Here is a 144179-nt window from a genome sequence, read left to right as displayed (position 1 = left end):
TCTGAAGTTGGTGAAAGTGCACCAGGTGAGAGAGAGAGAAGGAGGGTAGTGTGGACGTGAACCAGGGCAGTAATTACTGCGGAGGCTGTAAGTCAATCTAACATAGGTCGAATTAAGATAGTTGGGTAGACATGCCTCAGAGCTGCCCAGTTCTCTGCTGCTCCACGTGTGACCTTCCCTGCAAATTAATGAATCTAATTAGCATAAAACCATGAGCATCCATCTATAGACAAAAGCCCCTGCCCCAAGCAGTGGCAGGAGTAGGAGATGGTGCTGCATCTAACCTGGCAGCTGTGGTTAGAGTAAGTGGAAGAATGAGCTAAAATTCCCCAGGATATGTATGGGACTCTCCAGCAGCTGGAACCAGATGGCCAGCGCTTGAGAAAAATATACAGTGTTGGCAACTAAGCACCACATCACTTGCATAGAAGCCAGATTCCATCCCATGAGGGGCATTTACCTGTCTGGAACAGTTGGATTTGTCTAGGCACCTCCTGGCTTTCCTTTTCCTCTTTCCGTTTCTTTTTTGTGCTCTGGTCAGTCCAGAACTCTATGTCATGTCATCTGTCTCTCAGACATCTAGTTCATCGCTGTTGCCGTCTTGCTAAAAATACAAATAGTGCAAGACGCACAAGGATCCTGCAAGGAACATGTCTGATTAAGGACATATCCTCTGTATTAATCCTTGCATTGTGAATTCTCTGTGCATGAGTTTTCCATCCAGTATTATCCAGGCATTTTTGCCACCATTATTGCAGAGTCAAATAATAGATGTTAAGGCCAGAGAGGACTACCATGATCATCTTGTCTGACCTGCACAACACCTGCATAACACAAGCCATAGAACACCTGACCTGCATAACACCTGACCTGTACAATACGAGTCATAGAATTTCACCCCCTGCTTTCTGCATTAAGCCCATAACCCAGACTAAGCAGCTGGGGTTGCTTCAGCCTAGAAACACCTTGCCCCCCAAATGTCCGAGCAGCATAGAGATGCTTAGTTCCTTTGGCTTGGTTTTATGTTTTTTTTAATCCCCTCCTGCCATGCGCTTTGAGCTGCAAACTCAGCTGATGGGAGGAGTCCACTTTCATGACTCATCTTCACACTTAGGAGACCAGAACAATAAAAGTCCTTTTGTTGATGGTTTCTCAACCCAGCTGTAGGGTGTTTCCAGTTGTAAGATGATCCAATGAGAGCCCGTCTGGTATCCATTGGTCTCCTCTGTTGGAAGGGGCATCACAATTTCTGTAGAAGAGCAGCTCTTCACACTAATTGCTGTCTCTCTCCTGTATGGCAATTCATACAGTCATAGTCTCACAATAAAACCACTCAAATATTACATTACAATACAGAACACAGATATTACAAGTAAGATTAATGCACGCAGCAACTCAGAGCCATTCAATAGAGTCCAAACACTGCACATTTCTTATAATTCTAATGCCGATTTTATTAATATTAATCCACAAACAAGCCAGACAGATTCCAGCTATGGGTTTGTCAGTGTTCAGCTGAGATATTGGGACTTTGGCATGAGCTGGTGCCTGGTCTGCCAGCATCACATCCTGATTGACTTTTTAGAAAGTCCCCAATCTTGATTCATAGACTTCGGATGCTGGAGAATTTCCTGCAGATTAAGTTAATTATTTCTTGTCCTACCTTCTGTGGACACGGAGAACAATTAACCACAGTCCTCTTTATAACAGCCCTTAACATATTGGAAGACTTATCAGGTCCATCTCAGTCTTATTTCCTCAAGACTATACATGCCCAGTTTTTTTAACCTTGCCTCATAGGTCAGGTTTTCTAATTGCTCTCCTCTGGACTCTCTCCAATTTGTCCACATCTTTCCTAAAGTGTGGTGCACAGAAATGGACACAGTACTTCAGCTGAGACCTCACCAGTGATGAGTAGAGTGGGACAATTACTTCCTGTGTCTTATATGCAACACTCCTGTTATGACACCCCTGAATATTAGCCTATTTTCCAACTCCACATAGTTGACCCATATTGAAGTTCTGATCCACTATCGCCTTCATCTTTTTCAGCAGTACTAGCCAGTTAAACCTCATTTTGTATTTGTGCATGTGATGGGGTGGACTAGGCCCAGGGACCCCCTGCTGGAGTCCTCAGGGTCCTGCCACACCCTGTCCCAGAAAGGAGCAGAAGAGAAGTCCTCGAAGTGGCCTAGAGCAATTGAAGGGAAGCAGCCAATGAGAGAGGCTGCAGGGAGCAGCCAATCAGGGCCCAGCAGGGCCATATAAAAGGAGCTGGAAGGGGGTTGTTCTGTTTTGCATAGAGACAGTGTGTGTGTCTAGCCTGGAGGGCTGCGTCCTGAAAAACCGCCTGAGAAACCACTGACAGGGCAACTATAAACTGAAAGACTGCAGACACATCTGACCAGAAGGGGGCACTTGTGAGAGGTGGGTGCCATGCTGTTACAGTGTATTTGATTTTTCCTTCCAAAGTATAATATTTTGTACTTTATTGAATTTCATCTTGTGAATTTCAGACCAATTTTCTAATTTGTTAAGGTTGTTTTGAATTCTAATCCTGTCCTCCAAAGTGCTTGCAACTCCTCCTAGCTTGGTGTCATCCACAAATTTTATAAGCATACTCTCCACTCCATTATCCAAGTCATTAATAAAAATATTGAATAGTACTGGACCCAGGATGGATGCCTAAAGGACCCCATTAGAGAGAGCTCCAATTTTGACAGTGAACTATTGATAACTAGACTTGAGTATGGTCTTTCAACCAATTATGCACCCCCTTATAGTAATTTCAGTTAGACCACATTTCCCTGGTTTGCTTATGAGACTGTCATGAGGGACACGCCTTACTAAGATATAGCTATATCATGTCTACAGCTTCCCCCCATCCACTAGGCCAGTAACGCTGTCAAAGAAGAAAATAAGTTTGGTTTGGCATTATTTGTTCTTGACAGATCCATGTTGGCTATTACTTATTACCCTATTATCCTCAGGTGCTAACAAATTGATTGATTCATAATTTGTTGCCGTAGCTTTCCAGGTATTGAAGTTAGGCTGACTGGTCCATAATTCCGTGTTTCCTCTTTGTTCCCATTTAAAGACAGGTATTATGTTTGCCCTTCTCTAGTCCTATGGAACCTCACCAGTCCTCCATGAGTTCTCAAAGATAATTGCTAATGATTTCAAGATGGCTTCAGCTAGTTTCTTAAGTACCATAGGGTGAATTTCATCAGGCCCTGCGAGCGTGAATCCATGTAAATTATCTAAATATTCTTTAATGTATTCTTTCCCTGTTCTGGCTTGTGTTCTCTCCCCCTTGTTATATGAATTGTGCTAAGCATCTGGTTACTATTAACCTGTTTAGTGAAGTCTGGGGCAGCCTTCTTGATGTCACCTCTTATTAGTGCCCCTTCCCTGCTAAGTAGTGGACCTACACTTTCCTTAATCTTTCACTTGCTTCTAATATATTTACAGAACTGCTTCTACTGTGCCTTTTATGTCCCTTGCCAGGTGTAACTCAGTATGTGCTGATTTTGTCCCTACATGCCTGTGTTATTTTGTTTACCACACCCATTGGTAAATCTTGTGTCTATGACTGTAGCAGGAAGGTCCGATGACAAGCTGGCCTAGTGGCCAGGTTATGGCCTTATGGTTTTTGCCAGACTAGTCAGGCTAGAAGGGGCCCTGGCTCCGGCCTCAATCATCCCTGCATGCTTCAATTGCTCCCCCAGAGGTTCTGTCACTACAGAGAAGCTGGGGGTGGGGGAGACAAGTTTGGGGAACATAGGCCCACCAACTCCAGTGGAACCTGACCCTGGGCTGCTTGGGGTTTATCAAAGCATCAGGTGCCGTTATAGAGCCACCCCAAACTACGTTTTCCCCTGGGTCACTTCGTCCCAGTTCTGTAACTCTTGTTGCACAGTCTCCACATTTTTCTGGGTAATGGTCACAGGCATGCTGGCACTTTCTGGATGGGTTCAGTTTCTATATGATAGAACACTAGGTATGTCTGGCCTGGTGGCGCTGAAAACAAGAGGGGAAAGTGCTGATGAGTTTGTCTAACTGCTGCCCCTGTTTGGGTTGTTAGCCTTCCCCGACTGATATGGTCCCCAATTGGGGAACCATCGGGGGCTGAGTTTGGGCTCAGGAGGGAACACAGACATCTCTCCCGTTCTTTCCATGCCTTCAGGCAGGTGATGATATATTTGGGTGGCTTTCCTAGTGGTTCTGGAACAATTTGTATCATGGGGGTGCTGAGAGCCATTGAACAAAACTAAACCCTGTATATGATGGAAACCACGTCAAGCCAGGGGGTGATGCCTCACCCCCAGTACCCCTAGTTCCAGCTCCCCTGGTCTTTCCTCTTCCTGGGCTGGTGAACTTTGTAATCTACTATTTCAAAGGGCCTGTGCCACTGGGCCAACAGCTTGGATTCGGAGATAGGTGGAGCCCTGCAAATCTGCGGATAGCCACTTTACATCCGTGGCTATCCCGCATCCATGGATGCGGTTGTATTGTTCACCATGTTTGCAGATCGCTGATTGCTTGCGGATATGAGATTCCTGCATCTACTTCAAAGAGACACACAGCTTCCCTCCCGCAAAGAGAGAGAAGTGTGACACAGACCAACACACATAGCAAAGTCCACCTCCTCCCCATAGAGACTAAATATTCCCTCCCCCCACACGCGCACACACATTGTATACAGAGAAAGAAGAGGAGAGAGATCAACACAGGCAGCAAAATCCCTCATGCTCCGATCACTGCAGTTCAAGCAGCCAAGCAATTTAAGAAACCTCTCCCGCCTCCATTATTGCCATAACAGGTCAGTTGGAGAGGGAGGCAGTGGTTTCTGCAAAGTCAGCTGCTTCCCTGCCTTCGAGATCCTACTTCCAGAGAAGGTAGCAGTACAAACAGCGAACGTCGCATAATGAGAGGTATCTTGACACAGCTCTGCAACTGGGAACATACAACCTAGAAACCCATTTAGTGGAGCAACTGCACCACGTCAGCCTAAGGGAAATGAAATGCCCTGGAGAGGGATCTCCATATAGCCCTGCAGTGCTATTTGTACTGAAAGCGTGCTGGAGCTCAGTCCTGGCAAAAATTAAGCCCTGTCTGAGCGGCTGGAAAGCCCCTTCACCCCCCTCCTGCGCCCCAATCCTACGCCCACGTGGGGAAACTAAGCTGGAGTCACAGAGCACCTGTTGCTACTCACTCCTCTTCCCCCCACAGCCTTCCTAGCAGGATGCCCTGCACTGTAGCCCTGCAATAGTACTCCCCTTGCCTGCTTCCACAGGGAGAACAGACTCACTGTCCCTTGCACTATGCGGACAATTTAGAGTATCATCGGCTTCAGTTACCTCTTTATCAGCAGCTCACACTGGGCGATGCAGATAATCCCCTAACATAGGCTGGGGGGCTCTGTGATCAATTAAAAAACCCACACAGCCTGCCAGAGAAACTATGGGAGGACAGCCATATTGGGTCAGACCAAAGGTCCATCTAGCCCAGTATCCTGTCTACCAACAGTGGCCACTGCCAGGTGCCCCAGAGGGAATGAATAGAACAGGTAATCATCAAGTAATCCATCTCCTGTCACTCATTCCCGGCTTCCAGCAAACAGAGGCTAGCGACACCATGGGCATTAGTACTCAAGGCATTTTTTCCCTCAACATCAGCGGTAACACATTGCACCACATGCAGCACACAGCTTTACTGATTGAGACCTCAGAGGGGCTTTAACTCAATGGAATATTGCAAACCACAGCAGGAAGCGTTGAGCAGGGAGACTGATAGTTACAGGACAAGGAGGCGAAGGCTCCCTTCTCAGCCCCTGACATCCCAGCTGTTGGGAAAAGACTGCAAACCCTGAGTGATAAGGGCAGAAATCTGGATGGAAGCACACTGCTAGTTTCTTCAACACACAAATTGCTACAGAGGAAAACCAACCCAAAGCCAAAGGGCTGGTGCAAAAAACCTGGGATTGCTGAGCGCTAAGTGTGGTGACTTTATAAGTCACAAGCAAACCAGGCAGCAGACTTTTATTTTATTTTATAGTTCAGTTTGTGACTTTTCAGCATTGACTTGAGACATTTATTTTATTATTTTGTATGTAAAAGGCTGTTTGTTCTGATGCCTGTTGTATAATAAGATAATAATAGTGTGTGCGTTTATTAAGCCATATAGCTTTCTTATACTGTACACACATGCACACAGATAGACGCTCCTCCTGAGAGGCACAATGAGGTAGCGTGCTGGTGCGGCCCGGATGCTGATACAGATAAGAGATGGAGTGCGGATTACAGGTTGGATAGAAGTTGATTCTTGCGGATGCAGATTGGCTGCAAATCCAAATTTTTGTATCCCCACAGCGCTCTAGAGAGAGGTAGCAGGAGAAGTTCTCGATTCCCCCCGTTCGAATTCTCAGACACAGGTGTAACACCGACAGACCCCCGCTTGTCGGCGGGCAGGATCGAACCTGGGACCTCTGGAGCTTAGTTCATGAGCGTCTACTGCATGAGCTAAAAGCCAACTGCCGGTTAGCTAAAGCTGTAGAGCAGACTCCTTAATCTCTCTGTCTAAGTGGTCTCGGTGTCACTAGATGGGACAGAACACGACACCCAGGAGGTGTGCTGGTTACATAGGCACCCTTGTTCTAGTTCAGGGGTCGGCAACCTTTCAGAAGTGTTGTGCCAAGTCTTCATTTAATCACTCTAATTTAAGGTTTCACGTGCCAGTAATACATTTTAACGTTTTTAGAAGGTCTCTTTCTATAAGTCTATAATATATAACTAACCTATTGTTGTATGTAAAGTAAATAAGGTTTTTAAAATGTTTAAGAAGCTTCATTTAAAATTAAATTAAAATGCAGAGCCCCCCGGACCGGTGGCCAGGACCAGGCAGTGTGAGTGCCACTGAAAATCAGCTTGTGTGCCGCCTTCGGCACACATGCCATAGGTTGTCTACCTCTGTTCTAGTTCTTCTGTCGTGTTGTGCCTTCAAGTTCTCCTTTGCAGACTCGCCCAGGGATTTTAGCTTCTCTCTGAATTGTAATACGTACTGATTTGAGTTGTAGACTCCATTGCAGTGAGTGTGAAAATAGATGGAGCTCATAATGATCTAGTTCTAGTAGCCAATAGCTGCAAATGGTTATCCATGTTTACCATTTTCTAGCATAGTACATTTGTACCACTAGGTGTCCCCTCCTGCCTATAGGACATGGATCAAACATGGGCATCAGCTTGATTAAAACATACATAAAGATGATGAATGGCCCACCTTTCCCCCCCCCCCCTTTAATTACGAAGGCACTGAAGTATCACATTGTCCAATGATCAACTTGGAAGTTATGGAATTTGCATTCTGCTCATGTACAGTTGTGGAAAAAGGGAGCAAGAGGTGAAATAATACAATGGCAAAGTTGTGGGAAAACAGCAGAGAGAGAGTCGACGGGGGGGGGGGGAGGAAAAAAGAGAGAGAGATTATGGGAAAACAGGTGCTCAGATCGGGGGGAGAGAGATTCTAATGAAAACATAAACACAGGTGGCCAGATTTGGGGGTCTGGCTTGGGTGTGTATAGCACAGAACACGAGAAGGAGGAAAGGCCCACCTTTGCCACCTTTACATTCCCTCACTCCAATTCTGCGGCTGGTTTAGCCCTCAGTGCAATTTAGAGTGACCTCAGGGCTGTTCAAAGTTGCACCCAGGTGCAACAGCCCCCAAGGGGCCAGTCCAGTAGCTGGGATGTCCCAGAATGCACTTCAGCCACACTCCTCATATTCTCTACACAACTAAATGGTCTCAGAACCACGCAGGGATTTTCTTGACAGTTGTCCATGCCACCTTTTTGGCAGCCCCTAGCAGACAGAGGGGAGTCCAGGCTCTGTCCCCAAATAGATACAACACAGAAGACATTCAAGTCCTGTCTTTATTAGAGACATTTGCACCAGTGAGAGCAATGGCTTATTTATCATGATCGCTGCTTACTACTGGCATTTCAGTAGTGCCCAGAGCTCCTGAGTGAGACTGTGGGGCTCCTTTCTGCACGGTGCATGCTGAACAGAGGAAGCTATCGCACAAGCCAATGGCTGGAAGTTGAAGCTAGACCAGTTCAGACTGGAAGTAGGATGTAAATGTTTAACCATTTCCCAAGGGTTGTGGTGGATTCTCCGTCACTGACCATTTTTAAATCCAGGCGGGATGTTTTTCTAACAGAGCTGCTCTGGGAAATTAATCTGGGGACGTTCTATGGCCTGTGTTATCCAGGCGGTCAGACTAGATCACGGAGGCCACTTCTGGCCTTGGTATCTATGAATCTGTGACCCTCCACTCCCAAGTGCTCACTGGTTGTTTTGTGCAAACACCTCCACTCCGCTCCCCCATGGTCTCCAGCCCTCTCCCTGCCTTTGTCTTTCCAGCTAGCTAATCCCCTCCTAACATAACCACACCGAAAGAAGTTATATAGCCAGACAAGAGCAAAAAATACAATAAAATTTGCACAACTCACGAGGCCATTTGCTGCTAACGCTGGTCTCTCTGCTTCCCCCACTTTACGTCTGTCTTGTCTGTATAGATTGTAAGTAATTCGGGCCAGGGTCTGTCTCTTATTCTATGTTCGTGCAGTGCCTGGCACAATGGAGTCCTGACCTCAGGTGGCCCCTCGTGCCCTGGAACCACATAACTCTCGCTACAGACTCGGGTTCAGCTGAAGCTGCGTTGGGCTTTATTCCGAGAGCACTACATAGCAGCTAGCGGTAAGGAGCCAGGCAGCCGTTGCATTGAGCAGATACTGACTGGTACTTGCCAAGTTCTTATATAGTCGGCGTGGGCAGCCTCTGTTGGGCAACAACCAATAGGGGGAAACTGTACTCATTCACTTACAGGCTGCACGAATTCCTTGTACCTAGGCACCACTGTAATAAACGTGATGAATCATAATTGTGCTACAACTGGACATATTCCTAGTGAGAAACAGTCTTTGCCCCAAAGAGCTGAGAATCTGAATAGACAAGACAGACCAAGGGCAGGAGAAGGGAAGTACTATTACCCCATTTCACAGACTGGGAACCTGAGGCACAGAAAGATTAGGTGCAGACGTTCAGGTTCAGGCTGGAGTCTGGGTTCTAGGACCCTGCAAGGTGGGAGGGGCCCAGAGCTCAGGCTGCAGCCCACGCCCAAATATCTACACCCCAATTAAACAGCCTCTTAGCCTGAGGCCTGTGATTCCGAGTCGGCTGGCATGAGCAGGTGTCTAATGGCAGTGTAGACCAACCCTAAGTGGCTTGCCTGAGGTCACACACAAAGTCCATGGCAGAGCCAGGAACTGGTGGTTTCACCACTGCATGAGCCCCACCGTGCCTCCCCTTTGCAATCACATGACCCACCTTCCATTTGCAGCCCCATAGAAAAATGACACTGTGTGGAAGAGGAGTATTGCAAAACATTTAATTTTAGCTGTTTGCGTTGGATGTTGCAATTGAAAGCAAAGAGGAGCCAGCACCATGTGGACAGCCAGCTCTCTGTGGACCACCAATAGGTGCTGCTCAGCTCACAAACCACAGCTTGGGAGACACCATGTTAAACATGGGAATAGTGTCCCAAATGGAGTAGTGGAAGTGCCATTACTTGAGTGTTTTGAAACGTGACTAGACAAAGCACTGGAACCTGCATACTTAGGACAATCATCCACTGGCAATTGCATACTTTTTTGTACACCCAACTATGACCTTTGCATGTGAAATTTGTGTCTGCACGTGTCATTGAGCAATTAGATGTGTAATCAGGTCGTTTGCACACACCATTACTGTAACTGCAGCAATGGCACATGCAAATTAGGGCATATTGCCCACTATTTTTCTGAAAATTTTCGCTTAAATATTCAGTGATTTTTTTTTTTCTCCATCCCTCTTGATCCATCATTTAACTAGGAATATTTATGAAACTGTAATTGACAGGCTCACTCTGCTCACATTTGCTTTCAGGAATATATGTTCACATTGTTAGTTTGTAAAAGCAGCAAAGAGTCCGACGAAGTGGCTATTCACCCACGAAAGCTCATGCTCCAATACGTCTGTTAGTCTATAAGGTGCCACAGGACTCTTTGCTGCTTTTACAGATCCAGACTAACACGGCTACCCCTCTGATACTTGACATTGTTAGTTTGGCCTTTTGTAAGCCTTGCATTGTTCCTTTTCCTATTTACATGTGAGTCTGGGTTAAAAAAAAAAATTCCCTGTGTGAACCTCAAATTCCTCTGTGTGAAAGCAATCGTGCCATTTAGTGATGTGTGTGTTAGATAAAAAATCAATTTAGTGTAATAGACTTTAGAGGAGTTCATAGCCATGGTGCCATATTGCGGCAGGTGTCACTGTTATACATAGTCTTCTAAGTTCTTTTTCTTAGCATGTGAGCAAGTGTTCAGCCTTAGGAAGACACACTGTTTTATTATGCAAGTTCTGGGTAGAGGGAGCTGTACGAGCAGGAGAGTTTGCTTTCTGCCCTGGTCTCTGATTAGAATCACTTTTTGAGGGAGAGTTGCTCCAAGGGAACAAAGCATTGGTGTTAGGCTGGGATTCCTAAAAGAACAGCAAAAACAACTAGGGGTACGTCTACACTACCCGCCGGATTGGCAGGTAGTGATCGATCTATTGGGGATCGATTTATCGCATCTAGTGTAGACGCGATAAATCGATCCCCGATCGCTCCGCCACGGCGAGAGGCAGAAGCGGAGTCGACGGGAGAGCGGCGGCCGTCAATCCCGCGCCGCGAGGACGCGAAGTAAGTGATTTTAAGTCGTAGCTGAAGTTGCGTATCTTAGATCAATTCCCCCCACCACCACCACCAGTGTAGACCAGGCCTAGGAGTCCTTGTGGCACCTTAAACTAACAAGGACTCCTCGTTGTTTTTGCTGATACAGACTGACACGGCTACCGCACTGAAACCTAAAAGAACAGGTTGCCCTACATTCTTTTGTGACCACCTGTTCCAGGACTGATATGCATGTGTGTGTGTGTATATATAAACCAAATTACATGTAGAGAATAACCAGACTCTGTGTCACTGATTTCTCCTCACCTGGGAAGGCCCTGGATATCTGCTACTGATTGGCAGAGGGGCATCACTGGTGTCAGAATGGGATGCTGGTGTTAGAGGAAGGAGCAACAGTATTACGGTAGTCTTCCATCAGAGATTATGACAGAATGCCAATTTACCCCTTACATTTTATTATGTCATCTGCTGCAGCACTTGTCATAAATGAGCAATCCAAAGGTTAGTGTTTCTGTGCACTGTTAAGCAGCACAAGATTTAATAGTTGAATGCTGTGTTCTGCCTCAGAGATAGCTGCATTTCAGTGGAGGATGATGTGATGTTGTCTCTCTCACCTAACTTGTACTGCAGTTGTCAGGGTAAGTTAGTTTGTAGTGTACATCGGTATGCAGAGATGAAGGGTGCTCTGCAAATGCAAATCATTATAATTATTATTAAACTATTGGTGTACTTTTGGGGCATCTAGGTATGTTCAGTGTTTTATTGAGAGTCCAGGAAGACTCAGGTCATTTCAGAATTCCAGACAGAGTTTACAGAGCTGGCAATTAGACCAAAAAAAAAAAAAAAAAAAAAACTTCTTGGAACTTGTGAACCAACCAGATTTTTCCCCCCTCAAGCCAGTAAGAGGCAATAAACATCAAAGGCCACAGTGCCAATATTGCAAAGCCACAAAATCAGAGCAGAACCACCCTTCAAATAGCCAATATGCAAGAGCAAATGAATGCCTAATAGCAATTCCAGTGCAAAGACCTGAAATCCATTACTGAGCAAAAATCAGACTTTTTACTTGTGCTAAAATAATTGGAAACAGCCCACATGACTGTTCCACTTATCAAAAGAGGCTGGAGCCATGAAAACATACTGATTAATTTTTTGATGCTGTAAACCTTGCCAACTTCCTGGATGTATTTCTGAGTGCCAGAGTTGCCTGCTTATTTTACTGGTAGTGCCAGTTGTTTAGATCTTGTCTGTGCACGTCAACATAGCATTTGCTTAAACAGGTCCTATTGCATTTTACATCTGAATAAACAGGGTTATGAGACAGCTTCAATTGACAGCAGAGTGTGGCATAGCCTGACCTTTCATTTTCTGCTACAGAAACTCAGCTTTTTATTTTTTTTAAAGTAATTCTCTAGTCTTAATGCCAAGAAAACCCTCAAAACATTAACCCAGTGCTACTGATGCAGTGATGTCTGATTTAAGGGCTCGGCTACCTGGGGACACTCAAGAAAGTTAATCCAAATTACCGAAAGGTATAAATTTTAAAGTGGAATAGTTAAACTGCATTAAGCCCCTGTGTGGACACTCATTCAGAATTAAAGTGCATTAAATGAAACCAAATGAAGGCTTTAATACAGTGTAACAAACCCACTTTTAATTCACACCTTTAGATAGTTTGGATTAATTTTCCTGAGTGTCCATGTGAAGACGAGCCCTGAGTTTGCAGACAGCTATCAGTAAATGTATAAAGAATCAGTGAGAGCTGAGAACTACCCCTTTTCATCTCAGGAAGGTTAACTCAGATGCCCGCTGCTGATGATTGAACTGTCAACACTGTTAACGATTTCTCTGCTGATCAAAGCGAGTGCCAAAAAAGAGGGGAAGAAGGATCATTGAAAGATCTTCAGCATCTAGTGTGAATGGTGTCTCATTTTGATGTCTCAAGTGGGTGGAATCTGGTTTGTGGATGGAGCTTGGAAGACTACTGCTACTTTTTTTCCTCACAATTGTGTAAAGTAATTCCAAGAACGCACACTTCTCCAGCAGGTGGTTCTAAAGTTGATTTCAGATATGCCCAAGAAAGGAGGACTTGGAGTCTGTCTACTCTGCAATTAAAAATGCACAGCTGGCCTGTACCAGCTGACTTCAGGCTCGGGCTGGACCCAGACTCTAGGACCCTGTGAGTTGGGAGGGTCCCAGAGCCCGTGATACAGCCCAAGACGGAACATCTTCACTGCAATTAAACAACCCCTTAGCCTGAGCCCCGCAAGCCCGAGTCAGCTGGCAAGAGCCAGCCATGGGTGTCTAATTGCAGTGTAGACAGACCCTCTGTGGCTCAAATTCATCCCTGGTGTAGCTCTGTCTAAGGTCTTACCCATATGCAAGTGTTACTCTAACAGTATTAAACATGAACAGGTGTAAACATGAAATAGGAGACAAAATAGGAACAACATAACTATTGTATTGTTGCTGGAGATGGCCATATTGAAATCCACAAAGTTCCAACTGGAAATAAGATGTAAATGATTAACAGTGAGTGTCACCAACCATTGGAGCAGGCTTCCAAGGGATGTGGGAAATGTTCCATTACGTGGATTCTTTAATCAGGACTGAATGTCTTGCTGCAAGAAATGCTCTTGCTCAATCACAAATTTTTGGGCTCAGTGATGGAATCTCTGATGGAAATTCTATGGCCTGTGCCGTGTAAGAGGCCAGATCACAGGCTTCTGAATCTCTGAAAGTATTTGTTGCAGACAACTTATTTGTTCTTTTTGTCCATTCATGAATTGCCCATAAACATGGGTTTTGCTAACGTTTGCTATCCAACATTGCTCAGCAAGTGGTTTTTTGACCAATCACAAACTCTTAGCAGCAAGTGTGGCTCTGTAGAATAAGAGGATTTTCCCACTGAAAAACATCATCCAAACCATCATTGGGAACTGCTGTAGAGAGCTGCATAAAGGAAGCCATTTGCATGACAAGTTTTCTTGGTCCTACAGAACCGAGGCACTACGCTACATATTCTTGAGTGGCATCTGCTGGCACTCTAACTCTTGACAACTGTACAGACACAGAGCACTCTCATAACAAATGTGCCCATTTTGTGACCCATATTCACGTGCAAGAATAAAGCTTTCCAAGCAAAGGAAACAATGGAGCGGAGGCCTCTGTGCACGGCAAACAGTGACAGGAGACAATTAGCACCGGTGGAAAGTATCCTGGTCTGCTTCTTTATGGCTACGGAAAAGGGAGGAAAGGAGAACTCATGGGTGCTAGAGCTGCTGGGCAGGGAAAATCAAATTTTATAACTTCGATTGGGGGGGGAGGAAACAAACTTTTCCTGCAAATGAGTGTGACAACTGTTTCCTGTTTTTCTAGCACGTCTAGTATGTGGTACCCAGCCGCTGGCAATGTCTGACATCCTCACTAACTGGAGCTAGAGGAGCACAGCACCAGCTAGTGTGCTCTTTTCAATGCTGCTTCTGTAGTGGCACTTGTCTGGAGTCATGGCTTGCTCATCCACTACCCAGGTCACGTGACAGGATATCGTGCTGATTCCCCCAAGTAGCAGTAATAAAATCCCTAGCTCTTATCTAGTGCTTCGCATCCGCAGACCTCAAAGCACTTTACAAAGGTTGTTACCCACACATTCCAGGGCACCCACCTTTACCCAGTTTCTAGGGCTCAAGGCGTAACCCATACCAAATTCCTAGGGCTCAGGGTGCAATCTGGTTCATTTAAGTACCCATCCTTACCCTTCCATGGGCTCAGGGTGTACTCTTCTACAGGTTGGCAGGATCTTTTTACCAGTGAAAGAGCCTTACACAGTAATATCCTTATCCTCTATTTATTAATAATTACCAAGCAAAATACACACACTGAGCATACAATGCTATGCTCGTCAATCCTGATCACACAGGCGAACTTTCCCTGTTCGCCAGAGGTCGGTCTTGTCTGGGTTCTGGTTGCTGCATGTCACGGTCATTGAGAGACTTCTCAGCAGTTCTGATTTTAGGCTGTGTCTTGGGGGTTGAGTTCTTCTTCCTTCAGGTCTTTCCTCCTTCTTCTTCTTTCTTTTTCCCCCATTGGGGCTCCTTTTTGGACCCCAGTTTAGATAGTGAAATTTGAGTCCTGCTTAGCTATATCTTAACCAATCATTTTACTAAAATATTACAAAATAATTCTTTGACCAATCCTAATATATTGCAAATAATTCTTTAACCAAACATAACCCTCCACCTTAGTTGATTTGCATAACTAACAATCAAAGAACCAGAGACCATACAGATAATCAATAGAGACAATAAGGAAGCCTCTCCATTATGGATTTTTTGGGGGAACAGACAGGAGAATGGAGGCGGGCAGGAGGCAGTCTGGAAACAATGGAAAGGCGATTGCTTTTTCACTACTTTGAATGCCATTTGCTATGCAGATCTGCCTCATATACAAACTCACAAATGAGGGCAGAATCACAGCCCCTGCGTATTTCTTATGGGGTTTGTTTACAAACACTGCGAAGCCGCCAGGGGTTAGGGATGTGATCTGATCATCTGAGCGCATGACAAGGAGCCAGAAAGCCCTAGTTTCTGAGCCTGGCTTTCACACTGGTGCCCCCTGTGCCACTGGGCAAGGAACTTAACCTTCCTGACTCAGTTCCCCATCTATAAAATGGGAATAAAATAATAATCTACCTGGCAGAAGGATTGAGAGGATTATTTAGTTCATGGCCCTGATTCTCCTCTCTCCAATTTGACACCAATGGCTGTCAAGGGACCTACTCCTGGGATAACTGAGAAGGGAGTCAAGCCCCATTTTCTGCATAGCACTGTGAAGATGAACTATTAGGTATGGTCATCACAACAGAACCCATTTGTTATTCGTGGTCCTGTCCAGCATTAGTATTATTGGCTGAGTGTGAAGATATTGGATTCCCCTCTGTTTAGGTATTACTTGCTGTTAGCAAACTCAACAGTCAGTCCAGATGGTCAGCTATTACTTGCTAATAGTTTATTCACTGTATTTTCCACCCACCAGCTGTTGACTCATGCTTCTGCAAATAGAATTTCAGCCATTCCCCCAGTTCTTTGTGCCATTTATTTATGATGATATGCACACGCATAATGTTATTAACCCAAAGGAAAAAGAAACAGGGAAAGGGATAAGGACAGTAGATAGAGAAGAATGGGTAATGGGAAGCAAAGAAAATGGAAAAGAAGTAAAGAGAGAGAGGAAATTTATGGAAGAGTTCTATAGAATAAAACAATAAGTTTTCTATAGGTTTATTAACCACCCTATAGAATTGAATAGAGGATTTTATCCCTGATCTATGATGATTTAAAAAAATGTATAAAAAGGATCTCATTCTCTATTGTGCTGGTTTTAAATGCAAATTCTAGAGGCACCTATACAATTCCTATTGAAACCCTCTTGGTTTCATCCCTATTAAGGTTGGGATTGTCAAAGGAGCCAAAGAGAATTACGTACCCATTCCAAATGGTTTTCTTTGGGATTTAGGCACCTCCCTCCATTAGAGCCCTCTGAAAAGCCCAGCCTAAATCCTCAAGGACTCAAGCATAAGGACGGAGACAGAGGAATAGTGATCATACCAAAGCTGGGCTCTCCGTGTTCCTGCAATGAAGATTCTAACCCCACCAGTGTTACAGATGTAGCTACTTGCATTGGGTATCTTGAAACCATGGACTACTAGGGTAGAGAGCAATTTGCTTCCCTCTGCCCGGTTCTTTAGGCCAGGTAGCAAGACAGCTCCTTGCTGTTTGACTTTCCATAGGTTATGTCAATCAGTCCACAATGTTAGAGACCGAATGGCATCAAAATCATCAAACATTCAGGGAACAGTCCCAGGGGATTTACATCATTCATCCCATAAGCAGTTAGGGAAAGGACCGTCACTCCAGAGCACCTGCTCCCCTGGGGAGAGAGAAATGTCAATTGGATAAGACAATGCTCCAACCTGGAAAAACATTAATTCTACAGGTCACATGATTTCTTGCTTTATTAACCAGATATTTACATAGCCAAGTTCTTGGATGTCTTCTGCAGATTCTTCAGTGTCACAAAAGTCTGCAAAGGAGCCCGGTGACTCAAGCTTTAGGTATGTTGAATGGCCGTTTACTTTCTCACAAAAATCCCTGCAATGATCTTTCCATCTTGGGTTTTTCCACAGCACCATAATAAAGCCAGCACATGGGGTTCATTCTTACTTTTCTTTATAAAAAGTCAGTGTTGGGCAAAACTCTAGGAATTTGTACTTTCCACCACAAGGGGGCAGAGTCTCATCAAACTGGTAACCAGCTATGGGGAGAGCTTTAAAATCCCCAGGGTAAAAAAAAAAGATCATTTATCCCACTTCTGAAACAAAAAGGAAAATGTTTGTTTGTTTTACCGTTAGCAGCTGGAATGACTATGGTGGTGGGAGCTATGGAGTTTTTCTGGGTTCATGACGGCTTTGCAGGAGGGGAGTGACAGCCATTTGCTAGGAAGGCTTTCACCCCTTTGTAACTCTTTACACACAATAATAATTACAGTGAAACCCCGCTATAACACGATGATTGGGGTCCAAAAAATTTGATCGCGATAAATGCGGGGTCGCGGTATAGCGAGGTTTACCATTTCAAGCCGGTCAGTTTCAAGCCGGTCAATTTCTCTTGGGCAGAAAACGACTTGCGTTTGCGAACTGCCCATAACAGTAACTGAAAGGGTGCAGCTCCAGCAGCGGGGGCTCTCAGCCATGCAGCGAGAGAGGGAAACACTTGGGGAGAGCAGGGGAGATGTGCAAGGGGCAGAGGAAGAGCGAGGAGCAGCTGGGGAGGAGAATGGCTCTTCTCACCAAAAGGAGAACCGGGGGAAGGGGGGGAGAGGCAGTGGGGAAGGCACATTCCATTTTTTTTTTCTTCTTCGGCGGCGCTCCAGCCTCTTTTTTTTTTTTATTTTTGCTTGGGGCGGCCGGAGCCACCTTATGATCGCGTTATATCCGAATTTGCGTTATTGCGAGGTGCGTTATAATGGGGTTTCCCTATACTAATAACAGGGCAGGAGGGAACCAGCATGGAACGGTTGTGACAGAGAGGTTGCAAACACTGGAGCTATTAGCTTGTAAAGGACAGCTGAATTGTGACTGATATAGTGAAAACTGAGCCGTGTTTCCTTTCATACTGACCCATTCTGTAAGAATAAGAAGTCATTTAGTGAAATTAATGGTCAGTAAATATAAAACAAGGAAAAGAAATACTACTACATGCAGCATATGAATCAGGCCCTGGAATCCACTGCTGCTGGATTGGTTTAACAAGCCATATGGTAATGTGGATAGTCATTATTAATGTTATTTTTAATATTTGTCTTATGCAGTCAGTACAGATGGCAGCATGATCCAGTGAATAAAGCCCAGGACTGGGAGTCAGGCCACCTGCGTTGTAGTCACCAGGTAAAGTGCTTATAACCAGGTTTTCAGAGGTGCTGACCTCAGCTGGTATCGTAGGTCCTCAAGAGCACCTCTGAAAGTTGGGCCACCAATTTCCTCCACTGGGAAAAGAGAAATAGTGGTACAGCCCTTTGTGTTCTATGCAAGTGCCAGGAAAAAAAACATTATTTCATCTCACACAGGAAGAAATGGTTCTTGCTTACAATCTAAGGGCCCGATCCAAAGGTCGCTGAAGTCAATGAGAGGCTTTCCATTGATTTCAATGGCCTTTGGCTCCGACACTAAATTAGACACAGGTAACACAGTCCAAACTAGCATGAAACATAGGTTGGACATTACATTCCAAGTGGTGCGGGACCTTTATATAAAGGTGAATCCAGGCTGGAAAAGTTGATCTGGATCCAATTCTGAACACCCCAAAGTCTGGGGGTGGGGGTGCATACCAGATCTGGTGTAGGCCTATCTCTGCTCTCTAGTCACTTTGTTTTACCTCAGGGATGGACAGATAGTTGGATACACCTCACCACCAGTGACTCCACAAACTTCCATTGCTTTGTAGAATAAACTCAATGAACCACATTCAGGTTGTGAATATTTGGACTCCTCCCCATTTTCATGTGTCTGCACTTTTGGGTTCTGGCTGAGACCAGCAGTGAAAATGCTGAAATACGAAATCTCCAGATCAGTTTTGCAGGTTGTGGTTGGATCAGATAGTTGCATATTGTTCAGGTAAGTGTCTGAACCCATAGGAATTTCCCAGCTGAATGTGGGCTCCCAGCCTCTTGAAAGTTGCCCATCACTTTTTTTTTCTTTTGTCTTGGTTTTGTTTTTTTCAAATTTGTTGCCTTCTCTTTCTTGTCAGTGTGACCTACTAGTGAGTATCGGTTACAATTACTGGTCACTCAATTACAGACCTCAAAGTCACAATACTCCAACAAAAAAACTTCAAAAACAGACTCCAATGAGAAACTGCAGAATTTGAATTAATTTGCAAACTGGACACCATTAAATTAGGCTTGAATAAAGACTGGGAGTGGAAGGGTCATTACACAAAGTAAAACCTATTTCCCCATGCTAATTTTTTCCCCCTACTGTTACTCACACCTTCTTGTCAACTGTTGGAAATGGACCATCCTGATTATCACTACAAAAGTTGTTTTTTCTCCTGCTGATAATATCCCACCTTAATTGATTACTCTTGTTACAGTTGGTATGGCAACACCCATTTTTTCATGTTGTGTGTGTGTGTGTGTGTATGTATATATATATATATGCTGTATTTTCCACTGCATGCATCCGATGAAGTGGGTTTTAGCCCATGAAAGCTTATGCTCAAATAAATTTGTTAGTCTACAAGGTGCCACAAGTATTCCTCATTCTTTTTGCTGATACAGACTAACAGGGCTACCACTCTGAAGTCCTCCTCTGTGCCTGATCCACATAGGATGTGAATGTGATATAGCACCAGCTGTGGTGTTTTGGTTCTTCAGCTCAAACCTCCATAGCTCAGCCTTCTAGTTCTTGAGGTTCCTGGTTCGATTCCCCTATGTGCTGGCCAACATGGTGGTCATCACATTAGCACATTCAAAGTTATTAGCCTTTTGTTCAATACCATCTGTGTCTAGAAGAAAAGGAGAGGGACAAAAGCCAATGTACAGTACGTATAAGGGCAGATGGCCAAAACTATTGGCATTGGCACCTGAAACCTTTCACTATTAGGGTCCAAACTCAGCCTGGGCTCTGAGACTCGGTGCTGCAGGTTTTTTATTGCAGTGGAGATGTACCGTTATAGGCCATCTCCACAGGGTGACCAAAGGTTGAATGGGTCCTAGAGAGTGAACTATAGACACCCTCTAGTCCTAGGTGCCTTCTCCAGGTTGACAGTGAAGGATAGTGTGGGGGAAGTGAATACTGCCACAGAGCATGCTGACCCTATTCAGTGGCTAATCAGAGATCCATGCTGGTCTCAATCTGGCCCGTTTCACAGATCACTTTGAAAAACAATAACAATGTGTCTAGGATGGAAAGCAAAGCTCCTTTGCTGTGGGGATGGTTTGCATGACCCCTCTGATGGGCGACTGGCAGAGCTGTAATATAGGCCTCAGTATTGCACAACTGCATCCAATGAGGGTAAAATCAAGCAAGAGAGGTCAAGGAGGGTGTTGGGATTAAAAGCACCTTTGCTTATTCATTGTCTCTTGATAATGAGACACTTGAGGGAAAGTGTGTCTTTTTCTGTGTATGTTGAGCACAATGGAGCCCTGTTCTTGGCTAGCAGCCAACGCAGTATAAATAATAGCCAACATTATCTGGTACAGAGAAATGAATTTAAAAACCTGAGCTGGGCAGGGCAATCAGTAGAGATGGGCTAGCAGAGTCATGCTCAGTTCTGCAGGGGCTGCCCGTAGTATGTGATTCGTGTGTGAGTCGCTTGTTACCTTTGCTACGGGAAATGTGGCCTGAATACACTGATGAGTTCTCTGTATTACTTATTCAGGGTTCTGTACGATGGCTAGCTTGTCTCTGAGGGTCTCTGAAGCTTGTTATGCTGCATATGGACGAATATGTTAAAGGAGCATCAGATGAAAAAGCCAAATTGGCTGAAAGCTTCACGGATGGGGACAATCAAAGGAAACCTGTGAGGTGGCTGCAGTTCCGCTTGGCAGAGGGAATTTCCATTACGGGATGTTTTGGCGCCTCTAGGTCAGAGGAAGGCCAAGTTACTAGATATTGGACATTTTTTGGCTCGGAATCCAAAATAAATACCAGGTTTTCTTCCAGCAAACATCCAGGGCCAGACACACCCTGTATGGTCCAGGCTGGGCATTGCTGAAACAAGGCAGAATCCCTTTCCCCAAAGTCAAAGAATGGCTGGGGAGCTGCTCCATAGACTCCCTTCCAGTCTCATGGTGGGCATTGGTGGCCGACGCCTCTGCCCAACCCTACGTAGAAGGAGAACCTGAAGATTTGTGCGGTGGGATTTGTGGCCCTGCCCTGGCCCCTCCCACAGCTCACCCATTCCCATTGCCCGCTCCCCACTGTGTGCGGCCATGCAGTGAGCTTTTGGAGAACTAGATTACCAGCTGCACCAGGGGTGCCCATCCCCACCCCTGGGTGGCCTGCGAAAATCCCCCACCTTCTTCCACAGCTGATTTTGCGCCAGGGGGACCTCTGCACAGATGGAGTCTAGATTTGCTCCTCATTCTGTGTGTGTGTGTGTGTGTGTGTGTGTGTGTGTGTGTGTGTGTGTGTGTGTGTGTGTGTGTGTGTAAAAAACCCTTCCATCGCCATAGGAAACGTTTTCGCTATGGTGCTACAGCAGCATGACTGTGCCTTTGTAGCGCCCGTAGCGTAGAGGTGGCCTAGCTGTATCTTCATTTTATGTAAGAGCTACCCCATGTTGGAGCCTACCCCTCCCCCCATCTCCGCCCTATCATTTTTTACTGCAAGATCTCTGAGGCAGGGGCCTGTCTGATGGATTTAGCTGCGTGGCCCCCATGCGCAGTGGCAGTTTCGTATGACTAATACAGACACGATTGTGCAGCTCATGCCAGTGAGCCCTCGCACCTAGTCCCTTGGAGTTTGCTCGTTTGAATAAGAGCTTGTACTTAGAACTGGACGCATGGGTTTTTTTTGGTGGCCAATCTAAAAAATCCAAAAAAACATTGTTTCAGGTCAACCCAAAGTGACCATTTTTTCCTCCCCAAAATGAAAAATGAACACAAATTTGGTTCTGGGTTGAACAAAAGTTTCATTCAATTCAAAACAGTCTGATTAATTTTGCTTTCAAGTGTCTCTAGGGGGTGTTTTCCTGGCATAGCCATGTCAGGGGTGTGCTTTTTTCACACTGGTAGCCAATGTATCTATGTCGGCACAACTTTGTGGTATAGACCTGACCTTAAAATGACACCGCATATGCCAATGGTACAGAGTGGCACCTGGCCACATAGGAATAAACTTTTTTCTACAGAACAATGCAAATCAGATGCTTATTAAAATACAAATACTTCCTTTTAATAATAAAAGACAACTTCATTGGGTTTTAATGAGTGCTACAATCTCCATGACTGATCCTGTAGCTCATTCCAACCAAGCTAATTCCAGACATGTATCTACAATGAAGATTTGTTTCCAATACAAGGAAATCAGTTTGGTTACATAACAAAAATGACATATTTTCTAAACACAGAGGGAAGCAAAAGAAATATACAGTAATGAAAGCAACCAAGCAGAGGGTTTAAGAGGATTAGTTGTCCGTTAACTGGTAGATCAGCAGCTGTATGCAAAACTGAATTAAAAATAACCGCATGAGCTTCTTGTTTGCCAAAATGGTGTTTGCATCTTCATGGTATCTGCGATACGATAATGTCTGGAATCTGATATCTGCTTAAAAATGTGAGGTGCTTGCAAACCAGAGCAAATTTCCTCCTTGGCAACTCATTACATAAGAACCTAAGAAAGGCCATCCTGGGTCAGACCAAAGGTCCATCTAGCCCAGTAGCCCATCTTCTGACAGTGGCCAATGACAGGTGCTTCAGCAGGAATGAACAGAACAGGTAATCATCAAGTGATCCATCCCCTGTCACCCGTTCCCAGCTTCTGGTAAACAGAGCCTAGGGACTCCATCCTGGCTAACTAAATAAGGCCGGATTAAAAAAAAAATTGGCAAAATTATTTTTAAGAGAAAATGGGATTTTTGACAAAACAACAGTAGCAAATGTCTCCAACAACCCGTGATGGGACCCTAGATGGGGAGGGCTCTGAGTTACTGCAGAAAATTCTTTCCCAGGTGTCTGGCTACTGGGCCTTGCCCACATGCTCAGGATCTAACTGATCACCCTATTTGGGGTTGGGGAAGGAATTTTCTGCCAGGTCAGATTGGCAGAGACCCTGGGGGTTTTTCACCTTCCTCTGGAGCGTGGGGCATGGGTCACTTGCAGGTTTAAACTAGTGTAAATGGTGGATTCTCAGTAACTTGAAGTCTTTAAATCGTGATTTGAGGACGTCAGTAACTCACCCAGAGGTTACGGGTCTATTACAGGAGTGGGTGGGTAAGGTTCTGTGGCCTGCGGTGTGCAGGAGGTCAGACTAGATGATCATGATGGTCCCTTCTGGCCTTAAAGTCTATGATTCTGCTTTCCTCAACATTTTTTGATTTTGTGTGTGTTGGAAAATGGAAAATTTTCCAGCCAACATTTTTCGGGTTTCAGCCAAAAATGTTCAGTTTTTTGAGTTTTTGGATTTTTGGAAATAGTTGAAATTTTCTGTTGAACACTTGTTTTCATTGAAATTTTCCACAGTCAAAACCCCATTTTTCTGAGCAGCTGTATTCTTGAATACTGACAAAAACTGCTGTCCACTTGAAATAGTTTCCTATTCTGTTCAAGTTTCGCAGTGTAAGAACGTTCAGAGTTCTGCCCACTTCAGAATGGCTGGCACTGTATTTAATTATGATTAGGGCCCCATGTCTGTCACAGAGGTCGAGGAAGTCATGGATTCCAGGACTTTCCATGACCTCTGACTTCTGCAGCGGCCGGTGTGGTTGAGCCCAGGGTCGCCCAAGCAGCTGATCTTGGGCCAGCTGCTCAGGGGGCCCCGGGGACAGCCACACCAGCTGCTGCTGGGGCAGCCCCTGGCAGCAATCCTGGGGCGGCTGGAGCAGCCGTTGTCCGCTAGCCCTGGCAGCGGTCTCCAGGCGGATGGCTGGCCAGGGCAGCCATGGTCCGTGGCCCTCAGCAGCGGTCCCTGGGCGGCCGGCCGGAGCAGCCACAGTACATGTCCCCTGGCAGCTGGTGCTGCTGGCCCCGGGTGCCCCCAGCCCCTGGCGCCTCCCCCCTACCCCAGCAGCGCTCCCCAGATATCCCCACCAGCAGCACCATGTTAAGAAAACAACAGGAACACTTCAAGGAGAGCAAGGGAGACTTTGCCTGGCTTGCTTTGGTTCCAATACAGCCTGGTGTCAAGTATCAGGGAGTAGCCGTGTTAGTCTGTATCCACAAAAACAATGAGGAGTCCAGTGGCACCTTAAAGACTAACTGATTTATTTAGGCATAAGCTTTCGGGGTAAAAACCCACTTCTTTTATACCCACGAAAGCTTATGCCCAAATAACTCTGTTAGTCTTTAAGGTGCCACCGGACTCCTCATTGTTTCAATACAGCCTGATCTCTACTCACTGCTGCAGACAGCGTCTGATCATGCTGCTCATTGTCACCCCCGCCACACACACACATTTCAGATTGCAGCAGTGGAGCCGGTCAAAATGTTTTCACTGAAAGGTGGTCCCGTTGGAATATGTGGTTTTGTCAAAACGGAGATTTTCTATGGGATTTCAGCAGCAACAACAACATTCGATGTGGAAGAATCACAACAAAAACTCCCCTTTCGAATCAACGTCTCAAAAAGGAAACAGAATTTGTTGTTTCAAAATGGCAAATTGTTTTCTTTAGATGGATGAATGGTTTCTGAACAGGATGACATGATGGGAGCTGCAGGGTCCCACGACCTGCTGCCCATGGTGGCTAGGAGCTGCCCGCGGCAGCCAGGGCACTGCTAGGTCCCCTCATGGTGGCTGGGAGCTGCGGGGATCGGCGGGACCCTACAGCTCCCAGCTGCGGCGGGCTGAAGTCACGGAGGTCTTTGGAAGTCACAGCTTCCGTGACTTCCATGACCTCAGTGACAAAATCGTAGCCTTAGTTATACTGAATCCCAGAGCAGTTCCCTTTTTCTTTCCCAACAATCATTTCTCTGCTAACTCCCTTTTGTTGCCTTAGAAGAGTGCAGATGCTTTAGGAAACTAAATGCAGATGCTGAGTGCCCAGACATACATGGACAGGACTGAGAAGTGCACCAGGGTCACTCATCGGAATGCCATCTCAGCTCCACCTGACATCAAATCCTAGCCCACTGAAGTCAAAGGGAGTTTTGCCATTAACTTCAATGGGCTTGGATTTCACCCCAATGTTGTAGGCCTGGTAGAAAATTTTTCACACAAGAAACTTTCTAGTTGGAAAATGTGGTTTTGTCACAATTGGTTTCTCATGCTGGCGGGAGTGGTCACAGCCGTGAGTGCCAACTTCAGGGAAGACTGTCAAAAAGGCAGGGCAGCGACCCGAAATGGATTGTATGGTCTGTAATTAGATTTCATCAAACCAGTAACAAGTGAGAACTCTTCCAGCACTATAACAGTTTTTCCATGGAGTCACAGACAGTCCCCTTGGGCACTCCGGTCTACCTTGCCACCCAGGCAAGCTGGGTTTAGTGAAAGCTGGTTGCTATACACCAAAGATCACAAAAAACTCAGGTTGCTTCCAGTCCCAAGAGACAGTCACTTACCTCAGGTCAATTGGTACCTCAGATCTCACATCAAAGACAACACTTGAAGCCAATTCTATAGTAAATTAATAAAATTAACTAGGAAAAAGAAACGAGAGAGTTATTTACAGGTTAAAGCAGGCAAACATATATATACAAATGAGTTACAGCCTATGGCTCCAAAAGGTGACAGAGTTGTAGCAATCTGTCAGCACTGAATGTCTCTTAGGGCTAACCCAGGTTGACTCGGGGATTTCTGTTTCCTAGCTCCAGTCCTGTGACAGTCCAAAGAGCAAAGAGATGAAATGTCAGCTATTTTTATTTCCTTCTTCCAGAATTCAAGTTGATGGGGATAAGCTTTCTTGCATGCAGCACCTTCACGGGCATGAGAGGGCCATTAACCAAGGCTTTGTATCATTATGTTCCACAAAGGCCCATTTAGTTTTAATAGTCCTTCTTGATGGGTGGTGGACCATCCCTCCTGGACCATCCCTCCTGACTGGTTGACAGGTTCCGAGCAAGCAGTTTTACAGTTATAAAGCAAACGTAAATATCACTTTATAGCATGGGATACAACCATTACAAGTGAAATTGACACATGCAGCAATTCACAAGCATTCTATAGAGTCATAAACACTGAACACATTCATATAAGTCTAATACCTTTCCTGAACAATGCTAACATACAGGTGAGCTGGCCTGGATTCCAGCTATGAATTTGTCAGTGCTCAGCTGACACCTACAGCCTTGGCAAGGGCTGGCACTTGGTCTGCCAGCATCATACAGTTTTCTGCAGGAAAACTGTTGATTTCAAATGGAAAATTAAAAATGATTTTTTTCATTTTGAAACAAAACACATTTATTTGATTCTTCTCAACTTACAAGAGTGTTTTGATTCAGTTTTTGGAAACCAAAAAACGTCTGTTTTTCCTTTTTTTCAGCTTTTTGGATTTGGTTAGGGTCCCCCGCCCCATACTTTTTTCTCCTTTTTAAAAAACTCTTGCCCCAATTTTTACACTGGGGAAAGTGGGGAGAAAGGTTTAAAAAAATGAAAGTAGGAAAAACCCTATTTACACACCCGTTCTTACTGTTTTACAGCTTCTTCCCATTGGAAAACATTTTTAAAAGTATGAAAAGTGTGGTTTTCATTTTTTTTAATCCTTTCTCCTCTTTTTTCCAGTGTAAACAGCCCAGCACGTGTACTGGATCAGGCCCTGCAGGCAAATTGAGCAGAGAATCTCCTACCTTCCCCCAGTTTGTGCATTGCTCTAGGGCTTTGGCATCCGGACGCCTGGCATGGGGCTGCTGTGTGCAAGCTCAGAGGCAGGAATATAGGCACCTAGGGAACTTTTACTGCAAAAATTTAAGGGCCAAGCAAGTTTAGGCACCTGCAGGGCCAGCTGAGGATGGGGGCTGTGAATCCCAGAGGGGCTTGATTCTGGGATTTAGGCCTCCAAAGTGGCAGTCAGGTGCCTGAGTCCTTTTGTGAATCTAGCCCTTGGGGTTGGTGATAATGCAAAGGACCCGTTCCTGTCAGGTGCTGAGCTCCGTAAGTGCCCAGCAAAGTCAGTGGGAATTGTTGATGCTGGGAATACCAGTGGCTGAGTCCCAGACACAGCTTAATCAAACGGCCAAGTACCAAGTGCCGTTAACAGGGATTAAGCAAGTTGTTGTAGCTGTGTCAGTCCCGGGATATTATGAGAGACAAGGTGGGTGAGGTAACTTCTGTTGGTGAGAGAGACAAGCTTTCGAGCTTACACAGAGCTCTTCTTCAGGTCTGGGGAACATATGCAGGCCACGTCTACACTATAAGCTTACATCCGTATAACTATGTCACTCAGGGGGTGTGAAAAATCCATACCCTTGAGCGATGCAGTTACACCAACCTAAGCCCTGGGGTAGACAGTACTATGTCAATGGGAGGGTGTCTTACCTCAACACAGCTACCGCTGCTCTCAGAGGGGTATTAACTACGCTGATGAGAGAAGCTCTCCCACCGGCATAGTAGTGTCTTCACTGACGGCTTCTCTCCACTTACCGGGGGATCGACGCACAGCGATCGATCCACCGGGGGTTGATTTAGTGGGTCTAGTGAAGACCCACTAAATCGACCGCTGATCGCGCTCCCGTCGACTCCGGTACTCCACCGGAACGAGAAGCATACGTCGACTCCAGCTACGTTATTCATGTAGCTGGAGTTGCATAACTTAGGTCGACTTAACCCTGTAGCGTAGACTTGCCCTGAAGCGCTACAGCAGCTCAGCTGCAGCCTTGTAAGAGTAGATCTGCCCTCAGGTTGTCACAGCTAAATACAAGGTGGGATAGATTGCTTAGCATAAGTAGTTAACTCATTTCAAGGGACCACTCAAGGTAAAGTGACCTGTTAACACCCCTCCAGTCCGGGGAGAGAGTGGGAGGCAGCTGAGGGAATTGTTGGAGATTGTTGAGTGTCTGGAATCTCAAGGGGGGGAGGGGCACAAATTCTTTTAATTATGTAGAGATCAAGGTGATAAATTCCTTCCAGTAAGTGCCTCGGGTGAAAGTGCTGGCATGTAAGCAGCCTGTGAAAGATTACTTCCCTCTCTCAACAGGAAACGAGTGAGGCTTTGCCAAGTTGGCTAGGGTTTCTGCAAACCAAACAACTCCGTTCTGCATTCCTAACTTCCCCTCTCCATCTGACTCTGCACCTCTGCCCCCAGCACCATTATCCAAGACAAGAGCAACCCTACAATAACAAAACAGCATGCACTCATGATGAAGAAGTGGGAAGGGGTGGGAAAATTCGGTGAAGAGCCTGTCTCAGTCAAAGGTGAGTAATGCAAATAATGGTTTCATAAAGAAATATACCTCAGCAGTTCCCCTATCAGGAAGGGCAGTTGGGTAAATAACATGTAGAGGAAATAGACACATTTCAGGAGCAGTGGGAGAAAGGTGGAAACGCCGTTTGCTCTGAGCTGGATCTCGATTGACTCGTGCGTGTACGAAGGGCACAAGGAATCTCAGCCTCTCACACCTCCCTCCTCCCAGACTCTCCACCAAGCACTCCAAGGGTAATGTCTGTGCTGCTGTCTGACACCCACGGCTGGCACAGGGCTCAGGCTCCGGGGCTGTTTAACTGTGGTGTAGATGTGCGGAGTCAGGCTGCAGCCTGAGCTCCGGGACTCTCTCACCTCACAGGGTCCTTAGCCCGAGCCCTGTGACCTTGAGTCAGCGGGCACAGGCCAGCCATGGGGGTCTACTAATGGCAGTGTAAACATACTCTGATAGGCACAGTCTGGCCCCCTAGAAGAAGGTGGCTTGGGTGAAGCTAAATCTAGATCAGTTCCATTTGAAGGTGACTCATGGCGCCTCTGGGCAGTGCCAGGTATCTAACAGAAAGCTAGAGCTGTGCTGTCCCAGTGCAGACCTCCTCTCTGCCGGGGGGATGCAGGCTCTGATGGGTGTTCATACCAGTCACTGGGCTCAAAGGAGAATGGCCACTCTCTTAACTCCACCCACTCCCACCCTGAGCATAAGTGAAGTCAGTGGACCTGATTCTGCTTTCACTTGCACTAGTGTGTAAACGAGGAGTGAGTCCATTGACTCCCATGGAATTACACTGGTGTGAAATTGGTGCCAATGAGAGAAGAATCAAGCCTCATGTTTCGAGAGGCCCGAAACCTCTTTTCAGGTAGATCCAGCAATGTTTTTAGCACTCATTCCCCATGTCAACTGATCCTGTTCCGCACAATTCCCCGAGCTGATAGCAGTGATTTTCATTTCATTGTACATAGCACCTTATTGATGATTTTTTTTTTTCATTTTTGTGCTGATTATGAAGCAAGAAAGCCCGGTCTTGCACTAGTAAAATTGCCAGGTGTTCTGGTTCAATAATAACTGACCTAATGACCCAGCCCATAAACTATATTTTCAGGCTACACTAATGTGATATGATATCAGGATTGTCAAGTCGTGCGTTCCCGTTTTTCTTGGAGGGCTTTGTGGATGTGCAGTCGGAACTTTCCATCTCTAGCTGTACTATAAATGGATTTTCTATAACCCTGCCAGATTGCCAGTCATCTGTCGAGTCTTCCAGGGCAGGCAAGATCAGGATTTCTATTGTAACAAACGAGCAAGAAAGATAACCTTCGAAAGCACACACATACTGTAATCCTGCAATGTGTCGTGTGCCTGAGGAGTGCTGCACCTGCACAGAGCCTCAGCTGGTCTAAGCAGACATAGCTCAATTAGAATCCATGGCGCTATGATCATTTACATCAATTGAGGATCTGCTCTACTGACTTCAACGCCGATGGCCCTGATCCTGCAAACCCTTATCCATGTGCTTAACTGTACTCCCATGAGCAGTCCCACAGATTTCCATGGAATTACTCCTGTGCATAAAGTTAAGCACTTGTGTATGTGTTTGCAGGATTAGGCCTGATCTTCTCCTTTTCTAGCATTTTGCATACAGCATAATAAAGAAGAAAAGAATACCAGCCCGATCTGTTTTTTCCTCTGTCGGTCACCTCTAACTTTACCCTCTAACCCAGTCCAGTCTTGCCAACTAAACGGCAGGTTGACTTTTCGTTTTTGCTTCTCTTTGCCCTTCCTGGCAGTGGCTGGGGCCAAAAGTGTCAGAATACCATGTGAGAGGTGGTTGTTGTGCTATTTCCTGCCCAGTGAGATCTGCAAGATACTACCGTTCTCAGGAAGGAGCCTCTGCTTGAGTGCCCCTTCCATTACCAGCTGCCAAACCTTCTCCCTCCCTTGTGTCCAATCTCTCCTCAACATCAAGGAGACAGGTGGTTAAGTGGATGGAGGCGTTGACTTATCCTCCACAGGCAAAGGATCTATTCTCAGTTCTCAAGGAGGCTCGTTGTGATACCTTGAGCAACTTAGGTCACCGCTCCGTGCCTCAGTTTCCCCATCTCCCCAGGGTCCTGCCCCATTTTCCCTCATGTCCTAACTAGGGGTGCCAATTTTGGTTGGACATATTCCTGGAGGTTTCATCACATGATGTGATCTTCAATTCAAGATTAATCTTTAACTCCTGGAGATTCCAGGACAATCCTGGAGGTTTGGCAACCCTAACCCTAACACACACACACACACACACACATATCCATCCCCACCGCAGGTTGCAAAACCTGGCTCTGCCCCTTAGCGTAATGCTTGTATATCATTCTCTACATCTGCTCTCACACTTTGGAAATTCTCCCCCAGCCTCCTGTGGCACCTTTATGTCCCCGGTATGCCACCAGAGTTGTATTTTGGGGGGAAGGTGGAAGGAGAGAAGCTGTCCCACAGCATCACACAGCACCGGTGCTATGTAGGTAGCTATTGACAGAGTTCCCCTAAAAAGTTGTTGATACAATATATGGAGCATGATCTTCTAGAAGGTAGGAAATCGCATATTAAGTTAGTTAATCATTAGAAAAGTTTTCAGGGGAGGAAAGCAGGGCAGGACCCTTTCCCCAGGCAGCTCAAAGAAGTGCCCGTCCTCCTCAAATGGTGGGCAGCAAGGATGTGGCATCCTCCCAGCACTGCAGCTCTTGGATAGCAGAAATGCTGCAAGAAGACTAGCTCTTGTGTTTACTTTTTTGGCTCCCACACACAAAACCAACATGAAGTGCATTAGCACAGATACTGAGATATCTGGGATGATTCAGGTTTAGCCAAATAGCAAGATATTTGGACCTTTGCCATTCCTGCGGTGTCCAGCTGCTTAGCCCTAGCATTAAACTTCATTTTTGAAACTTGGAGTGTTGCTGGATGCTGTTTAACAGCTGTGTGGCAGCCCAGATGTGGCTGCATTTTAGTGATTAAGGTACTCCAGTAAATATTTGCAAAGTGTTTTGGCATCCTTTGCCAAGGGCAACATTTTCAAACGTGCTTAAATCACTGAAAGCCAATGGGATTTAGAATCCTAACGGCTAGATCCAAAAAAGGGATTTAGGTCCCATATTGCCACTTTAGTTGCCTAAGTCCAAAATTTAGATGCTCAAAAAGGCCCTCAACTGCTGCGTAATCCTGTAGGTGCCCACGTTTCCACAGGTAAAGTCCCCTAAATTTCTGCCTGTGGGCATGCACAAAGGTACCTAGGTCCTGCTAACACTGAACTAGTTGGCATGTAACTCACCTTAGCCCCAGCACAATTCCCAAACCAGGTGCTCCTCCTCCTACCTCATATTCATTAGAGCAGGGACTAGATGTGGGGTTGCCCAGATGAGTGCCTTAACCACAAGCCTATAGAATCACTCTAATACTCTCTCTGCCCCAATGAATATTTGAGTATTTCATACACAATTCATAGATTCATAGATTTCAAGGCCAGAAGGGACCATTGTGATCATCTAGTCTGATCTCCTGTATAACACAGGCCACAGAACTGCCCCAGAATAATTCCCAGAGCAGATCTTCAAAACATCCAATCTTGATCTAAAAGTTGTGAGTGATGGAGAATCCACCGCAACCCTTGGTAAATTGTTCCAATGGTTAATTATTCTCACTGTTAAAAATTTACACCTTATTTCCTGTCTGAATTTGTCTAGCTTCACCTTCCAGGCACTGCATGGGGTGTTAGACCTTTCTCTTCTAGATTGAAGAGCCCATTATTAAATATTTGTTCCCCATGTAGATACTTATCAACTGTAACCAAGTCACCCCCTAACCTTCTCTTTGTTAAGCTAAATAGATTTAGTTCCTTGAGTCTGTCACTATAAGGCATGTTTTCTAATCATTCTCATGGCTCTTCTCTGAACCCGCTGCAATTTATCAATGTCTTTCTTTAATTTTGGGCACCAGAACTGGACATAGTATTCCAGCAATGGTCACACCAGTGCCAAATATAAAGGTAAAATAACCTCCCTACTTGAGATTTCCTGTTATGCATCCAAGGATCACATTAGCTCTTTTGGCCACAGCGTCAAACTGGGAGCTCATGTTCAGCTGATTGTCCACCATGTCTCCCAAATCTTTTTCAGAGTCACTGCTTCCCAAGATAGAGTTCCCCGTCCTGTATGTATGAACTACATTCTTTATTCCTAGATGTATACATTTAGCCATATTAAAATGTATATTGTTTGCTTGTGTCAAGTTTAGCAAGCAATACAGATCACTTTGAAACTGTGACATTTCCTCTTCATTATGTATCAGCACCCCACACTTTTTGTGTCATCTGCAAACTTTATCAGTGGTGATTTTGTTGGCAAGAATACTCTGGGAGACCGTATCAAAAGCTTTGCTAAAGTCAAAGAATAACACGTCCACTGCTTTCCCCCATCCACAGAGCCAGTTATCTCATCATAGAAGGCAATTAGGTTAGTCAGGCGTGACTTGCTCTTGGTGAATCCATGCTGACTGTTCCTGCTCACTTTCCTCTCCTCGAAGTACTTCAAAATTGCTTCCTTGAGGACCTGCTCCATGATGTTTCCAGGGACTGAGGTGAGGCTGACTGGCCTGTAATTCCCCGGATCCTCCTTCTTCCCTTTTTTAAAGATGGGCACTACATTAGCCTTTTTCCAGTCATCCGGGACCTACCCCAATCACCATGAGTTTTCAAAAATAATGGCCAATGGCTCTGCAATCACATCAGTCAACTCCTTTAACACCCTCGGATGCAGTGCATCCGGCCCCATGGACTTGTGCTCGTCCAGCTTTTCTAAATAGTCCTGAACCACTTCTTTCTCCACAGAGGGCTGGTCACCTCCTCCCCATGCTGTGCTGCCCAGTGCAGCAGTCTGGGAGCTGACCTTGTTCGTGAAGACAGAGGCAAAAAAAGCATTGAGTACATTAGCTTTTTCCACATCCTCTGTCACTAGGTTGCCTCCCCCATTCAGTAAGGGGCCCACACTTTCCCTGACCTTCTTCTTGTTGCTAACATACCTGTAGAAACCCTTCTTGTTACTCTTAACATCCCTTGCTAGCTGCAACTCCAATTGTGATTTGGCCTTCCTGCTTTCACTCCTGCATGCCTGAGCAATATTTTTCTACTCCTTCCTGGTCATTTGTCCAAGCTTCCACTTCTTCTAAGCAGCTTTTTTGCGTTTAAGGTCAGCAAGGATTTCACTGTTAAGCCAGGCTGGTCGCCTGCCATATTTACTATTCTTTCGACACATCGGGATGGTTTGTTCCTGCAATCTCAATAAGGATTCTTTAAAATACAGCCAGCTCTCCCTCACCCTCTCTCTCCTCCACTGGGATCTGGCATCCAAATCCTCTGCTTACCAAGTTTAGTTCAGTTGAGGGTGACCCCCTCAATCCGGACAGGCTAAGTTCAGTCCTGCTGCCCTTTACTCAGACAATAAGGGTAACAACATTTCATTACCCCTCACAGGCGCTGGCTTCCAACTTGCCCCGGGGGTGCTCAACACCTGCTCAGCCCCAGGACCTCTCCCCACTCCACCCCTCCCCCCAAACCCCCATTCCTGCCCCACCTCTTCCTGCCCCTGCTCCACCTCCTCCCCCAAGTGCACCCCATCCCCGTTCCTCTAGGGGACCATATTTCCCAAAGGATAACGGGACTCCGCGTGGGGCTGGCTTGAGCCGTTCATACGGGCCCCCTGCAGGGCTGGTCTGAGCCACTTGCCTGAGCCCTGCCTGCCCCCGTGAGCCCTGCCCCCTCCCCTGCACGGGGCTGGCATCACCACTCGCCTGCCTGCACATTCCTCCACACCACACACCACTTTTTTGGCAAAAGTGGGGATTTGTCCCGTTTGCTCTTGCCGACTGCCAAAAAAGTCCGGATGGCCGGGATAGGGCTTAAAAAAGGGACTGTCATAAAGGGACTGTCATGCCCAAAGCAGCACATATGGTCACCCTACGCTCCTCCCCCTTCCTTCCAGCGCCTCCTGCACGCGGCAGAGCAACTGATCCATGGTGTATGGGAGGTGCTGGGAAGGAGGGGGTGGAGTTGATCGGTGGGGCTGCCGGCGGGTGGGAGGAGCTGGGGGGGGGAAGAAGGGGAGCTTGACGGTGGGTGCTAAGCACCCGCTAATTTTTTTCCATGGGTGTTCCAGCCCCGGAGCACCCACAGAGTCAGTGCCTATGTTACCCCCACATTTACATTTAAAAATTTTATTAAAGCTAATGTTGACATTATATAATACACAGATTAAGGAGAGAGCAGTAGCGTAGCTAGGGAGGGAGCGGGGCAGCGGCCGCTCCCCCACCGAGCACAAGTGGCGCCTTTTTCATTTTACTCACCCGGGAGCAAAAAAAAAAAAAAAAAAGAAGGCGCCACCCACTGTGGCGTTTTTAGTGACGGGGCGGCGCTCCGGGTCTGTCTTCGGCGGCACCTCGGCGGCGGGACCTTCACTCGCTTCGGCGGTACTGAAGCTTCGTCCTCACTGGGAAAGAGTGTCTGTACACCTGGGTATAGTGCTTAAATTATCCAAAAGTACAAGGGTTGGTTTAAAATACTATATATATATATAGTACATAATCAGCAATAACCCAAATAAGATTAAAAATTTAATGATACAATTTAGAGATTAGCATCCAAATATTCGGGTACATCAGGAAAAAGTTCATAGAATCCTTCGCATGACATGAAGTCCTTCTGGATGGAGCTGATGGCTCCTCTATTCACCAACCAGTCTGTGATCCTAGCCACAGGGCAGCTGGCATACAGTTTGTACATTGTGGAACGGAGAGAGATGGGTTTCCAGTTGCTGGGGTCGTACCCCCTCACCCTTCTTGTAAACAAGCACCATCATAGACTTCTTCCAGGAGCTGGGAGTACGGTGGAACTGTTTGCATTTGTTGAAATTAACACCAGGCAACCCGGGTCTTGTTTTTTCAGGAAGTTATATTGAATGCCATCTTTTCCTGGGGCTGTGTTTTTTGTCTTTGTAAGTCTGGTCATTACTTCCTGTGATGTAAAGTCTTGTTCCAGGTCCCCTGCGTAGTCAACCTGGGGTAGAGGATGAAGGCACCCTGGACACTGCTCGTCGTGCTGAGCTACACGGTCAAACACACCCTTGAAGTACGAGAATAGTCTCTCAGATGGGATTGCGCAGTAAGATGAGGGCCCGTCAAGGATCTCTCTCATAGCCTTGGGGCGGTTTGAGCAGTACAGCTTCTGGATCCTGGATGCTGCTGCTGGATCATAGCAATGACTGATGTTCCTTATCCTGGCTTCTCTGATGCTGTTTTTGTTATGGCTCGATGCAGGAGTTCTGTGAGCAGTCAGTGTGTTCTCCTGAGTTCCCTTCCTCCCAGATACAATTTCTGCAGATAGGTCCTTAGTGGGTCTGTCTACAAGGAGATCAAAGTCATTGAAGGAGGCTGTCCTTGCCAACTCCTCCATCCAAGAGGCTTGCCATGGTGTGGTGGCCCTCACCATCGGCTGCTGTGCTTCCGGCCGCTCAATCTCCACAGGCTCAGGCTCTAAAATTGCTGAAAATTGGCCTGTTGCCTCTTTTCCTCCTGGTGTTGAGAACTAAAGTGATTTGTAATCCAATACCAGCTAAAATGGATCACTTTGGCAACACAGCTGTGTTTGCTGGATACCTCAGCAGAGCAGGTGTGTTCATGTAAGTCTTTCTCCTTCCCCCTCCTCCCCCCCCAATCCCCCGCTCATCACTAGATGTCAGGGGAGAGCTCATTCAAAAAACCTCCTTATTGTCCTTGACTCTTCTGGTCATAAATCGTGGCCCTTTGCTTCACTTATCAAATTTCTACAACGCTGAGCTGCTAATTTATATTCATCACTATCAATTTCCCCTTTCTTCCATTTGATATATTTTATGTTTTTATTTTTTTAGAGCTGCCTTATATAATAGTGACAATAATATAATTGAATTTAATATCCCTGTGGCAGAAAAAACACCACAGCGGCCCAACACTGTAGCATTTAATTTCGGAAAGGGGAACTATACAAAAATGAGGAGGTTAGTTAAACAGAAATTAAAGGGTACAGTGCCAAAAGTGAAATCCCTGCAAGCTGCATGGAAATTTTTACAGACACCATAATAGAGGCTCAACTTAAATGTATACCCCAAATTAAAAAAACATAGTAAGAGAACCAAAAAAGAGCCACCATGGCTAAACAACAAAGTAAAAGAAGCAGTGAGAGGCAAAAAGGCATCCTTTAAAAAGTGGAAGTTAAATCCTAGTGAGGAAAATAGAAAGGAGCATAAACACTGGCAAGTGATGGGTAAAAATACAATTAGGAAGGCCAAAAAAGAATTTGAGGAACAGTTAACCAAAGACTCAAAAAGTAATAGCAATTTTTTTTTAAGTACATCAGAAGCAGGAAGCCTGCTAAACAACCAGTGGGGCCACTGGGTGATCGAGGTGCTAAAGGAGCACTCAAGGACGATAAGGCCATTGCGGAGAAACTAAATGAATTCTTTGCATTGGTCTTCACGGTTGAGGATGTGAGGGAGATTCCCAAACCTGAGCCATTCTTTTTAGGTGACAGATCTGAGGAACTGTCCCAGATTGCGGTATCATTAGAGGAGGTTTTGGAACAAATTGATAAATTAACCAGCAATAAGTTACCAAGACCAGACGGTATTCATCCAAGAGTTCTGAAGGAACTCAAATGTGAAATTGCAGAACTACTAACTGTAGTCTGTAACCTATCATTTAAATCAGGTTCTGTACCAGATGACTGGAGGATAGCTAATGTGACGCCAACTTTTAAAAAGGGCTCCAGAGGTGATCCCGGTAATTACAGGCCTGTAAGCCTGACTTCAGTACCGAGCAAACTGGTTGAAACTATAATAAAGAACAATATTGTCAGACATATATATATGAACATAATTTGTTGAGGAAGAGTCAACATGGTTTTAGTAAAGGAAAATCATGCCTCACCAATCTACTAGAATTCTTTGAGTGGGGTCAACAGGCATGTGGACCAAGGGGATCCAGTGGACATAGTGTACTTAGATTTTCAGGAAGCCTTTGACAAGGTCCCTCACCAAAGGCTCTTATGCAAAGTAAGCTGCCACGGGATAAGAGGGAAGGTGCTCTCATGGATTTGTAACTGGTTAAAAGATAGGAAACAAAGGGTAGGTATAAATGGTCAGTTTTCAGAATGGTGAGAGGTAAATAGTGGTATCCCCCAGGGGTCTGTTCTGGGACCAGTCCTATTCAACATATTCACAAATGATCTGGAAAAAGGGGTAAACAGTGCGGTGGCAAAATTTGCAGATACAAAATTACTAAAGATCATTAAGACCCAGGCAGACTGCGAAGAGCTACAAAAGGATCTCTCAAAACTGGGTGAAATTTAATGTTGATAAATGCAAAGTAATGCACATTGGAAAGCATAATCCCAACTATACATATAAAATGATGGGGTCTAAATTAGCAGTTACCACTCAAGGATGAGATCTTGGAGTCATTGTGGATGTTTCTCTGAAAACATCCACTCAATGTGCAGTGGCAGTTAAAAAAGCGAACAGAATGCTGGGAAGAAAGGGATAGATAATAGGACAGAAAATATCATGTTGCCTCTATATAAATCCATGGTATGCCCACATTTTGAATACTGCATGCAGATGTGGTTGCCCCATCTCAAAAAAGATATATTGGAATTGGAAAAGGTTCAGAAAAGGGCAACAAAAATGATTAGGGGTATGGAATGGCTTCCGTATGAGGGGAGATTAATAAGGCTGGGACTTTTCAGGTTGGAAAAGATACGGCTAAGGGGAGATATGATTGAGGTCTATAAAATCATGACTCGTTTAGAGAAAGTAGATAAGAAAATGTTATTTACTACTTCTCATAACACAAGAACTAGGGGTCACCAAATGAAATTAATAGGCAGAAGGCTTAAAACAAATAAAAGGAAGTATTTCTTCACACAACACACAGTCAACCTGTGGAACTCCTTGCCAGAGGATGTTGTGAAGGCCAAGCCAATAACAGGGTTCAAAAAAGAAGTAGATAAATTCGTGGAGGATAGGTCCATCAATGGCTATTAGCCAGGATGGGCAGGAATGGTGTCCTTAGCCTCTGTTTGCCAGAAGCTGGGAATGAGTGACAGGGGATGGATCACTTGATGATTACCTGTTCTATTCATTCCCTCTGGGGCACCTGGCACTGGCTACTGTCAGAAGACAGGATACTGGGCTAGATGGACCTTTGGTCTGACCCAGTAGGGCCATTCTTATGTTCTTATGTTCTTATGCTTTCACTTCCCCTCTAAACCAGGTCATTTATTTTTAAGCCAGTACAGCCTTCTTCCTTGAATGTGGCTTTTGGAGAATCTAGTAAAGTGTTCTTACATGATTCCCAATTATCATTCACATTTTTCTGATTATATTCTTCCTCCCAGCTGATTTGGCTTATAATTGTTTTCAGCTTTGTGCAATTGGCCCTATTAAAGCACCATGTGTATCTATAGAGCTGGTCTGGACTTTATTCTGTTTGCAAATTATAAATGTGATCAAGTTATGATCACTTGTACCTAAGCTACCATTATTTTGTAGTTCTGTGATCGGTTCCTCTTGATCTGTTAAGAGAGTAGAACAGCTTCAACAGGAAAGTTTGAGAGCTTCTCTCACCTCCCCAGTCCAGAATAGTTTACAGCCTGGTGGTTAGGGCACTCATTTAGGAAGCAGGAGAGCTTGGTTCAAGTCCCTAGTGCATATCAGATAGAGTAGGGATTTGAGCCCAGGTCTCCCGCATCGTGGGTGAGTGTTCAACCACTGGGATTTTGGATATAAGCAGGTCACCACTAGTGGCTAAAGAGCTGACCTGACTTAGGCGCTTGCCTCCAGGCAGGGGTTACCAGCTGTGCAACCTGGGTGGAGGGAGGCATCTGCCCCTGACTGATAGCTGGGCACCTATCTCAGTAGAGGGTGGGAATTACGCGACTCGCCCTCTCCTGCTCACAGGTGTCTATCTCTGCCCTGGCATTCTAGGGGGTGGCCACCCCAGGAGCTGGGCATTCCACGAGGCAGCAGGGTGCTCGAACATTTGGTGTTGCAACACTGAGTCTAAGTCTCCTTTGGGGATCGAGCCCCTCCCCCCCAAAAAGAGTCCGGGTCACATCTGACAATGGGACTTCATCTCCTAAGCCAGTCGCCTTTTCTATTTCAGCCCCACAAACTATCAAAAAATGAAGCAACAGGTGAAATAGTGTTTGCCTTGTGTTGAAATTAAACTCTCCATCACTTCCATGGGGAACTCCCCCCCCCCCCCCCCCCCGGCCTCACTTTTCCTCAAGCACAGGAAATCCCATGGAAAAGGTTTTCACTTTTACATTTCCCTGGGCTTCCTCCCTCTCTCCTGGCTAAATGCCAGCTTAGTGTTTCAGACCAGCAGCAGCAGAAGGCAACACACTTCTGCCCTCTAGACACCGTGAGAACTGAGACAGTGGGGAAAATCGGCCCTGCCTATATGGCAGAGAGCCAGTCAGTCCCGTGTGGTATTTACTGGAGTTCCAGTAAATGTGAATGATGGGATAGATCCTCATTGGCCACAGAAAGGGGAAGTTGGGATCTTTGTTGGATGTTAGTTTGGTTTGTTCACTTAAATCCAAAGTCGCTTTCTCGCTCTGTGTGTGTCTCTGAAAATTGCTCTCAGGCTGTTCTACTATTTTTCCCAAAGGGTGAAAAACAGGTGTGTCTTCCTGATGTCACTGAGCTATAGAGGATTCTATGGGAAAACAAAGGACAGAGATTGAGACTGAAGCTCACACTTGGCCAGGAAGCGCCCTACCCATTGCAGGAGAAAGACTGCTCAGGGGAGCCTGGCACTTGCTTTCCTTCAGGTAAGGACTACGCATGTTGACTGTAACAACAGCCATTCCCCCTCATACTGTGAAATCATTTGGTCAGGAAAGTTTTCAGGGCCTGACTCTAAGCTCATGGGGCAAACCTAGAATAACTCAGTCAGAGTCCATGGACCCTGTGCAGATTTACATTAGCGTAACTGCCATAAGAAATGTTTCATTTTAAGGTGATAAGATGACAGCTTCCAGCATGATATTTTCAGCTTGTGGAAGTGGGAACTACACTATGTAACCTTCTGCTACATCCTTTTGGGTAGGTTTTAACTGCGACTATGACTAAGCTAGATAAAATTCAGTGCATCAGAGATGGAGGTGATAGGAGGTGCTGTATTAAGGAGGCACTGGTTTTATGTAGGAAACAAAATTAAACATGTTGCCTACAGTTACTTATCAACCTCTGAGAAACTGCAAGAACTATAAAAAGAACTTGATTGGTCAGCCTGGTGATGACAAAATAATGTTCCCCCTGCTAAATCTCTCCTCTGGCTCGGGTTTGCAGTGTAGATAAATGTGACATATTCCATTCAGATTATGCCATAATCATTTATTTTAAACGTGATCTCTTGCAGTCTGGCTCTGTCACTTTCACATTAGACCAAGCAGGGTTTTAAAGGAGAAGGACCTGGGATACGAAGTGCAGCACAGGAGACCTTAGCATGAGACTTTCTTTGGGTTTCACAGTTATCTTTATTTTCCATCACTTTTTCTACCCTCCCTGGGTTTTTAGTAACTCATTTATCTGCCGTTAATTTGTATCCTGGCAAAGCAGCCGTTACCTCTGTGTTGGCTTGTCATCAGTGTCAAGTTGTGAGTCAGTGGGAAAGCACAGATGCTTTCAGGGTAGATCACCTTCCTTTGACATGCACCTTGTGCAAGGATCTGATGATCCTGACTCCAACACTGTAGTCTCATGTAAGCATTGATTCAGCAAAGACTAAACCCTCCAAGCGCGATTACATTTATGCGGCAGCATTATCTAGTGATTAGCCCAGGGGACTGGGAGTCAAAAGACATGGATTTTATTCCTGGCTCTGCTACTGGGCTGTTATGTGACCCTGGGCATGTCGCATCACCTCTGTGCCTCAGTTTCCCCATCAGTGAGAGAATAATGTTCAGGTATGTTTGTAAAGAGCGTTTCAATTTTGGGAAGAAAGGTGCTATATAACTGCAAAATATTATTATGAATTCTGTTTTTATCATTGTTTTATCCGGTGAAACAAGTCTGTAACTATGGGAAAGCAATGGGTCAGAACTATAAAGGAGATCAGTATTAATTTGTGGAAGGCTAGAGTTTCTTTTTCTCACTAGTTACCTGTTGCTATTATACCCTAGAAGGTTCATTTTTCAATCCACAGATTTCCTGCTTACCAAGAAACTTTTTCAACATTTTGTTCACTTTCATTATCTTGCAATGTTTTGTACCAAGCCCTTGAATGAAAAGTAACATGAAGAAATTAGGGCCAACTCATTGGCTGGTGCAAATCAATGAAGCTCCATTGAAGTGGATGGAGCAAAGCTGATTTAGCAGAGGACCTGGTCCTAGGAGTACAACTTACTGTGAATCTGGCACTTGTTGTTATCAAACTTCCCCAGATCTTATCCCCTGAGCTTGGCTCCTTTGATTTTGATAACAAATAAAAACCCCTTCTTGAAATGGCTGAGCTGTAACTAAATATGTTTACTCTGGTCCCCTTACATTTGCTTATTGTTTTATCTTGTTATTTAAACATCCCTCCTCCTAGCTGAAACGAGCAGTTTTCTAATGTCTGAACTAGAGGCGTGGGAAATTCCTCAAACAAGGCAGAGCTTCCTCTGATTGTTAAAAGCCTGAAGCTTTACTAGAGTCTCTGCACTCTTTAACCCATTCACCTAGAGCGAGAAAAGCGGCCCCAGCATTGCGGCCTGTGGCTGACATCTCTGGCGTGCTGTGAGTAAGGTGGGATTGTAGTGAGGGAACATGGATGTGAATCATTTCAGTCAAAGCCACACCAGCATCTGGAACTATATTTCTCTTTGCAATGCAAAATTAAAATGATCGAAGGTAGTTCCTTGGCCTTAGGAGACCTCAGCACTTAGATTTAAGACCATAAGGGCCCATTATGATCATCTAGAGTGACCTTCTGTACAGCACAGGCAATAGAACCTCACCCGGTTATCTCTGCATCGAGCCCATCACTTCTGTTTGAGCTACAGCTGGCCTGCCAACGTCTAACAAATTCCTCCTCGAAGCCTTCCCCCGGCCCATCACAGCCACCATCTTACCAGCCGGAGGGATAGATCCCAGAGTCGTGCTGGGCTGCTGTTGAATAAGGAGAAGTGGTTTCTTCCACTCCCAGGCTCAGCTTGTTGCTTCTCTGTTTCACTTTAGCATATTAATGAATGTTCTTGTTAGGTGGAGCTCAAACGTCACCTGGAGCTGGCAGTTCTCAGCATTCTCCAGCTCAGTTCTGTGGCACGGAAGCTGTAGCGCATTGAGTTCCTGTCAGTCAGGTGCTTATATGGCCCCTGCAGCATCACAGTATGTGAGCGTCCAAAGGTTGAGGGATTATCCTCCCGGCACACCCTGTGAGGTGGGGATGTACCAGTGCTCCCATTATGGATGGGGAAGTGAGGGACACCGAGAGAGTAGGTTGCCTGGCCATGGTCCCACAGGGAGGCTGTGGTGAAGCTGAGAATTGAAGATAAGTGCCTTGAGACCCCACCTAGGACTTCACCACAAGACCCTGTGTCTTCCCTTCTGCTAACCTAGCTCTCCGCAGAGGTGACTAATGCCAGCTCTGACACAACAGCTCTGCGCTTTCATGTCCCACCGGGCAGTAACTGGAACTGTCGGGTGGGGGAAGAACCTCAGGAAGATGCCTGCTCTTTTTGCGAACACCTTTGTGCTAAATCATGTCCCAATCACAGCACTAGAGGGATGCACTCTCCGGGGCCCTGGGGAAGTGAAGGGGAAGCAGGTCTTGCTATACTTTTCAAAAAGTGCGGTCCCCACCACTGCATCCTTGCAGCTGCCAGCTGATGTGCAGGAAAGAACAAGGGCCCCTGAGCTAGTACACCCCTCTGAGCTGGTAACCACTGCCAGAAGCACCAACTAGCTCCACATCCCTGCGTGCTGCACCCAAATTGGCAACGTACAACATGGTGGATGCAGATGGGGAGGACCTCCTGTCCTCCCTTCTGTCACTAGTGCAGCTGCACCAGACCAGTCAGTGGATGGGCTTGTGATGAAAGCCCTGAGCTGTGACTCAGGAGAGCCAAGTTCCATTTTTGCCTCTGCCACAGAACTCCTGGGTGCCCTTGGGCACGTCACTTCCCCTTTCTTTGGCTCAGCTCTCTCTCTGTGAAACCACACTAAACTTTCCTCCCTGCCACACATAGCTGTTGGTGGGAAGATGAATGAATTCCTGTTTGGGAGGTGCTCTGTTCCTTTGCTGGGGAGGGTTGTATAAGTACCTTCTCCACAGAACCTCTGGCTAGCTGGATGGTTTTGCTTAATTTTTCTAGTTGCAGATGTTGTTGCCAGACCTGTCAATCAGCTTATAAGAGGGTTATGGAAGGCGGTAGGGGTGCAAGGCAAGTCCCAGGAACAGATCTTACTTCCCAATCTGCCCCTGGTGCTAAAACTTCTCTGTTCAGGGAGGGACAATTCTCCTGCTTAACCACTCGAACATATCCAGAGCTTCAAGACCAGAGAAGATCTTGTGGCACGTTGGGTTTGCTGTAGCCCAGCAATATCTGAGCTCCACTGATCCCCATTTAAATATTACTGCAAAGCACTTATCTTAAAACACCTGCCAGAGAAGTTTAATAGAGTGGAATTCTAGTGTCCGATTTAGTATCCTAGGGAATTCTGCGGTTAAAGCAGAGCTTCCTCCCATTGTTAAAATAGAAAGGAAAGGCCTCACTGGCGTTCCTGCTTTAACTCATTCCTATGGTACTAAATACAATAATAATATTTCACAAAGCTTGTCTACGTGCTTTATTACAGGCTCTTCATTCAGCTCTCCCTTGCTTCTGAAATTGGCGTACATGTCCTTCCGAGGCAAAGGAGGGTCCTGTGGTTAAGCCATTGGACTATGATGCCAGAGACTTGGATTCATTCCTGGCTCTACCACAGACTTCCTGGGTGACCTTGGGCAAGTCACGAATCCCTGTGCGCCTCAGTTCCCCATCTGTGAAATGGGGCCAATAATGCTTTCTTTCCCGTTCATCCCTGTCTTAGCTCTTTGGGGAAGGGACTGTCTCTTACTGTGTGTTTTTACAGTACCTAACACGCCACGGTCCTGATCTCAGTGTGGAGCCTTTACATGCATCTGTAATAGAGGAAAGAATCATTATTAGGGAAATGTATCAACAATGTCCCACTCTTGGTGACACTGCTGAGCTCCACCTGTGTTAGCTATTATTAATTATCAATAAGGCTGCGAGTTTGTCACGGAAATCACGGATTCTGTGACTTTGTATGACCTCCATGACTTCTGCAGTGGCCGGTGCACCTGGCCCGGTGGTTGCCTGAGCAGCTCAGGCAGCCCCTGTGCCAGTCGCACCGGCCGCTACTGTGCCAGTCTTGGGCCACCGCGCTGCCCCCGTTCCCACTCACCCAGCAGCAGCAGCAGGAGTTTGGGTGTGGGAGGGGGCAGGGGGTTGGGGCACAGGACAGGGTGAGGTGGGCTCTGGGTGGAGTTTACCTCAGGGGGCTCCCCAGAAGTGGCAACATCCCCTCTCCCTCAGCTCCTAGGCAGAGGCGTGGCCAGACAGCTCTGCCTGGGAACCATGGCCAATTGGAGCTGTGGAGCTGGCGCTCTTGGCGGAGGCAGCGTGCACAGCTGCCTGGCCACGCCTCTGCCTAGCAGCTGAGGGAGGAGGATGTCACCCCTTCCGGGGAGGCGCGGAGACAGGTAGGGAGCCTGCCAGCCCCGCCAACGCTCCCCCCTCCCAGCACCAGTGGGGGTCCCGGGCTGCACGCCACCGCCCACCCCCACAGCACCAGCAGGGATCCTGGGCTGCCCCCTCAGCACCTGCAGCACCCCTGGGTTGCTCCTCCCGAGCATCCGCAGCACCCCTGGGCCATCCCCGTCCCCAAGATTTAGTCAGTGGTATATAGTACAAGTCAAGGACAGGTCACGGGCCGTGAATTTTTGTTTACTGCCCATGACCTGTCCGTGACTTTTACTAAAAATACCCATGACTAAAACGTAGCCTTAATGATCATTATTACCGTAGCACGTAGGAGACCCAGTCCCATTGTACTATGTGCTGTACTAACACTGAAGAAGAAGATGGTCCCTGATCCAAGGACATTACAATCTAAGTATAAGACAAGATACAACAGATGGTGACCCATGGGGGACAAGGAAACAATTGGACACTCTTGGTCAGCATGAGAGGCTGTGTCAACACAGCAGCAGCCTGACTGGTGTCAAGTTTTTAGAGGAATCCCAGCAAAGGAGAGTTTTAAGGAGGGTTTTGGAGGAGGAGACTGCACCAGCTTTGCAATGTTTACACGGCGCGTGAGGGGCAGCCTGGGAGAAAGCACAATGGTGTTTGGCTGAAAATTCTATAAGTGGATAGGGGAGGCCGGCGTCATGGGCCGATTGGAGGCGGGAGCCGACCGCTCAGTAGTGAATAAGAGATGATAATTAGGGTGGGGCTAGGTCATGAGTTGGTTGCTACATAAGTGGCAGAGAAATCACACATTTTTCGTGAGTTAGTTATGACATAAATAGCAAATTTCGCAGATGTGATCATACAGTACATATACAGCATGTTACTACTAGGGTTACATTTGTAAGTCGCCCTGGATAAGGGAGTCTGCTGAATCAGGGTTCTCAAACTTTTTTTTTTTTTTTTTGCTGGGATCCCCTTGGAAAATATTTCAGGCTGTCCCCCAAAAAGTGATGACCCCTCCCCCATGATACCACCCTTACTTCTTCAGAGCTGAGCGCCCGGCCAGCTGCTGCCACTTTCTGGCTGCGCAGCTCTGAAGGCAGGGCAGAAGTAAGGGTACCAATACCAGCCCCCCACAATAGGCTTGTGTCCCCCTTTTGGGTTGGGACCCCGAGTTTGAGAAACGCTGTGTACTTTTTTAGGGCTGTCAATTAATCGCAGTTAACACCTGCGATTAATGGTGGGGCAGGAGGCAGGGCCGGCTCCAGGCACCAGCTTGGCAAGCAGGTGCTTGGGGCGGCCACTCCGGAGAGGGGCGGCAGGTCCAGCTGTTCGGCGGCAATTCTGCGGACGGTCCCTCGCTCCTGCTGGGAGCGAAGGACCTTCCACCGAATTGCCGCCACAGATCGCGATCGCGGCTTTTTTTTTTTTTGGCTGCTTGGGGCGGCCAAAACCCTGGAGCCGGCCCTGGCAGGAGGCATTGGCAGCGGGGGCGGGAGGGGACTGAAGCCCCAGCCCTGCAGCTCTGGAGGTGGCAGAGGGGCTGGAGCAGCCCCAGTCCTCAGCTTCCCCGGTGGCGGGGGGGGGCTGGAGCCCCATGCCCTAAACCTCGAGAGCGGCTGGAGGCCTGCGCCCCGATGGGGGCTGGAGCCCCGAGCCCCCAGCCCTGACCCTATATTTGAAAATATAGAAAACCCCAAAATATTTAAATAAATGGTATTCGAATATTGTTTAACAGTGGGATTAAAACTGCGATTAATCACGATTAACTTTTTTAATCACTTGATGGCCCTAGTACTTTTGTATACTTTACCTCATAGTATATAGGGTAAAAGCCCCCAAAACACCAGATTTCACGAGGGAGACCAGATTTCACAGTCCATTTTTTGCGGCCATGAATTTGGTAGACCCCTAGTCATGAGGGGCCTTAGAATGAAGATAGGCAGCTTATGTTTGATGTGCTGGAGGATGGGGAGCCAGTGGAGGGATGCAAAGAGCGGGGTGAGATGGTCAAAGTGATGGGCAATGCTAGGGCCCCTAGTGTTGATGGACTACTGGCTCCCAGAACTGTTTTAAGCACCATGATCGTTAACCCTGCTCAGAGCCAGTCTAATTGCCACCAGGCTTTAAGTAGTGCCTACAGCCAGATGTCTGCGCTAGGGCTCCCAATATCACTAACACAGGTGGAGTTGCACCAGTCTTAGCAGCAGGCAGCCTGAATGGAGTGATATCCCTTTACACCAGTGGAGGATCGAGCCCCACATAAGTGAAATGAGCAGTTTGGGGTCACTACTATGTTATTCCAGTCTTACAACAGAGTAATGTCATTGGCTTGCTCCGTTCAGAGCCCAAGGACCCTGCTGACTCAAACCCTTTACAAAGAGCAAATGTAACCCACTGGTGAGCGTGTGTTAGAGGTTCCCAATCCACAGAGGACATGAATTGGTATAGCCCCAGGTACAGCTGAAGCAGGTCATGCTTTTAGCTCTGGAGGTGTCTGGATCAATCAATGGTGTGATGGCCAAGATAATGGTCTTCACACAAAAACGTTGCCTTTTGAACTCCTGCCCTTTTACTCCATGGGAGCCTGGGGGCTTGTCAACATGGTGCAGTAATGTGCGCTACAGGAGTGTGATTTCTAACACGCACTAACCTATTGGGCACTAATTGCTCCACCTAAACCCTGCTGGTGTGCACTAAACGTTCCCTAGCACTCCTTAATGTCATTCCTTTTCAAACAATATTACGTTAAAGAGCACTAGTGAACATTTAGTGCATACCAGCAGGGTCTACAGGGCCCAACTAGTGTCCAATATGTTAATGCACTTTAGAAATCCCACCACTGTAGTCCTCACTGCCATACTGTGTAGACATGCCTTATGTTCCAGAACCAGGGTTATTCTCAGTGGTGTTACCTTGGCATAAAATTACAGTAACACAGTGGTGAATCACTAACTAACCACGTTACAAATGACTATGACTAAGATGGAACCAACAGCTTTGATAGCATAAAAAGGTCATAAAAATACAATAGCCTTGGCTTAACCCATTGGAAATGCTGTGACCGTATTCACCATATCCAAGCTACTCTGTACTATTTCAGGCAGAACCTGAGTACGTGGAAGGCACTGGACATTGTTTCAGATTTTTAATTCTGGTTGCTAGGTGTAACAGGCTGCTCCTTTGTGCAGGAAACTCCTTCACCCTCCAGAGTGGGTTATGTAAATATCAAGCCACTTCAGCTACTTCCTACAAAGCTAGCCAGAGCCAGCTGCATTTGTGTCATTTCAGCAGCTCCCATGGCGATAACAGGAAAATAAATAGAAAGTTAAAAAGGCTCAACAAGCAGGAAGGATCCAGTCATTGGGCTTTCTAGGACTTCAATGTGTAGGAGTAGCTTGTGCCTGGCCCACTATAGGGACGTGAGCCAACACCCATTGAAGTCAATGGAAGTTTGACATCAGTGGATGTTATTAGATTTAGGGCCCTCGGTGTGCACATGAGGGGAGAGAGTATGAGAGGTTCTCAAACTTCTTTGTGCTCATACACATGCTCCCAGTCTTTGCATTCCCTGAGCACAAGGACTGGGAGATGCCGGGCCAGCCAACCACTCTAGAAACTCCAAAATGTTACAAGGAGGGGAAGAGAAAGTTCACGGTTGCAGCTCTCCAATCACAATAGCCAGCAGAGAAGAGCCTGTGCCAAAGTAAGTTGATGTGCTCTTCTAGAGCGCTCCCAAACACATTGTGTTCAGATACCACAGTGAGGGGCAAGGTGTAAGAACCTCAATAGGATAGAATAATGCCTGCCATTTTTCATCCTATTTTTGTTTTGTTTTCCCCCCCTCTGCTCCTTTTTTCACAGTCTCCTTCAATGGAAAATGAGCCCAATAACACGGAAGTAGCGCTGACGGGGAATTTTTCAACTAATTGTTTTTTCATCTGGAAATGCCAATTTGTCAAAACCAAAATGGTCTGTGGGAAAAGGTCAATTCTGATGAATTTCCTCTTTGGAGAAATTGAGAAAAAAGCTTCAAAATTGCCTAGATGGAAAGTTTTGACATTTTCTAAATGAAAAAGGGTTGGGTTTGGGGTCTAAACTACTTTTTTCGTTTAGAAATTTAAGGTAACTAATTTATCGTTTAAAAAAAGTTTGTTTTTTTTAAAGTTATCCAAACAAATTGTTTTGTCAGCAAAACGAAATGGTCCCAATTGGATTGCTGTTTTTTTTCAGTGTCGGCTCACTAATATTTTTTAAAATTTGACTTTTTCGCCTGATCTGGAATGGGAAATTTTGTCAAAAATCTCAAAAATCATTTCCTACCCAGCTCCATATGCAAGTTGAAGAGAAACTTTCCAAGCCACAGTGTACACACTGGGTTGAGAACTAGGCAAACTCAGCTGCCTGAGTACTGAATGAATGAATGAATGAATGAATGAATAGTAGGTCTGCGCAGCACCATGAATGGTCGTCGTCATGGTCTTGTTTAATGGTCACCATGCATATTCCTAAAGCACTGGGGCCTGATTCACCGCTAGGTGTATGACAGCATAACTTCTCAAACTAAGGCCATTGTCTAAATTGCTGCTGTTCCACTGGCATAATTAACTAAATAACTACATCATTTATAGTTCCACAGAGTTTAAGGCCAGAAGTGGCCTTAGATCATGCAGTCTGACTTCACAGGCCATTAAATTTTACACAGGTACATGCCTATCAAGCCCAATGACTTTAGATAGGCTAAGGGCAGGTCTTCACTCCCCGCCAGATCGGTGGGTAGTGATCGATCTATCGGGGGTCGATTTATCGCGTCTAGTGTAGACGCAATAAAATCGATCCCCGAATGCGCTCCCCGTCGACTCCAGAACTCCAGCTCGCAAGAGGAGGAAGCGGAGTCAACGGGGGAGCGGCAGCGGTCGACTCGCCGCCGTCCTCACGGCCAGGTAAGTTGACCTAAGATACGCGGACTTCAGCTACGCTATTTGCATAGCTGATGTTGCGTATCTTAGGTCGACCTCCCCGCTAGTGTAGACCTGGGCTAAAGCATTTCAGACCTCAGGAGACAAAACTGTTCTGTGCCACAAGGAGAGACTGAGGTGCTGCCAATGTCCTTGATCCCTGCAATGCCTGGGAATTGATTAGTTGAGCTATGCCCAGATGATCCCAGCAGAAGAACTAAGCTCCACGCTGCAGAGAAAGACCCCAAGGTCCCTGCCAATCTGACCTTGTGGGAATTTCGTTCAGACTGCTCGCAATTTGTCAGACCCTGAGTATGTGAGCAAGATGTACCAGCCAGGCATCTAGAAAGAGAATTCTCTGTACCACCACAGAGCACTGGCCCACCCTGACCAGTGTCCCAGCTCCAGCTGGGGCAGCTCTGGTGCTTTAGATGGGGGTGAAAACAAATCCAGCCCAATCCCCCTCCTACCGTACCCCACACACATAGGTTGTTGAATTTCTTCCAGAAACTGCGTTAAAGTAAATGATATCTAATCTCCTCTTAAAACCTCCAAGTGATGATGACCCCACCTCCTTCCTGTTCAAATGTTTAATCGCTCTCACTGCTAGGAAACTGTGTCTTATTTCAAGGTTGAATTTATTTAACTTCAGCTTCCAGCCACTGGCTCTTGTTATGCCTTTGTCAACAAGGTTGAGACGCTCTCCTCCTCTGCCATCCTACCCTGGCCCTGCTATCAGCTCTCTTTTCTATGTGTAAGAACCTACATACAGTGATCAAGTCACATCTCAGGCTTCTCATCGATGAGCTGAATGGCTTAAACTCCTTAAGCCTCACATGATAAGCCTTGTTTTCCAGCCCTCGGGTCATTATTGTGGCCCTCCTTTGAACTTTCTCTATTATTTCCACATCCTTCTTGAATTGTGGACACCAGGGCTGGACACACTATTGTCTTATCAATGGTATGTTCAGAGGCAAAGATCACTTCTCTACTTGGGTTACCTAGAGAGGTGGTGGAATCTCCTTCCTTAGAGGTTTTTAAGGTCAGGCTTGACAAAGCCCTGGCTGGGATGATTTAGTTGGGGATTAGGTCCTGCTTTGAGCAGGGGGTTGGACTAGATGACCTCCTGAGGTCCCTTCCAACCCTGATATTCTATGATTCTACTTGACACTCCCCTTTCTGTACATCCAAGGATTGCATTAGCCTTTTTTGCCACAGCATTGCACAACAGCAGTGGTTCTCAAACTTTTGTACTGGTGACCCCTTTCACATAGCAAGCCTCTAAGTGCAACCCCCTTATAAATATATTAAAAAGTGTTTTTAATTTAACACCATTATAAATGCTGGAGGCAAAGCAGGGTTTGGGGTGGAGGCTGACAGCTCACGACCACCCATGTAATAACCTCATGACCCCCTGAGGTCCCGACCCCCAGTTTGAGAACCCCTGCACCACAGGGCTGTGCAGGCAACTTTCATTACATTGACATAAAACTGGAATAACAGAGGCATAATCAGCTCCCGTGTGCTCGTTTTCAAAAAGTCAGAGCAGAAAAGTGCGTCACAGCCTGTTTTTTACCCCCTGAATCCTTATCACCAAGTGGTTGAGCCTGGAATCCTTGATTAATATTTGTTTACATTATGTCGGTCTCACTGAGATGCGTTATCTAAAGTCAGTGCAATTTCCCCCACCTACCCTTACAGCAAACTCTCCCATGAATTATTGTTGTGCATGGGTGTGTGTTTCTTACAGTCATTGTGTTTTCTGTTTGAAACAAACATTGTCTGCTCACCAGTCATATTATAACCCTGTCAGAAGTCATGTTTTAGGCAATGAATAATAGCATGGAGGCAAAGCCAGTCCATATTGGCGGACAGGAAAGAACAGTGAACAGCAAAAGAAAGTTTGCACTGAAATTATGGCTTTAGGCTCCAGAAATCTGGTCTCTTAAAATAAATGCACAGTTGATGCTGTTAGATTTAAAGACCTTGGGCCAGATCCTAGTGTACCTCTGTCATGGAGTGTGGGGGAGTCAGGGTCCTGCACCACCCTCTTCCTGCGATTCATCGTGACTCTCAGCCAGCCAGTAAAATGGAAGGTTTATTAGACGACAGGAACACAGTCCCAAGCAGAGCTTGTAGGTACAACCAGGACCCCTCAGTCAGGTCCCTCTGGGGGGCAGGGAGCTTAGACCCCAACCCTGGGGTTCCCTCCGTTTCCCCAGACCTCTCCAAACTGAAACTCCCTCCAGCCGTCTCACCCAGCCTTCCCCCGGCTCCTCCTCCAGCCTTTGTCCAGTTTCCCGGGCAGAAGGTGTCACCTGGCCCCATCCTCCTCCTGGCTCAGGTTACAGGCTCAGGTATCGTCCCTCAAGTAAAGTCACACCCTGCTATCCCATCCCCCATGCAGACAGTCCCAGTAAAACTAGACAACATTCCCAGGTCAGTCCGCCCCGCTCCCTACTGCGTCACAATCTCCACTGACACCAAATGAGCTACGCAGAATTGCACCAGCTATCAATCCGGTCCCTTGATGCAATGGCCAGTTACAGCAAGTGCTTGGCGACTAACCGATGTTTCAGTTCACTGACAAGCCCAAAATTAAAAAAAAAAAGTTTTGGGGCAACCCCAAACCAACATTTTTTTTAAATTTTCAGTGAATCAAAAAATAGGAACAAAATTCATTTCAGCACAAAAGTAAGGTTTCACTCGTCCCAAAATGAAACGTAATGTCAATTTCAGGCATTTTTAGCTTTAAAAAAAAAAGAAAAGAAAATAAATTAAGGAGGAGGAAGTGAGGCCCATGTGCTCCTTATACCCAAGAGCCTGGGGGTCAGGGCATTCAGCTGGGATGTGGGAGACACTCTGGGGCACAGACTTGAACCAGGATCTCCCACATCCCACATGAGTGTCCTAACCGCAGTGTTATTGACTATAAGAGGGAATCCACTCTTTTCTCCTCATTGCTTTTGTGGATGGTGCCTACGTCCCCTTATGACGCTAGCCTGGAAAATCAAAACATTTCATTTTAGAAACTTCAAAACGGGTCATTCTGATCATTCCAAAACTTTTGGTATGCTGGTTTTCAACTAAGCCAATTTGCCCAACTCGGCACCTGTGCGTGAAATGAAGCAATCAACCCAAATCAGCATTTCTAGGCAAGAGAAAAGCTTCAGCTGAAAATTGTTGCCCCTCTCAAGTCACAACCCTTTGTGTAGTAAGGGCCAGATTTTAAAGGTATTTAGGCGCCTTGTGTGATTTTTTTTTTAATAGCACCTCGGTGTCTAACTCCTCTTGATTTCAATTTCTAGGAGAGTTAGGTACCGAGGCATTGTTGAACAACCTTGTAGATGCCTATCTGCATGTTTAGGTACCTCAATGCCTTTAAAAAGCTGGACTTAAGTCTCTAGCTTCTCCTAATTCCTCTCTCCCTGCTTTTCTTTTCTCTCAGGTGCTGACACCATAGACTTTTCCCCATGCATGTCTGAGAGAGAAAATAGCTCAATAACTACCAGGGGCAATAAGCATGGCAGCCAATAGGCACTTAGATACATGGTGATGGGTATCTCAGAAAATAAACGGACAATTGAAATCAGAACATTGGCCACTGTTCGCATAGCTGAGACTGCTGGCGTAGGTGCAGAATGCTGGCAATCCCTATTTAAGTTGATGGGAGAAGAGGGCACTCGGCGCTTGTAGGAATGAGCTCATATGTTCCCGGGCTACTCAGACAACACTAAAAACAACGAGGAGTCCTTGTGGCACCTTAGAGACTAACAGATTTATTTGGGCATAAGCTTTCATGGGCTAAAACCCACTTCATCGGATGCATGGAGTGAAAAAAACAGTAAGCAGAATATATATTATAGCACATGAAAAGGTGGGAGTTGCCTTACCAAGTCGGGGGTCAGTGCTAATGAACCAATTCAATTAAGGTGGAAGTGGCCTATTCTCAACAGTTGACAAGAAGGGGTGAATACCAAGGGAGGGAAAATTACTTTTGTAGTACTAATGAGGCCAATGAAATCAAGGTGGCCCATTTCCAACAGCTGACAAGAAGGTGTGAAGTATCAGGGGGTAGTCGTGTTAGTCTGTATCTACAAAAACAACAAGGAGTCTGGTGGCACCTTAAAGACTAACAGATTTATTTGGGCATAAGCTTTCGTGGGTAAAAACCTCACTTCTGAAGAAGTGAGGTTTTTACCCACGAAAGCTTATGCCCAAATAAATCTGTTAGTCTTTAAGGTGCCACCAGACTCCTTGTTGTTTAAGAAGGTGTGAGTATCAGCAGAGGGAAAATTACTTTTTGTAGTGACCCATCCACTCCCAGTTTTTATTCAGGCCTAATTTGATGGTGTCCAGTTTGCAAATTAATTCCAGTTCTGCAGTTTCTTGTTGGAGTCTGTTTTTGAAGTTTTTTTGTTGAAGAATTGCCACTTTTAAGTTTGTTATTGAGTGTCCAGGGAGCTTGAAGTGTTCTCGGTAAGGAATAAGGGGTGGGGTGGGTTAGTGGGCTACACCCTCGCTTTATTAGATTATGATGGTCCACTCTGGGGATGTGGGGTGTACATGGAGGGGGTGCATGAAACAGTCACTCGCCATACAACCTCCATGTAAGGGCCCATCACAATCACAGTTCTTGCATTCTTCTGGGTGCAAGGACTGCATGGAGAACTCCTGAGGGCATTCTGCACCAAAAAAATTAAAATTCTGCACACAATATTTTAAAATTCTGCAAAATTTTGCAAAGTTTATTTGTCAGATGAATGTGGAGGCTCCAGCATGGCACTGGGGAGCACAGGCCACTGGCTGTACAGAGGTGGGAGATCACTCTGCAGCTCCACCCCACCGGGACACAGAATCAGTGGTGAGGCTGCACCCAACTCTGACACAGCACAAGGACTGGGCCTGCCCCAGAAATACCCCAGGGCTCTGCCCCTCTGTGCCAGATGCACCAGGCTCAGCAAGGCAGGATCCAAGTGTGGAGGGGCTTAGTGTAGGGGGTTCCGGGTGTGGGTTGAGCGGGTTCTGTGTGGGGCAATCTGGATGCGGGTGGCTCAGTGGGGGATCCAGGTGTGTGTGGGGGAATCTGGATGCACAGGGGCTTGTTGGGGTGTGTGTTCTGGGTGCAATGGTAATGGGACACTGCCGGGGGGTCCAGGTGAAGGTGGTTGGGGCTCAGCAGGGTGGGTCTGGGGGGATAGAGCTCAGCATGGGGGTCTGGATGTGGGGAGCTCAGTGTGGGGGCTCTGGTGTGGGAGGAGTGGGGCTCAGTGGGGTGGGGATCCAGGTGCAGTGGTTGGGGCTCGGTGGACTCAGGATCTGGGTGTGGGTGGCTCGTCAGGGTGGTCCAGGTGCAGGGGGAATGGGTCTTATCGGGCGGGGGGGTCTGAGTGTTGGGTGGTGGTGAGGCACAGTGGGAGGGTCTGAGTATGAGGGGGTCTGGATGCATGGGGGTTGAGCAGATGGAGGTGCAGCTCTCTGTACAGGGATCCCTCCCCCTGAAGCTTAGGAGCGATGGGTGCAGGAAACACCGGGGTGGGGGGAAGTTTGCAGAGCTTCCTACAGCTGGGGGAGAAATCTGGGGGTGAGTCTGACCCGGTCCCGGATGCTATGCAGGGGAAGAGGAAGTCCTGTCCTCCCCAGCCCAGCCAGGACTAGCAGTTGAGTCTGGCACAGGGTAGGAGCCATCAGCCGGGTCTTCCCCAGTCCTGCCCCCTGCCCCACAGAGATTGACCTCTCTGCCGACTGCCCTGGGCCCCCGAAACATACTGCTGGGGAGGGTCGCATGGCCGCTCTTGTGGCTTCCCTTTGTTTCCCCCTCAGAAAGTGGAGTGCCAAGCCCGGAGCCCCTCCCCCATTCTGCCCCTTCCCCCACAGCCCTTCTCCGGTTCCGATCCCCGTTCTGCCCCCACTCCGCCTCTTTCCCCCGAGGCCCCGCCCCTTGCTCACGCCTTCCCCCTGCTCCGGTGCTGCGGCCTCAAGACCAGAAAAGCTCTGTGACCCCACCACAGCCCTGGGGCCGCGGCAGGGAGCACGAGCTCCTCTAACCCCAGAGGCATGGTTGGGGGAGATTTTTCCAGGGGCCCCAAATCCTCCACTGCCCCCCCTCCCGGTGGTATGAGGTTTGCGGAGGCTTAGCCTCTCTCAGCCTCCATTACGCACCACCCTTGGGGGCAAGCAATGGGGCCTCTCTCCCATGTGTGGTACCCAAAGGTTCATGGGGAAAGCCATTCCCAACCTTACCGGTCTCCGGGCAACCACTTTGGCTGCCCTTCTAGACCAGTTCATTAACCTCCTCTGCCCCTGGCGACACTGCAGGCAAAGTGGCCATGCTGCAATTCACTCACCTGACCCTTCTGACTGGGCTCACAGAGCAGGCAGGGCAGGTTACTCTTGCTCCAGACAGTAAAACTGCCCCAGGTTTGCACAGTGGTGAAGGTAGGGGCTGTCAGCAGCACGGTGTTCCCAAACGCCATGCTGAGCATTCGGTTCACTATTAATTCCCAACACCAGCAAACCGTGAAACTAACAAAGCTGGGCTAAACCACTCCACGTTCACTTGCTGGTATGTCGCAGCCCCAGCCCCAGCCTTTCATCGGTTCTTGCACCTTTTCACTTTAAGCTCGCTAAGGCTGAGTGCCACTTTATCTGTGTTTGTGCAGCACCAAGCACAACCGATTGTAATCTTTGGCCCTGTGACCCTTACAGAAATGCTCACAAATAATACCAGCTGACTCAGAGACCAGGTTATCACCTACTGACTCATTAACAACCCTTCCTGCAGTGCATGAAATTTCTGTTGGCTTCCTTCATCCAAATAGTGACCCAGCCAGATCTGTCTGAAGTTGTAAAATCTGGCATGATTACAGCCTCCAGTGATGTGATTGTAATTTATGAATGAGGTGAGGAAAAAACCACTTAGCAGTGTGATTAGGAGGCGTGACTGGCCACCAGCCCTGACATCGCCTGTTGAGCACGTACCCGATGCTTTGACATTGGATTTAATGGTGCAGTTTTTTCACAGGTGCTTATGAAGTCCAGTTACAAAGTTGCATTTTGTGTATACATTAGGCAGAGCTTTGTAAGCACCTGGCAGTCTGTTCCCTAAAAGCATGAGCCCCTGGGAAGGCTGGGGTTAGGCCATTGTTAAACATAGACTTTGCCGACAGTAGTGCAGCGCAGCCTGCAATGATGCTGTGATGTATCATGTACCTGTAAATATTCCTGTTACATATGGGGCTGCTCGAACTCTGTGAATCTCTGAAAAGCAACCAGCCTGCTGGCCTATCAGTGTAACTTTCATATTCTTTCCCCTTGGCGATTAAATCAAAGGCAGTAAATATCATTCCATTGCAATTTCATAAAGAAGAGCACCCCGGGGTAGCTGGCCAGCCCTCATTTTTGTCAGGTTAGTTACCACTTTCATGACACTTTGTTTAATCCAAACAAATAGTATGAGTAATGCTGGCAGAACAAGTTAAGCCACTTGCTGGAGCAATGTGCAGAAAAGGGGCTGGAGACTTTGATCACATGTAGGGAAAAAATAATATACGTACTTGGTAAGTGGTATCAGGAAACGACGCCTTAAAATGCCTAGCATGGTCTACTGTAACAGTGCCACTGAGGTTGCTTTGAAAGGAGTCCCAGCCACAAACCCCAGCCATTCTCCATGCAGCAATGACAACCCGGCCAGTTCATTGAACATCCTGCATTGGGAGCAGGCAGACAGCTAGTGGAAGGGAGAAAGACTTTTAAGACGGCACGAGTTGAATTCAGGGAGCTTTCCTCAGGGAAAACTGGACAGGTAAAGCAGATTACACACCTGGGTTTCATTTATAGCCTTTTCATCTGAAAGAAACGTTAAGCTGGGTTTGTAAGAGGCACTTTAAAGACTAATCAGTGAGACTTCTGACAAACTCTCAGAAGTTGGGAATGAAGAAGAGCAGCTCTCAGCTCATGGAAAGTCAGATTATCCTCTCCCAGCTCAGGTTGGTTCCCTGGTGTATGTTTTCTAGGGTTATTTTGTATCCGCGAGCCAAATTTGTTTTCAGCCAATGATTTGACAGCAAACCGTCAAATGCTGTAGTGCAGGAGACAGAGCTGGAAGCAAAGTTGGGTCTTTCTTGCTTTCTTAGCTGTTGCAGCTTAGAGATGTGTGGATGAAAGAGTACAGACACCTTGCCAGCCAAGGCATCTGCATCAGCCTTGGAGTGAGGGCTGGTTGAATATTTCCCACTGAAACTTTTTTCAACCTAAAATTGGGGGTTTGCTCTAATGGGTGGAAACTGTCTGCTTTTCTTGAAAACGTTGAATGTGTTGTTGGATTATCAGTGTGTGGTTGCTGAAAATCAAAAAAGAGCTCAGGTTTCTATCTCTGGGTTTTGCAGTGAACAGCTGAAATGTTCTGCTGGAAATTCTGACAGAAGCAACTTTTAGGTTTGGCAGAAATTTTCTTTAGGAAAATAAAATCACTTTCTGCCCAACTCTGTTAGGACTTTAGTTGCCCGCCTTCACAATGTGAGAAACGCAGAAAGAAAGTTTGTGAGAGAAAGTAGGAAGGACTAGGGAACCCAAAATTAAAGTGATTAGAGATTGTTTAAACCTTGTTTGAATTGCCTTTGGGGCAAGACTAAGCAGAGTTAGATCTAAACAACTCTGGGGGGGTCAGGGAATGTCTAGGGTAGGGGAAAGAAGAAAGAAAGAAATTACTGACATTTACTATGTTCTCCCATCATGCTCTCAGTCTCCAAGGGTGTTAGTCTCTTTCACTATATTTGTCATGCTGACACAGTGGCTCAGAAATGTTTTATTACCTCTAGCCACTGTTTTTTTATAATGTACATATAAAACATGATTGCTGCTGAGAACACTTAAAAGCTACCTTGAAACACAAACCTACAGGGGCATTACCACAGACCCAACAGGCTGCTTGAGAGAGAAGCTTCATGTTCTGCAGAAATAATACTTTTGCGCTAAGTTTCATTTCATGCTATCCCAGCACAAAGGATCTGATGTGACAGGCGACTTTTGCTGTGATAACCAATAGTACAGGCCTGCACAACATACGGCCCGCGGGCCGCATGTGGCCCGCGTGGGCTCACTGTGCGGCCCACGGGGGGCGTGAGTAGGCAAGCGGCGAGGTGGGGCAAGCCAACGGCTGGCTGGCCAGCGGGCGGGTGGGTGGGGTGGTGAAGAGGCCAGTGGCAGGCTGGGGAGTGAGGGTGAGCCAGCGGCAGGGGGCGGGGGCAGCAGCAGAAGGTAAGAGGCCAGCAGCGGGCAGCCAGGTGAGCCGGCGGCGGGGGAGGGGGGCTGAGGAGGCGAGCGGGCGGGCAGTGGCGGGGGGGCAGGTGAGCTGGCAGCGGGGTTGGGGGGCTGAGGAGGCGAGCAGGCGGGCAGTGGCGGGGGGGCAGGTGAGCTGGCGGCGGGGTTGGGGGGCTGAGGAGGCGAGCGGGTGGGCAGTGGCGGGGGGGCAGGTGGGCTGGCGGCGGGGGAGGGGGGTTGAGGAGGCGAGCGGGTGGGCAGTGGCAGGGGGGCAGGTGAGCCGGCGGCTGAGGAGGCGGGCGGGCGGGCAGTGGCAGGAGGGCCAGTGAGCCAGCGGCAGAGGAGGGGGGCTGAGGAGGCGAGTGGCGAGTCGTGGCTGACCTGTTCCACTGATCTTGTCTCTCGTAAAAATTGGTGCTTTTTGCTGCTTTTCTCTGGGATGGGGGTTGTCCCAATGCTGCAAAGAGGGTGTTCCCAAAAGAAGGTGCTTGCTTCTAACCCCTGAGGCCCTCAGTATGTCTGCTCTTCTCTAGTCAGCCCACTTGACAAGTTTGATTGTCCTTGGTCTGGCTCCCATCCCCTCTCCAAGGGTTGCAGCTGTCTGGAGGTGCCTGCCTTCCATGCCTTCCTCATTCACACCTCATTCATTCAACAGGGCAATTGATTACAAAGTGGGGGGAAGATCTTATTCTACTTCTAGCCAAAAAGACATTTTTCTTTTACCTTAATTATACTACCTTAGGGGCCCGCTATAACATATTACCAAGGTTCAATACAAAGTCATATAAAAGTTATACAAAAATGCATAATGCAGAGATTTATCTACAACTGCATTGATTGACTGCTGTGTGCAGTAATATAGTGACCCCTGGGGCTTTGAATGAGGCTTTATACTTGGGGGGGGTCGAGGGGGCAAGCGGCGAGTTGGAGGTGAGCGGGTGGGCAAGCGGCGGGTGGGCAAAGAGGCGAGCAGTAAGCCAACAGGGTTCTACGGGCGGGCATGGGGGTTTCTGGAAGGGGAGGGAGGAGGTGAAAGGAGGCGAGTGGTGGGTGGGGGACTGACTAGGAGGAATGCAGCAAGCCAGCGGGGGGTTACGGGGTGAAGAGGGGTGTGATGGTGGGGCCGAGCAGGGGTGTGTGTGTGTTGTGTTTCGGGGGGGCTGGGGGGGGCTGGGTGGGTGGGGTGTTTCGGCGGCGCTGGGGGGGGGGTTCGGTGGGGCTGGGGGGGGGGTTCGGCGGGGCCGGGGGGGGGGGGGGTTCGGCCCTCAGTTGTTTTCTTTGGAGTAATATGGCCCTCGCTGCTTTACAAGTTGTGCAGGCCTGCAATAGTGCAATTAACTTGCTTGTATACCATTGCCTTAATTTTTGCTTAATTTCAGATTTAGTGTAATCCCAGGAAATTTTGATATATTATTTATTAATGGCATGCTATATAACGTAATGTATTGGAAGGAAACATTATAATAGAGAATATCAAAACAATGCACTTGTTCAGCAGGAAAATAATCTTTCTTACTACACGTTCATATGCAAACAAGAAAGCATATGACAGCTCTTTGTACCGTCCTGCTCTGAAACAAGATAAATTTAGAAACCTGTTTAGATATACTGTATAATTAAAATGTACACCTCAGTGTTTACCTAATACATAAATAAATATTTATGTTTGAGTAATAACACAATTAGTATCAGGGGGTAGCCGTGTTAGTCTGTATCCACAAAAACAACGAGGATTCTGGTGGCACCTTAAAGACTAACAGATTTATTTGGGCGTAAGCTTTCGTGGGTAAAAAAACACTTCAGATGCAACACAATTAGTGCATGTCTCCTTTGGCAAGCTACTAACTGCGCCTACTAAAGATACAGCTAATGGGACATTTGCTCTTAGTTATGTGGCTGCCCTGATGATGTATTTGGGGAAAGATTCTGACCCAGAGTGTTTGTAGTTGCACACAAGATTGTGAATGGAAGAACGGGGAATGCAAAATTTCACAAGGCACTGTCTATGCTCAGCGCGACCGCTATTTTTCATGATGATCAGTATTGGTTCATTGTTTCCTCTCCCCATCTATTTGTTTATCCACCTGTGGTTTGTTTCAACTGTAAGCTCTTCAGAGCACGGGATGTCTCTGTGTTATATGTTTGCATATCGCATGGAGCCCTGACCTCTGGGTGCCACAACAATACAAATTATTAATTATTAGTAGTAGTAGTAATAGTAGTAATAATAAATATTCTCCTCTTCTATGTTTTGTGGATTTATGAATGTGCCTACAGTTAACGGCATACATTTCCCCTATACTTCATAGACCTCAAAGAGTTTGGGCGTATGGACTCATAGAATTTGCATGAAGACTACAGAGAGTCTTTCATAAAGTACCATACAGCGTGCAATGTTTCCATGTGAATTTGTCTGGCCTGCAGCCACAGTGTGTGATGGACCTGACAGTGGGATGGGAGAGTCCAAGCACTTTCCTAACATTTCATGAAGTGAGGTTTGTTAGTCAGCGAGGGGCACTCTTCCCCTGGAATCAGCACTGAATGGAGGTCCTGGCTTGGTGTGAGGGATGCTGCTTTAAATACTGGTATCGGTGCACAGCATAAGGCACTGGGCTGTGCATTAATGATTTCCATAGGGTCTGGGGAGAAGGATCCACTCAGGACAGCAGCGCCTCGCCATCCATAGGACAGAATGGCAAGTGGGTCCATATAATTGGGCATCACTGGCCCCACCTCTGTCTTACCAAAGTAACCCCCTTCTGAGCTGTTCCAGTGGAGTTACTCTGGATTTACACCAATGTGACTGGCTCTCCTCCAACATCCATTTCCTCTGCGCCTGCCCTCACACCGAGGAGCATCTCAAGCAGAAATCCCATGACCAGCCTGACTTCCTACACTACAAATTCATTCTCTCCTCCTTCAGTTCTGCCGTCTTCCTAGCTAAACAAGTCCACTTTGCCACCTTAATCAGATCTCATGCCTGCAATCCCAGCTGCCTTTTTACCATCTTTGACTCACTCCTCAAACCCTCTGTTCCTCCTGCCTCCACTTTCTCTCCACACAGGATCTCGCCAATTTCTTCCAAGAGAAAATGGGCAAAATAGGACACGATCTCCTCCTCCCCTCACTTGCCCGCCTTCCCCCTTTGCCTCCTACAACTCTTTCCTCCTTCTTCCCTGTCACAGACACAGAAGTTTCTTGGCTGCTCTCCTACTGTCCATGTGCCCCTGTGACCCCATCCCATCTCCTGGTCTCCCCCATGCCCACTCGCATCTGCTCCCATACTCTATTCTGAACCTCTCACTCTCCCTTGGCTTTTCCCCTCCCCATACAAACATGCTGTAGTCCTCCCATCTTAATCCCTCTTGGCCCCCACTTGCCTCGCCAACCACTTTCTCATCTCCCTTCTATCTCTAAGCTCATGGACTGCACTACATACAATCACTGTCTGGAGTTCTCCTCCAGTTCCATCCTAGACCCTCTCTAATACAGCTTCTAACCCTAGCACTCCACTGAAACCGCTCTCACCAAAGGCTGTAATGACCTCTTCCTAGCTAAATCTCAGAACTAGTTCTCTACCCTCTTTCTCCTTGACCTGTCAGCCACTTCAACACAGTGGGCCGTGGTCTTATTCTTGAAATCTTGTCCTCCTTTGGCTTTTGTGGCTCAGTCCTCTCCTGGTTCTCCTCTTACCTCTCTAATCGCTCCTTCAGCAAGTGCTTCAGAGAATCCTCCTCATCCCCCCCTCCAGCTTTCCTCAGGGCTCTGCCCTTGGTCCCTTATCTTCTCCATCTACCGCTTATCTCTGAGCAATGTCATCCACAAACACAAATTGACCTGCCCTCTCTGTGCTGACAACTCACAGATCTACATCTGTACTGCAGGCCTGTCTTCTTCTGTCCAAACTAAAGCCTCAGCCAGTCTCACTGACTTCTCCTCCTGGATGTCAGCTCAAGCTCAACATGGCTAAAACAGAACTCGTAATCTTTCTCCCCAAACCCTCCCTCATCCTCCTTTCTCAAGCCCTATGGACAGCATCACCATCCTGCCTGTCATTCGGGCCCATCACCTGGGCCGCATCTTCCGTTCAGATCTGTGTCATGATACCCAGGCTATGTCTAAATCTTCTTTCTGCATAACATCACCAAGATACAGCCTTTCCTATCCATCCACACAGCTCACATTGTCCTCCAGGCTCTCGTCATCTGACACTGCAATTAGTGCCACATCCTTCCCTCTGGCCTTGACAAATGCAATCTTGCCCCTCTCACATCCCCTCAGAAGGCTGCTTCAAGGATCATTGTAGCCTGACACTTTGACCGTGTCTCCCCTCTCTTTGCATCCTTCTGCTGGTTGGCCTGTTCTATTAGGTCAGACATAACCTACTTGACTTCACTTTCAGGGCCCTGCCCTCACAGCCTATCCTTACCCTACCTACCATCTCTCATTTGCTATGGAAATGTCAGCTCCCACTGCCAATCGGCCCACAATGCCAATGTCCATTGCCCACTTATTAAATTAAACAAGTGCCATCGTACTTGCTCCCACGCTGCCCTTCCCAGTAAAGGACAGCAAAGCGACCTCATTATCCACCCTCAATTTGCTCCTCAAAAATCTCTTTTGCCATGATGCTAACAACGGCTAGGCTGCTGGTGTGCAGAGACCACTGCCTGTCGTGCTAACCAGTACTATCTCTTTGTTTCCTTGGGCTCCCCCATCGGGCTCTATCTATTTGTTGTCTCTTTTCTTATACTTAGATTGTAAGTCCCTTGGAGCAGGGCCTGTCTTTTTTTCTGTGTTTGTACAGGACTTTGCACAATGGGTCCCTGGTCCCTGACTGGGGTTCATAGGTACTACAGTAATGCAAATGGTAAATAACAACAAAAAAGAGTAGAATTTGGCCCAATAGCTCCAAACTAGTTATGATTACACTGATTCTCCTCTTGCTTACTCCAATGTAGAGCAGGAGTAACGCCGTTGAAGTCAGTGGCGTTACTATAGCTGTATACTGGTGTAAGCAAGAAAATAAGCTGCTTATTTTTTTTTCCATAGAAAAGCTTTTTTTTCCCTTATGAAAAAGAGTCTTTAGAAGGAAACAAACATTTGTACAAAAAAAATTCCTCTACATTTTCCAATGTTTTGATTAAATGAACCCAACATACTTGGTGTTCGAAATCTGAAAAATTGCTGGGTTTTAATTTTTGTATTCATTCACATCCTGTCCCTTTTTACTGGGACTGAGTTTTGTTCCTGCCCCTCACAATGCCGTCCTTCTCTATTTTACAAATGTGTATCCCCGTGGATGGCTTCTCCAGGAAAGCAGGCTCATTTCCTCCTTGTCTAGGAAGAAGATCCGGAAACATACCGCGTTGAAAGTGGTGCATTGGCCTTATGTTCATCCTTTACATAGGGGTGAATATAAACACTAGCTTGAAGCTGAGACCTTTTAGAAACTCTTCACTGTTCCTGAACATTATTGTTGTTATTAGCATAATGCCTAGAGGCCCCATTGTGCTAGGTGCTGTACACACACACAGTAAGAAACAGTCTCTGCCCTGAAGAACTTACAGTCTAAATAAACAAGACAAAGAGTGGGAGATGAAACAGAAGTGAGGTGACTCAGACAAGGGTGCACAGCAGAGTCAGGAATAGAACCCAGCAGTCCTGAGTCCCACTCAACTTCCCTAGCCTCGAGACTAGTCTAGTCTCAACAAGCTAGTAACTGCAATGCTGGTCATGAGAATGGCACTCATAGCACATTGCTGGTAAAAACCAGACGCTCCGTCTTGTCCTGGGACTGAAACCTCTTTGGGGCAGGGATCATTTTTTCTTTATCCATTGTGTACAGCACCTGCCAATCCCTGAATGGCACGTCCATGTGCTCCCCAGTATGTATAACAACAATGAAAGGAATCCCTTTCTCTCCCTTGGCAGGTAGCAGAGCTGGCACATTTCAGGGAGAAGTACTACAAGCACAAAAAAAGCCAGGGAGCCTTTTAGGGCCAGGATACCCTGGGAAAGGGAGTTGAAGGACAAAGTCATGTGGTAGGAAAGGAAAAAGGAAGTACATTATATAAATAAATATTTCCCCCTCGTTGTGGCTTGTTGCTCACCTAGCACTACAGTGACCATAATTTGACTGAAAATAGTGCTTTTCAATGGGGTTTATTAATGATTTTCACTATATAAATTAATAGAAAAATTCCTAACCTTTTGCTGTATTTTTCATTCAGGTTCTGCAATAAAATATTGGGTGAAATGCTGTCCCTGGGCATTACAGTCTGCTTCCTACTTCTAGTTCTCACCACATCTACCCATGCTTCGATGGAAGTTAATTTTGACCCATTCATCCATCTCTCAGTAAGTAACCTTCAACTTTTATGGTGGTTTTCTGTTGGTTTATAACAACGCCTAACTCTGCAATGACCAGATGTCCCGATTTTATAGGGACAGTCCCGATTTTTGGGTCTTTTTCTTATATAGGCTCCTATTACCCCCCACCCCTGTCCTGATTTTTCACATTTGCTGTCTGGTCACCCTACCTAACTCTTATATCGCACTTTTCCTTCCATCAGCCTCAAAGGAGATCAGTGTCATTATGACTTGCCCAAGGTCAGCCAGGAGACCTAGGATCTGAACATAGGTCTCCTATTGTGGGATTTGTGCCCTGTCCACTGGGTCAAATGAGAACAACTTGAGGAGCTGCTGGATTTTGCAATGTAGCCATCCTTTATAAATGCATAGACAGCTAAATGTCCTGCCCCACTGACTGCAGAAATAACCCACGGCGACCAGTAAGTGCAGCCCCAACTCAACGCATTCAGCGTAAACTGAGCAAGACGTCATATTTCCTGCCTTCTTACCATGTTAAGCTATCGGAGGCTTAGCTAGTTTGGTTTAAATGCTCGCCCCGTGAGCTATGCTTGGGTGGGAATTTTGTCGATAGTTGTGTGTGAGGGGTTGGATCACAGAAACCCCCTGGGAGCTGCCACCCAATGTGCCAAGACTACTTCTACCCCTGCTTTCCCTGCCAGCTCGGGACCCCAGCACCCTGTCTTGCTGAGCCAGACACTCCCATCTGCTCCAACAAAGACCCAGGGTCTGAATTACCTGCCCCAAAGCTGCAAGTTTACCTGAAAGCAGCTAACAGAAGTGTTCCTGTCTTTAACACTCAGATGCCCAACTCCCAATGGGGTCTAAACCCAAATAAATCCGTTTTACCCTGTGTAAAGCTTATACAGGGTAAACTCATAAATTGTTCGCCCTCTATAACAGTGATAGAGAGATATGCACAGCTGTTTGCTCCCCCAGGTATTAATACATACTCTGAGGTAATTAATAAGTAAAAAATGATTTTATTAAATACAGACAGTAGGATTTAAGTGGTTCCAAGTAGTAACAGACAGAACAAAGTAAGTCACCAAGCAAAATAAAATAAAACGCGCAAATCTATGTCTAATCAAACTGAATACAGATAATCTCACCCTTAGAAATGCTTCACTAAGTTTTTTCCTCAGACTGGACACCTTCCAGGCCTGGGCACAATTCTTTCCCCTGGCACAGCTCTTGTTCCAGCTCAGGTGGTAGCTAGGGAATTCTTCATGATGGCTCCTCCACTTTGTTCTGTTCCACCCCTTTATATATCTTTTGCATAAGGCGGGAATCCTTTGTCCCTCTCTGGATTCCCACCCCCTTCTTCTCAATGGAAAGACACCAGGTTAAAGATGAATTCCAGTTCAGGTGACATGATCACATGTCACTGCAAGACTTCATTGCCCACTTGCCAGCACACACATATACAGGAAAACTTACAAGTAAACCACAGCCATCTGCAGACAATTGTCCTGGTTAATGGGAGTCATCAAGATTCCAAACCACCATTAATGGCGCACACTTTGCATAATTACAATAGGCCCTCAGGGTTATATTTCATATTTCTAGTTTCAGATACAAGAGTGGTACATTTATACAAATAGAATAATCACACTCAGTAAATTATAAGCTTTGCAATAATACCTTACAAGAGACCTTTTGCATGAAGCATATTCCAGTTACATTATATTCACTCATTAGCATATTTTTATAAAACCATATAGACTGCAACATCACAGTGTGGACAAAAATCCGGCTCCCGGTACCCTGAAAGCAGGTGCTGGGGCAATCTCTGGACAAAAGCGTCAGCTGCTATGATAATGGCATCTCCTGTTTAAAACAGAGCTGGGACTCAGATCTAGGTTCAATTTTCACCTCTTCCATTGTCTTCCTGTGCAAAATGTCTTTTCGCTGTGCCTCATTTCCCACCTGGCAAATAGGGATAATATTTATTATGGCAGCACCTACAGGCCCCCAGTGTGCTAGGTGTGGGACATACACGTGGTAGCAGGCAGCCCCCGCCCCGAAGGGCTTACAGTCTAAATAGACAAGACAAAGGGTGGGAGGAGAAACAGCGAAGTGAAATGACTTGCCCCAGGTCCCATAACTGGTCAGTGTAGGGAGAAGGACTATAACCCATGTCTGCCAACTCCTAGTCCAGTATGCTAATGATTAGACCACATAATACTTCCTTTTTTTTTTGGCTGTAAGTTCTTTAAGGCAGACGCTGCCTCTTGCTCTGTGTGTGTATCTAGAGGGCCTAGAACAATGGGGTCCTGATTTCCATTGCGGCCTCAATGTACAACTGCACTAGAAATAAATAATAAGATGAAGATAGCCCGCAGGGAGAAGTGGTTGTGGCCTGTTGTGACCCCACTGTAGGGTTCTTGGGCAATAGACCCCACACACACATACACACCCTGCAGCACACATTCTTGTGCAGCTCCTCATCATGGAGCATGATTCAGCACCACACACAGGGCACAGAAGCTCCTTGTGTCGGGCCGTAACTTCCAGATCTTCTACGTGCAATGGGAACCTGGCATTCCCACTGTGTTTCAGAGTGTGAGTGCCTATAGAGAGGATTTGTTCTTCACTGGAGCAGATTTAAGGAGAGAGAGAGAGAGAGACCTCTCCACCCCCTTTGCACCACTGAGATGGACTTTGCACTAGTACTGAATACAATGGAGCAGAGAGGAACCGAGAGAGGAACAAGATGGAGGAGGGGTCAATGGCTAGAACCAGTGTTTGGGAATCTTTGCATAGAGCGGTTATCATAGGCAGCTGTTGGTGGACTGGGTTGGGGCATCAATTTTCTCCCCCTGACCCCTACATATTTCCCCACATTAAACCTGTTTACTTGGCCTTAGTGTGATGAGGAGTGATTGTCACCCTGTCTGTACTAGCGGCTTTACTGAGTTAATAGGTTGTCCAAGATCAGGAGCTAAAAGCATCAGCTCTCTGGTTCTACCAGCACCACACTTCCTACAACTGATTACTAACAGGGAGAAAGTCTCTCTTTTTGTTTTGTTTTTGCATGCTGTTCCTTAACCCCAGTGCTTTGGGTGGAGAGCGTATATTGAACAAAAATATCTGATATCCTAGGTTATGTTCACAGCATACACACAAAGAAGATAGATAAAAACCACAACATGCTCTTTGAGGAAGGTTGCGACGTAACACTGCTTTACTTTTTAGAATCCAGAACCCTAAGACAAGAACCTCAAAACAGAGAGAGACAAAGCTGCCTGCTCCCTAAATCAGAGAGGCCCAACTCAACTCACCTTGCTCTAGCCTGGCTTTCTGCATAGGACATAGATCACACACTTTCCTTAGGGGCAAGTAGGACCAGGCAACCCTTTAGGATTTAATGTGACAGCTTGCATTTTTTACCTACTTTTCAATACACCACGTCTAATATTTATATAGTATCTGCAATCCAGAAGGGTCCCAAAATGCTTTGCAAACAAACCAACTTCACCAATTCCTGAATTGCAGCCTCCTCTTGGTGCAACATGGCAGTTGTTTAACAGTGCACAGCAAAACCACAATCGTTTAGGAGAGAAACTTAAGACTTCTTTCTACAGCTTCAAACTGAGGGAGGAAGTGGACTTAGGTAAGCATCATGTAACTGTTCAAGCAGAAATTTGGCCAGGAGAAAGGCTCGCATCCCTATTTGTGCAGCAAAATATGCGTTGGGAATCTTTACAATCAGAACTGATGTATTCTGAGAAGGAAGCAGTTCTAATCACACACCATATGGTTCCTTTGTGTGATGAGCTGTCTTAAGGGGTGCCAAGCTATTCACCAACTCTGTAAATAAAGGTTTGAATTAAGTTCCACAAACTGGCAAAGATGCAAACTTCCTGCCTCTGTGTAGCCACTTGTTTTTTTCGCCCATCACTAAGAATGGTGCCAGTGCATTCGAGGGTATGATATAAAAATAACACATGCTCTACTCTACTTGGCAGACCCCTGTATGAACTCGGCTGCTCTGTGTCCCTTGTGCCATCATGCCTCTGTCTAAAGCATGCCAGTAATGGCCTGTGAAATAGGTGGCTGATCTGCTACCTAAACTGAGTTTTCAATTGACTGGGATGCCACCAGTCCTTCACCTGAGGGGGATCCAGAGACAGCTGATAAAACCCTGCACTCCTGCTATTGGGCTGGGGGAAACTGGACCCCCAGGTTTTAAAAAAATTCAGCTAAGTGCCCATATCCTCAGCTCCAGTTCCCTCTCCCTGTCCCCCACTGGGCTCCTCAGACCTTGACTGGCATTCCTGTTTCAAGGCATGTCTACACTACACAATTAAGTCGACTTAAGTCAACATACAGCCACCGCAGTAGTTAAATCAGTTGTGCGTGTCCACACTGCACTCCTTGTGTCGGTGGAGCATGTCCTCACTAGTAGCACTTCCATCAATGCAGAGAGCAGTTGCTACCCACGGTGCAACTTGCTAGAATCTAGTACCGGGTGTTATGGGAAGGGCTTGCAATGCCTCATGGGGGCAAAACATTCTCGCAGGGGTGACTGGGAACATGGCGTGAATGTCCCATGATGCAGTTTTCTCTACATCCCATAGTATTTCATGCTTGTTTTCAAAAGCCTAGTATAGCCATGCATCCGCCATCTCTAGACAAGCATGGATCCCGCACAGCTCTGCACTATTGTGGTGAGCGTGGCGAACCCAACACACCTGATCCTGCAGTATTTCCAGAGCCACCAGAGGAGCATGGAATATGGCAATTTCCTTTCACGTAGCTGGAAGCCATGGTAACAAACAATTCCTGGTTGCTGTTGGCAGTTGCAGAGCAGAAGAACATGGTGGAGCGCCGTTTCTGGTCCTGAGAAACAAGCACTGACTGGTGGGATCGCATCGTTGTGCAGGCATGGGCTGATGAGCAGTGGCTGCAGAACTTTTGTATGTGCCAGGCCACTTTCCAGCAATTTTGTGAGGTGCTCTGCTTAGCTCTGCAGCGCAGCGACACCAAAATGAGAGCTGCGTTGACAGTGGAGAAGTGAGTGGCGATCGCTGTGTGGAAGCTGGCAACCCCAGACTGCTACCGTTGAGTCGTGAATCAATCTGGAGTTGGGAAATCCACCTGGGGGGTTGCTGTGATCCAAGTCTGCAGGGCCATTGATTGCCTTCTGCTAAGATTGCCTTCTGCAATCATTCTATGATTCTATGATTCTAAGAACGACTCTGACTCTGAGCAATGTGCAGGAGGTACTGGATGGTTTTGCTGCAATGGGGGTTCCTTAACTGCGGTGGGGCAATAGATGGCATGCATATCCCTATCTTGGCACCACACCACCTTGCCACAGAATACATAAACAGAATGGGATACTTTTCTATGGTGTTGCAAGCATTGGTGGATCACTGGGGATGTTTTTACCGACATCAACATGGAATGGGCTGGGAAGGTGCATGATGCACGTATCTTTAAAAACACAGTCCTGTTCAGAAATCTGCAAGCAGACACTTTCTTTCTGGACCACAGAAATCACCACTGGAAATGTTGAAATGCCCACAGTGATCCTGGGAGATCCAGCCTATCCCTGACTCCCGTGGCTCATGAAGCTGGACACTGGACACCGGCACAGCAGTAAGAAGCACTTCAACAATCAGCTCAGCAGGTGCAGAATGATGGTTGATGTGCCTTTGGCCGTTTGAAGGGGCACTGGAGCAGTCTACTCACTAGGTTAGACTCCAGTGAAAAAAAAATATTCCCATGGTTATAGCTGCCTGCTGCATGCTTCATAATATCTGTGAAACAAAGGGAGAGAATTTTCCGCCGCATGTAGGATGGAAGTGGATCAGCTGTCTGTTGATTTTGAGCAGCCAGATACCAGGGCTATAAGAAGAACTTGACAGGGAGCAATACGGCTCAGGGAGGCTTTGAAAGACTGTTTTAATAATGACCCCCCCAGCAATGTATGTTGCTTTCCTGTGTTGTGCCTGCCAGTATATTTTTGGTACCCTGGTCTGAACCATGATGTGAGTGGAGTAATGTAACCTTGCAAATGCACCTGTTTTTATGATCTCTGAATGATATACCCCCCCAAACCTCTACACCCCACTCCCCTCCTGGAGCTAGGGAGAGAACCCAGGAGTCCAAACTCCCAGACACCCCCATTCTCTAGGCCTCACTCCCTTGCCAGAGCCAGACGAGACTCTGTCCCCACAGCGGCATGAGTAGGTGGCGGGAGGGGGCTCGCACTGGAGATGTTGCATGCTGATGAGTTGTAGCCTCTGGGTGCTCAGTGTTGGTCTCCTCTGGCCTGACACAGCTCCTTGGCTTTCACTCGGCACTGCTGCGGGTCCTTCTTGTAGCCCTCTCTCCCCGTGACCCAAGAGATCTGCTTGTAAATGTCCACATTTCTACAGCTAGATCGGAGCTGTGCCTGCTCAGGCTCTTCTCCCCACAGACCCGGGCGATCCACCACCTCCTGTGTACTCTAGGCTAGAGCGTATTTGGAGCATGGACCTGGCATGCTCAGTTGGCCAGTTGCTAGGTGAGCTCTCCACAGCGACCAAACAGGAAATGAAAATTAAAAAATTAGCAGTCCTGTAAGGAGGGAGAGGCTTGTTCCTGTGTACCTGGCTGCTGGGCAGAGGAGTTGAAAATGGCAACCAGAGCAGTCACAATGGGTCATTGTGGAACGCCTCGTGGAGTCCACTTAAGTCGACGCAAGCAACACAGTGTCTACTCTGCCACTGCATCGACCTAACTACGTCGACATAAACACCATGCCTCTCACAGAGGTGTAGTTATTAAGGGTATGTCTACACTAGAAACCTAAGTTGACCTATATTAGGTTGACTTACAGCCATGGCAGTAATTACTGCAGTGGTGCATGTCCACACTGCCCTCCTTGGGTCAGTGCTACGCATCGTCTTCAGGGGCGCTTCCGCCGTCCTAAGAGGGCCAATGTGGGGAGTTGAGAGGCTGGTCTCTCAGCTCTGTTGTCAGCCCCGCTGCCCCACAGGCTCCCAGGCTCCCAGTGGACTGCCCCCCCCCCATTCCCCGCTGGGAGCGGGGAAAGCCGCTCTGAGCGTCTCGCCCCCAGGAAGCGTGGTCCAGATTCTCTGGCTCCCCCCCGCCTCCCCACCTTCTCTCCGGGAAGCAAGGCAGCATCGGCAATTTCACAGCTTGGTTCCTTATGTCGACCTAACTGCGTAGTGTAGACCAGCCTTCAGTCAACATAGCAGGAGAGTTACGACGGCAAGAGGGACCTTGTAGTGTAGACCCTGACATTATCAGGTCAACGTAGGCTGCCTTATGTTGAACCTAACTCTGTAGTGTAGACCAGGCCTCAGAGGTCCTACAGCAGGGTCAGTCCTAGCCCAAATCCACAGCCTTTGGGAGACTCAGGTGGGAGGACCTCACAGGCAGTGTCTTCTCACTAGATCCACATGCTCCCCTATCAGCTTAGACAAATGACTATGTGTGTCAAACGCTCTTGGCCAAATGTTGAAGTGGCATGGAGCAAGAGATAGGATGGAGCAATGGTTAGGACACTAGCCTGGGACTTGGGAGAAGCTGTATTCAATTCCCTACTCTACCAGAGGCTTGCAGTGTGACCTTGTTTAAGTCACTTAGTGTCTCTGTGCCTCCACTCCCCACTGGTAAAATGCTGCTATCTTATGGGCTGTTGTGAGGAGAAATCCATTAAAGATTGGGCGGTGCTCAGATACCAGGGCCATAGAAGAACCTTAGATAGATAAGTGGTGTGGCTTATTTTGAAGTTCTGTATCTTTAGGTTGACATCTTTCATCCACAGCCTTCCCTGGTGTTCTGCTTTCACAGAGCTTCCAGGTGATGGACTGGAGCTGGTTTGAGCTGATCTGTAATAAAAACGAGGTGGGATTCTGTGTGTTGGTTGTCTCTCATTGTCTGACAGGCTGGAGGCTCTCAGGTTACAAAACAACAACTCTTGCATGGTTGCTCATAGTTGCAATATCCCTTTAATAAACATTTCCATCGATAGGGCACATATAATTATGAGTCCAATCCTCCTTGTAGTGAGGCCAATGAGTTTTGCCATCAATTTTAAGGAGAGCGGGAGGAAGCCTACCCACATTGACCTTTTCATACACAGTATTATTTTGCTATCAGAAATCATGATGACCAAAAATGATCTAAGATACATGGAAATTGTAGCTTTACCTACAAAAAATGGGTTAAATTATCATGAGAGTAAAATTAATGGAACCTTCAATATAATCACATAGTGAGTAACAACATGATCTTATTACTCTAACCCTTGTCACTCCTTGCCCATCTCCCCTGTCATTGGTCATGTCACATTTAAAATTAGATAGTGAACTCTTTGAAACAGGAATAATTTCCATGTATCTATTCTATAGAGTATGTAGGGTTCATTTGGACTCAAGCGTCTTAGAGGTTTTGTGCTGGGCCTCTGCGGAGGAGTGAATTTCACCCTGGGACACACTTACGGGTAGTGTACAAGTAATCAATAATAATAAGAAGAAAATAAGGAGATGTAAGTGCATTAGCATGAAATCACTGGCTGCTTTTGACCTGTGTAAGCATGTAGAAAAGACGATGGACCAAACTCTTAGCTGGTGCAAACTGGCAGAGTTCCATTGTCCTCTCAGTTTTCACCAGCTCAGGTATAATAAATAAAATAACATAAAGCTTATACAACTGCTTTCTTTTTTCAGCCTGACAGCAAAAATGGAACAGAAGAGAACGTCCCAACAGAGCTGCACAGGCAGAAGCGACAGGGTATGTCAACACTGGCATTACAGCAGGTTTCCTTTAGGTAGCAGGGGAACAGGTCTCTTGGGTCATTCCTAGACATAACGAGTGGCAATGATCAAGCATGTGAATCACTGTGGTGCAAACCTGTGGCCAATCACAGATGAAAGTGTCTGAACACATTTTACTATGTAGCTCCTCCCCCGAGGAATGGCTTATGCCACCTCCCTTTTCTATCCTTGGTCACTCGGTGTATATCTCCACTGCACACTAAGGGCATGTCTACGCTACAGCCCTAAGTCAACTTATGTTAGGTTGACTTACAGCCACCGCACTAATTAATTGATATCCACATTCCCCTCCTTGTGTTGGTGGGCGTGTCCACATCAGGAGCGCATCCACCAACTGAAGAGAGGCAGTGTGGGGGGCTGAGAGCTCTCCAGGTAGTTCCTTGCCCGGAGCCCAGCTGCCCCCCGGCTCTCGGGTCCCCGCTGGGAGTGGGTGGAGGGCAGTCACCTGGGCTTCTCGCTTCCCCACCCTCAGCTGCCACTGTCTCTCTGCCAATGCTTCTCTGTTGCTGCTGCTTCAGTGCCACCACTGGCTACTGTGTCTCTGCTGCCACTCTGCTGCCACTGCTGGCCACTGTCTCCCTCTGATGTTTCTCTGCTGTCCCCAGCCACTGCCGCTGGCTACTCCTGCAACATCAGGTTCTGAGGTTCCATCACTTAACCCAGCTTAACCCAGCAGATAGAGGGGAGCCTCACAGACACTGCAGTCTCTATGTTGTCTTTCATTGTCCCCACTCAGAGTGTAAGGCTTAGCTTCCGGCTCAGACGTGACATCAGCTCTAGGAATAAGACCCAGGAAGAAGGACTCTCCACTGAGCTTAATCAGCTCTGTCATTAAATATTGAAGAGAGGCAGGTCCATTGGTGTCTAGACCTCCTTAGGCAGCCATTGCCCAACCAGATAGAATCACCTGTCCCTATCTGCTCTCATTTTGTCACTGGGATTTAGCACCCCTAACCCACCTGCTTAGACAGTTCAGTTCAGTTTAGGGCGACTCCCTCTGTCAGCGCATGCTAAGTACAGTTCTGCAGCCCTTTACTTATACAATAAGGATAACAACATTTCATTAGCCCTGCATTCCAATTTAAATTTTTTTATTAAAGCTAATGTTAAAATTATCAAATACACAGATTACGGGAAAAGAGTCTGTACATCTGGATATAATGCTTAAATTGTCAAAAAGTGCAAGGTTTGGTTTAAAAGTCATAAAATACATATAGTACATAATCTGCAATATCCCAAATTTAGGTCAATAAATTTAACGATACAGTTTAGATATTAGCATCCAAATATTCGGGTACATCATCCATAAAAGGTTATACTAAGAGTAGCTTATGGAAAGCAAATCTAGCAATGCGTGTAGATTGTCCCTCAATAACTGAGAATTTAGGATAGGTTGTCCCTCAGTAAATACAATGCATCAGAGAAGTATCTCAGTTACTTTCCCAACGTCATTTCTCAGTAGCACTGCAGCTCCTCTCTCCTGGTATTGCTGATGTCCGGTGATGTGTTCTAAATAGATGTCTCTTGACCACCTGATGGCGTCCAATACCATGAGTGATATGACACTAGAGTGATTTGTAACCCCAAACCAGCCAACATGGATCATTTTGGCAAAGCAGCACCATCGTGCTGTGCACCTAGGCTTGTCTATGCAAACGCGGTCTGCTCTTGAAGTCTTTTCCCCCAGTGTGCCACTAGCGGTCGGGGGAGTGCTCATACAGACCCTGCTTACACAACTCTATAAGTCAAGTAAATGGTTTGAGAGAAAGAACGAACCCCTTAACAGATCTGGGCCAATGGATATTCACTTGGGATGGATACAATTGTTGGGTCAAAGCGGAGAAGAAATGAGAGACAGCTTTAACTCCCTTCACTCTGACAGATTTCAAACCACTGAAGTGGGTTTCCTGTTACTCTCACCTCCTTTGATTCCCCGCTCAGAAGCAACGATTTGACCCTCTGTCAGCAGTGCAGGCAGATAGGACAGGCAAATGGAAGAGTTGCTGAGTAAGAAGGGCCAATATTACAGTTATTTGCCTCAGTAAAACCTCTCATTAGCTCTTGTTAAATAGCTATAGACGGCACAGACGCTACTCTGGAAGTCTTCAGTTATTATAATACACCCTAACACATCCATCCTTTTTCTTTTCAGTAGCTACATTTGGCCTTTCCCCTATGGAATACAAGATTGACATTGAGATCAGTTATACAGATCCATCTCTCTTGGAAGCCATCAAAGATTATTTCAAGAATCTTAGTTTTCCAGTCATAGTAAACACCTCAGATGCAGTAATGAACATTTCAAGCCTCAGTGTTACTACAGGTGAGTAGGTCGCTCTTCTGATGTTCTGCACGATGCAATGGCTTGTCAATAATTTGATTGCCTTCACATTTTCACATAGCGATCAATGAACTCGTAATGCCGACAGACCCTGCTTGTCGGCAGGCAGGACTGAACCTGAGACCTCTGAAGCTTAGTATATGAGCCTCTACTGCATGAACTAAAAGCCACATGGCTCTTAGCTAAGGGTGTAGCAGACTCATCAATCTCTAGCTGAGCTAGGTGCCACTAGAGGGGGACAGAGCGCCACAGCAAGCAGGCCTGGGTTACAAATCCAGAGCTGTCTCTGTTACCTACTGAGTGGGAAAGATCCAGCAAGACAGAAAAATTCATAGATAACAGCACTTTCTGGTATTTGCATTCCACACCTCTCCTTCTTACAAAACACTGACCTTAGGAGAGGCCTGAATTCTTCTCTGTGCCAGAGGAAGGGAGGGAGCCTGAGAAACCCTGTACTAACGTTCTGCTATGGCTTTAATACCACAGTAATAATAGCAGTCTGATTTACTATTATGTTTCAGGAAGCTGCAGTGCTGATTTTCAAAGTGTTTACTTCCCTCTGACGACATTTGGAATATAAATCACTCTAAGAGACTATGCTTTGTCCCTAGCATGTGGACACATATTTCATGGGCTAATTTTCTTTCCGATGTAATTCCAAAGGACATTATTAAAGAGCAAAGAATTGAAGAACCTTTATTTTCCCCACTTGTTGTTATACAAAATTGCAGCTCTATAGTATTTTGAATAGTTAAAATATGAAACAAAATATAAACACCACATGTATTTACAATAGTTCAGGACCTGATTTTTTTTTTTTTTTAAATCTCTGATCCAGGAGCAGTGGAAGGCTGTGTGTACTGGTTCTAAACACGTGTGTTCATCTTTCCAAGTGTTTCTTGTCCGTGAGCTAGTTTATTCAAAACATTTTGTCAATACTTCATGCTATGTCTCTGAAAGTTAACTTTGACTTAGTCTCATAAACAGTAAGAAAATGGGTTTATGCAGTTTGAAAACTAGGACTTAAGATTTTAGATGATATGAAGTATATTTGTCTACAGCATTTTTCTGATAGTGCCCTTTGAAATGCCTTTGCATTCAAGATAGCGATCAGAATGGTATCATTTTATGGTTCAATATCTCACTAGAAACAAACACTACAAAACGTTATTGAAACCAGTTTAGATGATATATGGTGTTTGTTTTTAGCCCAGGTAGTGTGTGAAATATCTGACCGTAAAACTATCATTGCTCTCATAGATCAGCAGGGCTATTTCAACACACTGATCCAAGACTGAACACAACAGATCCAAGAGTTTGGAACAGGGTAATTTTCAGTCCATGCGGTATATTTAAAAAAAACCCTCTTAGGCCTGGTCTACACTGGGGGAGATCGATCTAAGTTACGCAACTTCAGCTACGTGAATAAGTCGACGTACTTAGATCTACTCACCGGGGTGAGTCAACAGCTGATGCTCTCCCATCGACTCCGCCTGCGCCTCTCGCTCCGGTGGAGTATCGGAGAGTGCTCGGTGGTTGACTTATCACATCTAGACTAGACACGATAAGTTGACCCCCGCTGGATCGATCACTGCCCGCCTATCCGGTGGGTAGTATAGACAAGCCCTTAGAGTAATGAATCAAACTTAGCCCCTAATGAGAGTATCACCACCTCTTATTTAGCTGCTCATGATTCATATAACAGGATTCTCAGGGCATCAGATACTCAGGCTTATATCTTGCTAGTGAACGTCTAAGATGCACAGCATATTGTATAAACTTTTGCATACACATCCAGTAGGGTAAATATACTTAAGGGAACCATGCTGTGCAAAATATTATGAATAACGCATCATTAACACAGACTTTCTATTTTATACTAGTATGCAGTCTCACCAGTAATAATGAGACCCATTGTTTTTGTGAAAGTGGGTACAGATGGCCAGCTGCAATGTGTAGTGCCAACTCAATCTGTCCTAGTACCAACCCAACACAAGAGGAGATCTGTGACTGTATCACACAGGTGCCTTCTCAAGGACCCTATTGTCAGCTTCAGCCTGAAGGTAAGTTGTGCTTAGTAGCATATAGTATGAAATTTAATCAGGAGAGAGTGTGATCTTTACACATCAGTGGGGCTGGCTAAAATGTGACTCATGGACCAATCACGATACTTTGGGGCTTACTGTAGCTGTTATTTTTAATAGGAAAGTGTGTCCTGCTAATTACATCTCCCAGCATGCAAAGCTCCATCTTGATCCAAGTGGCCCCATTCAGATCATGGTGCAATCTTGCAAACACTCATGATTTTATCATGAATCTCAGGCTGATGCCCTGCACCCCAGAGGTGGCTGCATACCATTGACACTGAATGTGTATAATTTGTGAAGTGCTTAGGATTCCTTTGAGATGGGAGGCGCCAGGTAAATGTCAGCTGAAGTAATAAAATAAATAAATAATACTACAGGTTTCTCTTTGCCTCTCCAGATCAAACCCACTTCTCTGTGTCCCCTGAGGACATTTTCCAGGGGGATACAGTAATAATGAAGTGTGAGATACGGTTGGATACAGGGAACGGGATCTGGTATCATTCTGGACATGAAATCTTGAATAGCACCCGGCATTCAATATCTACAACGTCAGTTCTGAAAATTACCAATGTTACGCAGGATGATACCGGTACGATTGTGTCTGTATATGCAAGTGTATTGTTTGTAATTGGCAAAGGAACAAAGAAGAATGCAATTATTCTATTTATTTAAAACAGAAGGGCAAATGCACCTTTCCCCTCATCATCTTCCTCTGACTTTCTTTAATGAATCAGCTTCTGAATGGTGATGCCAGCATACTGCATTTATTATATTATAATAAAAAGTAACAGAGTTCCATAGCAAATTAAATTGTTAATGTTTGGAGAGCCCTTTGAAAAGAGGTGATATATTAGAACTTAGTATTAAGGAGCCAGGTAACATGGACTGGACTGGGAATTGAAAACCATGAGTTCTATTCCCGGCTCTGACACTGATCTACTATGTGACCTTGGTCAGGCTACTTCACATCATCTGTAAAAGGGGGGTGATGATACTTCCTTCCTTTGCAAAGTGCTTTGAGAACTATAGATGAAAACAGCCAAGTATTATTACACAGCACTTTATATCTGAGAGAAGGGAGGGGCTGGATCTGATTAGAGATACAGGCAATGTAGATGATTTTTGCAGCAGTAGTTTGGCTGGTGGGAGTTCAGAGAAGATGAGGTGTCAGTGGTCAAGGCAAGAGGTGTGTTGGGCTGATACAAAGGGCTTGGCAGTGGGAATAGTAGGGAGCAGGTAGATTTTGGAGAAGCAGGTGAGGAAAATCCAGCACTATTTATTGGGGGGAAGGAGAGAAAGGAGTAAGATATGATGCCACGGCAGCACACTTGAAGGACACAGTGAGGAGTGAAATTGCCAGTGATAGAGAAAAGAGGCAGAGGGACAGGCTTGGGAGCACTGGTACTAGGTACATGGTATAAGAGGCACATGCAGTACTTCATTGTTCTCCTTAAAGAGCCATTGTTCCAATGGGCCTGTGACACATACCACCAGCAGTGGAACCATGACACATATCATTACCAGATAGGTTTTGTGCCAGTGGCCAGCAAAAAAGGGGTTAAAGGGATTAAGCTATTACTGGGCTAGGGGGTGACTAGCTGAATTTATTTTTCATTGCTTTAGGGGATTAAGGCAGAATGAGTTCTCAGCAGTAATATTGTATTTCCTTTCCAGGTCCTTATACTTGCGTTTTCGTAAACAGCAGTATGAACTCCACATTGGTATTTAAAGCAACACGCAATATAACAGTAGCTCCAATAAACATTGTGCAATCAGGAGACACTGAGGTTATATGTGACGGTACCAAAGTATCGCTGAGCTGCTGCATTGATGGAAATATACAATCCTTTACTACTAACTGGAGACCAAATAAAGCAATTAATATTGTGGGTAAGAGAGAAAATATTCAGTCTCACATACTACAGGCCAGTTTTTTCTAAATCTCTCCTCCCAGTTTGCAGCTAAAAGGAGGCACATGCAGTGGTTTCACGCTCAAAAGGGCTAGATTCTTGGGGGAGGGATAGCTCAGTGGTTTGAGCATTGGCCTGCTAAACCCAGGGTTGTAAGCTTACTCCTTGAGGGGGCCATTTAGGGATCGGGGGGAGGGGAAGTTGGGGATTAGTCCTGCTTTGAGCAGGGGGTTGGACTAGATGACCTCCTGAGGTCCCTTCCAACCCTGATATTCTATGATCCTTGGGGACTTCCCAAATGCTTAGACCACAAGTCAGCAGGTGCTGTGTCAAGCCAAGATAAAGTTCCCACTAGCATTGTCTTAGTGCTTCTGTAGCCATTGCCATGCACTGTTAGAGCCAAGTGAGGGCTGCTCTAACTTCTGCCACCCTATAACTGCCACAGAGGGCTGGAAACCTATCCCAGGATCAGCACAGCATGCTGATATCTAGTCATCTTTCAGAAAGTGCATCCCCCCCTTTTCCTGCTTTGTTGACAGCAAGCTGGGTATGAGGTGTATAAGTCGCTATACTGGTTGTCCACAACTTCAGGGTCACCCTTATACTGAGAGTACCTTCCATGGGCCATGTACTCACCTTTGGTAAGCGAAGTGTGTGGTACAAAACAGCTGCAGCACAGCTAAAGATTGGGGCCAAAACCCCACATGCAAGTGTGAACTGTCCCGTGCAAAATGATTCATGCTTGATATTAAAGTTCCATTTTGAATGGATTTATAAATAATGCATAGACGTATATAGCATAAGCATGCTACAGACATCAGCAGAACATGGTAGAGTTTTTATAAGCACATCAGTAGATGGTGTTATAGATGGTGTCTTAAGCAACCAGTTGCCCTTTTGGACTCTATAAAAACCTATAGCAAAGGAGTAACCATTTATTAAAACACTTATTAATCATTTACTAGCCTTTTATTAACTGTATATAAATGGAACTTCAATATGAAGTATGACTGCAAACTGAGTAACTGTAAATGCACAAAGGTACATAAGAACATAAGAACATCCATACTGGGTCAGACCAAAGGTCCATCTAGCCCAGTATCCTGTCTTCCGACAGTGGCCAATGCCAAGTGCCCCAAAAGGAATGAACAGAACAGGTAATCATCAAGTGATCCATCCCGTCACCCATTCCCAGCTTCTGGCAAACAGAGGCTAGGGACACCATCCCTGCCCATCCTGGCTAATAGCCATTGATGGACCTATCCTCCATGAATTTATCTAGTTCTTTTTTTTGAACCCTGTTATAGGCTTGGCCTTCACAACATCCTCTGGCAAGGAGTTCCACAGGTTGACTATGCATTGTGTGAAAAAATACTTCCTTTTGTTTTTTTTTTAAACCTGCTGCCTGTTAATTTCATTTGGTGACCCCTAGTTCTTGTGTTATGAGAAGGAGTAAATACAGTGGCATAGCCAGGTGGCGGGAACAGAGGGAGTGATCAGAAAAAAAGGCGCCACACGCTGTGGTGCTTGTACTCACCCGGGTCTTCGGCAGCACCTCTGCGGCGGGACCTTCACTCGCTCCGCGGGGCTTCGACGGCATTTAGGCGGCGGGTCCTTCAGTGCTGCCGAAGACACCCGAAGCGAGTGAAGGTCCCGCCGCCGAAGACCCGGAGCGCCGCCCCATCAGTAAAAGCGCGCCGGGTGAGTAAAAGCGCCACAGTGGGTGGCACCTTTTTTTGTGAGTGAGTTAAAAAGGTGCCACCTGCTGCGGCGCTTTTACTCACCCGGCGGCGCTTTTACTGACAGGGGGCGCTCCGGGTCTTCGGCGGCGGGCCCTTCACTAGCTCCGGGTGTCTTTGGCAGCATTGAAGGACCCACCACCGAAATGTCGCCGAAGCCCCGCGGAGCGAGTGAAGGTCCTGCTACCGAAGACCACGCCACAGAGGGTGGCGCGTTTTTTTGTGAGTGAGTTAAAAAGGCGCCACTTTTGGGGAATGTGCACAGGGGGAGCAGCCGCTCCCCCTGCTCCTCCCCTAGCTACGCCGCTGAGTAAATAACACTTCCTTATTTACTTTCTCCACGCCAGTCATGATTTTATAGACCTCCCTTAGTCGTCTTTTTTCCAAGCTGAAAAGTCCCAGTCTTATTAATCTCTCCTCATATGGCAGATGCTGAATACCTCTAATCATTTTTGTTGCCCTTTTCGGAACCTTTTCCAAGTCCAATATTTTTTTTTTTTTTTTGAGATGGGGCGACCACATCTCCATGCAGTATTCAAGATGTGGGCGTACTATGGTTTTTTATAGAGGCAATATGATATTTTCTGTCTTATTATCTATCCCTTTCTTAATGATTCCCAACATTCTGTTAGCTTTTTTGACTGCCGCTGCACATTGAGTGGATGTTTTCAGAGAACTATCCACAATGACTCCAAGATCTCTTTCTTAAGTGGTAACAGCTAATTTAGACCCCATCATTTTATATGTATAGTTGGGATTATGCTTTCCAGTGTCCATTACTTTGCATTTATCAACATTAAATTTCATCTTCCATTTTGTTGCCCAGTCACCCAGTTTTGAGAGATCCTTTTGTAGCTTTTTGCAGTCTGCCTGGGACTTAACTATCTTGAGTAGTTTCGTATCATCTGCAGATGCACCTTTCTCCATCTGAAAGCTGACCATTTATTCCTACCCTTTGTTTCCTATCTTTTAACCAGTTACCAATCCATGAGAGGACCTTCCCTCTTATCTCATGACTGCTTACTTTGCTTAATAGCTTTTGGTGAGGGACCTTGTCGAAGGCTTTCTGAAAATCTAAATACACTATATCCACTGGATCCCCCTTGTCCACATGCCTGTTGACCCCCTCAAAGAATTGCACTTGGATCCAGGGATTTATGCACTTGTGAATTACTCAGACATACAGGGTGAAATCCTGGTCCACTGAAGCCAATGGGACTTTTGCCTTTGACTTCAGTGGGGTCAGGATTTCGACCATGAGTTCTGCTTGCATAACAGATGCACACTCAGATTTTGTGGGTGTGATTTAGATAGGCAGTTTTGGTAAATTTGCCCCATTATGTCTAACCCTCCTCTCTTGACACCCAAAATACAGTTACAGGATAGCCCTTAAAAATGTTAGTTTCCCCTAAGATAAATAGATGAGTTTAATATTGACAGTATCTCTTTGTACTTTCCACTGCTTACTGTAAGAAACGCCTTGAATCTGCCAATACTGAGATTATCTGACTCCAAATACTTCTCTCAGGCCGGAATCTGAAACCATTACTCACAGTGACTTGTCCTCACTCACCCAAACATTGCTATTGGACTCAGTGGGGCTACTCATGGGAGTATGTGCTGCTCAACAGGAGTAAGGATTGTAGAACTGGGCCAATGGGTGTCTTAGGTAATTGGCAAAGTGTACTTTGGCCCAATCCTGAAGTCCTTCCTAGGCCACTGTGAGTTTTGCCCAAGTAAAGGCTGAGTGTGGACTTCAGGATGGGTGAGTTTAAAATGTCTCACTGTCAAAACTTGTGCCTACACCTAGGGTTTGCATAGCTAGGACAAGTCCTGTATCTACAGGTTTTACTTGTGGTTGAGATAGACAGACAGCAGTGACAGCTCTGGGATTGTTTATTTCAATACAGGAACCACCAGTTTCACTCCAAACTGTACTGAGTACACTCTCCAAGCCAATCAGTGTCAGTGCCCAAACCAGTCTAATAGTGAGATAACGTACACGTGTGAGCTGAGTACGGGGAATGGCGCCATCCGAAGTAAAGCCATCAGCGTGACATATTTACAAATAGGTAAGGAGCCTTTGCCGAATGCTGATAGAATCTGATTGCACATAGCTGAGTGTAAGTGCCTTGGGCAGGGACTGTGTCTCCGTTCTCTCCACATGGCACCCTGCCTACCTATTGTGCCACATGCAAATGACAAATAACAATAATGTGTCGTTTATCTTATATTTTTCAGCAAATGTAAAAATATTTTCAAGCGCAAAAGCTCAAGTTTCTGAGGGACACAGTTTTAATCTAACATGCACCAGCGATGTGAGCAATTGCGATAATGTCACCTGGGAAATCCAGTCTCAAATGATAGACTCTCGGCTATACAGCTGTAACCTGGAATCCCCAAGCAAAGCCAGGTCCATGCTCACAGTGAAGTCTGCCACTCAGGCCTGGAATGGTAAGTGAAGGCGTCACATCACAGTGTGTTTTGGTCAGAATGACAAGGTAGGTGACATTACCAATCATTTGAAAAATCAGAACTTCACCTAAGCCTCCATCCAGCAAGACACTTAAACACATGCACAGCTTTCATCACACAAGTGGTCCCATTGAAGTCAATAGAACAGGGGTTGGAACTTGCATCTCCCTGGTGGATGCCTTAACCAGCAGGCTATAGAGTCAGTCTCATGGTCTCTCCGGCGCGATTAATATTTAAGTATTTCATACAGAGTGGAACAGCTTCAACAAGAGAGATGGAGAGAACCCAACCCCAGAGGTTAGGATGCTCAGCCCAGAGGTAAGAGACGTGGGTTGAAGTCCCTCCTCCAAAGCAGGCAGAGTGGGGATTTGAATCTGTCTTTTGCATCCTTCGGGAGTACTCCAACTATTGCATATAAAGGGAGCACCACCAGCTCCTTCTCCAGCTGTGTTTTGTGCAGTGCACAATCCAGTAGGCATCTACTAACCTGGCTGTTGTGCTTGAGTGCTTGCAGGGATGCTCCTGATCTGGGTCGTTGTTTTACCTTTCCTGCTCATTGTCTTTAGCAATCCCTTTTGATCTATCTCCATAGCAAGTAAGCCTCCATAAACAACCACACAGAGACATACACCATATTCATAAAAATGTAATACAGGAATTTTACCAGTTCATCACAGTCTGCATTCCGTGGCTTTCAACTGAGGCCTGGTTTTGTTTCATTGCTTTCAGGCACCTATACTTGCACATTCTCTCAGAAGTCTTTGCCAAGTTCTGCTAGTACAACAGTTGAGATTGTGCCTCTGCCTCTGAATCAGAATATTGTACTGGATCCCATGCAAGGATTTATACAATGCAATGTACCTCAGGTCCTAAAGTGCTGCATAAATGGAATGGAAAACTATGACGTTACATTCACAGTTCAACAAAGGGAATTTAAGGGTGGTAAGGAAGTCGATACTTTACTCTGAAAATAATATTGAATGTGTGGATAATTGTGGACATCCCCCCATAAGATTCATTTCTTCTATGATGCCTACAATTAGTAAGCAATTAATTATAAGTATTTTTTTTAAATGTGCAGTCTCATTACTGTAATCCAGGCTCTTCCTATCCTTGTGCTTTGTTGCCCTTAATCATTACATCATGTCTAATTTGGGATTGTCACCATTTTGAACCCAAGATCTCTCTGTTCATGCCGTAGTGCAGGTAGTGCACTCTCATAATTTAGTCTTAAAAGGTCTGACCCTGATCCCATTGGAGTTAATGAAAGTTTTGTCATTTACTTCCATGAGTGTAGGATCAGATCCAAATGTGGTTACGTTAAAGTCCTACAGTAGGGGTCGGCAACCTTCGGCATGTGGCCCATCAGGGTAATCCGCTGGTGGGCCGCGAGACATTTTGTTTACATTGACTGTCCGCAGGCACGGCCCCGGCCGCAGCTCCCAGTGGCCGCGGTTTGCCGTTCCCAGCCAATGGGAGCTGCGGGAAGCGGCGGGCTGCAGGGATGTGCTGACGCTTGTCCTACAGGTACTCTCTGGGATTCTGTCTTTACTTTCTACCAGTGACTTTCATATCAGGTTTGGTCAGTTTGCCAACATATTCTAGCCATTCATTTAATTTTATATTCGAAATTTAGGATCATATTTTTCATGTGGGTCCATGTAACTGATGCATAGCCATGATTCAGGTTGATATGATAGCCATCCCCAAGCATTTAAAATGTGTAAATACCAAGGAAAGAGACGTCGTTAAGGGTGGCTCAAGTGTGTAGGGGTAATAGCCATGAAACTAAGCAAAAGCATATTTAAGATGAGTAAGAGGAAACATTTCCTGTTAGTGATGTCTACTAGACCATGGAACAGCCTCTCAAAGCAAGTGGTGAAAACTCCACAGCTTGAGTAATTTCAAACCAAAAGGGACAAAACTTTCAAGAATACAATGTAAGGAACTATCCCATATTCACCAGGGATATGGACAAAAGGACTTTTCCAGTGTAAATGTCTGTGGTTCTAGGTCTTTGAATTCTACCAATTATTTAGCACCTTGTCGAAGTTCCCGAGTGGCTCAAAAAATTAACAAATATCATGAGATTAGAAAAGAGAGAGGAATAACCATCTAATTATGCAGATACAGCGCATTCTGGTTGCATCAGTCAGCAGTTGCCATGAATTTGTGCTCTGCTTGTAGCTAAAATAAGCAAGAACAGAAATGTAATAAAGTCAAAGGTTTAATTAATTTGACTAAAAATTTCCCCAGAAATTACACAGACCCTCAGCAATTCAGCTAATCGGTTATTGGAGACAGACATTTAGATTAATTTAACATCACTGTGGATAGGCTCTGAGGGGAATTGCATCTAACCTTCCTTGGCTAGAAGAAGACTAATAGATACAGTGTGCTCGCCTGAGGTTTCTGGCAGGGAGTGTAAAGCAGTAGGAGACGGGGGGATCATTAGGCTTGTGAGTAGGATGCAGAGAACAACACAGGAGAGGTTACTGTTGAAGACCCTTGGGATGACTGAAAGATAAACTGAGGACAGTGCAGAACCTGGGAGTTACCAGATGAAGACTTAGAAAATCCTAACCTAAACTGAAAGGCTTCAGCAGAAGCACGGAGAGCAGAAATGAAAGAGGTGCACTAAAGTGGCTACCCCCGCCACTGTTGCTGCACCATAAAGGACTTTGGGGGAAAGTTGCTCTCATAGTGGAAGGCCAGAAGGATGCTTACACTATATGTCTGTAGACAGAAGAGACAACATAAGAAGGTAGCAAGGAATGAGCATAAGCAGCAGAAGATCATAAGCTTGAACAGTAGGAGACTATCCCTAGAAGGGCTGAGAGAGCTGTTCTTTTAAGAGGCTGAGAAAGGAGATTTTCACAAGCACTTCCTGTTCTACTCTAGCTACAGAACCAAACTATTGCATTCACGGGCGGTGGGTGAACCCGCCCCTCCTTCAGGGAGGCTAGTCTCCAGGCCTTGCCCTTTCTGCCCAAAGCCCCACATGCCAGGGCCAGCTGGAGGAACCCCAGCTGGCCCAACCCCTGGGCTGGCCCTGGCCACTGCAGCCCTTGGCCACCAGCCCAATCCCCGAGCTCCAGGCCACCAGCTGGAGCTGAGTCCCCGCCAGCATCAGGGGAGAGGGGGGAATGAGGGCAGGGTCTCGGGGTGGAGCGTGGGGGCACGGCCTGGGTTAGGGGAGGCTTAGCCTCCACTGGCCTTTGATACTTGCCACCCATGATTACATTAACACACCTAAAAATCTTTCTTTGCAGTGAAAAACACACAAGGAAACCAAGTGTGCTACACATACAATTACACAGAAAGCTGCAGCTCAATGTCAGATGTCGTGGTAAATTGTACCTTTGTTAACCGCATTCAAGATAAGGTCACAAGTGCACCTATGAAACTAAGTATTATACCAGGTAAGAAGAAAACTTGGTAATTATATACAGCAATTGAATATACAACCCTAACGTATTTGCCAAATCGAAGGACATGTATTGTATCAATGAGGCTGCTTAAAAGCAGCAGCATGTGCTGTGGTTAGCTCTGGTTGGTAATTTTCTATCTAAATGTTTTTTGATAGAAAATATGGTTGTCATTAGAAAACGTCAATTTTGCTGAAATTTTGAAAACCAAAACAAGGTGTTTTGTTTTGGCTCAGTTCAACATTGATCTCTGCAGTCATCTGAGCTGCCTTGGGAATGATAGTTCTGGTGCCTCATGCCCCCAATCTTCCCCCTAGGCTGGACTCCCTAGCTAGACTGCATCTCCCATGACACACGCAGGAAATGTAGTCTGGCCTAGGAGCCCAGCCCATACAGGAGAATGGTGACTTGAGATACTAAAATTACAACTCGCAGCAGGTCAGGCAGACACAGATTAACGTTAACCTGAAATTAAATCTTTCAAGATTTCCAAATCGAATTTTTATGCAATTTTTTGTTCGACAGAAAGTTTTGATATTTTGAGTTTTTATTCTCATTTGGGATGTAAACAAATGTTGACATATGGACTTTCCCCTGGGATGGAAATTCCATTGTTTGATCAGCTGTAGCTGCACTGCCTACCGCTAAACCTGTGCATTACAGTAGAAATTTCAGTCCCCTCTTCTTCTGTTAATGCAGCACTTATTTAAACAGCTTTCGAGGAAGACTGTGAACACTGACTCACACTGGTGAATAGTTACTCACACAAGTGATCCTATCAAAGTCAATGAGACTACTTGTGAGAGTAACTGCTTCCCAGTGGGAGTAAGGGATTCACAATCAAGCCCTTATTACTATTTATGGTTTGTGTTCCAGTAGCATTTAGAAACCCTCATCAGCTAGACATTGTACAAACACATAGTCAGAGATGTTCTCCTCCCCAGACAATTTATAATATTTAATGGACACATTTTAAAATTTAGGGAGGTTGGATGATTATTCAAACCTTCTAAACTTTCAGGAGTCTGCAAAATTGGGCTGGAAATTCAAAAGATGTGTTTTTCATGAGATTTTAGTACTTCCTACTTTCATTTGAGCTAGAAATACTTCATCACCAGTAAAGTTTGCAGCTGACACAAAAATTGGGGAGTGGTAAATAATGAAGAGGACAGGTCACTGATATAGACGTGTGATCTGGATCTCTTGGTAAACTGGGCACAAGCAAACAATGTGCATTTTAACATGGCTAAATGTCATCGCGCAACAAAGAATGTAGGCCACGTTTGCATGAGGGCGGACTCTATCTTGGGAAGCAGTGACTCTGAAAAAGATGTGTGGGTCACAGTGGATAATCAGCTGAACATGAGCTCCCAGTGAAACGCTGTAGCCAAAAGGGTTAATGCAATCCTTGAATGCATAAACAGGGGACTCACGAGTAGAAGTAGAGAGGTTATTTTACCTCTGTATTTGGCACTGGTGCAACAGCTGCTGGAATACTAAGTCCGGTTCTGATGTCCACTGTTCAGGAAGGATGTTGATAAATTGGAGAGGGTTCAGAGAAGAGGCACAAGAATGATTAAGGGATTGTAAAACGTGCCTTATAGTTCTGGACAGATTCCAGAAGCTCAATCTATTTAATTTAACAAAGAGAAGGCTAAGGGGTGACTTGATTACAGTCTATCAGAACCTACATAGGGAACAAATATTTAATAATGGACTCTTCAATCTCGCAGAGAAAAGTATAACATGACCCAATGGCTGGAAGGTGCAGCTAGACAAATTCAGACTGGAAATAAGGTGTAAATTTTTTAACAATGAGAGTAATTAACTACTGGAAGAACTGACCAAGGGTCATGGTGGATGCTCCATCACTGACAATTTTTAGATCAAAATGGGATGTTTTTCTAAAAGATATACTCCAGGAATTATTTCGGGAAAGTTCTGTGGCCGGAGTTCTACAGGAGGCCACACTAGATGATCACAATTGTCGCTTCTGGCCTTGAAATCTATGAGACGTTGAATTTTAGCTCTTCTGCTTCTGCTCCCACCTGGAACCCACAAGTGCGGAGGTACATGAAAATGAAAATAAAATAAATTAATAACATGAGTGGATGGGGTCCTAAACCAAACCTTGCTGAACCTCAGAAAAACTTCTGTTCAGGCTTCAGAAGAAGGGTTGGAGAGATTCGCCCATCCCTGTGAATTATTCTTATCCACTACAACAGCAAATCTTTGGGTGCTTTTGCAGGCAAACAGCTTCCCAAAACTTATATCCAAGGGAGGATTATAATTAAGGATCAACCCAAACCAAAACGCTGTATCGAAACACCTCTTAATTTGGGATAGGTCACCTGTGGATATTTCAAACCTGAGCCCATGTCTGCTAATAAATTTGTCCTTGTGTCAAGGCTGCTTCCCCACTTTGAACTTTAGGGTACAAATGTGGGGGCCTGCATGAAGACTTCTAAGCTTAACTACCAGCTTAGATCTGGTCCGCTGCCACCATTCCCAAAGCTAATGCCCTTCCCTGGGAAGCCTTGAGAAACCTTTCACCAATTCCCTGGTGAATACAGATCCAAACCCCTTGGATCTTAAGACAAGGAGAAATTAACCATCCCCCTCCTTTCTCCCACCAACTCCTGGTGAATACAGATCCAAACCCCTTGGATCTTAAAACAAGGAGAAATTGACCATCCCCCTCCTTTCTCCCACCAACTCCTGGTGAATACAGATCCAACCCCCTTGGATCTAAAACAAGGAAAAATCAATCAGGTTCTTAAAAAGAAGGCTTTTAATTAAAGAAAAAGGTAAAAATCATCTCTGTAAAATCAGTATGGAAAATAGCTTTACAGGGTAATCAAACTTAAAGAGCTCAGAGGATTCCCCTCTAGCCTCAGGTTCAAAGTACAGCAAACAGAGATAAACACTCTAGTAAAAGGTACATTTACAAGTTGAGAAAACAAAGGAAAACTAATACGCCTTGCCTGGCTGTTTACTTACAAGTTTGAAATATGAGAGACTTGTTTAGAAAGATGTGGAGAACCTGGATTGATGTCTGGTCCCTCTCAGTCCCAAGAGCGAACAACCCCTAAAACAAAGAGCACAAACAAAAGCCTTCCCCCCCCCCAAGATTTGAAAGTATCTTGTCCCCTTATTGGTCCTTTGGGTCAGGTGTCAGCCAGGTTACCCGAGCTTCTTAACCCTTTACAGGTAAAAGGATTTTGGAGTCTCTGGCCAGGAGGGATTTTATAGTACTGTACACAGGAGAGCTGTTACCCTTCCCTTTATAGTTATGACACCTTGCTTGCACAGTGCTTTGAAAATTGTGTGATTGTTTTAGGAAGAAGGATAATCTTGTGGTTAAGGTCCTAGGTCTAGGATGAAGATCTTGGCTCTATTCTCATTTTTGCCACAGAATTCTTGTAAATTACCTTGGGTAAATTACTCAGTGCTGAGTTTTCCATCCTGGAGATAAGAGGACTTTTCTGTCTCACAAGCGTTGCAAGGTTTCATTCATATTAGTGCTTGTGAGGCATGCAGATACAATACTACAGTGAGGAGTGCCAGGGAAATGTGTGTGTGTGGATAGATAGATAGATAGATAGATAGATAGATAGATAGATGAGACACACATTATATCTATATCTATATATAAATAAACATCCAGAAGGAAAATTATCTGTAATAAGGAAAATACAGAGAAATTAGAGAATTCTATTCCCTGTCATCCATTTATTTCTTTTTCTTAATACAGAAAATAAAGTTATGTGCTCAGGCAGCATTGGTGTGGGACAGCAAGGAGCACAGATAAAAAAACCATGCCCAGGCTCTAAAGATGTGAATGGCATGAACATCACCGTTAGAGGGACTGTAATCTATGTGTGTAACACCAACTGGAAGGTTGCTAGCAACAGCTGCATATCTGACCAAATAAACACACTGCTCAATAGGGCTGAGGTAACAACTTTGTGTTCCTTTCATATTTTTTCAGTAGTTTTAAATAAAGAGTAGACAGGGCTTTCAATTTGTTTCTATTGCTCAAAATGCTTTAACCATTTAAAAAGACATTCAATACGGGAAAAAATGCAACTGTTCAGTTAAAAGTGCTTTTAAAGCTAGGTAATAAACCCTTTGTTCCATGGGCTACGGGGAGCTATGAGTCCGGCAGAGTAATTTAGAACAGCCTGGTGCAGCGCTTATCAAGCCAACTGAAGGAACAGGGTTGTGAGGCATTGAAAATTCTATTACAGTTTAAAGCAAAGAAAATCTCGCTCCCCCACACTCCACACACCCTTAGCCTGCAGGGTCCACTATTCTCTGTCAACTTCTCGAAACACACACACACACACACAAATAAATTATAAAGGCTGAGCGCTGTTATTGTAGATACACATTTTGTGCTTGTTTCCATAGTAAATATAAGGGGGTAGTGCAAATATTTGATTCTGAATAAGGGGTTACCAACCTGAAAAGGTGGAGAAACATCGGCTTAGTCTGCATGATACTTACCTACTGTGCAGACATTATTGTTCAGGTCTCTCTGACTAGGCAAATAGGCCCTGGTTCAGGAAAGCATTCCCCACTCAGGACAGCACTTAAGCACATGCATACTTTTAAGCACATACTTAAGTCCCATTGAAGTCAATGAGACTTAAGCACATCCTTAAAGGTAAGCATGTGTTTAAGTGCTGTCCTGAATCAAGGCTTTATCCCCTACTCACAATGTGTGTGCTATACCACACCTAACCAACCTGGGGACCATAATCACAGGCTTCTACCACTTGCCTTAAAGGTGAATAACCCTTAGCTGTTAGAAGTAGTAGGGCTTTTATCTGCCGTAGGTGAGTGAATTTACTACACATACCATGACTAGCTCTGAATGGAGCATTCATGGCACTCCACAACCAGAGGGAGGGTCACCACAACACAGAGCCTTCACAGGAAGTAAGGAGGGAAATTATGACAAAGTCAAATAGACAAGCCTCTCTCCAGAGCTGTCCAACACTAGCACAACACTTGCTTCTTGCCTCTGGTTCTACTGTAGTGCTGCCTATCCCTCAGTGAGATTTGCTGGCTTGCAACTCCCAGGAGCATGTTCCTGCCTTCTGTTCATACTTCAGTGGCTGGATGGTGACCATCACTCTGTCCTGCCACAGCCTTTACACTGCTCATTAACAATGGTCCTCTATTTGCAGACACACCCCACACGTATGACTGCTCTTCACAGGTAGCTCCAGAGCGTAAGCCATCCCTTGCTGTCAGCTAGTCTCTGGCTTGGAATAATTCCCACAGCATGGTCTCTGGCTGAGCGGTTGGTAGGACCACTCTCATTTTTGCTTTTGTCATAACCCCGTTTCTGATCTGCACTGTCCATTGGATACAACAACAGTCCTGCTGCTGCATCCTTTGTCTTCCCTTCTAGAAATCACCTGCCATCACCCTGTTCCTCTGTCCAACTAGACCAATGCGGGAGTTACATGTCTTTCCCTATGTACTCATTGTGTATCTTGACTGAAGATCAAGCCTCAGGTGCATTGCATATATGTAACATCGTGTTTATTTTCCATTCTAGTCTTTGGTGTATGGTCCACGGGCAGAAGAAGAGCTACCCACATATCTTGAGACTCTTCATAATACTACAATAAAAGAACTACAAGAAATAAACACTTCACCTGCAAACCTGATGGCAATAATTACCATTCTGGATTTGGTTTCAAATATCCCAACAGACGCAGAGCAACACACAATGACAGTAAGTTACAGTTAAGCCTTATAGAAGCTGGTAGGCTCTTTGGCCTTTGCATCAGATGGGAATATACTCCTGATTGGTTAGTACATGGACTAGGGAGGAGTTGAGGGAGTGATAAGGTAAGAGGAAACAAGAACAAAGAAACAGATGAAAGGCCCTGAAGGTGAAGACCAGGAGCTTTGCTTTTATCTGAAAGGATTCACAAAAGGGTGACATGTTTGGAGCAATAGGAGAGAGGACGATTATTATCTGTACAGCATCTAGAAGTGTGCTAGGAACTTTACAGAACATAGAAGACAGTCTCTGCCGCAGAGCTCCTGGTCTTCATTTTAGACATGATACACAAGTGAGTCTGATAAACAGTAGGGATAGTGGAGAAAAGGAGGAGTACAGAGGTTACGGTGGTATGGTCACACAGTTACGCAAATCAAAATGGTTCCCCTAGATTTATAAAGGAAGGCCTTGGGAGATTGTTTCTTTAATAAATTATGGTGTTTATAGAGGGGTTATGAGTTATCTGGGGGATGAGTGAAATCAAGATGATGGAAACGGGGGGAGGCAGCTGAGGTGAAGAGTGTGTGTGAATGGCAGAGGTGTGTGTTGAGGAATGATGGGTTAGAAGCAGGTACGGGAAAAATGAGGAGGATAAATGTGGAGGGGTTGTGATCAGGTAAGGGAAACGAATTGGCAATAAAAACAGGTGAATTGCAAGAGATGAACAAGGAATGGACAGGAAGTGGAATTAGAGAGGACAGGGCTGATTTTTAGTAATATATCTAGCTGGAAGAAATGGCAAGTTTCAACAAGAGACTTGCTGATTTACACCAGCTAAGTGGACTGGATGTTTGAGCAGAAGGGAGACTGGAGTCAGAGATAACACAAAGGATGCAAACCTGGGAGCCAGGACTGGAGCCAGGCAAAAGTGTAGCAGTATTAGAAGGAAAGATGAGCACCTCTGCTTTCAGTGATCCTGACTTGAGACGGGACATCCAGGGGGAAAGGTCTGAGGGATTGTTTGAGAGAGGCCAGGCTAAAAAGATAAATTTCAGATGTTATTATTGATAGTAGCAATGATCGTAAAGATCTTCATTAATACCAGATGTTTGTCTTTATTACAGAATTTCCTCTCTACAGTGAACATTATTATCAACAATTCCAGAATACTTGCCTGGAAACCTCTGAACAATGAGGAAACAGCGAACAGTTCTCTGTTACTGGATTCAGTGGAGAAATTTTCCCGGTCCCTCCGGCCAGTTAATAATACCATTCCTCCTATCACCGACACCAACCTTCAGCTGCAAGGTATAGTTATCACAGAAAATAGCACATCAGACTATAATAAGAACTTTACTTTCTCCAATTCAGCAAACCTCAGCGGTAATGTGCTAATTACGAGCGATACAATTAAGAACTTGAAACAAAACTCGACCATCATCACCGTGGCTTTCTCAAACCTCAGCTATATTCTGCCCAACCCCAATGAGACAGTTAAGGATGTGAACGGCTTGGTGATGATGACAACAACGAACAGCACACTCCCTCTGGACTTCCAGATCTCTATGACATTTGCCAAAAGCAATTTGTCCATGAAAGAACCCCAGTGTGTCTTTTGGAACAACTCTCTCTCTGCTGCTGTAGAAGGATGGGATGACACCGGTTGTCACCCGAAGGATGAAGGAGACAACATCATTTGCATCTGCAGTCACTTGACTTCGTTCTCAATTCTGATGTCATTCGACCAGGGGTCCTCCAGAGCCACACTGCAGTCACTAGATTACATTACCTACATCGGCCTGAGCATTTCCATAGCGAGCTTGATGATCTGCATATTAATTGAATCCCTGGTATGGAAATATGTGACCAAAAACAGAACCTCCTACATGCGTCACGTCTGTATATTGAACATAGCTGTGTCTCTTCTGATTGCAGACAGCTGGTTCATTGTCACTGCCTTCCTACAAGACAAAAAGGAGCTAGTGAATGGGAATGTCTGCATAGCTGCCACCTTTTTCATCCACTTGTTCTACCTCAGTGTGTTTTTCTGGATGCTTGCCCTGGGCCTCATGATCTTCTATCGCCTTGTCTTCATTTTACATGACACTAGCAAGACCATCCAGAAAGCTGTAGCATTCTCTTTGGGCTATGGGTGCCCTCTTATTATATCAGTCATCACCATAGCTGTCACTCAGCCGCATAACACTTACAAAAGGGAAAATGCCTGCTGGCTCAACTGGGAGAAAAGCAAAGCTCTTCTTGCCTTCGTTATACCCGCATTGATCATTGTGGCTGTGAATTCAATCATTGCCGTTGTAATCCTAGTCAAAATACTAAGGCCTGCCATTGGGGAGAAGCCAAGCAAGCAGGAGAGGAGCTCCTTGATTCAAGCCATCAAAAATGTTGCCACTCTGACACCGCTATTTGGCCTTACCTGGGGATTTGGAATCGCAACCCTTAACAAAGACAGCTCAATAGTATTCCATATACTATTTACTCTCCTCAATGCTTTCCAAGTGAGTATCATGTATGCACTGCTTTATTTTCCATGACCACTTAACACAGACTCATAGAAGAAGAAGACAGGAAGGACTAAGATGCTCACGCCCCTGAAGTTACAGTAAATAGATTGTATCAGAGGGGTAGCCGTGTTAGTCTGGAGCTGTAAAAAGCAACAAAGAGTCCTGTGGCACCTTATAGACAAACAGACGTATTGGCACATAAGCTTTCGTGGGTGAATACTCACTTCGTCAGATGAATGTCGTGGAAATTTCCCAGAGGCAGGTATAAATATGCAGGCAAGAATCACTCTAGAGATAACAAGGTTAGTTCAATCAGGGAGGATGAGGCCCTCTTCTAGCAGTTGAGGTGTGAACATTTACTTCTAAATAGAGTTCAGTTTTATTTAGGTAAATTACTAAAAGGCCTTACAACAGCAGTGACACAAAGCCACTTCACATCCTGTGTGTGGCACTGTCAGTTAATTTTTTTTTAACTTCTCCATTGCATCACTAGTAGAAATTTTAAATTAGAATGGCTGTCTTGGCTTTCTTTATATTTTACACTTAAAATTTAGCTTTACCTATTGAAAATAGAATCTCGTGCTATCACCTACTAAAACGATACTGAATTGTCCACAGTAGAAATTGTCCACAATGGGCATCTCTTTTAAAAGTAAATCTTTCACTGAAACCAGAAAACCAAACAAAACTATTTCTGTGGCACTTAGATTTTGCAAGAGAACTACCCTTGTCCTAGTGTTTCACTCTTGATTTACTTGCTTCTTGCTAAAACATATGTCTTTATTACGCTTTCTAATGGTGCTATAGTTCACATTGTCTTCAGTCCATGGTCATGCATAGCTTTGTAATTCTACCTGAGGCTGCTCAAGTCTATTGTATTGTTCAGTGCTGTCATAGCAGCTGAAGCAGAGGTTGACTGACTGGTTTTTGTACTGGAACTTTTTGATACTCTAGAGCAAATACTTGACACACACAAAAGAAAACAAGCTTTTCACTAACTATAGTAGCATAGCACATACAAAAATAAAATACGTTCCCAAAAGCATACATAAAAATACATATTAAAAGGAGGGGATGCTTAATCCTATAACACATTATAGCCTGTTGGTTTTGGGATGTTTTAGCCTGTGTAAGCATTACAGAGTCTGGATAGCTTCTTCCTGTTCATAGCCAGACAGCTACCCAGAATGGATAGTCTCCTCTTTCCAGTCTTTTAGCTGTGTTTGAGGGTGGGGGAAACCACTAGCTTTTCTCTAGTGTCAATTGAATTGTACTAAAGTAATTGAAAAATAAGCAAGCAGGTAGCCTGCCTTACTGTCCTATTATTGATGGTCTTAATTAAGAAGTCTGTTGGTTTATTATCTCATTTCACTAAACAGTGTGCAATCCAAATGGGCTACATTTAAACTAAAATCCTATTTAGGTAGCTGCTCTCTGAGATTGTGATCAGTACCCTTCCTGGCTCTGGTCTACTTCATGAAGATTTCAGCTGTTTGTCATTCAGCAGTGGATGGTGATAGGTTTCAACGCCTTTCATGTTATTAATTCTTTACAGAAGGAAACTGTAAAAACCAAACTGTTCCTTTTGCAATGTGTCCATTTCTTCCTTTGTGCTGCTTCTGAAGGTTAACCTAGGTAGGCTGATCCAAGTCTCTTAATTGTATGGTCAGACCCTAGTTGTGAAGATCATAAGGGAGCGTTTAATACTTGTAATCTGAAGTAAAGCAAAAAGGCATTGTGTGTTTAAAAGCTGACGAGAGTGTGTGGGAGGCATATGGTGTATGTTTTAAATTGGCAGCTGCTCAGCTGAGGGTTTTTACTTCAAATGTCTCATTCAGATGCCCCTAATCAGAACTGCTCTTATAGCTTCCAGGTGTGTTAGTACCATGCATTGCAACACTTCTTTCTCTCTAAAGCAAGGTTTATGTGGCACAAGAAACCTGAAATCTAGAGCCCAGTCATAGAATGGTTCAGAGTGTTTGCAGGTAGGAAAGTGTGAACACGTGTGTGTTAGTTTTCTCACCTTAGATCATTCTCTTTGGTTAGATGTAGCCTAACTATTGAATAGCTACAGCAAGTGCCATGAATGATGAAGAGTTTTGAAAACCTTTATCCAGTAGTAGCATAAACCAGCTCCTGCAGGCTGGTCCTTCTTTGATTTCACCCAAGGCCCAGCCTTGATTCCCTTAGTAAATGATGGAAGGAACCCAATTAAATGTTAGGGAGAGGTAAAATTAGATTGAAATAATCAAAAATGCAAAGTAAGATCTTGGCATCCATATGCAAGCAAATTGTTATTGGGTAAGACTTCTGTTAAGACAGTCTCTTTGACAAGAATGGAGGCCAGATTTCAAGAGGAGTTTCTGCTGTAAAAAACTTCCTTGTAGATTTCCTTTATGGGCAACTGTGGAAAGCTTAATTTAGACTCCTTTTTACATCCAAGAATAAAACAACGTCAACATCCAAGAATATGGCCCCCTGTTTTTTGGTTGTTTTTGAGAGAGAGAGAGAGAGAGCGTGCGCTCTGCTTATTATCTAAAATATAAAAAGCTCAGCCAGATTCTGCAGTAATGGGTACTTCTATCAATGCATATAATAATGTTAGAGCTGTATTGATCATATCATTTATATGAGTTTGCAACTGCTAGAAGAGGGCCTCATCCTCCCTGATTGAACTAACCTTGTTATCTCTAGAGTGATTCTTGCCTGCATATTTATACCTGCCTCTGGGAAATTTCCACTACATGCATCTGACGAAGTGAGTATTCACCCATGAAAGCTTATGCTCCAATACGTGTTAGTCTATAAGGTACCACAGAACTCTTTGTCAGTAAATAGATTGTGTTTCTTACTGATTGGTCTTTGCCAATAAGTTGTGAGGTAATTCTTTCCCCAAATTACGCAAACAGCTTTACTTTGTGCATGGGAGCAAGATTCACTATGGTTAAGAATGTATTCCCATTTATTATGTATCCTGAGCTACCATCAGATTCTGTTTCCTCCAGTGCTTCCAAATAATTAGGGATTGTAGGACGGCAGTCTAGATCTAAGGTATCAAAGACACAGTAAATTGATGAGCAATATTAATAAATGGGAAGTAAACAACTGAAATGGACCAACCCACCTGACTGACTGTTTTCTGCCAATCATGAGCTAAGATTTTTACTTGCAGAATGAGTTCTAACCGTTAATGAAGTAACCTGGGAGTCTGGCCTCTTGAGTTCTAGTCCTCTCTCTGCTTTTCATTCTGCCCAGGGCTTTCAGGGTCTATAGCTCCATGGCATTCCATCAGGCAGACTGTTCTAGAGCAGGGACCATATTCCCTTTCACTGAGAATTTGGAAATTTTTGGTTTCTTTGCAGATGAGAAAAACATCCAACAAATTCTGAAATATCAAATTCTCCATAAAATGGAATTACCTTTCTCCACCCAGCTCTGTTAACAAATAATAATTCATTTGTGTAAACCACTCAGATTCCCTGGGTGAAATGCCTTATAAAATTGAAAATTACTATCAGAATTATTGTGTCACTAAGGTACGGCTCTGGGGGGGAAAGGAAATGTTTGGAATAAATATTTGGGGTTTTTTTTCCCCATTTTTTTGCCCGGTATGGAAAAATTGTCAATTTTGGGGGAAATTGAAAAGGAACTGTTATGAAATATTTCAGCGAAATAATGTTTAGAATAATGTTTAAAATAATATTACTGCTGCCCTTCCGGCCTTCAAAATATTTTCTAATAATAACTAATAAGTATTTTAAATGAACAAAATGTTTCTCTAGGCAAAAAAATGCACCTAAGTACCTGAGCATAAAGTTGCAGCTCATCCCTAATGCTAGATGTATTTGTCCTTATTATCTGAATCAAAACAATAGAATTTATACTTATTTATTTCATAAGTATACCAAACAGTACTTTTTATGTGCTAACTAAATTATGCATAATACATTTCTCATTCTTACAGAAGTTAATCAAGTTTAGTTTTGATAAGCAAGTAACTACTGCAGATATTTCAGTTTTTCACAAAATTTCATTTCTTTTCTGAAACAAAAAGAGGAAAAAAATGTTTTTCCCCCGTCTTCAAAATTTTACATCCCTAGTCACTTTGCATATTACTTTTTGATAGCAACATGTTAACCACACAGTAACAGCCTGAGAAAGAATGGCAGTCAATATTGTGGAAACATATTGAATAAGCACTACTGCATTATAGAACAGGGCATTTAACTGGTCACCATCTTCTCATGCAGTACCCAGGAAAAATGGGATGATTTAAAGACACAATGACATCCATAACCTGGAAATTCCTTGTCTGTGTTGGTTTGTGTCACGTCTGTGAGCTGAATTATTATTACTATCTATATTACAGCAATGCCTAGAAACCTGAAACAAGATCAGGACCCCATTGTGCTAGGTTCTGTACAAACACATAGCAAGAAACGGTTCCTGCACTGAAGAGCTTATAGTTTAAATAGTCAAGACAGACAAATGGTGGGAGAGGAATGCTCTAGTGTGATTAAATGTGGACAAATACATATATTTATATTTAAATATCATATTTTTATAGGGATTATTCATTCTGGTGTTTGGAACTCTCAGGGACAAGAAGGTAAGAATTCAACTAATGTCTTACACCTGATACAAAGATATGCTTAGTATTTGAATTGACTGCATGGATTTACTAATTTACTTTGTTTGCAAACCACAGGTAGTAGAAGCCTTGCTGAACAAATATTCACTTGGAAGATGGAGTACGCAGCAAACAAAGGTTAATCCTCTCTAAGAATGGATTTCATAGTTACTTTATTAATACTCTGCAGTGCCTCAGATGTATTTTCATCAAACATATTTTATACTCATTCTTATTTACTAGAACTGCTCAAAAAAGAGAAGAGTTGGGAGAATTTTTTTTTTAATCTTTTCAAAATTCAAAATATTTTGACCTATAGTTGGTCAAAAATGGGGGAGGTGGAGTTATGAAAATGTAATCAATATTTTTACTTTTAAAAATTATATTCAAAATTTATTTGATTTTTTTTTTTTTTTTTAAATTCAAAACAATTCAACTAGCTCTACTATTGACACACACAGGACCATAGAAACAAATAGGGTGCCTGATTCTGGGGGAAGTGCCCACTGACTACAAGCAGGAAGGGATAGAAATCCACATGCTTCTGTGGGCATAACCGCTTCGAAGGGCACGTGTTAGCAGGGCTCACATTAGCACTCTAAAAATAGCTGTTTAGATGTTGCTTTGACAGTGCAGCTCAGGCTCTCATGCCCACCCCTTCCAACCTCCTCCCCTCCAAGCTTGAGAGCCTTTGCTCCAGCCCAAGCTGTGAGGTCTACACAGCTATGAGAGCCCCACCAGCAGGGGCGGCTCTATGTATTTTGCCGCCCCAAGCACGGCTGTCAGGCGGTTTCGGCGGCATGCCTACGGGAGGTCCGCCGGTGCTGCGCCTTCAGCATCCCCACCGCCGAATTGCTGCCGAAGCCGCGGGACCAGCAGACCTCCCGCAGGCATGCCGCCGAATGCAGCCATGCCGCCCTCACAGTGACTGGCAGGCCGCCCCCCGCGGCTTGCCGCCCCAAGCACGCGCTTGCTGTGCTGGTGCCTGGAGCCGCCCCTGCCCACTAGCATGAGTCTGTGTGCCTGGGCTGGGAGGGTCGCTCCCAGATGCAATGTAGACATGCCTTGACTATTGGCGGTCAGGAGGGACTTTCTCTGGACACAGCTTTATCCCAGAATTTCCTACTGCAGGTTTTCCTCCACCTCTCTCTGTAGCATCTGGATACTGGACTAGATGGACCACAGGTCTGATCCAGTATGGCCATTCCTATGGCCCTGACATTTTTAAATGGTTAAATTCATAGAAATATGGGCCTATGAGAGACAATGGAGTTTATGCACAGACGAATGAGTTATAGCTGTCGAGAAGCCACTGCTGCAGTTGATACGAATTAGCACCCTTGCTGGCAGGCACATTAGAATCCCAGGATGAAATACACTTGCAGTCCCAGAGCTGATACCTCCACATAGTTTAAGGCACTTTGTCCAGACAGTTCAGGAGAGCTTGCACTGTGCCTGCCTGTTCTGTACTTATTCTGTGGGTTGACGGAGGACTTCACCAACACACCTTCACTACAGACTCTTTGTAAAGAGCGTGTCTGCCTCCTGTCAGGCTGGGAACATTTCCATCCAGCTTTTTAAAAAAAATATGTCATTGTTCATCTGGTACCTGCTAATCTGCAGCCACTGGTTGGGTTGTTGATACGAATGGGTAATAGTGTTCGATCGGAAACTCATCCAGTGCTCCACTGCAATCAGAAATGAGTACCCTAACTAAAATTACACACTCCTGACTCGGGAAAAGCCCCCATTGGGCCAACTCAAACTCCCAGCAACATCAGTGGAAGTTGCACCCTTCAGGATTTTGGCCTCTTTCAATGGGAGTTTTGCCAATAAGGAGAGAGTAAGCAAAGCAGATCAGGCCCTGTGTGACCATCCTTCTTAAAAATAATTAATTCACGTTCATCTTCTTCCTTGATCACCTTATGAACTTGTGTTTCAGAGCTATTAAATTGAATCCTTTTTTCCACAGTGATTCAGTCTGACGAACCTTATAAAAACACTATCACGTTTAATAGGGAATGAGGACCCTGCTATAGAAAGTTTAAACAGATCTATTGCAGAGATCTCATTAAATTCTATAGGCTTTTAGAGTGTTTCTATTGAACCCTTCTTTATCTCTGGAGAAACCTGTTGGTTCCAGCCCTATAGAATTCTATGAGACTTTTCCATAAAGGAAATGTCCTTCATCTCCAGCAAGATAAACTCATTTTCTCCCTGCCCCTCTGTAAAATACCAATTGTTTTATAGTTTATGTTCCACCTGCCCTCTGGTGGTTGGAATCAGACTTGCTGAAATGCTTGTGGTAATCTCATCTGTTGATGACTGACTTAAAGAGGATGTCAGGCATAGTGCTACTGGCCATGCTAATGGGAATTCTCCTTGAGCTCAAGTGGCAGAAGCCCTGTGCTGTCTGGAGTGAAAGGGCTTGTAGTCTAACCCCATATATCATATGCGCCATTTAGGCAGAGGCTGTCTGTGGCTGTGTCTTGTACTTTATTTTAAGTTTAATCTGTCTGCTTCTCTCTTGTCCACGATCATTACCATAAATGTACGTATTCCTGGCTGGAGAATATGCCAGACAAATAATAGAGTCACAGCACACACACAAACAATTCAGACTAAAACCACAATCCAGTCCAAACAGAGCAAGCCACAAGAAAGCAAACACAGAGAGAAGTGAAGGCTCTAATTTGTGCTGATAGGTTGAATGCTACTGGATGCCCCAATAGCATCATTATTCCCTTTGCAATAGATTGCTTTAAAGCAGTGGTTCTCAACTTTTCCAGACTGCTATACCCATTTCAGGAGTCTGATTTGTCTTGCGTACCCCCCAAGCTTCACCTCACTTAAAAACGACTTGCTTACAAAATCAAACATAAAACTACAAAAGTGTCACAGCACACTGTTAATGGCAAATTGCTGACTTTCTCATTTTACCATATCACTATAAAATAAATTGATTGGAATATAGATATTGTACTTACATTTCAGTGTATGGCATATAGAGCAGTATGAACAAGTCAGTGTCTGTACAAAATTTTAGTTTGTACTGACTTCGCTAGTGCTTTTTATGTAGCCTGTTGTAAAACTAGGCAAGTATCTAGAAGAGTTGATGTAACCCCTGGAAGACCTCTGTGTACCCACAGGGATACGTGTACCCCTGGTTGAGAACCACTGGTTTAAAAGGCCCCTTTATCTAGCCTATCTCACACCCCATTTATATGCCTCCTGTGTGCTCCACTGAATAGCATTCTATTCACACAATCTCTTTTAAAATGTAGCAGAAAATGTTCCTGACTTTTAACTAAAACCAGTTTCCATCTTACAGTTAACGTCCCTGGGTGATTCTGCCCCCGTGTTCTCCATGAGCTCTCCATTCTCAGGAGCACTAAACAACTTATTTGGCAAAGCAGGTATGTGACAATGGCTACGTGATAACAAGGACAACAGACAGGATTTTTGTGTCCATTTTTCAGTAGCTGAAGGCAGTGGAATGACTGGATTTACAGCGGTATAACTGGGAGCTAGAGCTGGCCTATTAAGGTTTGTTTAAAAATTCATTAGATTAGGTTTGTCTAAAAAACTCAGTCATCTCAAGCAGTTCATGGCCCTCAGAGACCGAGTACGGGTTCTTGAGACCAGAGTGACTGAACTTGAGAAGTTAAGGAGACAGAGAAGTACATAGAGGAGACTTTCTGGGACACAGTAGAACAGTCCCACATCCAGTCTGACAGTCTCTGTGCTGTTGAGGAGAATGAAAGTTTTGTGGAAGGAGAACATCAAGCTGGAGCAGAGAGAAATGATCCTGTAGTTGGGACCATCCTTCCAGATGATGCCATGGTATCTTCTCACACCGAGGATACCCCTCCCGGGGAGGGGACCTCTGTTATTAGGAAGAGACAGGCAATAGTAATGGGGGGATTTGATTTTAGAAATATAGGTAATTGGGTTTGTGATGACTGGGAGAACCTCATGGTGAATTGCCTGCGAGGTGTGAAGGTTGCGGACCTCTCAACACATAGAGACAGACTTATGTGCAGTGCTGGGGAGGAGCCAGTGGTTGTGGTACAGGTAGGTACAAATGACATAGGGAAAGTAAGAGAGAGGTCACAGGGGCCAAATTTAGGCTGCTAGGTAAGAGATTAAAGTCCAGGTCCTCCATGGAAACATTCTCTGACATGCTTCCAGTTCTATGCATAAGGCCACTTAGACAGGCAGAACTGCAGGGTCTCAATTGTTTGGTGGAGGAATTTAGGTTTATTAGGAACTGGAGAACCTTTTGGGAAAGGAGGAGCCTATAGAGGAATGATGGGTCCACCTAAACCAATTGCTGGCATGTAAAATTTAAAAGGTCATAGAGAAGTTTTTACAGTAAGGCCTTAGGGAAAGCCGACAGGTGCGGAGAAGCACATGGTTCAGACAGACACATCCCTTAGGGAAGGATTTATTAAAGGGGATGCTCTATTAAAAATAAATATATGGAGATATACCTCTCTCATAGAGCTGGAAGGGACCCTGAAAGATCATTGAGTCCAGCCCCCTGCCTTCACTAGCAGGACCAAGTACTGATTTTTGCCCCAGATCCCTAAGTGGCCCCCTCAAGGATTGAACTCAAAACCCTGTGTTTAGCAGGCCAATGCTCAAACCACTGAGCTATCCCTCCCCCCTCTATATCCTAGATAAAAGGAGAGGATAGAAGTTAATAAAATACAGATAGAAATTGAAGAGAAACAGTCAAATGAGAGAGAGTCTCATTCAATTACATCACATGAAGGCCGACAACTAACTACTGATAAATTTTATAAGTGCTTGTGTACATATGCAAGAAGTCTAAATACTAAGATGGGTGAACTTGAGTGCCTGGTATTAAATGAGGATATTGATATAACAGGCATCACAGAAACTTGGTGGAATGATGATAATCAATGGGACATGGTAATACCAAGGTACAAAATATTTAGGAATGACTTCATTGAAATCCAAGTATAGAGCCAATACTTCACATACAAAAATGATACATGCATCCAGAGAGCATAATCATAACCAGTAAATCATAACCTTTTCATAGACATCTCACTTGACAAACTTTGTTGCAACCACTGTTATATATTTGCAGCAAATCTTGTACAATGATCTATATGGTCACATTGTAATCAGATAACGTCACACTGTGTGTGTTACCTCAGGATGGGATGCAGAGATAAAATTTCTAGACACCGTTAATGACTGCTTCTTCAAGCAGCTAGTCCAGGACCTCACAAGGGGAGAGGCAATTCTTGATTTTAGTCCTACGTGACTCACAGTATCTGATCCAAGAGGTGAATATAGCTGAACTGTTTGTAATAGCAACCCTAATGTAATTAAATTTAACCTCCTTATGGGGGGAAGTACCAAAGAAAACCACCACAGTAGCATCATACTTCAAAAAGGGGAATTACACAAAAATGAAGAGGTTAGTTAAACAGATATTAAAAGGAACAGTTACAAGAGTGAAATGCCTGCAAGCTGCATGGAAACTTTTAAAAAACACCATAATAGAGACTCAAATTAAATGTGTACCCCAAATAAAAAAAACAGTAAGAGTACCAAAAAATGTAACCATGGGTAAAACAATAGAGTAAATGAGGTGGCTAAAGACAAAAAGACATCTTTTAAAAAAGTTGGAAGTCAAACCCTACTGAAGTAGGAGCGCTGCCAGCTTTTCTGCCGCCCTAGGCGGCAGAAGGTCCCGCCCCGAAATACCGCCGCGGTCGCCGCCCCCCAAATTGTAGCGCCCTAGGCGACCGCCTAGGTCGCCTAATGGGTTGCGCTGGCCCTGTACTGAAGAAACTAGAAAGGAGCATAGTCAAGTGTAAAAATATAATTAGGTAGACCAAAAAACAATTTGAAGAGCAACAAGCAAAAGACACGAAAACTAGCCACAAATTTTTTTTTAAGTACATCAGAACAGGAAGCCTGCCAAACGGTCAGTGGAGCCACTGGATAATTGAGGTGCTAAAGGAGCACTCAAGGAAGATAAGGCCATTTCAGAGAAGCTAAATGAATTCTTTGCATTGGTCTTCACTGCAGAGGATGTGAGGGAGATTCCCACACCTGAACCATTCTTTTTAGGTGACAAATCTGAGGAACTGTCCCAGATTGAGGAGTCAATACAAGAACAAACTGATAAATTATACAGTAATAATTCACCAGGACTAGATGGTATTCACCCAAGAGTTCTGAAGGAACTCTAATCTGAAATTGCAGAACTACTAATTTTGGATATGTAACCTATTGCTTAAATCAGCCTCTGCAACAGATGATGGTAGATAGCTAATGTAACGCTTAATTTTTTTAAAAGGCTCTAGAGGCGATCCTGGCAATTACACGCCAGTAAGCCTAAATTCAGTATCAGGCAAATGGGTTGAAACTATAGTTAAGAACAGAATTATCAGACATATAGATGAATATGATATGTTGGGGAAAAGTCAACACAGCTTTTGTAAAGAGAAATCATGCCTCACCAATCTATTACAATTCTTTCGTGGGTCAACAAACGTGGACAAGGGTGATCCAGTGGATAGAGTGTACTTGGACTTTGGTGAGGGACCTTGTCAAAGGGTTTCTCGAAGGCTCTTAAGCAAAGTAAGCAGTCATGGGATAAGAGGGAAGGTCCTCTCATGGATCAGTAACTGACTAAAAGACAGGAAACAAAGAGTAGGAATAAATGGTTAGTTTTCACAGTGGAGATAGGTAAATAGCAGGGCCCCCCAAAGATCTGTACTGGGACCAGTGCTGTTCAACATATTCATAAATGATCTGGAAAAAGGGGTAAATACTGAGGTGGCAAAGTTTGTAGACAATACAAAATCAATGATACTGGGCTAGATGGACCATTGGTCTGACCCAGCATGGCCATTCTTATGTTCATGACATGGTGCAATCAGTATAGTTCTGAGCTACACTGCACCACCTAGGACTGAGGAGATCTGAGCTGTTGCTTGAAAGCAGCACCTCTTGGCATAGGGTAGCTGTTTTACTAAGGCTAACTTATTAATTGATACTTAGGGAGGTATTGTTTTAAACTCAGAATAACTTGGTCCCTATAGGTGTGATCTTTTTAACCCAACTATAGCTCAAAGGAGATGAGGAAAGGTTTGGGCTGAAAGCAGCAAATGAGGGATCTTAATAGATAGCAAACAATTATGTTTTAAAAGTGTCTTTTTAACCACATATTGGGGCAAAATCTAGTGCCAGAACCTACTGAAGCCAAAAAGATTGCATCAGTACAACCAAACAGAATTTCTCCTATATTTTTAAAAAGCCAGGCCACGATTTTCCCAAATGGGTGTTTAAAGTTATACTCCCACATTCGTATTCAGGCACCTCAATATGTAGCCTGATTGCTTTCTATGGGAACTGCTGAGTGCTCAGCACTTTGAAAATCGAGTCACTTCTTTAGCTACCTAAGTATTCATATATTTTAAGGCCAGATAGGACGATTAGATCATCTAGACCTATCTGAATATGAACGTACGAGTTTATCATTGGGCACCCACTTTAGAATCCAGGCCTCAGTCGGCTTGCAGAGGTGTAACGGAGAGCAGAATTTACATCAGCATCTGGAACTCCATAACGGAATTCAGGTGTCCCTTTCAAACAATATAACTAATGCAAGTCAGCGTAATCTATCTGTGTTAGCATCTGATACAAATCACAAGTCATGTTGTTTTTGTGGTCTGTGATGTAGCCACAGTCCAGACTGAATCCTTGTTATGGATAGATGGGTCTGTGTAACATACAACCAGTGCAGTGCTATTGTGTCTTCAACCCCAAAACATGCTTTTTTTCTTTTCAGGAAAATACAAAATCTCTTCCACAGAAACAACAGGTTCGTTTAGTGAGCACACCTCCAACACATATTCTGGGCTTCACTGATGTGTTGCAAATGTTGAACCAAGAATGTGTGAAGGGACCTAGGTCTTTTTGCGAACCATACGTCAAAAGAATGAAAAAAATACTCTATGAATCAGAGAGAAGTGGACATCACCCAGACTGCACTGTGCCTTGGCGTGTTCTTTAACAAGCATCCCTTCTACTTAACCTGTATGGAAGTTTCATGATGTGGAATGTTAAAGAGACCACTAATGCTAAAAGAAATGTAAAAATATTCCACATAGGCTCCCCTTGATCTCAATGACAGTTGACGGCAGTCAGCATCAACGTGGAGGTGCTCAGCACGGCACAGGATTGAGCCATGACACTACATGACAATAGACTTCACGTGGTCTTAATAATTTCACTTTTCCAATTTTCTGAATGATGCCAAATGCATACATATATACACAAGTGCATCCAAGCCCATCCTCTCCCTCCTACTTGCTCCTGTAGGGGGAGATGGTTTAGTAGTCTAAATTTCTTGCTTGAGCTATCTAGACTTCCTGGAATGACAGGGTCAAACCCCAGATGGGTTAGCTCAGAGTGCTGACCTTCTGAGACCTGGAGTACCCTGATGATTACTACAGGGAGGTCTGTCAGAGATGTGACTTAAAAACCTAAGTGTTCCTTGCTCTGGTTTAACACTGAAGGCTCTCTATGGGACTTTTGTAAGAACATGATGGCTTACCTTATATCCCTAGCTAAAATTCCCCCTTCCTCATGGGTATGTAATGTGTTAGGAGATGGTTGGTTGCTGCACTCCATCCCACAGGTGACTGCATTCCTGTGGTGTATGTATATAAGGTCCCATCATGTAAGTGCTCAGTGATCTTCCATTGACGACAATGGTAGGCCCAAACTCAGAGGGCTTGCAGGATCAGTACTACCGTAAAACACTTTGAGTGCCAGGCAGGATGAAAGGTGTGTAAATTATTATTACAGTGCTGAATTTGTAGCTTCACAATTGTTTCCATGGCTGCAGATTTTGATGTCTTAAGCCAGAATTACGAGAGTCGCCTGCAAAACACTCATGGCCAAAGACAACATTGTTTGCAATAAAAGGAACTCTTCATGCAAAATTTGGCATAAGGTATTTCACAAGTTCACCCAGTTCTGGATTAGGGGCCAGATTCACCACCATTATCAGTGGGTGCAACTCCATTTGGCCTCAGTGGAATTAGGCCCACGTATGCATGTGGCGAATTTGGTCCTGTGACTGCACTGTAGGATGAAACTTGTGTTGTGGGGAGAGAGATGTGTCTGTTACACAGGGGTGTGGGATGGTAGCAGAAGGGGAAATAGAGAAGTATTGGTCAAGCAAATTCTTTATACTGACAGCAATTTATTTTTCTTTAAAGTCTCCTCCAGTGTGAAAGTTCTTCTTTGAAATGACCTCCTTATTCTCAGAGCTTAGAATAGGTGCGAAGTATTGTAAATGGGTTGTAGCTTCAATGGCTAACAGGAAATGGATCCTGCATTAATGAGAGCACTGCTAAATTATTCTGGCCTCATAATGGGGACAAAGACCCTACTTCAGAGGAGTCGATCCCTATGCTGCTAAAGCATGTGCTTCATTTCAGGTGCTTTCTTCAGTCTCATTGACAGCAGTGTGTGTCAGGGCTTTGCTGAGCAGGGGCAGATTGAAATGCATGCTTAAGTGCTTTGCTGAAAAGGGACTGAATGGGGAATATGTAACAAGCACATCCCCAGTGCAAGGATGTGGGCTAAGACTGCCGTCAAGATTCTCAGTCCTGCCTAAGTTCCCTAAAGCTGCCTCAGACAAGCAGCTGAGCCCTCCCCCTATGCAAGAGCAGTGCCAGGCCGTGGCCCAGGTGAAAGCATCAACCCTGCCCGGTTGTGCTAAATTTTTGACATGGAACTGCTGTCAATAACCACATTCACCTCTAGGTGTGCCCCTCGCCAGTTCCCCTGCAGCATCACTGCAAGGTGGATTGTGCAATACGGGTTTTCTGTCCTCTGGGAATGGGACTTTATAGCAGATCCCGATGCCCTCATCTGTCTGAGTGTGCGAGAGCAGCTGTCTGTGCCTGGTTAAGCATGGGATCAAAATGCTTTTTCACCGATTAATGGTCCAGGACCTTTGGGAAGCTGGAGTGGAGGGAACGATTCTGATTTGCACTACATGGCTGTGCAAGGGGGAAAAGGGGTTGTGAGATCTCCCTTTGGCCCACGCATGGGCTGCTTGGACTCTGGGTCCAAATGCATAAGAGCAAGCAGTATTATTCTCTCCCTTCTTTTCTGGAGCAGGTGGCCTCGAATGCTCAGAGCCTTGGTTCTGCTGCTCCAACTTGCTGGCCACAGTAGCAGAGCCAGCACACGGAGGGTGGCAAAGGGGGGAATTGGGACTCAAAGGGGAATCGTTTGACACCGTGTTCCCCAGTGGTACCTGCATATGCCTAAAGTGCAGACTTAGCCTATCATCTGTAAAATGCTTTGAGATCCTCCAGTATGAAAGGCGCTACATCACATACGACAAATGTCAGCCTTATAACCGTGATTGCCGACATTTCTCTACATAGAATTGACCTGCAGAATTAGTAATTGCTCAACAATTCTGGAGTTTATACACTGTAAAATTCACATTTCATTTCTGTGAACTATGAAAACTGTTGTGCCATGATTTCTTCATGACACTGTCATGTACTAGCCATCGAAGCTTAGAGTAGGCTTGTTACATTGCCCCAAGGAAGATACATTTATGCAACAGCTGCATTTTAGAAAGGTAAGTTTGTCAAGAAAAATAAAACCCATGTTTAACAGTCACACAGTCTCTTAAGGACTGACATAAGCTAACGGGTTGTTATTTAAACAACATTATCTAACATCTGTCTGGGTAATCCAGCTTTCTTTCCCTAGATGGGGATTCAGAATTCAAAAATGTACAATAAAGTCTATTCACAATCTCGGGGGAATTCCCTTAACCATCTCCCATTCCACTGCTTAAAAGATTTTTCTTTGGGGCAAATGCTGGTAATTCCTGCGCAACTTCTTTCAGTGTTATTTTACAACCCTTCCTTTTTAAAAGAAGTAATTGATAATGTCTTCCATTTGTAGGATACTGTCTATAGTACTTTACAAATGAGAGCACTTTATTTTTGTACTATGATATTCTCCCTAATACAGTAACTCCTCACTTAAAGTCGTCCCGGTTAATGTTGTTTCGTTGTTAGTTGCTGATCAATTAGGGAACATGCTCGTTTAAAGTTGTGCAATGCTCCCTTATAATGTTGTTTGGCAGCCGCCTGCTTTGTCCACTGCTTGCAGAAAGAGAAGCCCGTTGGAGCTAGATGGTGGGGACTTGGAACGAGGGTGGACTGGCAGCAGGGCCGGCTCCAGGCACCAGGCAACCAAGCTAGTGCTTGGGGCGGCACCTGGAGGGGGGCGGCGCGGCGCTCTGGCCGCCGGGGGGAGAGCCGAGCCCCAGCCGGGGCTCGCCGCCCTCTCGCCGCCCTGCCCCCGGCACTCTGGCCGCTGGGGAGAGAGCCGAGCCCCAGCCGGGGCTCGCCGCCCTCTCGCCGCCCTGCCCCCGGCGCTCTGGCCGCCAGGGGGAGAGCGGAGCCCCCGCCGGGGCTCGCCACCCTCCCCCCCGGCCGCCGGGGGGAGAGTGGAGCCCCCGCCGGGGCTTGCCGCCCTCTCGCCGCCCTGCCCCCGGCGCTCTGGCCGCTGGGGAGAGAGCCGGGGCTCGCCGCCCTCTCGCCGCCCTGCCCCCGGCGCTCTGGCCGCTGGGGAGAGAGCCGAGCCCCAGCCGGGGCTCGCCGCCCTCTCGCCGCCCTGCCCCCGGCGCTCTGGCCGCCCGGGGGAGAGCGGAGCCCCCGCCGGGGCTTGCCGCCCTCCCCCCGGGGCTCCAGCCACCCTCCCCCCCGGTGCCCTCCCCCCGGCCGCCGGGGGGAGAGCGGAGCCCCCGCCGGGGCTCGCCACCCTCCCCCCCGGCCGCCGGGGGGAGAGTGGAGCCCCCGCCGGGGCTTGCCGCCCTCTCCCCTGGTGCCCTCCCCCCGGCCGCCGGGGGGAGAGCGGAGCCCCCGCCGGGGCTCGCCGCCCTCCCCCCGGGGCTCCGGCCGCCCTCCCTCCCCCCCCCCCCGCGGGGCGGCCGGAGGCTTTTTTACCTGGGGCGGCAAAAAAGCCAGAGCCGGCCCTGACCGGCAGCCCCCCTATCAGCTCCCTGCTCCCCTAAGTTCCCTGTGTGGCAGCCACCCAGCAGGCTATCAATCGCTGGCAGTTCAGCTGTCCCTCCCCCCCACCCCTCATGTGCTGCTCCTGCCCTCTGCCTTGGAGCTGCTCCCGGGATTCTCCTGCTTGCAGTGCAGAGGGGTGGTGAAGAGGGGTGCTAATGTCAGGGTGTCCCCCTCTCCCCGGCTCCTGTACCCCCATCTCCTGTACCTTATCTCCACAGGGAGTGGGGACACTACAGGGCTCAGGACTGTGGGAGCTTGCTGGCAGCAGCTGCTGTCTCAATTTGCTAATCTACTTAAAAAGGCAATGCACTTAGAGTGGGGTCAGCATACTTAAAGGGGCAATGCGCGTCTCTCTCACACAGGGGGTGTGTCTCTCTCTGCCATGCTGTCTCCCCTCCCTCCATTCATGCTGCCTTGTAGAGTGTGAAGCGACATTAACAACATGTTAGCCCTTAAGTGCTAGTTCATCATTTAGCAATAAGGCATGCCCTGGGAAATATCCCACCCTCTGACTTCACCACCTCAACCAAGCTTCACAATCATCATTGCTGTGTACAGTATTAAATTGTTTAAAACTTATACTGTGTATATGTGTGTATACACATATATAATATAGTCTTTTGTCTGGCAAAAAATTTTTCCCTGGAACCTAACCCCCCCTTTTACATTAATTCTTATGGGGAAATTGGATTCGCTTAACATCATTTCGCTTAAAGTAGCATTTTTCAGGAACCTAACTACAACGTTAAGCGAGGAGTTACTGTATATAGTTTATATCTCAAAAGTATGAAAGAACGAGAAAGCACCCGTGCTTACTGTACACATCTATATCTTACAATGTTAATTGTTAATAAAATCTGCTTGCATAGAGCTCAAAGGAGACTGGCGTGTGTTGTCCTGTAACATTCAGCATCATAAAATAAAATGTAAACTATTGTCAGGAAAGCACTGGTCCCATGTTTGTAACTCAAGGAAAGATGTGTGTTATTTAAAGATGGCAGCTGTCAGGGCTACTAGGTGAACTGTGCCTTAGACCCCTTTTAGTTCCTTTTGAGTGTGCCCCATAGATGACAGACCTGGCTCCCTGTATTTCTCTCTGGGTAGAACCACATGTTCCAATCACTCTCGGACTGGATCTCTGGGCTGCAGCCCCTCTGGTTCCCAACCCTGTTAATGAACCAGGCCCAACTCAGTTTTGGCCCCTGTAAGAGTTTCCCTTCAGGAGCCCACAACAACATCCATTTGCAGTGACATGGGATCAAAACAAAGCATTATTTATTCATTCCTCAAAGGTACAAAGCATTTAGGAAACTGGGTCAATACAAGAAAAGGCTTAGACTTCCTTTCCTCTGCTTAGCCTCTCTCTAGCCACAGCTCAGGGAGGTCCAGTTTATTCCCATCTCTGAGCTGGGAGAGCCAGCCACTCCTGCTCACAACATGCTCCCCGTGTTTCAAGGGAGGTGTCAGCTTTCATCTACTGATACCTCACCTTCCTCTCCTCCTCCCCAAGGCCAGCATTTTGTAGATTTAGGATCCTTTGATCCCAGACTCAGCCTTGGACAGCACAAACCACTCTAGTCTGGATGGAGCCGGATGGGGGCTATTCCCCAATAAACTGCTCTTCCGTTGTTTCCTCCGGGACTCCCATCTGTGTCATTGTTTCATTTTCAGTGAGCTTCTCCCTCAACAGCCTCCTGTGATTTAACTCCTGGCATTCAAGCAGGTGAGTATCAAACATAACTTGAGGGGCACTGGCTACTTATCAAAAATACTACATGTAACGCCCTGATTCTCCACAACTGTGTCTAACGTTATTGGTCCACCACACTGCAGTGTACAGTTCAGGGGAGTTTGGATCCAGGGTTTTGGTTCAGAACCATTTCTAGGGGTTGGATGGAAGCCTTGAGTGAGTCCTATTCCTCATGCATAGATAGGATCCTAGTAGGTAGCGATGGGAAACACACAGAGATCTTTGAATCTGTCTCTCTACAAAGATAGGCTATAAATCCTGCTCTGCAGAGCGATGTAAGCTGATGAGATAACTCAGCAGTTTGTAGCAGGGCCTACCTTAAGCCAGACAAATATACCCAACAAACCCCTCCCAAGCCTGAGATTCATCCATACCGGGGGAACCTGTGGAGGGGCAAGCAGCAGGGGGGCCTCAGAGGAAGAGGCAGAAAGGGCAGGGGAGGTCTCGGGGGAAGAGACGGAGCTGGGCTGGGGCCATGGTCCAGGTGCTGGTGCCCCCCTACTTCTAGGGAGCTTTTGTCACTTGCGTGTAAGCCTCCCCAAACGGAAGACTCATACGCCGCCTATGCAGACCACCATGAGTGTCTCGGAGGAGCCTGAGACAGAAATGCCTGGATGAACAAGAAGGAGCAGGAAGAGGAGGGAGAACAGGTGTTGGGCAGCTTTCAAAGGCGAGCCTGGGAACTTAAATTCATAACTCTACTAAACACCAAACCCATGGACTTCACAGAAACACTGGTTTTCTGGCTCATTACAACAATTTAACACATCACACTGCCTGCTACCCATATTTACCCATTTCGAACCCTTTATGCATAACAGTCTACCCCCCAGTTACCCACTTTGTTTCAGTTGACCACCTCCAACATGTAATACCCTTTCTGCTTAACAATCTGTCTCTACTTCTATTTATAAGAGACACTCTTCTTCCTTCCCCAGACCTGAAGAAGAGCTCTGTGTAGCTCCAAAGCTTGTACCTTCCACCAGCAGATGTTGGCCCAGTAAAAGATATCACCACACCTACCTTGTCACTCTCATAGAAAAATACCCCTTTCTGTTAATATACTCCATGATAAGGTGGGCTGCGTGCCAGCTGTCACCGCAATGCTGTTTGAGAACGCCATTGCTGCAAATCCATCCACTATTTCTTGCCCATTGCCAAGAGTCACAGTTTTGCATAGCAGAAGACAATTAATGGCCCCACATTTGCATGACAACAGCCCCAAGTGTGGCTCTTCCTTCCAACTCCAAAATGATTTCCCACTAACCAGAAGCAATCCGACATTGTAAGCTTCTAGAGTGCCGTCACTACTCGCTTCTCCCATCAACGCAGCTCTCATTCTGGTGTCCCTGCGCTGGAGCAAGCTCAACACACAGGTCCAGGAATGGGGCCTTTCGGATCTGAAACTTCTTCAGCCACTGCTCGTCATTCCAATCCTGCATTGTGATGCAAGCCTACTAGTCCGTGCTCATTTCTCAGGCCCAGAAGCAGCGCTCGACCAGCTGCAACTGTTCCGTGACCATCACCAACAACTTTGAGTTGTTTTTCCACTATGCCCCTCAGGAAACTGGCCTCAAAGATATCCTCATGGCCCTAGTTGTTGTGGTTCTTCTTGCAATATTCATGAGAATGGTGCATACCTCTGCAGACTCCTTGTTCTGTCAGAGATGACAGAGACTGAAAAGTGCCATGCAGGTTTATGGGTGTTTTTAAAAAATGGCATGACAATTATAGGATATGGATGGTATTATGGGATGGAGAAAGTTACATACTGGGAACTTGACCCCCTAGCTCCCAGAGATCCCAGGGCAAGTCATTACTATCCCATAAAACATTGTGAAAGTGCCCTAAAAGGTATTACACCAGATACTGGTGCATGGCCTACTGAGATACCTACGTGCAGTGCACAACGCTTTACATTGACACCTGGTGGGTATGTAAAGCGTTGGTGGTAAACACAAGCATGCATGTGCCCAAGTGGCAGCTATATTCCCATATAACTTGTGTCAGCCTTGATTTGTAGTGTAGGCATGACCTAAGACCAAGCAGTTGCTAATCAGGTTACAGTTGGGATCCTGTCTCTGAGCCACATGTAATAAATATCCTGTTTGATCAACAGCTTTATGTGAGATATCAGGAAGTTACTGATCACGTAGACTTTGTCCGCAGTAGAATTTTCTACATAGCTTATCTCCTTCAAGCTGCTTTAAAAGTTATCATAGATCACACCCGCTTTATTAAGGCTGATAGTGTAACAGCAAGAACTCATTTTCTCCATCACCATTTCAATTAAACAAGATTTTATCAACATTACTGAAGAGTGTCTTCCCACAACTCAGTGAACTATTGGTCTGAAGCAGTAGCTCTCTGTCTCACTTCTCTGTGTGTTAATTTTCGCCTTAGTCTTCCTAAACTTCAGGGGCTCAGATCCTTGTTAAGGAGTGTTAGGAGCTTTCCCTTCGCCCCTCCCCTGGTTCGTGTCACACAGACAGAAATCAGAAGACCGGGGAGGGGTAAGGAGTGAGGTTGTGCTTCGGTCAAGGACACGCATTTCTTTGGCTTTTGGTGTTTCTTATACCTTCTCCCCCATCCTCCTCGCCCCTCCAGACTGGTTACTTGACCTTATTGTGGGAGAGGAGTTGAGGCAGGGTTGTCCTTCAAGTGTATGCTCGTATATGAAACTCCCAGTCTACCCAGCAACACTTTAGCTCTACTATTCCTTCTCTTTTCTGATTATACTAACAAACCCATCTGCTTGTCTTTGTTCTTTGCTCACACTTATTAGTAAGGATGTAAGAATATTAAAAAAAAAAAAAAAAGTCAAACCCAAAATTCTCTCTCAGGCTAACAAACAGGTCTGTATACTAATCTAAACTATTTAGATTATGTAGCAAAAATTTCCTACCACAGCTATCACTTCATTGGTGCTAGCAACAGTGGGAGCACTCATGTAGACAGGTCTCCAGGCAACCACCAGCATCGGAAGCCTCAGAGCAGGTCTATATGACATACTGGTTAAAAAGCTTGCCTATAACAATGCTGCCACCACTGCAGCAGAGCCATTGATAGCAATGGGGGGAACTTTTGACTTTACCGTGACTTGTATCAGTGTGGAAAAAACAGTTAAAAGGAATGAAAACAGAGGCCAAATCACCTTGGTTATAGGCTACTCGTTAAGTTTCCAGGCCCTTTCTCAAGGGAGTGTCTATGGATATACTCGTTAACATAAGGGTACTAGAATAAAGCAGGTTAATGTCATGAAATGCCCTGGCTCTTAGCCAAATGGTTATTAGTTCACACACAGTGCTCCACACTAAACATTTCACTTTGGGGCTCTGAAAGTTGATGGTAACAAGTGCCTGCCAGTTCAGCAGCTGAAGCAAAAGGCAGAGTTCACAGCACAGGTCCTGATCCTCAAGCAGGGCTGAGCTGCTCTTGGTGTAGGACCCAGAGACAGGTGGCAAAGGTGGCTGAATGCCACTTTTGTCCTCCCCATGAGCTCTTTGGATATCAGGGGATAATTTGGCCCCTGGTATGAATTAGAGCTCTGTGACAGAATGTACCCCTGGATCCTCACCCTACATACTATTATAATAATCTTTGTACAAAGTATGCCTTGTAAAGTAGCATTGGAAAACTCAGAATTTGCTGGTATTGTCCTGGCAAAATATGTGTGGGGCAACATTGTATGTGAAGTTATAACATGCCACTGTCTGGTATTAGTAACACACGTTCCAAACCCCACGGCCCTATCCAAACAGAGGCTGGCAACAGGTCTATCCTAAACAAAGGAATGTGTGCTCTGCTTATTGGCATTTAATCACTAAACAGAGTCTTCAAGCAGGAAGGGAAACAAAGAAAACCCAAGCAGGTGAGAAAAAGCTAGCAGGAAACGTCCTTCCACATAGACTCCTAGTGCCCAGCTGGAAAGGTTTTTCCAAGAGAGGGAAAGAAACTAAAAAAAAGCGGGACAAGCGGGACAAGCACCCCAGGTAAACCTCTCTCCCCCCAGCCCATCGCATTCACTGCCCGTGATGTGACAAAGGAAGCATTCATTGGACTTTAGGGGCAGGGGCCTGACCTAGAGGGTTTGGTTAGTAAGACTGCTCAAAGCTTGACTCTAATATACAGTAGAACCCGATTTATCTGAGCCTTCAATATCCAACTCTCCCTATTAACCGAACCAGGCAGCTGGGCTCATGCTGACAACCTGAGCCCCACCCATTCTCCTGATTATCCAAATGTTTGATTATCCGACCTGGCCCTGGTCCCAGTTTGATCAGATAAACGGGGCTCCACTGTAGTTTAAGTTACATATTAGAAAATGTCTTGTCTTTATTTTTCTTGTAACCATTTCTGACTTAGGCCTCATTCCTTGTACTCACTTAAAGTCTCTTTGTAGTTAATAAATTCGTTTTACTGTTTTATCTAATCCAGTGTATTTAAATTGAAGTGTCCGAATAATTATTTGAGATAAACTGGCATATTATTCCCTTTAAAGAATAACGGTCTTAAAATATTTCATCCTGTCCAGGAGAGGGCTGGGCAGTGCAGGACATACATTTCTGGGGCGGAAATCTAGGGCTGGGGGTGTGTGGGGGTCACCCTGCAGTATAACCCAGGCTGGTGAGAACCAGCGTGTAACCCAAGTGTGGCTAGTAGGTTGCCATTACATACACAACTCAGGGTGTGGCTGGCCAGCTGGAAGGCTGTTTGTGAGCAGTCCAAGTGGGAGCTGCATTTGTTAGTCTCTAAGGTGCCACAAGTACTCCTGTTCTTTTTGCGGATACAGACTAACACGGCTGCTACTCTGAAACCTGCTTCAGCAAGTCACTGTAAGGCACCTAAGGTTTCAGGGAAGGGGTGACACAGCTGCTTATTAGTCCGGATTGTACCTTGGTATGTCACAAGCACCCTTCGGTCTTGTTATCCAATAGCATAAAGCCTTCTGGAAATTTGATAACTATAAACCAAATTCCCAGTGTGTTTTGCACTCATGCCAGGCTTACAGTGAACCGTGTATGACCTCTGTTCCTGGTTTCTGTAGGAACGGATACAAATAATTGGTACAGGTGCTAGAAATCACTGGGGAACTAGATAAGCAAAAGGAAAATAAAGGTCTGTGATAAGACAGTGAAATCTGGTATAAGCATGAGTCAAAATGAGCTCAGACCTTTGGAACAGTGAAAATGTAAGCTGCAAACCTGTTCCCGGATTGGGTCAAGTATTACCCCTTTCTGTAGAGTGCTGATCTATTTGGGGTTAATAAACTGATTGAGCCGAGTCAGCTGATGGCTCATTGATCAGTAATTTAAATCAAACCCTCCACAGGCTGCTCTAACTTACTCCATCTTGTAATGGCCCTCAAGGAATCGCTGGAACATAGTGCACTCTGGCCAAGTTCCCATCCCAACATCGCCCTCACTTGCTCCCTAGATGAGGAGCCTGGAAGAGGGTGGTGCAGTGCTGAATAAGTTAGAGTCCTTTTGCATTGCTAGAGTGATTCCAAAGGGCTGTATTGCAGGCCTGGGGCATGACCTGACACCTTACACCTCCCCTCTTATGAAAATGGGACAGAATGCAAAGCATAGGGGAGCCTCACATTTCCTTCTACGGTTACCATTCAAATTACACTTTGCCTACCAGAGAAAACAAGCAAGCAAACCTGCCGCACTGCCTCCTTCCAACTCCAACCAGTGTAATGGTCTCTGTCCAGTTCCCAAGTTTCCATATTGGAAAGCACGGTCATTGGCTGATCACATACGTAGGGCATGATGCTGCTGCTCGCTATGGGTGGGAGCCGCAGCCTTACAAAAATTAATCCTTTTTAAGGATGTCAGGTGTACCATAACTTACAAAATTCCCAGTACGATGATGTGACCAAAAGGCCTAGGTACCAATGAAATCATACTCATGGCAGTACTTAAGTGGAACATCACTAGTGGTACTTCATAGGCCTTTATGCTGGCTCTCTGCATGGGGTGAATTTCACCTGAGTGTATTGATCAGGGAGGTAAGAGAAAGTGAGGGAACAACAAGAGAAAAAGAGATCTTTGCAGAGGAAGAGGATCCCTAGAGCAACATCACAAGGGGCCCTCAAATGGATGCAGGCCCTGAATGAAATAGTGGCAACTCCTCACATCATACTTGCAGGCAGTTTTAAAAAGCAACAGCTTCTGATAATTTGCAGGCTAAGGAGAGCTTTTCAGTTCTAACAGATTTACTAGAAATGCCATGCTATATCGTTTTATCAGTCTTTGAGGGTTTGCCTTTTATTCAAAGAAATAAGTCATTTCTTAAGTAGCTCTTTATATTTATTGCCTCTTTATCCTAGGCAGAGTCAATCATCTAACCTGAGGAGTTGACAAATGGTAATTGCATTTGTATATTATCATAAGGTGTAATCTCAGGCCCAGTTGGATAGCCAATGGTGAAAAGTCTGTTAAAACAATATTTCATAGATTCATAGATTCTAGGACTGGAAGGGACCTCAAGAGGTCATCGAGTCCAGTCCCCTGCCCGCATGGCAGGACCAAACACTGTCTAGACCATCCCTGATAGACATTTATCTAACCTACTCTTAAATATCTCCAGAGATGGAGATTCCACAACCTCCCTAGGCAATTTTGTTTTGATTTAATTCCAAACCAAGACAGCAAGATAGATAGGGGGAAAATAAGGAGAGATTACATTTTATTACATTATTACATTATTTCTGTTTTTCATACCAGGGATTATATTTCATCTCTTAACTTCTACATACGCTCGCAGTCTTCCACACCATTTACTTACTGATAATGCCCTAATCATATACATGTGGTTCTTTAAATAACCAGTCTTTATGTACAGGAGCAATTTCTGCTCCCTCTTACACTGCAGTAAACTCCAGATTGAAAGCAAGTGTAACAGAGTAGAATCTGGTCCACCCCATACAACCCACTGCTCACACAATAGTTGTGCATGCTTGTGATGGGGGACATTCACCTCTCACGAGCACCGCCTGTTGGCTGGGTGTGGTGCCGCAATCTTTTTTCCTGTAGGTTGTCGACCTCACTAGGCAGGTCTTCAGTGTCTCACCTCCCTGGTTAAGTCACAGAGTTAACAACAGATGACTACCCCAGAAGGGGTTGTCAAGTCCAAAACAAACACAAACAAAAGTCTTCCAATCCCTGGCTCAAACTGGACTCAGTCCCTCCTTTCTGAGGGCACCTTCTCTCTTCAGCCACTCTTGGGCTCCTCTAAGTTCAGCCTTCTGCTCAGGCTTCTGAAGGAAACTTATCCCCTTCTCCAGTCTTAGTAAAGAGTGACACTGGAACTGTCTGTCTACCCTCACCAGGACCTTCAGCTCTGTCTCTGGGCCCTTTTAAATCTAGCCCCTTTTCTTGGGCTTTTAAACTAGCCGTGTTCCCTTTCTGGGGCTTAGGCCACTCCGGCACTGGCTGCTGGGAGGACTCAGGTCCCCCAATAGTCTGGGTCCCAACCCCGGGACCCTATATACATCAGATACATATTACTTCCTTTACTTGATTGCTGCTACATTCCCTGGTCCTCTTCACCTCTGTCCACTACCCTAGGGCTAGAGGTCTCATATCCTCTTGCTCCCAGATTTAGCAAATACAGCCCATCAAACTCCCTTTGGCCAGAGCAGAGCCACCTTCCTCCCCTGCTGACTCCAGCCAGGAACTGACATGCTCAGCCCCTGCAGCTCCTTTTATCTGAGCCTGCTGGGCTCTGATTGGCTGCTTCTATGCAACCTCTCTAGGCAGGCCTGGAGGACACACCTTCACTGATCCTTTCCTGGGGCGGGAAGTGGCAGCACCCCGGGGCCTCCAGAAGGGGGTCTCGAAGGGTCAGGTACACCCCATCACAATGCTCCATTTCTCCTTAGCTACAGTTACTCTTTCAGGTGTCCGATAAATATTAGGTGGTGTCATTCCAATTGCTATTGTCTGAGCTTCCATTGTCTTCAAAAGTTCTGTATTCTGCCTACATGAAATTGCTCTTGGATGAAACTTGGGAAATAAAGTCTCAGATGTGGAAAACAACTGGAACCCCACCTGATAATATATGATCCTGGTAGGTACTTAACACTTCCTACCACCATCAATAGGAACTAAGGGTGTTCAGCATTCACCAGATTCACTCAGCACCTCCCAGGATCAGGACCCACAGTCTCCTTTATAAAACATTCCCACCCCTCTCCCATGAGTCCCTGTTCCATGAGACAGTGACTTTGTTGTGTATTTCCATTGCGTTTGAATTTAGCACTAAGCACTGAAAGGCCAAATCCATCCCTATTGTAATTCTGTTGATGTTTTAATGCTGTGTTTTGCTCGTTAAGGCCTGATCCAATGCCCACTAAAGTCATTGAGAGTTTTTCCTTTGCCTTCAATGGGCATTGGATTGGACCCACAGAGAAGACCAGCACTGAAATATTTGATAACTCCATATGGAAGGGTCCTATAGAATTTAATAGAAAATGATAACTAGGATTTAATATAAAATTATATCCCGGATATAGAATCCATAGGATGGTTCAAAGATTCATAGAAAGGAGCTTATCTTCTATTACATGCGGTTTGCCAGCCTCTCAGCTGGTCTCAATCAGCATAGCTCCATAGAAATCAGTGGAGCTACATCAAGTTGTGTCTACAAAAGTTTTAGGCCAAAGTGCCATCGCTAGTTGTTAGCTCAGAAGTAGCAATGGGTAACTTAAAATCTTTTCCAGGCATAAATGACACTTGAAAAATATCTCCCCTTCCCCTGCCTGTGATCTTTGCAAATACTGAGCAGTCATGTAGCTTGGCTCAGCAATTAAAAAAAAAAAAAAAAAAGAGCGAGAGAGAAGGGGGGGAAATGTAAATTGTGAAATGGTATTTGGTATGTTTTCCAGATGGAGTGAGGTAACCCGAAAAGTGGAGCTCTGGGTTCAGATTCTGGAACTTAATGAGAATGGGGAGTACTGTCCAGTTGAGGTGATTCCCGCCAAGGACGTAAACACTGGTGGCATCTTTCAGCTCAGACAGGTAAGATGGCAGCTGCAGGAGTCATCTGTGAAAAGAGACCGGCTTTAACATTCTGAAGGAAGCAGGGAATCTTGTATGTTGTACTGGTTCATAGAGTTTTAATAGTGGGCTTATGACAAAGGAACCATCAAACTTAGGCCCAGTATTCGATCAGCTTTAAAGCAGTTACAGTCTAGAGGGAAATGCATTGGAGACCTTCTATATTTTGTGTAGGTATTTAGAGACCCTTAGCAGACTGAGGTCCTCTATTACCCATCAAACAGGCATAGTGTGGGTTACAGCAGTGGAAGCTTTCTCCACACTGCTCTGCCAGTGTGTTTCAGCCCTTACCTGGAGGGGACCACAGATGCTGGAGGATAGGTCATTCTCAATTGTCTACTTAGTGTTTTGGCCACTGTGCTGAGACTGTCAACTGAGGAACCAGTTGACAGGATATTTTTTAAAGATATGGATACCTGGAAACTGGATTGGACCATATTCTCAAATCCGACTCCTCTCACACAGGATGTAAAACAGCCATCAGAAAACAACTTTTAGTTACTATCAACCCAGGCAGAACTTGATCGAAAACCCGATGCTAAAGTTCCCATTATCTTACTACTAATCCTCTTAGCCAGCTACTCTCCAATTCTCTGGTTCCTGCACATTTAATATTTTAAAATATAGTCCACTGGTCAGAGAACTCTATAAAATTAGTATCTGTTAAATACACACTGAACCTCCTGAACTCCCAAACTACTATGATTTCCTATTCTGCTGACTGTACAGCAGGAGCAGCTAGCAAACACTGTTCCTAGAACTGTGCTGACAACATCAGTGGTGAGGGTTTACAATCCGGGAATCCAGTCCCACAAAAAGTTAATTTCAGCTTCAGTAACATTTGCTAAATTACATTCTCTCCCCTCAAGTGTACAAAGTCAAAACAGATTGGGGGGAGGGGGGGAGGGGAAATCCTATTTTCGGTGTTTTTGAGTATTTTTTTTAAACCTTTGAAAAGCTTTCATCAAAAGCAAATTGTGGGCTCACTGAATGTCCCATGCTTTCTTGTGGATTTAGACCTTGCAGCAGAGTGGTAGTTCTACCTAACCAATGTCATGTCTCACATGAGAGCTTGCAGTACCACTTTCTATGTAGTGAACAATCACCAGATTCAAATTGACTATATATAAAGCCACCACCAGTAGAGATCTCTCTGTCACTAAGTTTTCACCATTCAAGACTTTTAGTTCTTCAAATTGTTCCCTTGTGAAGGGGCAGTCACGGCGAATCCAGGCCGAAGTGAAGTCAGTGCAGGAATCTGGGACCTTGCCTCTAATGGAAGAAGCCCTACTATCTGTTGGAGTTGGCTGTGTTCAAATAAGGCATGTCAAGTCACAAAAAGTTCATGAGACTCATCAGGTAAGATCCTGTCTCATTAAAAGATCTTTAGCAGGAAGAAAAAAATGATAATTCAGAGGCTTGCGGATGCACCTGGAAAGCTGTGGAAAGCTCTTTTGGGACAAATTCGCTTCTGGAGCAACTCCACTGGCTGTAAATTATCCTACTCTATGTGAAACAGTGACTTCTAAACACTATTTTGACAATACTCTTTCCATGAATATATTTAGCTATGGGTGGGTAAATCCAGATTCTGACTTTCTCTAGGAAATGCTACCAAAAAAACCTTTCCTCAGTATTCTTGCCAGCAAGTTAAAGAAATATGGGCTGGATGAATGGACTATAAGGTGGATAGAAAGCTGGCTAGATCATCAGGCTCAACGGGTAGTGATCAATGGCTCCATGTCTAGTTGTCAGCTGGTATCAAGCGGAGTGCCCCAAGGGTCGGTCCTGGGGCCGGTTTTGTTCAATATCTTCATTAATGATCTGGAGGATGGCGTGGATTGTACCCTCAGCAAGTTTGCAGATGACACTAAACTGGGAGGAGTGGTAAATACGCTGGAGGGTAGGGTTAGGATACAGAGGGACCTAGACAAATTAGAGGATTGGGTCAAAAGAAATCTGATGGGGTTCAACAAGGACAAGTGCAGAGTCCTGCACTTAGGACGGAAGAATCTCATGCACTGCTACAGACTAGGGACCAAGTGGCTAGGCAGCACTTCTGCAGAAAAGGACCTAGGGGTTACAGTGGACAAGAAGCTGGATATGCGTCAACAGTGTGCCCTTGTTGCCAAGAAAGCTAATGGCATTTTGGGCTGTATAAGTAGGAGCATTGCCAGCAGATCAAGGGACGTGATCATTCCCTCTATTCGGCATTGGTGAGGACTCATCTGGAGTACTGTGTCCAGTTTTGGGCCCCACACTACAAGAAGGATGTGGAAAAATTGGAGAGTCCAGAGGAGGGCAACAAAAATGATTAGGGGGCTGGAGCACATGACTTATGAGGAGAGGCTGAGGGAACTGGGATTATTTAGTCTGCAGAAGAGAAGAATGAGAGGGGATTTGATAGCTGCTTTCAACTACCTGAAAGGGGGTTCCAAAGAGGATGGATCTAGAGTGTTCTCAGTGGTAACAGATGACAGAACAAGGAGTAATGGTCTCAAGTTGCAGTGGGGGAGGTTTAGGTTGGATATAAGGAAAAACTTTTTCACTAGGAGGGTGGTGAAGCACTGGAATGGGTTACCTAGGGAGATGGTGGAATCTCCTTCCTTAGAGGTTTTTAAGGTCAGGCTTGACACAGCCCTGGCTGGGATGATTTAGTTGGGGATTGGTCCTGCTTTGAGCAGGGGGTTGGACTAGATGACCTCCTGAAGTCCCTTCCAACCCTGATATTCTATGATTCTATTATAAGGACTTCCACCATAAGAAGAACGAGACTTGCAATACTAACACACACTTTTGCTTTACCCTCTTCCTCCTCTTTATTTTAAAAAAACCCTACTAAATGAATAAAAACATAACCCCTTTTCAAGAAGAGTGTTTATACACCCCAAAAAGGTAGAAATGCCAGACTCTCCATGAAGTCTGCTAGGAGCTTTGTTTTTGGTAATTGATTTTACTTGGAAGACAGTTGGATACAACAGCGATGGGCATAAGAAATTATAATGTATCAATGGGGATTGTACTTAAATAATGTCTAATGTGATTTTGGAAAAGTGTAAAATTAAAGGAGCAAAACTTCAGTTATTTATTTTTAGTTTTAGGAGAGCAGAGATGTTTGTTGCTTTTGCATTTTAAAATCACCCTAATGCCCCTTGTCATCAGTTGGAAGTTCAGTGTGGGTGGGAATGAATGAATGGGCTTGTGACATAGCAGCTGCCTCAGTTTCCCCACTTTGGTTGAATGTCTCTTCACAGTGGTCCTCCAGCTCCCAGCAATGATGGTTGACTTAATGCTTTGGCTAAACTTTATTGAAGGAGAGTCTTCTTTCACATCTTCGTTCCATAACTAAACTGAGCAGGCTCCCAAATCTATCTCAAAGCTCAAAACTGGGGAGGCAGCTAACAAGGCAGAGGTGGACTGAGCCCAACTCCCTTAAAAGGCCACTCCATCCTGTGTCCAGCCCTTAATGCTTTTCATTTTACAATTTTTTTGAAAGCTATAATCCACAAACTTAAATAACCTTTTTTATTAAAGTGACATGACCATCTACTTTGAACCTCTGGGTTCTTGTTCTGCATATCTGCAACTCTTATTTATTTATCTTCCATGTGTATCAAATTTTCCAAAGACCTTGAAACTAAGAAAATGTATGCCTTTTTAATTTTAACTTTCACTTACCTAAAATTTGCTTTTGTTACTTAACTCATCACGGGAGTTCCCCTTTATCCTTTAAGTAGCTAGATAAATATTTACTCAATGAGACTGTAAATATAGGAATGAATTTCCAAAAATTTTTTGGAAATCCTTTGCTTTTTTCTTTTTCTTCATTCAGTGAATGGTGCTTTGTGTCTCACTCCTGATTGCCGTCGTGATGATACTTTCTAGCAAGGGGCCCAGTTTGATGTAGGTCATTTTGATGAAAGGTTCTGTGTCCCATCAGAAAGGACTGAAAATCAAGGTGTGAGAGCTTTTGTATGGTGACTGCTAATGTGACTTTTGTTTTAACTTTTGGTTTAAGAATGGGTTTAATATGTTAACATTTTCCCCCACTAAATGGTTTGTCTTAAAACTAATCTTTTGTCAAACTTTGGTTTCCCATGCTTGCTATAACAATTCCTGCCTCTTACTAATAAGACAGTAGGTTCTTCTCTAGTCCTATCATGTATCCATCAGAATGGATAGATTGCAAGTGCCTTTTCACTGTAATATTCGTTCTTATTTAAACCACTCAAATGTTTTGGCAGTCACTTCTTAGCAATTAGATGTAGTGATTAGAATCCTTTATTACTGGCGTTTTCCTTTAATTGCTATGTAAACTATGAAAATACATTCCAGTTGTTTATACTAAGTGATATAAATCTTCAATTACAATACCCTTCCAAACAAGTTTTATAAAGGAAAAATAAGTAGTGGGTGCAAGTGGCACTACTATCCACTATTAATACTGTGAAGCTGGTCTACCAGTATCTATCCCCAGTGTACTACATTGCTAGAGATTTTAATCAGAATTACACATACAGCTGGTAATATTTTAACCATAAATACTGCTTTTGCACTTAATGTATTTTCTAGTATAAAAGTGTTTATGAATGACTTCTTTTTTTCTTTTTTTTCTTTTTTTTTTTTTGCCTAGGAAGGAGAGGATGATATGGACAGTTATCAGGTAAATAGAGCAACATTTATCTTACTTCAAATATCAATATTTGTAGATCAGATTGCCTGGTCTAATTTTCAATATTAAATAGACATCAACATTGTACATCCCACTGTATAAGGCATGAATATCTTAACAGTCGCTGTCCCGAAGACTGTAAAATCTTACACAAATTTTTACATTATATAATATCTGACCCAGAATTAAAAGGCACTTTTTCTCTCTGAAAGAATGGGACACATTAATGTATGTTTCCTGAACAAGGCATAGTTCCTTTTATCTTCTCTATTCTCTGACATGCTTCCCCTCTGTAGCTACAGCCTGTGGATTAGGATTGGCTGTGTTCAGAGCAGTCATAGGTATCATGTTTAAGATGCATAGAAGCAAAATAATTCACACTATTTTATGTTATGAATGTGGTTTATATTGGACCTGGGAATAAAATATTGGCTGGTGATCAAAACGGGCCTACTAGTCAGGACAGGGATTCTATTCCTAGGACCACAACTCACTGTGACTTTGGGCTAGGTATTTAACCTCTGTTTTGACCATCACCCCCACCCCACCCCCCGAAAATGGGGATTTTTTTTTAACTTCACAGAGTTGTTTGTGTGGCATAATATTTGTGATACATTGTCATTAAAAGTACACAGATGTAGGCAAAAAACACCTCATGCTCATTGTTGCAGTTACCAGTAGTATAAGCATATAAGGATAGCAATCAGAGATCCTGTGTTTAATTTTGTCTTTGGAGGGCTGGAGAGGGTTCTAGGTGCATTTCTACAAGACTATAGATGTTCAAAACCACACAGGTTACGGTTTGCTTCAATCCTTTTCTCTTGATTGATTAAATGCCTAACAAAGGAGAAGAAATGTTTAGGGAAGTCTTAGGGGGGTGGTACAATGAGGAATAATAGGATCAGATTAGGCAAGGGGGAATTCACATGTAATGTCAGGAACAATATTTTACCAAAAATAGCATGGCCCCAATCCGGCATTATCATCTATGCAGCAGTCCACCCATAATTCAGGTTTGGATCCTTAGACTTGAAACTCTGTAAGACAAGGACTGGGTAGAAATCGACCTCTCGGGGATCGATTTATCGCGTCCCGATGGGACGCGACAATCGATCCCCGAATCGACGCCCTTACTCCACCAGCGAAGGTGGGAGTAAGCGCCGTCGACGGGAAGCCGCAGAGGTCGATTTTGCCACCGTCCCTACAGCGGGGTAAGTCGGCTGCGATACGTCGAATTCAGCTACGCTATTCGCGTAGCTGAATTTGCGTATCTTAAATCGACCCCCCCCGTAGTGAAGACGTAGCCTGACATGCACTCAAGTCACAAATAGAGAGCTCTATAGAGAAAATCTGTGTATACTTACAGAGTAATAGGTGTTTTTATTAAAACTGCCAGCAGGGTGACTAAATGAGGTGGGTTTTTTTTTTTTTTATAAAGTCAGTGGCCCACTAACATGTGGGTTAAGACCACCAATATGCATCACAAAGATAGCATTTTTTCCATTGCAGCTTGTCGTTCTGACTGACTGTCCTACTTTTCCAGATAAAACAGAAGATGATACAGATCGGGAGGCACAACTGTTAGAGATGAGGCTCACCCTTACTGAAGAAAGGAATGCCGTAATGGTTCCTTCTGCTGGCAGTGGGATCCCTGGAGCTCCAGAAGAGTGGTATGAATGTTACTATATGCCACAGTGAATATAAAAATGATGGGCAGCCTGTTCCTGGCTTGGATTGCTGCCATTTTCTGCGCCACCACATGTGGATTATGTACGTCCTATGACAAAAGTGTTTAAATTAGGAGTGTTAGTGTGAATTAATTTCTTGGTCTCAATAACTGAAACCCAGAAACACTCTTTAGTAAGTATCAGAGGGGTAGCCGTGTTAGTCTGGATCTGTAAAAAGTAAGAGTCCTGTGGCACCTTATAGACTAACAGATGTATTGGAGCATAAGCTTTTGTGGGTAAATGATACTGTTATTGACCAAAATGTAAATATGACTTTTGAAAAAAAAATAAATTAATATTTATTACCACTGCACTTAGCATTAAAAACAAATTAGTTAATATGTTATTATGTAGTTCCTTCACTTAAAAGGCTGCTCTGTCATAATAAAACTCCATCTGCAGGAGCATTGTATGCTTCTGGCTTAAGCATAGAGTCCGTTTAGTCAGCAGGTGTTGCACATAATTTTCTAAATATTAAAACCAATAAATTACACTGGACTGAGATTGCCATACTATAGCAGCTGTGGGTAACAACTGCAGTATAGGATGCAAAACTGTTTCTATTCTAAGCCACTGTATTCTAACTTGGGATGAATTTTTTTGTGCTTGGTCTCTGCTTTGGAGGAAAAGCTGATCAGCATTTGAGTTGTTTGGAGAGGGAGCATGGTAGTGAAGAAGAGGACACAAGATATACACCTTTACCCCGATATAACGCGACCCGATATAACACGAATTCGGATATAACGCGGTAAAGCAGTGCTCCGGGGAGGTGGGGCTGCACACTCCGGTGGATCAAAGCAAGTTCGATATAACGTGGTTTCACCTATAACACGGTAAGATTTTTTGGCTCCCGAGGACAGCGTTATATCGAGAGAGAGGTGTATTGTGCAGAGTGTGAGGAAAACCTCTAACCACACTTGCTGACTGGACCCTGTTTGTTTGGTTTTTAAGTTGAACTTTGTTAAAACTAATGCTTTTGAACCATAGGAAAGTCCTCACTCCTTACTGAGGACTTTTTGTATGCCATCTTTCAAGTTAAAAAGCTGTGAATATTTGAAAACTCCATACTGAGCATGCACAGCAGAAAACAGTGTAGTTGTAAGATACATACTTAGAAGAAATGTATTGTGAATGCATGTGCATCTAGGGAAATGTGCAAAGGCTGATTCAAGCAACTTACTAACTTTTTTCTAATTTTTTTTCTTACAAAATCTTTCTAAAATGTGTTATAAAAATAGGAAATTAAAGGGATAATATAGAATAAAGCATTAAGGTTGCACCTTTAAATCACAACATATCAGGAAGTTTAAAAGTTAAAATATAAACCGCAGTGTTAATTTGGACATGCTGCACATATGTACTACTTCCTATTCCTATTTTTATTTTTGGGTGCTTAACAATCAGCATAATAGTTGTGCAATGTGGGAGAGTTAACTTTGCTTTTGGAACCTTAATATTTGCATTTCCTGACTTTTCGAGACTAACAGTCCAACCTTCGGTCGCATTACTAATGCAGAGGTTTTTGCATTAATATGTGTACATGTCCGTGTAAATAAAGAAACTTTAAATTTGCTATTAGCAGTTTAGAGGCAAGAAAACATTTCTGAAAGCAGAGGTCAAATAATGTAATAAATGTGAGGGAGCTAGTATAAAAGAAGTACCAATTTAGTTTGAGTCCCTCTGTATCTGCAAGAGTAAATTAAAATAAAGCCATTTGCCAAGGTTATCATTGGCTTGACCTACAATCGCAGCTGTGCAGAATGTATTATACTGTTGGCTTGTATCATAAGATACGTGTGTAGGATAAATCTGCTTCAGTTTAAATGCCACCATTGTCAATATCTTATGTTTTAGGACCCCAGTGCCTGGTATGGAAACCCATATTCCAGTTGTTTTCCTTGACTTAAATGGTAAGACAGGACAGAGAGCGTTTGAAATAAACTTTGTCTAGCCAATAACATTATAGCAAATAAAAAGCAAACTAATAAAATGAAGAAATTCCTTGAGTGGCAGGTTTATTAATGTGAAAAGACTATTAGAACTACATTTATTTCATCCAACTATATTGTTTAATACTCCAGAATATACAGCAATTACATACAGAATGAACAATACATTTTTATCCTCCCTATGTTTTGCCGACCTTAAATAAGTGAAAAGACAGGAAGAAGGGAGGTATAAAATAACAAAGGGAATAAAACTTAGAAGCTAACAATAAAAGCCAGTTGTAAATGCGGAATAATCATTCAAAAATAATGGTTCTAGTGGAGTCCCACAGGGATCTGTTCTTGGCCGGTGCTCTTCAATATCTTTATCAAAGATCTGGAAAAAAATTGCTGATAAAGTTTGCATATGACACAAATGGGTGGAATGGTAAGTGAGAGTAGGTTAGTTAGGCAGAGTGATCTTTATCATTTGGTATACTGGGCTCACTTGCCTTTTTATACATCCAGATACAAGATCATACATATAGGGACAAGGAATGCAGGCCACACCTACAGAATGGGGGACTGTATCCTGGAAAGTAGTGACTCTGAACAGGACGTAAAGGTCCTAGTGGATAACCAGTGGAACATGAGCTGCTAGTGTGACCCATCCCTTATGGGTTAGAGTGCTCAAATGAACAACCACACCGTAAAAGGTACCTGGACCCCACAAGAGGCCAGACTGCACATCAGTCTACTGGAACTGAGGGCAGTCTGCTAAATCTGCTTATACATTTACTTCTATATCCAAGTAACATCAGACAACAGCAACATGGTCTTTTACATAAACCAACAGGGCAAAGCAAGATCTCTTCCTAGAAGCAGTCAGGCTTTGGACTGGTACATCAGAAACCACATCACCATCCAAGCCACATACTTTCCAAGTGCTCAAAACTCTTTAGCAAACAGACTGAGCAAACATTTCTCTGCAGACCCTGTGTGGGGAACACCTCAGTTGGGATGCGAAGGGATCCCAATGAACAGGAAATTTCCCCTGTACTGCTCCAGAGGAGCTATGTGTCACTCCCAGGGCAATGATCTCCTGTTGTCATGGCCAGAAGAACTTACATATGCCTTTCCTCCTATTCCCCTGCTACCACAGGTCTTGAGAAAGATCCATCACAACAGTGCCAGAGTTGTTCTTGTAGCACCTAATTGGCCCAGACAGTTTTGGTTCCCAGAACTCCTGAGAATGTCAGTCCCTCCTTCTATCAGGATCCACCCCTTTTCAGATCTCCTGACTCAGGAAGAAGGCAGAATCAGACCCTGCAATCCAGAACCACTCCACCTCATGGCCTGGTGTTTGAATGGGCATCAAAACTAGAACGTTTTTGCTCAGCACCCCTCAAAGTAAGAATGCTACCTAACTAAGTGGAGATGCTTCTCTACCTTGGCTCAGCATAATCAGCCTTCTCCCAGCTTCATAGATGTCCCAGTTGTTTTAAATTCTCCTGTTTTTTTTAAAAAAAGAAACCTCAGGTCTTTCCATTAGCTCACAGCAGGTTCATCTTGCAGCGATCAGTGTCTTCCTTCCTCCATTTTCACTCACCCAATGACAGTGAGATTCATGAAAGGGCTAGTCAGGATTTTTCCGCTAGTGGTCAAACTTACACCTCAATGGGGCCACAAGCTTGTCCTGTCTACGCTCACCAGACCTCCATTAGAACCCTTGGCAACATGCCCTATGTCAGGGGTCAGCAAACTTTGGCACGCGGCTTGCCAGGGTAAGCACCCTGGCAGGCCGGGCCAGTTTATTTACCTGCTGACGCGGCAGGTTCGGCCGATCGCGGCCCCCACTGGCCGCGGTTTGCTGTCCCGGGCCAATGGGGGCGGCGGGAAGCGGCGCGGGCAAGGGATGTGCTGGCCGCGGCTTCCCGCCACCCCCATTGGCCCGGGACGGCGAACCGCGGCCAGTGGGGGCCGCGATCAGCCGAACCTGCCGCGTCAGCAGGTAAATAAACTGGCCCGGCCCGCCAGGGTGCTTACCCTGGTGAGCCGCATGCCAAATGTTGCCGACCGCTGCCCTATGTCCTACTTGTCCATGAAAGTGGGATTTTTAGTTGCTGTTTCCTCAGCCAAAAGGTCGCGGAAGATGGGAATTCTCATGGCAGACCCACCCTATACTGTTTCTCACAAGGAAAAAGGTCTCTTTTCACCACCACCCTAAATTCCTACCCAGTTATTTCTGAATTCCATGTCAACCAGGCCATCCACTTATCTGTTTTTTTCCTGAAACTCCATGCCGCTGCTGAAGAGAGCAGCCTTCATTCCCTTGATGTCGGACATGCCTTGGCATTCTACCTGAAAAGGACCAAACCTATCAGAAAATCACGAAGGCTATTTCTCATCATAGCAGAAAGGTTGCAAGGACAAGCTCTATCCTCTCAGAGAATCTAAGTGGATTTCTGGGGGAATCATTGAGTTCTACCAATTAACTCATATTCTTCCAACTGATGGGGTAAGGGCACAATCCATGAGAGCACAGGATGCCGTTACAGCATCCCTGCAAGAAGTACCAATACTGGACATATGTAGAATGGCTACCTGGAGTTCCAGTCACACATATACAAAACATTTTGTACACTAGTTCAAGCGGATACAACAGTGGGAACTACAGTAATTCAAGCATCTTTGCTGCCAGGATCCTCGCACCCTCCTCAGTCTGAATACTGCTAGTCAGTCACCCATGTGTGGAACAAGCATAGGGACCAGCACTCGAAGAATTGGAGGTCACTTCCCTGTAACTGGATGTTCTTTCAGATGTGTGGTCCATGTCTATATTCTCCTCCATCCCCTTTGCTTCGGATCCTACTGGATTCACAGTAAGAAGAACTGGACAGGCGTCAGCCCACGCTGCCTCTTATGCCCTGGGTCTGGAGCATAAGGAGAGCTGCTGCACATGTGTGAGCCAATGGACACTGCTTGTTAGAATTTATGGACTCAAGCGCATGATGTGCATGCACACCTACATGTGGAATACAGATAGGGACCACAGATCTGCAAGAACTTGCACTTACAGTTAAGTAACCTCCATTTTTAAACTCAAATATCTTTGTTGGTAGACCAATGTTGATTGTAAAATGACCTCTTATAAAACAGATGTTTGTTTTTTACCAGTTCTAGGTGAACTGGAAATTTTTTGAGTTAAAATGTATGTATTCGAGGAGATGCTTCTTTCCCTTTGCAGGTGAAAGTAGAAGCCTCCTGGGATTCCACAGTCCATAACTGCCTTCAGCTCAGTAAAGGAACAGCAACAGATGAAAGAGTTTTCCTGATTGTGAGAGTGAGAGTCCAGCTCAGCCATCCTGCAGAAATGCAGCTAGTGCTACGCAAACGTATCTGCGATAATGTCTACGGGAGACAGGTACATCTTTTAAAACCCTCCAGTGAGTTTTGACTCCCTGTCAAAGTGCTGAGAGACCTGAGGCAAAGAGCTTTTGACCTGCTTGACGCCAGAGTTCAGTAATTCCTGGCCCCCAGTCCTGTGCTCAGACTCCTAGTCTGTGCCTCACTTCACTGCAGCATTTTAACACTGGTGTGCCCCTTGTTTTGGTGGATTTGATAGGTTACCATCAGGTTGCAGGGCTGCCCGGAGGGGTGGGGGGGCAAGTGGGGCAATTTGCCCCGGGCCCCACAGGGGCCCCCACGAGAATATAGTATTCTATGGTATTGCAACTTTTTTTAATGGAAGGGGCCCCCAAAATTGCTTTGCCCCAGGCCCCCTGAATCCTCTGGGTGGCCCTGTCAGGTTGAGATGGAGGTGCATATTTTTAAATGTTTTATGGGAGCTGTGTGTTTGTAATTCTGAGCCTGACAGGTGTCCCTTGAGGAAAAATGAAATTAACAGTGGCCTTCTAAAAAGAGTCTTTAAACAAACTCTTAGCCAGAAGTATCTATAGAACAAAAAGAAAAGTGTCCAGTTCTTCTCTTGATGTAGTTTTTCTTTGGCTAGATACATTTGTTTGACATGTTGAAATGGTCTGGGTCCATTTTGTAGAAGCTTTGAAAATACCAAAATAATTTATACATTAATCTTTAGTTCCTCTTCCTCACAAGTCCTGCTGGGGGCTAGACCTGGAGAATCAAGAAGGTGGGATACTGCATTTCACCCATCCAAAGCAGCTTCAGCTCTTTTCTTTGGTACACAGTCATAAAGAAGCATTAGAAATAGCAACAACCAGCTGCTGTTTTGATTCCTTGTGTTTACTTGATACTGATTTGCTCTGTCCTGTGTGGCAATAACTAGAGCAGGGGTCGGCAACCTTTCAGAAGTGATGTGCTGAGTTTTCATATATTCACTCTAATTGAAGGTTTCGTGGGCCAGTCATACATTTTAACAAGGTCTCTTTCTGTAAGTTTATAGTATATAACTAAACTATTGTTGTATGTAAAGTATATAAGGTTTTTAAAATGTTTAAGAAGCTTCATTTAAAATTAAATTAAAATGCAGAGCCCCCCAGACCCGGCCAGGACCCAGGCAGTGTGAGTGCCACTGAAAATCAGCTCGCGTGCCACCTTTGGCACGCGAGCCATAGGTTGCCTACCCCTGAACTAGAGGCTTTACGTTGCTAGTAGTCTGTGTGATACCTTCAGTGTCTTGGAAAATTATTAAAAAAAATTTTCATAGCTTTTGTATGACGCTGCTAAATACTGGAGAGAATTTTTGTTTCAATATCATTAGTATTAATCTGCTGAATAGTCTCTCTAATCCCAATCATTTAACATTGGCTAGAGTTTAGTAGGTGTTATCCTCAAGGCCAGGAGCTCATGTTTTGTAGATTAGTGAAATTTGTCTAATTTGCCGATGTATCCTAAGTGAAACCTGAATTTATGTTTTCCCCATCAGTAACGTTCACTAAATCTGTTTCTGGATACTGACCTCTCTCCCAGTCTGAGACATTTAGGGGTATGCTAGCAGCAGTTGTGGTACACGTTGCCGTCTGTGGCTTCTCAGAACGAGAGTCCCACTTGACCTTTTATTTTCTCCATTTGGCCTGTTCTGCCATGATGGAAGGTGCAGGGGGAGGAACAAATGGAAGGCAGGAGCTCGATGAATGGTCTCATTCAGGGAATGATCCCTGAAAATCTTCATTCCTTGATGAAGATGGTGGGAGCAGGGAGAATTCTGCTCAACACTGCCCCAAAATTTGGCTTTCCATGCCAGCGACAGTATCAGATAAGGTGGGGGTGTTGAGCTGCTCCTCTGTTGGCACTACAGGAGGCAGAGTCGGAGTGAGGCCAGAAGAATCATAGAATCATAGAATATCAGGGTTGGAAGGGACCTCAGGAGGTCATCTAGTCCAACCCCCTGCTCAAAGCAGGACCAATTCCCAACTAAATCATCCCAGCCAGGGCTTTGTCAAGCCGGGCCTTAAAAACCTCCAAAGAAGGAGACTCCACCACCTCCCTAGGTAACGCATTCCAGTGCTTCACCACCCTCCTAGTGAAAAAGTTTTTCCTAATATCCAACCTAGACCTCCCCCACTGCAACTTGAGACCATTGCTCCTTGTTCTGTCATCTGCCACCACTGAGAACAGCCGAGCTCCATCCTCTTTGGAACCCCCCCTCAGGTAGTTGAAAGCAGCTATCAAATCCCCCCTCATTCTTCTCTTCTGGAGACTAAACAATCCCAGTTCCCTCAGCCTCTCCTCATAAGTCATGTGCTACAGACCCCTAATCATTTTTGTTGCCCTCCGCTGGACTCTTTCCAATTTTTCCACATCCTTCTTGTAGTGTGGGGCCCAAAACTGGACACAGTATTCCAGATGAGGCCTCACCAATGTCGAATAAAGGGGAACAATCACGTTCCTTGATCTGCTGGCAATGCCCCTACTTATACAGCCCAAAATGCCGTTAGCTTTCTTGGCAACAAGAGCACACTGTTGACTCATATCCAGCTTCTCGTCCACTGTGACCCCTAGGTCCTTTTCTGCAGAACTGCTACCCAGCCATTCGGTCCCTAGTCTGTAGCAGTGCATGGGATTCTTCCGTCCTAAGTGCAGGACTCTGCACTTGTCCTTGTTGAACCTCATCAGGTTTTTTTTGGCCCAATCCTCTAATTTGTCTAGGTCCCTCTGTATCCGATCCCTACCCTCTAGTGTATCTACCACGCCTCCCAGTTTAGTGTCATCTCCAAACTTGCTGAGAGTGCAGTCCACGTCATCCTCCAGATCATTAATAAAGATATTAAAGAAAACCGGCCCCAGGACCGACCCTTGGGGCACTCCGCTTGAAACCGGCTGCCAACTAGACATGGAGCCATTGATCACTACCCGTTGAGCCCGACGATCTAGCCAGCTTTCTATCCACAGTCCATTCATCCAGCCCATACTTCTTTAACTTGGCGGCAAGAATACTGTGGGAGACCGTATCAAAAGCTTTGCTAAAGTCAAGGAATAACACATCCACTGCTTTCCCCTCATCCACAGAGCCAGTTATCTCATCATAGAAGGCAATTAGGGTAGTCAGGCATGACTTGCCCTTGGTGAATCCATGATGACTGTTCCTGATCACTTTCCTCTCCTCTAAGTGTTTCATAATTGATTCCTTGAGGACCTGCTCCATGATTTTTCCAGGGACTGAGGTGAGGCTGACTGGCCTGTAGTTCCCCGCATCCTCAGGGACATGGGGAAGCTCCAGGCAGAGCCCTGTGGACACAACTGAGCTGCTGATAGTATTTGGAGGAAGAGAGGCACAGCACTAGATGTGGGAAACCCATTTCACAGAAATCATTTGCAGGCTCCATTTATCATACAGATTGTATTGAGTCTCCAGCAATGCCGATTTTAGCCGCAAGCTGAGTCTATTTGCCAACACAAACATTCAGCCTTCTCACAAGGTTTTTAATCCCCAGTGATCACCTTTCCAGGTTGTTCAGACTCAGCAGCACCTTTCAATGACTCATCTCTGCATTCATTCAAGAATCCAATTCTTAACCCTGCACGGCGCCAAGTCAGCATAAACAATGACCATGCCCTCTTAAATCATTCTTCATAACGATCTCTTTGGTCAAGAATTTAATGTCTGTACATGTCAATATTCAAGAAAAGTCACCTAGGCTCTCCACAAAAAAAAATAATCTAGAACCAGCCAATCCTTTGTTTTCTAGTTAAGAGGTCACCTTGCTGTGTAGAAAGATAATCCCCTTTTTACATCTGTAATGAAGACAGAAATAACTGATTTCGTCTTTATTTGGACTAAAGTCCTTTGAATGCTGCCTGCTTGTTTTGTCTGTTCTGTTATTTGCCATACACAAACATTTGCTTTTGTTGAAAATGTTATTTTAAACACCTTTTTTTTTAAATCTGGAAGGCAGGTGCTAGATTCCCTTTCTGAATATTAGCTATATCTGGAAAGGAAAAATCAATTTCTGCTTCCATGGCTCAGAAGTGGAAATCCTCCTAAGTGCCTGGTACTGTATCTAAAGCTGCCCAGGTCCAGAGCCTCCCTTCCCTTACTTTTTATTTTAAATTCTAGTGGGATCCACATACCTCACTTTCTAGGCTTCAGATAGAGAGGTACACCATCCATTTAGTCCCCCCAATTCCTTCTTTGGGGGAGAGCCCAGGGCTGGGGCGGCAGGGGAGTGCAGGTGGGGGCCAGAGCTGAGGCGGCAGGAGGTGCCGGGGGGAAGAGCCCAGGGCTGGGGCGGCAGGGGGTGTGGGTGGTGGCCAGAGTTGGGGCAGCAGGAGGTGCGGGGGGGAAGAGCCCAGGGCTGGGACAGCAGGAGGGTGCAGGTGGGGGCCAGAGCTGGGGCAGCAGGGGGTGTGGGCGGCGGAGAGTCCATGGCTGGGGCAATACAGGGGTGCGGGGCGGGGGGGGGCAGCAAAAAACCTAGAGCTGGCTCTGTTCCTACCATTCACAGCAAGCTGCAGATTTCAGTTCCATATTCCTTCCCCCACCCTTTCCTGTTGCTAGTGGCCAAGGGAATGCTGGGAAATGTAGTTCTTTCCCTGCTCCAGGGCTGGCTCTATAGGCAGGGAGCTAACCAAGGAACTACAGCTCCCAGGGCCCCCTGTTGGTTCTCAGCTCCCATGCTGGATTCTTGCGCCCCTTGCAAATCTGCCGCCCCAAGCAACTGCTTGCTTTGCTGGTGCCTAGAGGGAGCAGGTGCCTAGAGGGAGCAGGGTCGGTCGGTCGGTGTCTCTCCCCTCAGCGAGGGGCAGGGAGCAGGGTCGGTCGGTCGGTGTCTCTCCCCTCAGTGAGGGGCAGGGAGCAGTGTCGGTCGGTCGGTCGGTGTCTCTCCCCTCAGTGAGGGGCAGGGAGCAGTGTCGGTCGGTCGGTCGGTGTCTCTCCCCTCAGCGAGGGGCAGGGAGCAGGGTCGGTCGGTTGGTCGGTGTCTCTCCCCTCAGCGAGGGGCAGGGAGCAGGGTCGGTTGGTGTCTCCCCACTTCTCTCCCTTTCCCCCCTCGGCCGGGCGCACAGGGGGCTGGGCTGGGCTGCACTCACCTCTCCTGTTCATGGGACGGACCCGCACCGCCACCTTCACTTTGGAAAAAGCAACAGAGGGTCCTGTGGCACCTTTAAGACTAACAGAAGTATTGGGAGCATAAGCTTTCGTGGGTAAGAACCTCACTTCTTCAGATGCAAGGCATCTGATACTTCACTTTGGAGTCACCCATCCCGTCGCCGCTCCTCCGACTCTCCCTCCTCCTCGTCTTCCGTCTTGCAAGGAGGCACGGGACACCCTGCCAGCAGGGGGAAGCGGAGGGAGAAGCCTCGGGACTCCATGCGGGAGGGAACGGGACTACAGCCCCCAGCGGGCAACGCGCCACGCTTCGTGCCGCGAGGGTCAGGAGGACGTGATGCGTGCTGGGAAGCGTAGTCCCGCGCGTCCCTGTGACTCAACGTAGAGCATTGCATGCTGGGACATGTAGTCCCTTGAGGATGCAGGGACGACATTAGATGGTGCCCCTGCCTTCTGGCTCCCTCTAGCCAGCAGGTTCTGGGCACTGGTGGGGTAACGTGAGAGGTTTGGGGGTCATGGCTGCCCAACTCTGAGCTAGTGTGGTGCAACAGGCAGAGCGGGGCCTCACTTCTAGGAGAGGGTCCCTTGGTGGGAACTGGGGGGCTGAGGCATCAGCACTCCTGGGTTCCATTCCTAGCTTGGCGGGGTGTAGGTAGGGCCTGGGCTCCGGGCTCCAGTGGTGAGGATGGAGAGACGTCAGGGCAGCTGTGCTCCATTCCTAGGGTTACCATTCGTCCGGATTCTGCCGGACATGTCCGGCTTTTTTGAGTTAAAAATAGCGTCCGGGGGAATTTGTAAATGTCCGGATTTCCCCCCCATGCAGAGCGCGCGCGGCTGACAGGGCAGCCGGCCGGATCCTGCCACTCGCACGGGGCTCTGGCAGCCAGAGCCCGTCTTCCGCTTCCCCCTCCTCTCCCTGCAGCTTGAAATCACTCCCCTCCTCTCTCTCCCTCCCTCCCCCTCCCTGCATTCCTAGATCGCCGGCCGGCCATTCGCATCGGGCCTCCGGCAGTCTGGAGCTCCTCCCCCTGCTCCTGCTCCCCCTCCCCTGCTGCCCAGCGTGCCGCTCCGCAGCACTCTGTTCTGAGCGGCACGGTAAGGGGGCCAGGGGTCGGAGAAGTTGCAGGGAGGTTCTGGAGGGGGCAGTCAAGAGACAGGGAGCAGGGTTGTATGGGTCAGGAGTTCGGGGGGGGGCTGTCAGGGGGTGGGGAGTGGTTGGATGGGGCATGGGAGTCCCTGGTGTCTGTCTGGGGGTGGGGGTGTGGATAAGGGTTGGGGCAGTTAGGGGACAGGTAGGGGATAGGGTCCTAGGGGGCCAGTTAGGATGGGGGGAAGGTCTCAGGAGGGGGCAGTCAGGGGACAAGAAGCAGGGAGGGTTAGGTAGGGGGTGGAGTCCTGGGGGGCAGTTAGGGGCAGGGGTCCCAGGAGAGGGCAGTCAGGGGACAAGGAGTGGGGGGGAGGGTTGGGGGTTCTGAGGGGGAAGGGAAGTGGGAGGGAGTGGAAGGGGCAGGGGCGGGGCTAGGGCAGGATGGGGGCAGGGCTAGGGCGGGGCTCCTCCCGTCCTCTTTTTTGATTGTTGAAATATGGTAACCCTATCCATTCCTAGCTCTGGCACTGACCTTGGGCAAGCCTTTCCACCCCTCTGTATCTCAGTTCCCTGTCTATACCAGGGAGAGAGAAAGTCACCCTTCTACAAAGTACATGGATAATACTAGTACTTCCTTCTGGGGGGAGAGCACAGTCTACTGGTTGGAGCAGGACATCAGAACAATACCACATTCTGTATTAATCCAAAATTTCCTCAATTTATCTTCTCCTCAATTAGTTTTTCGGACACATACAACTCTCCCACTTCAAACAAACAAACAAGCAAGCAAGCAATAACCCCTCTGAATTAATCAGGCTATTTTGCCTACAGGCTAAGATGAAGAGGGAAAAAAAAGAGTGGTCAACTTATTTGTATTTTTGAAAGCTTGTGAAGAGCTCAGGCAAGAACAGAGCCATATTAGCACATACCTAAATAGACAGTGTTCTGTTCCCAGCTCTGGAAAACACATTCGGTCTAGTGGTTATTGATACAAGAGACTGGCAGAAGGTCAGAACTGCTGCTGAGTGGTATTCCTGGCTCTGGAAGGGCCAGGTGGTGTGGTGGTGGCTGCACACCTGATTTCGGACTAGTTGCTCCACCTCTCTGTGTTTTGCTATATAATAATCCATACTGCCCACCTCACGCTAGAGAGCCACGGCTGTAGTATGTAGCCACCTGATCATCCACCTTCAAATCGCTCCTCGGTACTCTCCTTTGCTGTGATGCCTACAAAAACGTGACAACGGTTAGGCTGTTGCTGTGCAGAAACCACTACCTCTTATGCTGACCAATACTGTCTCATTGTTTACTTGTACTCCCCCGTCTGTCTACATCCATCTGTTGTCTTTTGTTTTATACTTAGATTGTAAGCTCCTTAGAGCAGGGACCGTCTTTTTGTTCTGTTTTTGTACAGGGCTTAGCCCAATAGGGTCCCAGTCCATGACTAGGGCCCCTACTCACTGTGGAAATGCAAATGATAATAAATGTAAACATATAAATTATTTATATCACCGTATTCCCCTGCTTCACCTCATATTCACTCCCTTCCAGCACCAGGAAACGTGCCCATTATAGACTATAAAGTGCTCCCGGTGTGCTCTTTTTACTAGTCCTGTTTGATTAGAAAATAAGTTCTCCATCTGGAGGCAGCACTATCCCAGTGAATCTTTCAGAGAGGTTTGCAAAGTCTCTGAGTTTTCCCATAAAAATCTTTACAAATACAAATATGGGGGTGTTTTTTTATTGTAACATTTAACATGGGAAGCCAATGATTTATAAATGGTGTATAATCGCTTTATATAAAGGTACCAAGGAGAAGTACACTGATATAAAGAATATATGGGAAATGGAAAAGTTTGAGGATTAATAGTTTGGAGATATAATATTTTGGCATATGCCTGCTGCTTACT

At 45.5% G+C, this 144179-nt stretch overlaps 1 protein-coding gene across 1 annotated transcript; it reads left to right on the top strand.

The window, feature by feature from the left end:
• Positions 1 to 40118: 40118 nt before the first annotated feature.
• ADGRF5 (adhesion G protein-coupled receptor F5) lies at positions 40119 to 109323 on the top strand. The gene is made up of 18 exons (XM_065401721.1): positions 40119 to 40231; positions 65592 to 65718; positions 74421 to 74484; positions 76681 to 76851; positions 78753 to 78932; positions 79354 to 79545; positions 80631 to 80846; positions 84516 to 84677; positions 84847 to 85059; positions 85810 to 86022; positions 88353 to 88502; positions 92263 to 92465; positions 94081 to 94260; positions 95376 to 96767; positions 101341 to 101382; positions 101482 to 101541; positions 104735 to 104819; positions 109244 to 109323. The coding sequence occupies exons 1-18, from the start codon at positions 40119 to 40121 to the stop codon at positions 109321 to 109323; spliced, it is 3843 nt and encodes a 1280-aa protein (XP_065257793.1).
• Positions 109324 to 144179: the final 34856 nt, after the last annotated feature.

This window comes from Emys orbicularis, chromosome 3 (genome assembly GCF_028017835.1).
Source record: "Emys orbicularis isolate rEmyOrb1 chromosome 3, rEmyOrb1.hap1, whole genome shotgun sequence".
NCBI lineage: Eukaryota > Metazoa > Chordata > Testudines > Emydidae > Emys > Emys orbicularis.
The sequence above is the reverse complement of the archived record's forward strand: the minus strand, read 5'-3'. Positions and strand labels throughout refer to the sequence as shown.

What these genes read in the sequence shown, in the direction of transcription:
- ADGRF5 (XM_065401721.1), top strand. Translation starts at nt 40,119, where the DNA reads ATGGGAAAACAAAGGACAGAGATTGAGACTGAAGCTCACACTTGGCCA. An exon ending in AAGCCTCAGTGTTACTACAG is followed by an intron (nt 76,852 to 78,752) that starts GTGAGTAGGTCG and finishes ATTTTATACTAG; the next exon opens with TATGCAGTCTCACCAGTAAT. An exon ending in GGAGTACGCAGCAAACAAAG is followed by an intron (nt 101,542 to 104,734) that starts GTTAATCCTCTC and finishes TCCATCTTACAG; the next exon opens with TTAACGTCCCTGGGTGATTC.